Consider the following 144,179-nt stretch of genomic DNA (forward strand, 5'->3'; position numbering starts at 1 on the left):
TGGATAAAACAAGTCAATTAACACTCACTTTCTGCCCCTCTCAAGACTCCCTCCACAATCTTAAAATGATCCAGCAGAAGAGCATCATTTTCCTGGAAGTGCTTTAGAATAGGGAGTGAAGGGAGGTACAGCCAGCCCCAGGAGAGAGGAAAGTGGAGAAAGGGGCAAGGCCCTGGAAAGGAACCCACAGACGTGCCTTCTGGCAAAACAAGAGAAACATCCTGTTTAAGGCTATTATCTCCTTTATTCAAAAAATAAATATTTCACTTTGAGTCAACATATTTCAAATCACATTAAGCACAGAGAAGACATACAGTCCCTTTGGAAATTGTGAACACGTGTAGGAAGTGGCATGTTCCAAACAATGGGGATGAGGTGAGCACTGATTCCAGCTGCTTCATGACCCAAAGTCGTCCTCTCACCAGGTGGAGCTACATATAGATTTATGAGAGAAACACACACAAACACACACACACACACACACTGCTTTGAAGTCTGAAAGGCACATGAAGTGGACCATAAGGTGTATGGCACGTTTACTGATAAAACGTTCCCTATTCCCTCCCAAGAAAAGTGGAGAAACTTTAATCAAGTCAAAGACCAGAGAAGCAGGGTGTTCCTGCTTAGAGCGCAGCAGCAGGAACATCTCTGCACATGAAAGCCATTTTTCATTTGCTTCCCCCTCCCTGCCCAAGGAGTCCTTGGCAGCCAGGTGCTCACTCGGTGATAGTGGGGCGTGTGGCCACATACACAAACACCACTATCAGAAGCACCACCACAGCCAGTGTGGGCAGCACCACTGTGGTGATCTGTTGTCGGGCCTCCTGCATGGCCTGCTTCCGCTCCTTCTTGTCCTTGGATGTCTCCTTCTTGGGCTTCCCTTTGAGCTGCCGCATCTTTCCTGGAGGATGCAAGACAGTGTGTCCAGAGAGGCTGTGAAGAAAGGTCCACACTCCTGTAGTCAAGACGGGGAGACAGATTCCTGTAGGGAGAACAACTATGATCAAGAACAAATTGAATGAAAAAAAAAAAAGAAATCACAATGTTAAAGACAAATGTGGTAAGAAAAGCACTTGCCAATTGTTATCATTTGGATGTGAGGTGTCCCCTAAAAGATCATATGTGAGAAAATACAAGAAGGTTTAGAGGTGAAATGAATGGGTTATGAGACCTTAACCCCATCAGTGAATTAATCCCCTGATAGGAATTAACTGAGTGCAACTGTAAACAGGTAGGGTATAGCTGGAGGAGATGTGTCACTGGGGGCATGCCTTTGGGGTGTAAATTTTGTCCTTCGCATGAGTACTGTCTCTCTGTCTCTCCTTCTCCCTCCTCTCATCTTGAACTGCTTTCCTCTACTATATTCTTCTGCCCAGATGTTTAGCCCCACCCCCAGCCCCAAGGAATGGAGCCAGCTGCCTATGGACCCAGAACTCTGAAACCGTGAGCTCCCCATATAAACTTTTCCTCCTCTAAAATTGTTCTTGTCAGGTCTTTTGGTCACAGCAGCGAAAAAGCTGACTAAAACACAGAAACCATGGGGGTCTCTGAGAACAAAAACAACCACTTTGTCTCTTCATTTGTTCCTTTACCCCATCATCCAACCCCTCCACCCCAAGCACCTTCTATGTGCTGAGCACCATCTAGGAACTCAGGATGAAGCTTAGGGACTGGGTTTTGTCCTCTCAGAGCTCACACTGCAGGGTGCACTGCAGGCAGTGGAAGATGGGTCTCACCAACAATGAAGGGGGACTGGCTGCGCCTTACCATCTATTCATCTATGATTCTCTTATGGTAAAATTCTGTGGTTTGTGGAGGTGCTCAGGGGCCAGGGGAGTGGGTAGCTTATCATCTAAATGAGAAAGATGACATTTACACCTGAGTGGCCATGTTAGGTGGCAGAATGTCAATTCTGAGTCAAGAAAGCTCTTCTGGACACCTTCCTGACTTCCTGTTTTGTTGTATGGGATCCTAATCTCTTACCACTCCTTTGGTCACATATGGATCCTCTAGTATTTTTGTGTGTCATCCACAATCAGGCAGAATATCTTACAGTGAGATGATTATTGTGCTAGAATGATGCAATGCAGCCAAAAGCAAATATTAAAGTTTAGGGAAGCACCATTTGGGCAAATGTACAATTTCTATCAGAAAGAAATTAATATGTTAAAGTGCTCACAAGTACACACATGCTATAGTTTGGATCTGAAATGCCTGATCCCCAGCCCATGGAACTATAAGGATGTGCAGAACCTTTAAGAGGCAGGGCCTAATGGCAGTCTTCAGGTGCTCTTGAAGGTAATTGTGAGACCCCTGTCCTTTCCTCATCCTCTCTTGCTTCCCTGCCACAAAGTAACCAGTTATGCTGCCCACCTCCCACATCAGGCATAAAAGCAGGGAGTACACCCAATCATGGACAGCAACTTCCAAAATAAATCTCTTCTGTTTATAAGGTGATTATCTAAGACATCTGTTATAGTGACAAAGATAGAAAATTGGTACTGAGAAGTGTGGTGGTGGTCACTATACTTGAGATGATGTAGAGGAGCCTTTGGAACTGGTTTGCAGGAGAAATTTTGAAAATTTGAACTAGCAGGTAGGGAAAGCCTAGAATGCTGTAAGCAGAACCCAATGAGCCTTTCTAGTGAAGGTGCAGGAGATCAGAATGCTGATACGAATGTGGAGAGAAAGGCTATGTTGATGAGAGTTCTGCTGGAAATGATTATTCTATATAGACTAGAGGCAATCCCTACTACACAACAGCAAAGAATATGACTGTTTTGTCCATGACCTGAGACTCTGTGGGAGGCAGACCTCAAAGGTAGAGGAAACTTCAAGGCAACACAGCAGCTAGGCACCAGCATGGTTATTACTCTGCTTTTCACCAAACATATAGTGGTAATTGGGAACAGAGAGAAGCAGAGCTGAAAGATCTAAAATATTCATAGTTTGGCCAAAAAAGGCACCCATTTAAAGGTACAGCCAAGGAGGACCTGGTTGCTAGAGAGATTAGCACTATTAAAAAGAAGCCAAATGCTCTGCACCAGTACAACAACCCTGGAGGGCATCATCTCAGAATCAGCAAGGCAGCAGCCAAAACAAGCTCAAACCTGCAGAAACTGAGATTTGTTTCAAAGACTTTCTTGGGCCATTTTCTGAGAAGAGAGCCCTGGGGAGCCCTGCTTGTCCAGGAACACCTTGGAAATCATCCAGTATTCAGCCATCGAGGCACTCAGAAACTACCACAGCCTGGTTCAAGCAGTCCAAGGTACAGATCTTGCTAGCAGGAAACCCTAGCACAGTCAACACAATGCTGGTTTTGCAGGCATGCAGAATGCAAGTGTGATGGGATTATGGAGGCTGCTACAGAGAAAGCCTAGTAGTTCAGGCAGCATGGTGGAGATGGTGGAGATATCTCCGGCAGGCAGAGCTCAGAGGATGAAGAAAGGACAGGGGTCTCACAAGAGAGGATGAGGAAAGGACAGAGGTCTCTTTATATCTACATCCTAACATCCTCTCAGTGTTCCACCAGTAGTCCTTGAGAGGGTGTTAGGATATAGATATAAAGTGTCCCCAAAATCTCAGTGTGAGACAATGCAGACTGTTCAGAGGTAAAATGATTAGGTTATGAGAGTAATGTAATATTGATCTGTGATGTAAATACTGACTGAAAGGATTAACTGGGTAGTAACTGTAGGCAGGCAGGGTGTGGCTGAAGGAGGTAAGTCACAGAGGTATGGGGCATGCCTTTGGGGTACTTATTGTGTCATGGTGAATGAAATTCTCTCATCCTGGTTGTCATGTCCTGAGCTGCTTTCTCCTGCATTCCCTTCTGTCATGATATTCTGCCTCACCTCAGGCCCAGAGTTACGAAGTTGGCCAACCATGGACTAAACTTCTGAAACCATGAGTCAAGAAACTTTCCTTCCTTTAAGTAGTTCTTATTAGGTCTTTTGGTCACAGCAATGCTAAACTGACTAAAATGCAGGTCAATGAGTGAAATTGTGAGAGTGAAGCCAAAGCTGCGATAGACCTGTGAAATTAAAGATGGTAAGAACAAGGAACACTTACTGAGGAAGGATGCAGACAGTGTGCAAACCAGCACAAGAGAGTGGCCATGTGGACAGCAACAAGCAAAGCTGAAGGGGTAGAGTTCCCCAGACCCAGGGAGTCCATATTCCACCACAGTGTGCCTAGAGGATGGACCGAGACAGAATTTAATGTTTGCTCTTGGTGGGTTTCAGTCTTGCTTTGGACCAATCACTTCTTGACATTTTTTTGTTCCTCCCTTCTTGAATGGGCATAGTTACCTAGTATCTAACCTTCTTTTTGCTTTTTTACTGGGGCTCATAGCTAAGAGTCTGCCCTTTCAGAAGAGAATGTGGAGGTGGTCTCCTGGGCTATGCTATAATAAGTCTTAGGGGACTCTTAGAGAGGGACTGAAAGTATTTTGCATTGTGAAGTGGACTTAAGCCTCTGAGGGCAGGAACAGAATATTGTATATTGGATGTGGAATGTCTTTAAAAGGTCCATATATTAAATGCTTGGCCAGCCTGTAGTGCTCATGGGAGATGCTGAAACCTTTAAGAGGTAGAACTAAAAGGGAGGCCTTTATGTCACTGGGGGCATGTCTATGACTGGGATAGTGAGGCCCTAGCCCTGTTCTCTATCTTTTGCTTCCCCATCAGAAATTAGCCCATTTTGCTATGCCACGCACTGTTGCCGCCATGGTATGCTACACCAACCCCACCTAGGCCTAGAAAAAGTGCGTTCACCCAATCATGGTCTAAACCTGTGAGCCCAAATAAACCTCTTCTCTTCCTTAAGGCCTGCAGTATAGGTATAAAATAAGAACCCCTGGCTTAACCAATTCTCCTTTTCATGTCTTCCAAAAGACTTTCAGACCTACTTGAATTCAAGGCAGATGTACCACTTATTGGCTAAATGGCTCTGAGCAAGTCACTTGACTTTACTCAGCCTCAATGTCACCATCTAAACTTGAGAACAACTTCTATCTTAAAGGATGACTGAAAATCTGAAAAGAAAATGCATACATACATTGAGCTCTGCCTGCCAGAGACATCGCCACCAACTACCTTGCTGTGGCCCTAGCAGAGCTTTCAGAGCTTCTATAAGTCTTGGCCACCACCTGGGAGGGATCATATGGTAGTGTCCATCCTAACAGGACTGTGGAGTGTGGCACAGAGAAGGCACCACTGAACTTGCCCCAAATGTCCTGTGAGTTAGATGGACAAGCTTTAGGATCCTCATTATAGAGAGAAACAAAACAAGGGCCAAAGAGGAAAAATGTCTTCCCCATGGTCACCCAGTCTGTAAATAGAACTCATGGCTTCTAATTGAGCAAGGGACAGCATCCCACAGTCCCTTCTCTTCCTGACAAAGCCTCATAAAATTGTTTAAAAAGCAACAAGCCATTACCAGTACTCTGACTCATGGCCATTTCCCTGTGGAGCTAATGGCCTGTCAGACCCTGCAGCTATCTCCCATAGAGCCTTGCAGACTGACAGGCAGCACCATGGCCCAGTGTTAACAAGCACCTGGCCACTCCAGCTAAAAGTGCCGGCCTGACTTTCATCCTGCTCCCTTAGCTGCTGTCTGCATCCTCCCACGCATGTGCAGTTGGCATTCAAAGGCACCATCCTCCACAGTGACCAGCTCATGACATTTATAAGATGCATTCACAAGTTCCCAGAGACTTGGAAAAAGTCTTGAGTTGCTGGGATGGTCAGGGCTTAAAGGACAAACAGTCTAAATTCTGCATCCTTCATCAGGCTGTGGTGGACAGCCTCCCTGAGCTCACCTGAGGAGTGGGGAACAACAACAGAAAGCATCTCTGAAAAAATACCTGAAAAGGGAGAGCCTGTGATGAAGGGACCAGCCAGGACAGAAGCTGCAAGAGTGCCAGGAAGGGGCTGGCTTACTGCAGGAGTGAGGAATGAGGAAAAGAGGGACAGAGGTGACATGGAGCCAAGTTCCCCTAGAAATTTGCAGGCCATGATGAAGAATGTGGCTTCATTCTAAGAGCAGTACAAGGGATTTAGGGGCTTGACACAAGGAGATGCAGGTTTTAAAAAGCTCCCTCTGGCTGGTCAGTGGTGAGTATACCCTAGGTGAATAAAAGGGGAGACTCTGGAGCAGTCTAGGAGGAGGGTCAGTGCTGACAGAGGATGAAGTTATATGCTGGAGGTATAACTGTGGGCCTTAGTGATGGATGGGACAGGGTCAGTGAGGAAAGGTGTCATCAAGATAAGTCTTAATTTCTGGGGCTTGAGCCACTGGATGGGTAGTGATCTCAACTCATGGAATGAGAGAATGGGACATGGGAGGAGGAGTGTGGATTTGAGAAAGAACATTAAGTGCTCTGTTCACACCTGTCCATGTGAGGATGTGTACTGGAGACCACCAAGGAAATATCCAGTGAGTCAAGACCTGGGACTGGGCTAAAGATCCATATTTGGAAGTCATTAGCTGTTGGATTAGGTAAGATGACTACACTAAGATAGTCAGAGAAAGGGGCCCAGGCCAAAGCCTCCTGCCTGCCTGCATCCTACTAGCTACAGGTCAGGTGGTGCATTGTTTTTTGTCACTGTGACCAAAATACCTGACAAGAACAACTTAGGAGAAAATTCTTATTTTAGCTCACAGTTTCGGAGGTTTAAGTTCATGGTCAGCTGGCTCAATTTCTTTGGGGTGGACATGATGGACAAAAGCTGCACAGTTCCTGATAGCCAGGAAACAGAGAGGAAGGGTCTCAGGGAGAAGATAAACCATTTCAGGCGCACTTCCAGAGACCTACTTCCTTCAACTAGGTCCTGCTTCCCAGTAGTCCATTTGGCTCAATGGATGAATCCATCAAGTGGATTAACCCTATGGTGAGGTCAGAGTCCCCATGATCTAATCAATGCCTAAAAACCCCATCTCTGAACCTTGCTGCACTGGGGACTGACCAGACTTTCAGGACCTGAGACTCTGGGGGACATTCCAGATCCAAAAACTAACAGGTGGGAAGACACCAAAGCAAAGGAGACTTGGAGAACAGGCAAGTAAAGAAGAAAACATGGTATCAAGGGGACTAACACAATCAAGAGGTCACTGCCAAAAAGACAACCAAAATGAAGGAAAAGCAGGACCTACTGGACTCAGCAAAGTAGAGCCTACCATGAGGGCTTCAAGTGAGTTAAAGGGAGAGTTCAGATGCACCACTGAGTGCAGCCTGCATTTCACTGCTTATCTGGGAAGAGGAGCTTGAGCCAGAATGTAAATAAACATGCTGCTTCTCATTGAGAAAGTTTTGCTATGGAAAACACATCAGCTGACTGTGCTTGGCCACTGACTCCCATTGCAGCACTGGCACCTTACAACTGTTGCAATTTGTGATAGCTAGTTAGCAGGCCAGCACCTCAAGCAGCATAGGGCAGACAGCTGGCTTGAAGTTCTGCTGGAAGAACATATGTGGCCAAAAGCAGTTTCCTGACTTTAAGTAATGAGAGAAATCAGAGGATGTGTGAGGGGTCTAGTAGATCAGAAGAAAACCCTGCTGCTGAGAATGCAGGGTGGGTATCTTAGGAGAGTGGGTAAGAACACAATGGACACTTATACCTGGGAAAGAGGAAAAGCACACCTGAGTACAAGGCAGGTCGGGGAGAGAGACAGCAAGGGCTGCCACATGGAAGAGAGACAGAGGCTTCAATTTTTTTTTTTAATGAAATGGTTGAGGGCTTCAGTCAGTCTGAGGGGTTGGGAGGCAGCCTTAAGAAAAAGGGGAATACAAAATAATCATCTTGGAGAGAGGGAAAGCAAATTCAGAGGAATTGGTTCTCATGGCTGACATTCTTCTATCCTTACTGCCCACACTGCACCCCTGAGTGAACTGAAGACCATTTCTCCATAGGCTCTGGCCTTCTTGACTGGACCACACAGCCTCTCCTAGGCCAGGGCTGGCTCATGCAGATTCTGCCAAGACCCTGGAAATGGGTGGCATGCTTTAAGAAGCTGGGCCAATTGGCCTCAACTTCAAGAATCTAAATACACTAAAAAAAATTGAAGTTAAAGAGATATGCCTAAGTTCCTCCAGGTACTTTTTTCCAATTTGGAGATGGTGAAGATGCAGGCATTGGGGAAACCCATTCAGTGCCATATGTAGGAGACAACAGGTAAGCCAGGTGAGAGGAGATGAGAGGCAGAGAACTGATTTCCAAGCTTACCTTTCAACTCCACTCTTAACGGTTTAGTCCAGTCCCTATAAGGCTCTTGTCCTTAGATTATTGTGGCAAATTTCTCTTTCAATGTGAGCTGGCTCCAGTGGACCTGTGTACCTTACACTGATCACACAGCCCTACTGAAAGGACCACTCCAGCTTCACTATGAGGAATCCAAACCTCCACTGTCACAAAATAAGGGAGGAGCAGAACCAAAGGTCAAACCCTGAAGCTTATAGTCATCAATCTCCTAAATATACCCCACACATCTTCCTGCCCTTTGCCCATCATGGAGACACTCCATTGCTGACCAGCCCCTTGCACACAGGAAACAAAAAGTGAAGCTCACACAGTTCCGTCTGGCTTCTTCTCAGTAAGCAGATGGAACAGGATAGATGCTGAAGCCACCGCTGAGTTCTAGTGTTATAGCTGTGAGCACAGTCTGGTCACCCCACTACCTCTAGCCGCCCTAACCAGGGAAACGGAAACCTCATAAACACTGGAGTTCCAGCTGGTTCTAATGAAACTTCACCCACTATGCCCCACCCCCATCAATGTGAGCCCATAGCAACTGGTCAGCACTGAAACATTCCAATTGCATGTGGGCAGGAGACTAGGAGGGTACACACACATCCTTTAACATAGAAATTTTTAAGTTCATGATTTTTCTCTGATTACTGCTTTATAGTCTTTTTCTATGTGCATACTGATACACACATGCTCATTGAGTCTTTATATGAACTTCTTTCTAACTTGCAGATCAAAATGTATACAGTATTAGATCCTATTAGGGAGACAGGAGAAAAGGTAAGAACATGGATTGAAAACAGGTTTGAGCCTCAGCTCTGCCACATCTAGCTATAACACTTTTAGCAAAGTAAGCGGGGGGGGGGGGAATCCCTGCATTGTAAAGTTATTAAAAAATCAAAAATAACATATGACATCAACAGGCCATACCAGATACACAATAAATGGCACACAGAAACTTGCTATCCACAGAGAGTAGTCCAGTGGAGGGGAGACTGGTTTTTTTTTTTTGTTTTGTTTTTTTTTTTGGAGAGCCCCATAACCCATGAATATCACAATCTCCCAATCTTTTCTTTTTGGTGAGTTACCAATCAGCTGTTGGGCAGATGTGTTCAAAGGTTTGATGGAAAAAGTTTGGTTCAGACTAGTGATTGAAAGCTCAGGATTATGTAGATATTTCCCAACTCCCACCATCCCAGATCTGCTTATCCTGCATTGTTCAATATGGTGGTCATCACCATATGTAGCTGCTGAGCATTTGCAAAGTGGCTATAAGCCAAAATGAGCTGTGCTGTTGTATAAAATACAAACCAGCTTTTGAAGGATCAGCACCAAAATAAAAAATGTAAAATGTTTTATAAGGATTTTATACAGATTACATGTGGGAACAATATTTGAAATATGGAGTTTAATAAAATAATTAAAATTAATTTCACCTGTTTTCACAGTTTTACTGTGGCTGCTGGAAAATTTTCATATTCTATGAGTGGCCTGAATTACACTTTTTCTGGACAGCACTGTGCTTGTCCCATGCAATAAGGAGAACCACATTTGGCCCTCTTGTAAGCTTTGCACATTTTAGGCTCAACCAGCTCATCACACCCCAAGTGCCCCACCATTGCCAACACACCTGTGATCCCTGCACATGCACCAGTACCTCTGCTGATGCAACATCTCTGTTGAAACACCTCCTTCCTGTACGTCATTATCTAGCTGTTAGTCTCCCTTATCCAGGAACAACCCTGTGCAAGGCCTTCACAAGTCTCTTTAAGCAGAAGATATGATTCCGCCTTCAATGATATTTCAGCACTCAACTCATGCCTTTACTGCAGCACTGGCTGGAGGCCACTGCCTAACTAGCTGAGCCTCTAACCCTCACCCCCTTCTCAGGGACTGCAAATGTGTCCTGCTGGTAACAATATTCCCCTGGGGCTGGCAGGATGCCCTTCACATTACAGGTACTCAACAAACATCTGCTGCATTGCGCATCAAAGCTGGACTAGTTTAAGACAAGCAGTTCTTTTTAAGCAACAGAGCACAGAGTTAGAAAATAAAATCTGTAATAATAAACTAGGTACCACTTAAAAATACATATTTCATTCTCACCACAGTCATACAAGATTGATATGATTGTACCTATTTTAGATAAACTGAGATTCAGAGAAATACACTGATTTTCCCAAGATCAAAGACTGTTTGGGGACCAGCACCATCTCAACTCCAATGAAAACCCATAATAAGAGTGCATTAAGTATTTAACAAATGAACAACTGAATGAGGATTTGAACTCGGACCTGAATCCAAAGGTTACCCATTCTCTATGTGTGACTCCACCATGCCTCCCAATCACCCCACCACTAAGAACAGCAGCTACTGCTTCCTGAGTGCTCACTACCTGTCAGTTCTGACTATGCCCTCTATAAACACACAAGCCCCACAGCACCCTGATCCCCATTGTTGCAAGTGAAAAAACAGAGGCCTTAGAGCTGTAGAACTAGCTGATCAGTAAATGCAATTGTGATCCTGACCCCATTCTGTCTGGCTCAGAAGTTGTGCTGCTTCCATTCCACACAGTTGCTTCTAAGTGGCTTGAGATACCCCTACAAAGTTTGTGGACCAAGGGACCCATTCCTGCCCATCAACTCCAGAGGGTAAGGACACAAAAAGTGTGAGAGGGCTTGTGTCACTTGGCAGCAGGTAAAGCCAGTCCCTTAAATCAGGCCTGTCCTGATTTCTGGAAGGTATTGCTGCATGAACACCCCAGGCCAGGCAGTCATCCGGAGTTAAAGGATGTGTTTGCATTAAGTCTGAGTTTTCAGTATGGGCTTGGCTACTCTGAAGACACCCAGCAGAAGTTGCAACTCTCTCTGCCCACCCCTACACTGAGTGGGCCAACAGCATTGAGGCTGCCAAGGACGTCACAGGCTACTGGAGAAGTGCCTGCCAAGAACAGCTTGACCTGGCCTAGAGTCCATGTTAAGTCACTGTGGATCATCAATTACATCCCAGCACACAATCAATGTGAGTATAGTAACCAGGCCCATGGAACAGACTGTTGGCCTCTTCTTAATGTTATCCCCCTAAGTGCCAAAGCTCTCCTGTGATTGGAAAAGACAGTTTAAGATGCTACCTAAGAAAATCACTGCATTTTTCTTCTACTTCAAAATCAGGAACACAAATAAATCAACACACGAGAAGGTGTAATGTAGGGAGATCACTGCCATCTCTTCTTGTAGCTGTGTCATTACAGTAACATGAAACATGAGAAAGGCCAAACTGCTCCATGCTTTATGTGACCAGCCCAGGGAAGCTGCCCTGAGTTCAGGGAGACATAAATCCATTCTTGGGAGCAGCAGCTCTGCAGTCCATCAGGTTTGCTTGCTTCATTTTATGTCCTTGGTATTTAGCCATAATGGGCCTGTGATCACTTCACTCCACTCTGCTACAAAGTGGGGACAGGGGGTGGGCAAACTGCCAGGTGTGCTATGCAAGACGGGACTCCTGACACCCTCTAAGCACCTACTGATAGCACAAGTGCCCTCCCCAGGAACACATATAGGAACAAATGACCACAGGTGGACAGATGCTAGCTCCACTGCCCTCTACTACTGACAGGCCCCAGAGGTCTGGAAAGCTTTCCTAGACCTGCAGTCAGTGTGTGTGTTGGGTGTACGGGGGTCAGAGCTACAGACAGAAGCAGACACACACGCCTCACACCAAGGACAGAAGGAAGAAAATACATACTTTGGCAATGGCAGTATCAACTACTTCTAAATAAAAAATCTGAGAACACAAAAGGACTTTTGGGTGAGTTGCTGAATAATAGACATGAAAAGCCAGGGTTCTCAATAAACTAGATAAGTAACATTTCTTTGGCACGCTGGGGTTTGCAAAGTGCTTTTCTGTGCATCATTCATTTCATCCTCACAGGAACTCTGTGTGTTGCTTATTGTCCTTACTTAACAAGAAAAAGGAGCACATGGAGCAATTAAATGCATGTCAGGGTCCATCCTGGTATTCTAAGGTTCATGACCCTGGCTAACTAAATTAGCCTCTTGGACCTTCAATTATGCCATTGTATAACAGGGATAAAAATACCTACCATTCAAATATTTTTTTTTGAGCATGTCAATACATCAGGGGATAATGTTGAGGATGCAGCTATGAACTAAATGGTAAAAGTGTTGCCTTTATGTAAGGGAGCTTTCCTTATTCACAGGGAATGTAGGGAGACAGACAATAAATAAACAGACTATATGTCAGATGGTGCTATGAGATGCTATGAGAGGCTGCACATGTAGGAGTTAACTGATGAAGTAGGGCTTCATGAGAAAGGGACCCTGCACCACAGAGAGAAAGGAATGAGGAAATGAGCTGTGCAGATTCCTGGGAAGACCTTCCAGGCAAGTGCAAGGCCCTTGGGTGGTGCATCCCTGGCACAGCTACAAAGCCATGCTGAAGAGGGTGGAAGGGAGTGAGAAGTCAGAGTGGAAGCAGGTAGAGGACAAAACAGGGGCCACAGACACTTACATTTTATAAGAACTGTGTGTAGACAACTGACTGTGATTGGGGGGGGGTGTCAAAGACTGAGGCAAGAACTCAGTGGAGATGCCAATGACCCCCTCAGGTGAGATGAGAAAGCTTGGTGCAGCAGATACCATGAAAAGTGGGCTGGTACTGAGTGCACTTTGAAGGAGGCAGCTACCCAGAATGGAATAGAGTGTAAAACGAGAAAACAAACTAAAGACTTTGTCCTGGGGAAATGGAATAATAGAGCTGGGGTTGGCAGGAGGAAGTGGCTGGAGTGTGGGGAAAGCAGAAGTTTAGATCTGCCAGGTGTGAGGGTCTATTAACAGCCCGTGGAGACAATGAGCAGGCAACGAGATGCTTGTGCCTGCAATTCTGGGAGTACTGGCTGGATTTAGGACTTCAGGAGATGTGGGCACATAAAGCTGAGAGGCTGGTGACTGAGTGCAGACAGGTCTCTGAGGACTGAGCCCTGGTGCCATCCAGTATTCAGCTTTGGGGGAGTCAGGAGTAACCAGTAAGAGGTATGTGAGGAAGAAATTAGGAAAAGCATGGTGTCTTAGATGCTAAGTGAAGGAGATGCTTTAACAGAAGGAACTGACCATTCAGTTTGGTCACAGTAGGACTTAGCAACTTTGAGAAACAATGCTGGTGGATGGGGCAGTGGAGCAGAGAGACTGGAGACCCAGAGCATTTGACCCTTCTCAAGACTCAGCAAATGAGAGCACACTGAGGAATCAGTGGCAGAGTACCTGGGCCCAAATCCACATTCTTCCATTTATCAGCTCTGTGACCACAAGCAGGTCACTTAATCTTTATGTGACTCAAGATTTCTCACCCGAAAAACAGGGTTAGTAATTGTACTTGTTCTCTGATATATGAGAACAGAATCTGGTATGTGTTATGTACAATGTAAGCATTAGCTATCATCACCATTACCAGGAGTAATGGCAAAATAATTGCATGTGAAAAAAATAAGTACAGGAAGAAGATCATCAGCTTAGGAGGCCAGGAGATGTTGGAAGACTGAAGAGAGATGAGTCATGAAATAGCTGTCCAGGTGGGGACATGAATGCCCTAGAGAGCTGTGTGTCTGGCTCACAGCATAGGCCCACCTGAGGGTAGGGTCACACATCTTAAAGAAAGGTGGCTAACTGCACAGGTGCAGGTAGGGAGGAGGTGAGGCTTAGACTGACTCAGGCCAGCAGGGAAGAGAGAGAAAGATGATGGCGATGGCAAAGGACCTGACATAGAATCTTGGAAGCTAAGTGAAGGCAGAGCTTTGAAGGAAGAAAAAGATACCCTGTTGCTAGTCAAAAAACTCACGTGACCCCTCTAGGGCAATCTCCCCTCTCCACAGCTTTCTGTTCCCCAACACACAGAATTCAGGATCAAAAAACGACTGAATTCTCAATCCTGTGGCTTCCTCTAAGTCCCACTCCTCCCTTTTCTGTTCAAATTTTACTATCACATTTCTCAGGCCAACTTATAATCAGATGCTTTATTACTTGGTAAGAATATGTCTAGGTTCTGAGCTACCTGGAGAATAACACAACTTTGTTTTTAACTAGGTGACTTGAAGCAATTAAACCATGGAAAGCACAAAGATGATGACTAAATAAGAAGAAAATGGCTTGAAATTCTGTAAGAGGCTCTTCTTCTTCTTCTTCTTCTTCTTCTTCATAGTGCTGGGGATTGAACACAGGGCCTCACGTGGGTTAGGTAAACACTCTACCAGTGAGTTACATTCCCAGCCCCAAAATGGCTTTTGAACAGTTATATAACAACAAACACAACATTAATTGAAATAAAAATTTACAAATATGTTCCACTATATACTCTGTTATTTTGTTTTATTCTGTTAAAAAAAAAAATAACCCAGTCCAGGTGCAGGTTAACAGATAAATGGATAAAGAATGTGAGGAATATACACAATTGAGTTTTAATCAGCTAGAAAAAGGAATGAAATTATGGTATTTGCTGTGAAATGGATGGAACTGGAGAATATCATGCTAAATAACATAAGCTGGACTTAGAAAATCAAGAGTTCAATGTTTTCTTTCATATGTTTTCTCTCATAAGCTAGACCAAAGTAAGGGGGGAAAAGAAAGGAAGCCATGAAAATAGAAGGGAGATCAGCAGAGAAAGGGATAGGGAGTGGTGGGGGGGGGCAGCAGGAAAAGGGAGGAAAGTGGAATGAAATTGATCAAATTATGCTATGTACATATATGAATATACCACAGTGAATTTCACCTTTATGTATATCTATTTCTATAAAACACTAATTTAAAAAAAAACTATGAATGAATAGAAGCATGCCCAGTAGAGGAAGGAGAATAGAGAAATGGAGAAGAGTAGGAAAAGAGGAAAGACTAGAAACCAAAGTGGAGCAAATTATATTCCATGCATGCATATCAAAATGAATCTCAATATTATGTTATTACTATAATACACTAATAAAAACATTAAAATTTTTAAAAACCAATAGAGATGGCAGATTAACACACACACACACACACACACACACACACACACACACACACACACACACACACTGATGGTCAGAGTAATTTCACCATTAGCCAATGAGGTGTGACCCAGAGTTTAACCAAAGGGCTAAGACGACCTGCTATAGTGAGGACTATATCTCACTGATTTAACACACTTGATAGTTAAAGCATGGGGCCTGGGTGAAGGTGTGGAAACATTAAGTCCAGAGGTCTGTATCAAAAGGGGTATGAGCTACATGTTAAAGAAGTGCTCGATTTAGTTGCGGCTTTAAAAGACAGATCTCGAACCAAGAGCTAGAAGTTATAGGGAGCCAGACTGGACTGCCTTTGAGGCGGGGAGCTCTCAATTTCTGAAGAAACCAGGCAGAGTTGTGAAGGTGAAGGGGATGCTATAGATGAAATTCAAAAATTAGATAAAAGAGAGATGGACCTCAGAGCTGATGTCTCTTACTACTCTGACAGTCTTTTCTACCTTAATGAATAAACTGTTATGAGAATGTAATGGTAATAATGTGTGAACATGCTCAGAAAAGTAACAAGCTCTTCTAAACCCTGTCATTCCTTAGATGGCAATTCTTTATCCAAACCCACAGATACCCTCACCTTCATCTGCTATTCAATCAGGTACTTTAGGACAGCAGGCACTCTAAGTAAGCATCACTAATTTATCCTTTCACTAATGACAGCTTAACTCTGGCAGATCAAGACTAAGGCAAGGTTGAGGGAAGAATTCATGAAGCACACAAGCTGTGTTTGCTGTGTTTACTGAAGGCAAAGCTTCTCTAACTTCCACCTGAAATATGTAGTGGTGAGTGACTACCCATCTCCAGAGGCCAGCTCTGAGGGACAGCCAACATAAGAATAAAAATTCATCAGTCTTCTCTGTTATCTTAAAATGTCAAGTAATCATATAGAACATAAGCTTTGTTTATTTATAATGTGCATACACTGTGATGAAGCCATCCATGGCTCTCAACTGATTCCTGGCATCCTTGTGTTGCTAGTTCCACTGTCAAAAGACTCCCTTCCCATAGGTGCCATCATGTAACTGGCCTAGATCCACAAAGCCAGTAGGGGGTGGGGCAGAGTCAAACCCAGGCGGCCTAGTTCTACAGCCTGCTCATGACTACTAAGCTATGCTGAATTCTCTTCCAATATATATCCACATTTGTTTTAATACTCTTTAAATGTCATTTCTTCCAAATCTTTAGATAAAATGTGACCTTTGAGGAAGACGTACCACACTCACCTTGTGGCTCTGCCCCCACGCCAGTGCCTTATAGTGCACCCTGGAGCTAGACAAATGCAACTTTGCCAGAACTCATCAGCCTGGCCAGGCATGGGCTAGCAGCCCCTTCCTCCCAAACATTGAAACAGCCCTTATATTCTTTTAGGCACGAACTTCATTTACAATCAAGATATCACAAGCACCAGTTGTTTGTAGCATCTTTAAAATGAAAAATCCATCCCTAAGCTAAATTATAGTGTGTTAATTACAGAGCCTGGCTGATGACACACACACTAAGAGGAAGAACGAGGGGCTGACTGAATTTACCAATAGGAAAAACAATCAGATGCACGAAAGACTACATATGTCTGGGTCTTCCTCCAATAAAGACACCAGGGTTGACCCTGACTAGGGATCAGTCTTGGGAAACTGGCAAGGAAGGATGCCCATCCACTCATTTCTTCAACTAATGCTTGCTGAGCACCAAGTGCTAGGGACTAATCACTCACCACATGCCAGACACTGATTAGCTGTTGTGAATATACAGATTGATTAATCGACTGGTCTACTGGATCATTCACTATACACCAAATACAAAGGAATCTCATCAATATGCTAGAGATATGTCCTGGTGGCAGAGATGGAAAAATGACCATACAACGTTCCTGATCTCATGAATCTCACTTTAGTTGAGGGACACAGACAACAAATAAATGTGCAAAATGTCAAGGAGCAAATGCTATGAAGGAAGACACAGCAGAGTAAGGTGGTACAGTAGGGATGTGCTGTGATACAGAGAGCAGAGGCCCAAAAGGAACAAGGGCACAAGCTGGGAGATTGAGGGGAAGAGAGTGCCAAGGAGGAAAAGGCCCAGAGAGGCTTCAAGGAATAGCAAGGAGGGCCAGAGCAACTAGAGCAGATCTGTGCTTAGCAAAAGGGAGAAGTGAGCGGCTGAGATGATTAATCCATTTTGCAAATCCACTGCTGACATCTCACAGTTTATCATTCACACATCACTATAGGCCTTTGATTCCCAACAAAATTGAAAAATTCTGCAAAACACAGCTAAGCTTCTATCAGATATTTACCCCACAGTATCTCAGTGTTCTCTGAAGTCTCCTAAGAGTGGGCTTTGGGGTAGGGAAAGGAGAATAACCCTGTTGGACAAAGAAGAGTTGTTGAAGTTAGTCTGTCAGTAACAAAGTGATATGATCTTTAATTTAAACTCCTTCTTATTTGTTGGACTTAAAGCTAACTTATAAACTCCCTAGTCAGTGAGGACGATTTAGGCAGAGCACCAGATAGCCTTTGAGCACTGAAGACAGGTTTACTGATCTCACCATTTGTTCATCTAGGTACCCAAAGATATCCAGGTCAGTAATGACCTCAGTCCATACACACCACCATGGTGCCACCATTAACCCAGGTGAGCCCTGTTGCCACACTGACTCGGACTCCATCTTCCCCTCGCCACTCCACCACTCCTGTCATAGCTACCAGGGGCCAATCATTCCCCCCTGTACAGCTCTAGAAATCTGTATCCCATCACACCCAAATAAACAAAGCATGCACAGACACTATAATCACTTGCCTGTGTGTCCTCTGCCACCACTGAGTCCCCATCAGCCCTCATCCTAATGCCTTCAGCCTCCCGAACTCTTAATCGCCAGAAAGAATTTCAATGAAACCAAAATCTGATGTTGGTGTTCTAACTAAAAAGCCTCCAAGTCTCCATGGCTCCCCCTTGCCAACACAACACCGTGAGGATGTGGCCTGGCCTTTAAGGCCCTGCACATGATGAGCCTAACAGTGATTCCCAAACACATCCCACATGGTCACACTTCTGTTGGTGTACAATAGGAGAACAAGCCAGATGTTCACTTACTTCCAAGTCTTCCCATCTTGGCACTTGCTCACTGATTTGAGCCTGTTCCTCTAACACTGCCTAAGAAAGAAGTCTGGGGTTTTCAGAACCTAACCTTCCCTTCCCTATATTCTCCTCATCCCACCACTCCCTCAAACATGTCCCCCATCCTCTCATCCCCACAGCCCCATGTTTAGCTCTCATCTTTGCTCATGAGGATTTCTGCAAGAGCCTGCTAACCTGTGTTTCCCTCCTAAGCTTACCAACTTTCTCAAGCCCCAAGTGACGCAAACATTTCTAAATCCTAAAACCACTGTCCATGGAGGCAGAGTAAAGGATGCCACAACTTGCCTATCCCACACATTTTCCCTTATTACCAGCAAAAAGCAGTGTGGTAAGAAATGGAAAATCACTGTAGAAGCAGAGATGAGAGCTGTATACCTCTTCTTTAGCAAATGGGTATGGATGACTAACCTAAACTTCATACATTAAAAGTCTAGTTACTGGAAACATTTTAGCCAAAAAAATATCCCTGGCATACATACACATTACTCTATACTGCAGGGTTAACAACCAACCAAATCATGTTAAGCTAATAATGAGAAAGCCAAGTTGACAGCAATTGATAATTAAGCATCTAGATTCCCAGCCATTACAAACTGTCACAAATTCATGGCCTCACTGACACTGCCCTGATAGCATGCTGTTTCCAAGATCTGAAGAAACTCCAAGCAGAGTGCTCATGCTAAGAGGGACCAGAGACACAACAGTGCTAAGCACAGCAAGGTCCTGGCCTCCCAGAGGAACACAGAATAGAGTCATCCAGAAACTCCAGCAAGGCACTAACAAGACCAATCACATTTCGGTAACTTCACATCTTTATGATTACTGGTAGCTAGCTGCAGTCATGTCTTGTACTTGGGAGCCCAGAATTTTGAGTCTTATATCCACAAGAACTGATAAAAAGACGGACAGAAAAATCAGAATAGGATCACCACCCTTCAGGAGGTCTTAAGGAGTACTGTTCATGTCTACAGAATCCTGATTCTAAAAGACAAATCTGATCTAGCAACTCACTAACATAAAATTCTACAGTGGTGTTCCTCTGGCTTGTGGAATAAAAACCAAAACCCCTGTTCAACCTGGTCCCCAAAGAAGGTCCTGCACAATCTGGCTCTAGCCCATAGTTTAGAGCTTACTACCCTCCCCCCATGGCTCTCGCCACATGCCCTACCACCCTCCTCCTCACAGTTTTCTGGGCATGCCATGCTCTGGTTAACCTCCCTGGCCACCTAACTACACAGCTGTCTGAAATGCCCACATGCACTTCTTTCCCAACCCCTCCCTGACAAACACTTTGCTAAGACCCATTTCAAGGGTCACATGACTTTCTACTCCCCAAGATGAATGAGGAGTCCACATCTGTGCTTCCATGCATCTGGCAGAATCTGGACCACCCTGTTTACCACACAATTAAGAGTATAAGATCACCTTGACTGATATTTTCATTACGATCTTTACTGTAACTCATTAGGAAGCACAAATTAGAACCTAAAACATTTCAAATTCAAGATCGTAGAAAAGTTATCTTAATTTGAGGTCATGGTACAACAAAAATCCAGCTGGAATTCAGTTTTCCCATTAATTACCTTGAATAGAAGGCCTGGAGAGGGAGGGAGTGTCATTAACCAAGTTCATGCATGAGATGTGTGCTTATGTATGCACACCTCCTCAAACACACACAAGAGGAAAGCTCAAAGCAAAGATGACACGCAGGCTTTAGAATACAAGGAATGTGTTTAAAACAAAAGCCTTACAGTAATGTTTAAGCTTTGTTTCTTTTTTCCTTTCCTCTGAAGAATAACAGTCTTTTCTATTAGCAGCCTAAAATCAAATTTCTTTCATGATTTCCTGAGCTAAGATGTTGGACATTTTTATATGAAAATATTTAGGTGAGGGACTACTTGGGGAGTAGCAGAAGGCATTATAATTTTATTTGATTACACATTTGTTATTAATTTATTAAAGTTCCAAATGAAATTGCATCCCACCTAAGTTCTAGGAGTTGATATTCTGGGATTTAAAGGAATAATTCACTCCCTATTCTACTTGCCAAAACACAATATCCATTCTAAGTACATCTTTGAGAACCTCATGGCTATTTATTGCATTTGGAAAATCAAAGTCATTGCAATCTTCCAAGGAAGTCAAGAGTGAAGGGAAATAGTCTCAGAAGCTATAACAATATGAAGCCAACAGACCTGTGGAGTACACAGCTAGGCTGGGGCCAGACCATGCAGTCCTCTTCACAGGCCATGCAGGGCATATGGACTTCACCCAAGTGCAGTAGGAGGTCACTGACAGGTTTTGAGTAGACCATGTGAAGTGAAATCATATGACAAGTATTTTTTAATGATTAACTAGGCTACCACCAATTCAAAGGCCTTGGTGATAACCTAGGTAAATGATGATGCTGGCTTGGAGGTGGGAGGGCAGTGGATGGATTCAAGATCCACTTTGGAAGAAGCATTGTTAGAACTTGATCATTTGAAGGAAGAGAAAGGTAAATATTAACATTTAACTCCCAGATTAGAGCCTGAAAAGTGAATTAACAACTGTATACCTTAATGAGATGGAGGGGAGGAAGTAGGTCCAGAAAGGGGCTAATGGTAGAAGATGAGCAAGAGTCAAAACTTAGACACAGTAAGCTTGAGGTGCCCAAGTGAAAGCCATGTTTGCTTACTGCTATAAAAGGAATAAAAAGTACTGTACAACACAGAGGAGTCAGGTGGAATGATGGGCACCTGGTCCTCACTGGGTGCTTGAATGTCCTACCAATGTGCCAACTCAAGTTGGGGTATGGCCACAGAAGGAGCTTATGGCACCAAACTCAGTCAGGACATACACAGTCGCTTTTACTATGATCCTTAGTAACAAAATACCAGCCTTGGGATTAAGAACACAGTTAAATGGTATTTTCATCTGGAAGTGTGTGGCCAGACACACTTTCTTTAAGACTTAAGTTTTAGGTTTGCTAATTTTTTCTTTTTTTTCTTTCAATACTGGGAATTGAGCCCAGAGTCATTCTGGCTGGACTCAAATTTAGATCCTCCCACCTCAGCCTCCTGAGTCACTGGGACTATAGGCCTGCATAACCTTTCCTGGCTAAGATTTTCCAGTTTCCTGATGCTGATGTTTAAGGATTCCCAGTAAAAGGGAATATTAGTATTTGGTCTTGGTCCCTGACACTTATACACTTGGGAGTACCATACTATCTAGGGGATTCCAGGATAGAGTCTCCCATAGGAAATGTTAATCCAAGGTGGTAGTACAAGAAAACCTCTCAACAAAAATGGTCACAGAGGATGGCCTATTTTACATGCAATTGTTTACCCAAATCATGTCCCACTCTTCAGGCATTACACCTGTTTCTAAACTAGAATCTGGGTTTTTATTATGATGGGTCTATTTTCTAATTTCCCCATCAAAAGACAAATCAAAATGTCAGTTCACAATCTGCTTTCTAATTAAAAGTTGAGCTTTTTTTTAAAAAAAATCACATTTAACTAAACAATTCCACATGGCAATCCCACTGTGCTCTGCCACCTTGACTGATAGATAGAACAACTTGCCTTATTTAAATATCATTATCATTAGATACAGCTAGAGTAACCTGATTGAATTCTTGTTTAGTATCATCCAGTTTACTCATAGAGTAAGATAATGCAGCATTTAAATAAAATACATTTCCTGCATTCAAGAAAACCCTCCCAGAAAAAAGCAAAAAACCACTTTCAATACTGACTGGAAGGTCCCCAGGAGAAATATGCCTTCTTATGCAAGAAAGCTAACTGGCTGGAGTGTGGGAAACACCAGGGTTATACTGCATTTCTCAACAGAAAGTCAAGACTCTACTTCTGAAAGGAACACTAAGGTGGGTAAAGGACAGAACTTCCAGGTTTTGTGGCAACAGCAGTTTGCCACAGTTTCCAGAGGGAAAAATCAAGATATCACATGGGAGGTAAAAAGTGAATTCAGTTCACATTGGCTTGTGACTTTATACAAGACACTGAGCTTCTGAGTTTGTTTCCTGACTCTGAAAATGAGAAGTGACCAAATACTTGGTAGAAGAAGAAAATCTGATATGTGTAGAAACACAAAAGGGAAACCATTTTACAAATGTAAAAGACAAATGCAATTACCTTGGGGCAGGAAGGGTTGGGACAAGTCTTCCAAGAAAATGGGAAACCAAGAAAACCAATGAAGTGCAAAAGGATCTTCTTTGGGATATTTAAAAGGTGCATGAACAGTTTGAGAAATGCAATCTGCTAACTAGTTCATTTAACTCAAAAAAGGTTTTGATGCAGAAAGATGGGTAAAAATGCAACTGTTCATTGACTAAAGTATCACAGGGGTTCATATGGATGTAAAAGGCAAGCCAGGCAGCAGAGAAGAGCAGCTATAACCACAGCAAGACCAGAACCCCACCACAAGACCCCTCCTCATGCAACTCCCATTTGACACCAGCCAAAGGACACAGAGGTAAGCTGGGGAGGCACCTGAAAAGGTCTTTGAGGATAAATAGGAAAATGGCCAGAGAGAAAAAGTAAAATATTACATACACAAAAGGGCACGTTTCAGGAATGTCAAAAACAGTTATATCTCCCCAAAGATGAATTTCCCCTATAAGAGAATTTTTACCTTGTCTTCAAATTCAAGAATCACTGTTTCAATAATTTCAGCAAAATGATTTCCAGTAAAGGTATCTTGAATATTCCTGTTGAGAAATTAAAAGAAGAGGTATAACAGGTACATGGGTAGGGAATACCCCTCCATAGACCCCTTCTTTGGAACCCCTATCAATACACGGCTCCCCTCCTCAAGAAACTGGCAGGGGATGAACATCTACCACCACTGTCAGCCACCCTGTCCCCATCAGACAGAATGAGAATCATGCAGCCCCTAAATTAGAGGGGTCTTCCTGCTCCAGTTCCCAGCAGGAATGGTCAAGCATTCCTGAGCAAACCATCCCCTAACTTAAGCTGGCAAGAGAGCACTTCTCTTTCCTATGACCAACAAACACCAATTTTAAAATGAGAGATCCAGAGTCAGGTCTCAAAAAAGAAACGAAAGTGAAGGAGATTCAAGATGGCGAGCTAGAGGGAAGTTGCATTCCTTGGCTCCATGACCTAGGATTCAAGCAGTGGGAATACTTTTGCTCTGTGAGTTAGAGAATCCTGGACAGCTACACCCATCAGGACGCCCAGCCAGCACACCCATGCAGACCCCCATCTACCACCATGGCACTCTCCCAGTCGCCTCCATCTTGGGACACTGCAACCATTGCTACAGTCCCCTTCACATGGTAGCCTGCACCTGGGGACACTGGACAGGATGTAAAAGCCCAGCCAGGCAGCAGAGAAGAGACAGCCACCCACTGTAGCACTACACACCATAGAGCTGCATCTCCAAACATGCAGCCCACTGCCACTGCCCAGCCATCTCTAAAAGCGGACACTTCCATCTTGGGACACCTTCATCAGCATCTTGAGTTATGCTCACTACCACCATCTCCATATTTAGTTGGGGCAACTCCCATCTTGAGATACTGGCTGGGACCTAAAAGCAATATTAAGGTACCAACAGTCCTCCAACCACCCTGCGCGCCCCCCACCCCCCACCCGCACATAGCCACTACCCTGCACAGTTTTTGCAGCTATGTGGCCAGCCGGTAGCTTGCAAAGCCTGGTATTAATCTGTCCAATACAAAACAGCTCTCTGCAATAGGTACACAGGCCCCAGACCGCAGTCAAACAGGACCTCAGAGAAAGAGGTTCCTGATTGGGAAGTAGAAAGGGAGGAGGTGAGTGTGATACAGTTTGAAGACTAAATTAGAGACCAGGAATCGTGGGGTCTACAGGGGATATAAAGGGATAAGACCAGGTATCCACATCACACAAGTGGGCTCCAAAGGAGATCCTTGGATGCAGTCGTCCAATTAGGAACAGGAGAAGCTATATCCTACCTCCAGGAGCTCCACCCCCAAGACCAACCCTCCCACCCTAATAACCTTCACCATCCTGAGGGTGGAGATACCAGCAAACAACAGACAGCCCCACCTACCAGGTGAGAAGGAAAGCAAAGAAGATACTGAACTTCAACAGAAACAATCCCTTAATTTTCCTTAGAGATTTGTTTTTCTTTCTTTTTTTTTTTCATTTCTCTCTCTCTCTTTTCCTGCCCTCACATCCCAAACATTTGTGAAAGCAAGTACTTTTCATGCATTAGGCTACTAAAGACTGGGATGTGTGAATAGTATATTGCAGTTATGTTGTATAGTCTTCAATCTTTTATTTTCTTTTTCTTGATTTTTTTTGTTTTTTTGTACTCTATTTTCTTCCCACTTACTTGTCCCCATAGTCTCTTTCTCTTTTCTCCTGCTACCAGCCAACTTCCTTTGATTCCTCTTTCACACTTCCTAAGATCTAACACCTCTAATCCTCATCTCCCAAATCCTTAACATCTCATCCTATACCCCCAAATTCACTCTTTATCCACCATTAGAAACTGTAGACCCTTTTGTAAACCTACTGTTTATATTGTATATAATTACTGAAATCACCATTTCTGTCTATTGCAACAAAACTGTAACATCATAATAGGAGCTATTTGGTTTAAGGCTTTGTTTGCATTGGGATCTGTTAATATTGATCTTCCCCTTAAAGAAGAGGTATTAGAATCCTTCAGGGACACTATAAGTGTACAAGGTAAAAAGTGCAATATCTCAGATCCATACCACTAGAGGGGAAGACACATGAACAACATGAAAAAACAAGGGAAGAAAGTCTCTAAACAAACCAAGATACTACATTATTAAAATCCATGGCCAGTACAGAAGAAATGTCAGAGGAGTTCAGGAGGTATGTAATTAAAATATTCTGCAAATTAAAGGATGATATAAGAGAGCAAACACAGGCAATAAAAGATCATTTCGATAAAGAGCTACATAAGCAAATACAGGAAGCAAAAGCTTACTTCAATAAGGAGATAAAAAAATCTTAAAGAAAAAAAACCAGAAATCCATGAAATGAAGGAAACAATAAACCAAATTTAAAAATTCTCAATAGATAGAATCGCCAACAGATTAGATGACTTGGAAGACAGAACCTCAGACAATGAAGACAAACTATATAAATCTTAAAAATAAACAACAGCAGATGAGGTAGAGAGGGAAGATGGGAGGGGAGGGGAGAAGGGATAGTAGAGGATAGGAAAGGCAGCAGAATACAAGTCACTAATATGCCATTATGTAAAAACGTGAGTGTGTAACCGATGTGATACTGCAATTTGTATTTGGGGTAAAAATGGGAATTCATAACCCAATTGAGTCAAATGTATGAAAGATGATATATCATGAGCTTTGTAATGTTTTGAACAACCAATAAAAAAAAGAAAAAAAAATCATAAAAAAAAAGTTGACCACACAGTGAAGATGGTAAGAAACCATAAGTAGAATATCTAAGAATTATAGGACAATATGAAAAGACCAAATTTAAGAATTATAAAGATAGAAAAAGACACAGAAATATAAACCAAAGGAATGAACAATAAATTCAATGAAATAATATCAGAAAAATTTTCCAAACCTGAAGAATGAATTGGAAAATCAAATACAAGAGGCTTGCAGGACAACAAGTATACAAGATCACAACAGATCCACACCAAGCCATATTTTAATAAAAATGCCTAGCATACAGAATATGGAGAGAATTTTAAAAGCCACAAGAAATCAGATTACATATTGGGGGAAACCAATTAGGATCTCTGCAGATTTCTCAACACAGACCCTCAAAGCTAGGAAGTCCTAGAACAATATATACCAAGCTCTGACAGAAAACAGTTGCCAACCAAGAATCTTATATACAGCAAAATTAAGCTTCAGATTCGATGATGAAATAAAAATCTTACATGATAAACAAAAGTTAAAAGGACGCTGTACCACAGAACATCTTTGGCAAAATATTCCATGAAGAGAGAATGATAATCAGCAAAAGGAAGCACTATACTAAAGGAAAAGCCAATTAAAGGAGAAACCAAGTCAAGTTAAATAACAAAAATAAACCAAAATGACTGGGAATATAAACCATGTCTCAATAATAACCCTGAATGTTAATGGCTTAAGCTCAATCAAAAGACATAGACTGGCAGGTTGGATTAAAACAACAACAATATGCTGCTTTCAAGAGACTTGTTTCAAAGGAAAAGACATCCACAGACTAAAAGAAAAAGATTGGGAAAAAAACATACCACTCACATGGACTGTGTAAACAAGCAGGGGTTTCTATCCTCATAAAGGATAGTAGACTTCAAGCCAAAGTTAGTCAAAAGGGATAAAGAAGGACATTTCATACTGCTTAAGGAAACCATACATCAACAAGACATAACAATCCAGACACATATAAAATATTTTATCCATCAATGAGTGAACACATTTTCTACTCAGCAGCACATGGATCCTTCTCTAAAACAGACCATATATTATGCCACAAAACAACTCTTAGCAAATATATAAAAAAAATAAGAGTTACTACCCTACATTCTATCAGATCATAATGGAATAAAATTAGAAATCAACAATAAAATAAAAATTAGAAGCTACTCCAACACATGGAGACTAAATAATATGCTATTGAATGAACAATGGATAGCAGAAGACATCAGAGAGGAGATTAAAAAATTCTTAGAGGTAAATGAAAACACTGATACCACATAGCAAAATCTCTGGGACACTATGAAGGCAGTACTAAGAGGAAAGTTCACTGCATCATGGAATTCATTCCTTAAAAGAAGAAAAAGTCAACAAATAAATGACCTAACATTACATCTCAAAGTCCTAGAAAAAGAAGAATAAATCACATCAAAAGTAGAAGACTGGAAATAATAAAAATCAGAGCTGAAGTCAATGAAAATAAAACAAGTGAAAAAGTTAACAAAAAATTGGTTTTTTGAAATAAATAAATAAAATTGATAAACCTTTAGCCATGATAATGAAGAGAGAGAGAGAAAAAAAAACTTGGATTACTAAAATCTGTGATAAGAAAGGAAATATCATGATGGACACTACTGAAATACAGAAGATAATTAAAAACTATCTTGAAAATTGATACTGCAATAAAATAAAAAATATCAAAGACAAATTTCTAGAGTCATATGATCTACCCAAACTGAATCAGGATGATATATGCAAGTTAAACAGATCAATTTCAAGCAATGAAATACAAGGCGCCATCAAAAGCCTACCAACCAGGCTAGGGATATAGCTGATAGAATGTTTGCCTCGCATGCACAAGGTCCTGCACAAGCCTACCAACCAAGAAAAGCCCAGGGTCAGAGGACCAGAGGAATTCACAGCTGAGTTCTACAAGACCTTCAAAGAAGAATACAAATACTCCTCAAATTAAGCCATGAAACAGAAAAAGAGGAAACCCTTCCAAACTCATTCTATGAAGCTAGTATCACCCTGATACCAAAACCAAACACAGACACATCAAGGAATCAAAATTTCAGACCAATATCTCTAATGAACATAAATGCAAAAATTCTTAATAAAACTCTGGAGAATCACATACAAACATATATTTTTAAAATAGTGCATGACAATCAAGTGGGGTTCATCCCAGGGATGCAAGTTTGGTTCAACATACAGAAATCAATAAATCTAATCCATTACATCAATAGATTCAAAGATAAGAATTACATGATCATCTCAATAGATGCAGAAAAAGCATTCAACAAAACACAGCACCTCTTCAAGTTAAATACTAGAAAAAATTAGGGATAATAGGAAAATATCTCAACATTATAAAAGCTACCTATGCTAAGCCCCAGGCCAACATCATTCTAAATGGAGAAAAATTGAAAGCATTCCCTCTAAAAACTAGAACAAGACAGGGATAGCCTCTTTTACCACTTCTATTTAACACAGTCCTTGAAACTCTAGCCAGAGCAATTAGAAGAAAGGGATACAAATATGAAAAGAAGAACTCAAACCATCAATATTTGACAATTATAAGATTTGATACTTAGAGTTCTGAAGAATTCCATCAGAAAACTTCTAGAACTAATAAATGATTCAGCAAAGTAGCAGGCTAAAAAATCCACACCCATAGATCAAATGCATTTCTGTACATCAGTGATGAATCCTCAAGAGAAATGAGGAAAACTACCCCATTCACAATAGCCTCAAAAAAAAAAAAAAACCACACAAATTTGGGAGTCAACCTAACAAAAGAGGTGAAATGACTACAGAATACTGAAGAAAGAAATTAAAGAAGATCTCAGAAGATGGAAATATCTCCCCTGATCTTGGATAGACAGAATTAACATTGTCAAAATGACCATACTACCAAAAGCACTATACAGATTTAATGCAATTCCAATCAAAATCCCAATGACATTCCTCATAGAAACAGAAAAGGCAATCATAAAATTCATCTGGAAAAATAAGAGATCCAGAATAGCCAAAGCAATCCTTAGCAAGAAGAGTGAAGCAGGTGGCATCACAATACCAAAACCTTAAACAATATTACAGAGCAATAGTAACAAAAACAACATGGAATTGGCACCAAAATAGACTTGTAGACCAATGGTACAGAATAAAGGACACAGAGATTAACTCACATAAATACAGTTACCTCATACTAGACAAAAGTGCCAAAAACATATTTTGGAGAAAAGAGAGCCACTTCAACAAATGGTGCTGAGAAACCTGTAAATCCATATGCAACAAAATGAATTTAAGCCCCAATCTGTCACATGCACAAAACTTAAAGTGGATCAAGGACCTAGGAATTAGACCAGAGACCCTGCACCTAATAGAAGAAAAAAGTAGGCCCAAATCTTCATCCATGTAGGATTAGGTCCTGACTTCCTTAACAAGGCTCCTAAAGCACAAGAAACAAAATCAAGAATCAATAAATGGGATAGATACAAACTAAAAAGCTTCTTCTCGGCAAAAGAAACAATAAATGAGGTGAAGAGAGAGCCTACAAAATGGGAGCACTAATCTCCAGGATATACAAAGAACTCAAAAAACTTAACACCAAAAAAACAAATAACTCAATAAATGGACTAAGGAACTAAACAGACACTTCTCAGAAAAAGATATACAATCAATCAACAAACATATGAAAACATATTCAACATCTCTAGTAATTAGAAAAATGCAAATCAAAACTACGATTTCATCTGACTCCAGTCAGAATGGCAGTTATCAAGAATACACACAACCATAAGTGTTGGCGAGGATGTGGGGAAAAAGGCATACTCTGACATTGCTAGTGGGACTGCTAATTGGTACAACCAATCTGGAAAGCATTATGGAGAGTCCCTAGAAAACTCCGAATGAAACCTCTATTTGACCCACCTATCCCACTCCTCGATTTATACCCAAAGAACTTAAAAATAGCCTACTACAGTGACACAGCCACATCAATGTTTATAGCAGCACAATTCACAATAGTTAACCTGTAGAACCAAGCTAGATGCCCTTCAATAAATAAACGGATAAAAAAAATTATGATATATATACACAATGAAATACTATTCAGCATTAAAGAGAATAAAATCATGGCATTTGCAGGTAAATGAATGAAGTAGGCTGCTGAAGTAAGCCAATACCCAAAACCAAAGACCAAATGCTTTCTCTGATAAGTGGATGCTGATCCATAATGGCGATAGGGCTAGGGGTGGGGTGTGCATAGGAGGAATGGAACTTTGGATAGGGCAAAGGGGTGGGAAGGAAAGGAGGGGGTTTGGGGGTAGAAAAAATGGTGGAATGAGATGGAAATCACTACCCTAGGTACACATATGATAAGACGAATGGTGTGATTCTACTTCGTGTACAACCAGAGAAATGAAAAACTGTGCTCCATTTGTATACTATGAATCAAAGTGCATTCTGCTGTCAATGTATGACTAATTAGAATAAATAAATAAATAGAAATAAAAGTGAAGGGTAAAGGAATAATGCCTTGGAAAAAATAAGAGGTGAGAGAAAGTACTATGGGCCCCTGAATTAATGTCCTATAATATCTGGGAGAAGAGGAGAGAGATGTGTGAGACTCAAGAGTGTAGACCCAGCAAAGTAATTCATAAATTCCAGTAGCATTAAACATTAAGATGGAGGCCCAGATCCCAAGTAGGAAAGGGCTTGTGATACCAGCATTATCTGTAACAAAGCAAGTGAGAATTTCATTGAAAATACAAATGCACCAGAATCTGAAACATGTCTACAGCAAGCAAGGCTCAACTGAATCATGATATGATGCCCATCATTACTAAAATAAGAAGTGTGACAATTCAAAGGTAATTTTTGGTTTACTGCACTTCCTTTTCTTCCTCTTTAATTAATTTTTTGTCTTAAACAATAAATATTTCACTTAACCCTGGTTTGGTGGTCATTTAGTGCTAGTTCAGCTGGGAAGTTCTCCTTCTGGTCTTGCCTGGTTTGCTTAGATGGCCACAGTCCTCTGGCAGCTCAACCTTTTGAGTGTTGTTTTTTTGGTTTTGGTTTTGGTTTTTGGTTTTTGTTTTTTGTTTTAGTGGTTGATGGACCTTTATTTTGTTCATTTATTTACATGCAGCACAGTGCCTCACATGCTAGGCAAGTGTTCTACCAGTGAGCCACAAACCCAGTCCTATCTCTGAGTATGTTTAGTGAATGTAAACATGTTTCCATCAAAAATGTTAAAGATATATGGCAATCTCTATCACCTTGCCATAATTTTCCACTAGTTCTTGGATTAGTCAACCACAAATTCACCTCTGTGAGGCTTCAAGAACCTCACCTCTCCTAGTCCCATTGGGGAACAATGACTTAGGTAAAATGCAGAGATTAAGGTACACAAAAGAGAGGGCTGGAAGGAAGGGCTAGAAAGGAGAAGGGAATCATCATGAATGCCAAGTTAAGGAGTTGGGACCTTAATTGAGCAGCATAAGAAGTTAACATGCCTGGAGTCTAGTCCCTATTCTCTAAGAAATAATTACCATTCTGAAAAGAGAAAGTTAAAATTAGACTCTAAAGAGAAGATATGACCCCTACCACAAACACTAGAGCAATGGGCTGGAAAATAAATGCATGGAAAGTCCTCAATGACCTCCCTGCTTTCATGGCAGTTGCTTGCTGCTGCTACTGGCTCCCTAGCTGCAGCAAAGGCACCAAAAGCTTTCCCTGCTTTCTGGCCTCCTGAATAGTAAGCTCCAGGGGTTCACTGGAGCTTCCGTTTTCACTCAGCAGAGTAGAGAACAGGGATACCAGCTGGCCAGCAGAACAAGCCTAAGGGCAGTTCTACTGTCTACTCATCCAGACTCAGCTCTGTCTATCCATCCAAGCAGCAAAGACACCTGCTGCTCCGACCCCAGCCCTATCATGGCCTCTCTCTGGGCCTCTCAGATTCCTTAGCCATAAAACAAGGGAGAGAAAATAAACTGTAGAATTCAAAGGGTGGTCTCAAACCAGTGCCATCCACCAACTCTGTGTTGCTGATTCATGACAAGGACAGAAATTAAGCTTTAACAACAATGGTATGGCTACCCTGTTACATACATAATCCATGGAACTGTCTTGAACTTGGCACAGACTGGTATGCAAGTTTCCTGTGGCTATCAAAACAAACTCCAACTAAGTGATTTCAAACAGCAGAATTTACTCTCTCACAGTTCTGGGGACCAGAAATCTGAAAACCAGAGACAGGTAATACCATGTTCTTGGAGGCTCTGAGGAGAATCCCTTCCCTGCCCTGTCCTTGCCATCTTCTGGGGCTGCTGACAGTCAATGGCTTGTGGCTGCAAAATTCCCATCTTTGCCCCATCTTCACATTGCCTTCTCTCTGTGACCCCTGCATTGCTTCCTATGAACACATGTGATGGCACTTAGGATTGATCTTATTCAAGATCCTTACTTAATAACACCTACAAAAACATTTGTCCAGTTATAGTAACATTTATAGATTCCAGGAATCAGGACACGAATGTATCTCTTAAGCCCAGAACTGATCTAGGTATTCCTGAATTCATGTGTGAAAAGCTTTCCCTTGTATATACTGTACATTCATATCAACTAACTACTGGAGAAAATGAAATCACCATGCTGATTTCCAAACAGCTTGAACAGCAGTGGGTTTCTGATGTGGGTCCCTGTGAGCAGACATGCTGTAGAACCATACTGTGGATCCCTGGTCTTCCTCTACCACCCAGAGTCCAGGGATAGGCAGGACAGACTGCAATGGACTCCCCAGAGAAAGAAAGCAGGCTACCAGGGGGCAGGTCTGGTCTCCCAGATAACTGGCAGCCAGTGAAGGGGCTGCCCTCTCCCACTCCAGACTTCTATGCCTCATATGCCTTTAGTTATAAAGTGATTAAATCAAACTGTTTTTGGGTCAAGTGTGCCTCCCTCATCCCATCAAGCACTTAGAATTTTAAATATGTAAAGTCTGAAAACAGAAACAAAACTATGTATTGAAATCCTCATGTATCCAGCATTGCTCTGCTACTAAAACATCCTCTCCCCCAACACCCCACTGCCTAGCCTCAAAAACACTCAGGAAGTTTCCAGCTTCAGAACAGAATGGAGAAGGCATTTGGAAACTTGACAAAGGAAGGATTTCATTTCTCATTACAAGTTTTCCACTTTCAGAATCCTCCTTGCTAAAGAAGCCACTGTGTTTCATGTCCCTTTGCCCTGTTACACTTCAGCCTTACAGGACAGACTATGTCAAGTACCTGGGAATGTTTAAATGATAATATTCAATAATAGCCATGGCCACAGTGAAACCAGCCCTCTCTTCACTAACTGCTGATAGGAGTGAAATAGGCACAATCCTGCTGGAACTGACTTAGCACATTCTTATTAAGTGGCTTCAAGTTGTACACACCCTTGGACACTGTGATTCCATTTCCAGAATTCTACACTAGGGAATGAATCTGAAATGGAACAAAACGGAATGCTCAAAGATATCCATAACAGCCTCATATATGACATAAAAAGCTGAAAACAGATTTTGTCAAAAAGAGAAAATGATTAAATTAATCCTTATATCAATTCAGGGAAGTAGGTGTTTTTACTCCCACTTCACAGATCTGAAAAATTGGAAGCACCAAGAGTCGTGACACTTGTTCAAGGTCATCCTACTCCTACGAGATGGCACTGGAATTTTTTTTTTTTTTTTTGAGGTAGGGTAGGTACCAAGGAACTACTGAGCTATATTCCTAGCCCTTTATTGTTTTTATTTTGAGACAGGGTCTCACTAAGTTGCTTAGGGCCTTGCTAAGTTGCTGACACTGGCTTTGAACTTGCAATCCTCTTGCCTCAGCCTACCAAACTGCTGGGATTACAGGTGTGTGCCATCACACACAACTGGCACTAGAATTTGAGCCCACACAGTCAACTCCAGGATGTGTGCTCTTACACTTTGTGGTAGGCTGAATAATGATCCCAGAGCCATCAGGTCCTAATCCTGAAACCTATAAAAATTGCTTTATATGGAAAAATGTACTTTGAAGACATGACTAAGTCAGTTACATTGAAACAGAGAGATACCCTTCATTTTCTAGTTGGGTTCTAAGTGCAAGGGTCCTCATAAGAAAGGTAAGTTTTGTATTTTTTTAACTCCATCCTCCCTTCACTCATGTGCACAAAAGTGGCTATGAACACAGAAGAGGAGACTGGAGTGCTGGGTGACATGCTAAGGAATGCCAGCAACTATCCGAAGCTGGCAGGGAAAAGAATGGATTCTCTCCTAGAGCCTCTGAAGAGAGCAGAGTGCCTGCACCTTGATTTGGGATGTCTGACTTCTAGGATTGTGAGGGAATAAATTTCTGTTGTTTTAAGACACTCCGTTTACAAAAATTTGTTGCAGCCGCTACAAGCAATTCATACAAGCTCCTGTGCTACACTGATCTCAATGCAGGAGAAAATATTCATAAGTTAAATGGAAAAAGTAGAAATCAGAATTTATACACAATGATCTTAATTATGCTGTAAAAATATATGCAAATACAACAAAATGTTTGTAGTGATTATCTTTGAATAGTCAAATTATGGGTAATTTTCAGCATTATGCGTTTTGATATTTTTCCAAATTTCTATAATTAGTGTGAATTATTTTACAAAGAAAAAAGTTATCTTTTTTAAAATTAGCAATTCAAGACATTTCTGGAACTCTAACTCAATCACAAAGATTAGAAATCAAGAGATCCAAAACTCCCTAATAATTGTTTTAATTCAATCTCAAGCAACACCTGAAATAATCAGCAACCTAGATGCATGTTTTTCTCCAAGTGACTCCACTCACCCCTTCTCTCAAAAGCCTATTAGTTTTCAGACTCTGGCAGCACATAATGAGGCTGAAGGAGTTTCAGGCTTTAAAGCAAGAAGATAACCTGAGATGGTAAATGTCTTCCTGCCTACCTGACTGCATGTGGTAGCGGAGAGAGGAGAATCTTATGTATTCCCAGAGTTCATCCAGCCCACAGTCTGTAGCTACACACAAAGAGCCAAAAGCACCAGTGAATAAACATGTAAATGTTCGATTTCTCTGTAGGTGACTTCATAGAATGAAACATCAAATTACACATGACCCTAACCTTACAAAATTCCTGACTCCGGGGCTATTCTATTGCAAAACTCTTCTGCTATCATCTGTCCAGGCAGTCATAAGTCCAAAGGCCAATTTCACTATGTTAACAACACGTCCTCTGATTAAATCTGTTCATATAAATAGTGTTAACATTTTCCCCTAAATGTGGGTAATACTAGACCAAAATAGAAAACAGCACATGTGTGGTATTTCTTTATATGAAGGTCACTGGTTCCTTCTAAGATGGGGCCAGGTCAGAACAAAGGAGCATGAAACACACACTGTGTGGTTTCAGTCCACCCAGTACAACACAGGGGGTTAGGGGTGATAAGACTACAGTACAGGGTATGTCCTGCGGCCCCAGGTTTCCTAAACACATTTATGTATTCTTCACTTTGCTAATCAACATATACAGCACCTACTATGTGTCAAGCACTATATGGAGGTTGTCTCACATTTTAAAACATATCTCCAATGCTACTCAAGGATGGAGGAGTTGGGCAACAGGTGACCCTCTCGCTGATCTTCAGTCATGTGAACCACAAGGATACCAGCATTAGTGTTGAAAGGAAGACTCAAGTCAATCAAAAACCAAATTATGTAGCACTGTGTTCTTCCTACAAACCATTCTCAGAACACTGGTAATTTCAGTGATTAGTTAACGAATATTGGAATCTCCCACTTAAGCACCCACTTCATACAAAGAGTGTTAACACTTTCCTATTTTTTTCCACTTACCATTGTATTTCCACACTTAGCAGTGTCTACCTTAAGAGGTACTCATCAAATAGCTGAAATATAAATTTAATGCAAGAATGAATATGGATAGTTAACTTCCTCATCTGTTAAAATGGAAAAGCCAGGAGGCATGATTACTTCCCAAGAAAATGCTAAAGACTCTAATCCTCTGAGTGATGCTATGAAAAGAGGGTTCACAAATGATTCAGCTTGAGAAATGCTTTGTTTTGTTGCCTCCTACCCCTCTTAAGTTTGTACATTATACAATAAAGAATCTGGAAACTCCTTCAATTAGGAACCTATTTGAGCATTCCCCAAATCCTTTTGTGCTTTCACTTACTGATATCACAGAAAAACAGTTCTAAAGAAATGATGGGAATACTAACCCAACCTCTTCGTCTGTTTCAAAAGTATTTAAGTCTTTATTAAGCCCATATAATGATGAAAATGACAATAATAAAGATAACTAACATGGAACAAGTGATTACCCGTACCAGTCATAGTACTCAGTGCTCCTCCCCCCAAGATAAATATGAAACTTGGCTCAGTCTATTAGAAGAGACCATTGCAGACAGGATTATAACCAATATTAGTTGGTACATACACAAATACACAGATTCATACATGTATATAAACACATACTTATGTATATATGCATATGTGTACACACAAGAGGTGGTAGTGAAGATGTGCGTTCAATTGGCAATGGAGCCTCGGCAGAAGAAGCAAGAACACTGTGTATACATATGTCTGGGTCTTACCCAGTGGTTTTCAAAATATGGTCCACAACCCTTTCTGGGAATCCTGCAAGGTCAAACTATCTTCAAGTGTGTTGACATTTGAACTAAAGGTGCAAAAACAATGGTGGGTAAAATTGCTGGCATCTTAGCATAAATCAAAATAGTGGCACCTGACCATATTAGTACTTGTATTTTCCACTATTACACACTTGAAGTTCATTTTTTATTTGTTTTTAATGTCAATTTCAGTTAAGAATGTCTTCTACGGAGCAGCAAAAATTATTAGTTTTGTAAAAAAAATCTTAATTTTATTAAATAACTTCTCTCTAGTTCACGTTCTCTCGGTATCCCACATGACAAATGGCAAGCATTCATCAAGCTTTTCAGCTGCAGGTTGCCGGGAAGAAAGAGTACTGCTGTGACTCAGCCACAGGATGCAGATCCCACCATTTCTCAAGGAACACCATCCTTACATGAAAGATGACTGACAGAAAAAGGATGGTTATTCAGATTTGAGTATTTATAGGCAATCTCAACAAATGAATAAAGTGAGCCTACTACTTCTAGGAAAACTGATGACATCTGTTGTTAAAGGTAAAATGTGAATTTTCAAAGAGTAAAATGTAGAAAACTTTGTATTATGAGTTTCAGAGCATCCCAATACTTAAAAGTGTTTAGGTAAGAATGGTAGTAAAATAAGCAAATATGATATTCTGATATATTTCTATATTGATATTAAATGTGATATTTTAATATTTTCCAAATGACTAACATTCTATGACAAAATAAGGCATAAAAGATACTTCAAAGTGCAATATGGACCAGTGGACTTCAATTTACGAGAGAAAGAATCTATGCGTATGGTTTCAGATTTCACACTGTGACAAAACTTTGAGAAACTGCTACTGTCAAGTTCTGATGTAGTTTCAAAGACTGCCCTCAATTAACTGAAAAGATTATTTAAAAAAAAAAATCTTCCCTTTTTCAACTACCTATCTGGGTAAGGCTGGATTTTTTTTGCACATACTTCAACCAACACTGCACACTGCAGCAGAATGAAAACAAAGTCATTTATGAGACCCCAGCTGTCTTCCATTAAAGCAGACAGTAAAGAGATCTAAAAAAAAAAAAAACAGGAACAGTCTCACTCTTCTTACTAAATGTAGTTTGAAAATAAGTTACTTTTCATTAAAAAATGTTATTCACATTATCATGTTAATGGGTTTATTATTCTTATAGTTAAACTAATTTAATAAAAATTTAAAATCTTTTCAAATTTACTTTCTAATGTAGTATTATGTGAATATATAATTCACATAAATGAAAGTCTTAAAAATCAGACCAAAGAGCTTAAGTATAGGAGTCGTAAAACCCAGTGTCAAGAACCACTGGTGTAGTATGCTGGGAGGCAGGGAGTAATGGAGGTGAGGTAAGAAGCAGGAGGGAAAGGGACCCCAGTGGTCTTTGACACCATGATAGGGTGCTCCAATATGATCTTATAAAAGCCAAAATGGTGCAGACTACCAAAATGCTATGCATGGATTTTCTTTTCAAAAAAGTGAGGATTCTATAAAAGTGCCTTCTACTTTGTGAACATAAGTCTAAAAACAAGTAAGTACGATGATAAGTCAAATCGTAGGGCACTGAAGGTCCATTATTACAACCTTAGAAATGAAATACAAATTTCTATAAAGGAGCACAAAATATTAAAATTTAATGGTGGAAAAAGAAGAAAAGCAGGGTGTTGCACAATGACTTGCAACCAAATAAAATTCTGCAAAATAAGGGAAACCATCAGTAACAAAGTGCAGGGCTTTAAAAACATAAAGATGACAAAATCAAGATGCATTTCAGGCAAGTCTGGAAAATAAAAATATAGGAGCGAGCAAAGAGCAATAAACAACAGCAGTAAAGAGTGAAGATGAATGCAGCCAGAGAAGACAAACAGAAGCATTTAGAAATAAACAGTAGCAAGGAGAGAAAATCAGCAATGTCCTGGATTCTAGCCACATATATTCCCACCACTGGAGGTGGGAAGACCAAGCAAGAAACCCCTCTAGAGCGAAGTGGACCTCCTGAGCCAGGATCTCACCAGGAAAAGTCTGATTACACCAATCAAGAACATGGATCACATAGGGGAGACAAGAGACAATTATTAAAACTGGCTCTCAATGAGCTTACAGTCATTATTTTTTAAATCGAAAAAGCCATTAATAGGATAGTTGTTACTAAATTGAGAAAGGTGTCCTATAGGGAATTCTAAACAGAAACCCTTGGCAATTTTCTCAAACTCATAGGGCCTGAGTTTCCTCGTCTGCAAAATGGTGGGGGCTGGAGTCCACTTCACAGGTTGGTGGAAGCAGAGCCACTGCATCCTGGATACTGAGCACAGGCCTGGCATGGGGCAGATGCTCAATAAACAGAGGCTGTTACTAATATCACTATAAATTACCACTTCAGGGTCAAAGCAGAGTTCTAAGAGCAAAGAACCTAGCCCAGAAAGCTCCCCAAAGTCAAATATCAAGGTTTTAAAAGTCACCAATACTTGAACTTTAAATTGGAAAAGGAATTTGAATGGCTTTGTCCTGGAACTACACATGCTCAGCTGGTAAAAAACTGCCATGGATCCAACAAGGCCTGGGCCAGTCTTCTTGGCCTCTCTGGTACACGCAGCATGTATCACATGGGCACACTGTCAAGCACAAGGAGACCCAACGAAGGTCAAAAAAACAACCAGCTTCCTGAACTGCCAACATTGCTACGCCAGGTGCCTCTCACACATAATCTGCCCTGTCACCATTAGACAGGACAGAGGCCTACACAGTTACCAGGAAGCTTGTCTGACTGAATTGCACTCTTGATCTGAGGCCCCAGGACTAGACCACATTGCCCACCCCACAGTGATCCAGGGCGTGCTCAACAAATGTAGGTCAGCAGTTCTACATTCAGGTGGAGAATTGGGAATCCAATAGATTAAAAGAAAAAAAAAAATCCAATAGGAAAAAAAAACCAAAATCAAAAGATTGTGATCCATTCAAAGAAATAAAGGTAGCCATTGAGAGAAAGATGAGACAGGAAGAAAAAGAGTAAGGAGTATTTTGACAAGGATAATCAATTTGGCCAAAAATAAGATTTTTTTTTTCTTTTTTCATTTCCCATAGCTAATGGAACACCTAGTAAATACTGATACTCCAGATGCTGCCCTTGAGGGTAGATATGGGAGCTGAACTGTGCTCTCCTGCCCTTTCTGTCCTCAGACATTAACTGGAAACCATGTCTTGTGGCTACCAAGAATGCAGTATAGGGTACTCTGGAAGCTTATGTTTGAGAGGCCATAGGAGCATAGGCAAAAGTCCTGAGGTCTTTCAAAGTCTGGCAGATTTGAGGAGCTAAAAGGCCAGGGTGCAAAAAGACATTCAACAGAATTGTTGAGAGGCAGGCAGGGACCAGACTGCACAGGGCCTTGGAAACCCCAATTTCATACTTTCATACTTCTAAGAGCACAGAGTCTTTGAAGATCTCATTGGAAGAAGGCACCATTTGATTTGCATGTTAAAAGTTTACTGTAGCTACAGTGTAGAGTCATGGAGGGCATAAAATGCATACACAAAGGTCTATCAAATAGAAACTTTTTTTTTTTTTTTTTTTTTTTTAAGCCACAACCTGTGAGTAAGAAGCTTTACTTTGCAACGCTGGATATGTACACACAAGTACTTGCAGACACAGTCTATGGCAGGCAGGCAGGCAGGCAGGAGCCTGGCAGGGAACACTGGCATTCTCTGCATCCTGGAGCCAGCTTTTCAACCTCCCTGAGTCTCAGTTACCTCATCTGTAAAATAGTGATAATAACGGAACTTACTGTATACACTGTTGTGGGAGATAAATAAGTCAATATATCAAAAACCCTTTTTAAAAAAACTATATTATACACAAGTCACAAAACTAAACCTTATGCATACTCTCATGTTTTTCAATCTGTTTCTTTATTTTTAAAATGCTGGAAAAGAGCCTCTAAATTAATTTCAGAATCCAGTAATGAGGATCTTTCCCTACAGCTGGGTGATGGCAAAGGAGGAGGCAGCAGAAGGAGACACCGCCATCACCCATGCCCATGCTGACAGGACTCCTGAACACCTGGATACGAGGGTGAGGGAGAGAAAGCAGAAAAGGCTCTCGGGCCTCTGGGTTGATGACAATGACATTTCTGAGATGGGGATCCTGGGAGGAGGAACAAGTTTTAGTTTGTAGGAGGAAAGGAAGATTAGACTTTCTCTTTCAATCTAGACTTTCTGCCTGGAGGAGGATTTGGTGTAGGTGACAAAAGGAACCTTCAGCATTCTCCCAAGCAGGCTACTATGCAGAGATTTCACATCACAACTCTAGTTACTAACAACAAAATGCTTATGTCCAGACTGCTTTATCAGGTGAGAACCTCATGAACCAAACACAGTGGCAAGTAGCCCACAGAGAACTCAGGGACTTGGGGCTCCCACCGAAAGTCTTTCCTTATCTGACCAACATAAAGCACTAATCATACTTTAATTAGAGTCTGTCTGCCCATCTGTTCCTCTACTCACCAAGCAGCTTCAGGGCGGGGACCACTGTCTCACTGATCTTTCCATTCCCCAGACTTCCCCAGCATAATGTCCAGTACATTGCCTGTAGTAGGTGCTCAATAAACGTCTGCTGGATGAATGGCTGAGAATCAACAAGACATAACTCTCCAGAAGGCCATTACCAGTGCAGAAAAATTAAAATAAGGCAAAAATAAGTAGAATCTGTTAGGAGAATTCTGATCACTTAAAGCTGTGGGTCAACAAAAAGCCAATGGTGCATGAGGAAAATGAGTCAACAAACAAAATACACTCTGGGATCTATAATGGGAATGGATTTTCGTCATAATAATCAGAAACACTAAGAAGACTTGGTATGGAATCAAGAAAATAAAGAAAAAACCAAAGAAAAATATTAGGCCATACATACACACACATAAATAAAATGTGGTGCCTTCCACAGAACACACTCAATGTTTCCTTCTTCACATTGCTTCCCTTGCTACATTTTCCATCAGCTCCAGATCTCCAGGAAGCCTCCCAGCTCCCAATCCTTGGCTACCTCCAATGCCCAACTGCAGTATTTGCTCTACCCTCACTCCTTGCACTGAGGAGGCACACATCAGTAGCTGATTCATTTGTTTTTATATTAATTCTCTTTGGCATTAAATGCTAAACTTGGATTCATAATTTCTAGACTTACACCCTTTAGTTGCAACTATTTCTGAAACTACCATTTTGTATAGTAACAGTGCATTGGTTCAGCACCTATCCCCTACCAGACATAGCTAAGGACTTCAAGTACATCATCTCCTGTAATCCCCAGTCATTCCCACTTTATAGGCGACAGGACAAGACTCAGAGACAGCACAGTTTAGTAGTTGGCAACTTCGGCCTTAAATCCAAAGCTACTGAATTCCAAAGCCAGATAAATGCGCAACTATTGTAAAATTTTAGCACCATTATCCCTGTCGCAGAAACATGAAGAACAGCCCATCTGATGCAGAGGTAGCACTCTCTGCTCCCCAGGACATAATTAAGACTGAACGCAGAAAAAGCCTTTTTTAGGCTTGGAAAGGCCATAACTTATCAAAAGCCATTCATTCATTTCCTAAAAATACATAAGTCAATTCAAGCAACTCTGCGATTAAAAAAAAAAAGATGCTAACAGCATCATTTGTTTCTGAAGGAATGTTTAATTTGCAGTAAGAAAACCAATGGTGTTCAGGATTATCAAATCTTTGGTATCAGGTGATTGATGAAATAATCACAAAACCTGTGACAGCCTCCCTGTCTCCTATGTTATAGGCCCCCTATGCTTTCGAGTACATTACTTATTTGATCATGTACCTGTGAGACAATTACAGGTACCTCACTGTGCACATGAGAAAAGCCACAAGTAAGAAAATTCAGGGAGTCACTGAAGGTCAGGATGCTTATCACTTTGGACCTGTGGCTATAAGTTACAGGAAGAAAACACTTCTGCTTAGCTGAGGCAAAAGAGGAACTCTTGATGACAAAGGCTGTCAGGGTCTCTCAGGTGAAAGTGTCCCCTCTCTGCCTGCAGCTTCCTCCAACCCAGGCAGACCAGCTTTCCCCACAGGCAACATTCCAGGGTCTCTACTCCTGAGAGGCTCTTGGCCTCAAGGTCAACAGTCCAGAGACAAGGCTTGAAATACTGTCTTCCAGGCCTCTGAGCCTCTCCCCAGTCCCACCCTGGGCTAGTAGGATAGTGGGAACAACAGGACAGACACAAGTTCTCTGCATCAATCCTCAGGCCTCCATTTTAATACTTTTGTTCTGGTGCAGGGTCCAAATCTGGCTCTGTGCTTTGCCACTGCAATTTCTACACAAACAGAGGCTGCTTCACATTCACTTTGGTATAGAATCTCCATGTCCTGCTGTCTCTATAGAAACAGAAGTAGGGAAAGGCCCTATTTTAACAACCTATTTATTACATGGTCGCAATTACTGCCTTGGATTCTCTTGAGACACCAGGTCTTCATAATACATTCTTCCTTTCACTTAATTTTTTTTTTTTTTTCAGGAAGAACCCTAGCTAGTGCAGTGGACCTAGAACACAGGGACCAAAACCCACACTAGGTAGGCCCCAAGAGTTGAAGAAGGAGTACAGGAAGTGCCTCTAAAGAAGGGGGGGGGAATGTCTGCCAGTCCCAAAAGAAGGGGGTTGGGCAAATTAAGTAAATGAAATCCTGTAACTGCTAAGCTCTGCTCTTCAGACCTCAAGTCCAGTGATCTTTCTACAACAGTCAATGTTATTTGGGCAATAAACTGAAAAACATCCACAGTGAAGAACCACCAATATGTGACAAGGTGCTAACTTTGCAGTAAAGATGTTTAGTGCAAACAGAATTAGGAAAGAGATCAACAAGCCATTTACATCAAGTAGTATCCCAAAATTAGAGATCCCTACTCCACAACTGTGTGATAAGAAGCAATAAAAACTATTTCTTTACATTAGGGTCAGTCTAGCCTTCCCGCCACGCCACTTGCCCTCCTCCCCCTTGGCTGAAGGATGGAAGCTACATTTGAGGGCCAGGTTGCCTCAGTCCTCTACTTAGCTGCAGCATCCACCTGGGCCCAGGGGATAAGGTCGTTTCTTCCAAAGACAAGAACAGGAATCAGAAACACACAACAGGCCCACAAAGGCGAAGCCAGTATCTCAAAACCCTGCAAGTATCAGGAGGCTAAGAGAAGAAGTGGGCACGTCTCAGGGATGACAAGACCACCTGGTGCAGAGCAGGCAGCTCAGAGAGAAGTGTGCAGGGCCACCATCCCAGGAGCCTTACTGAGACTACCAGAACGTGCCAGCTTTTCCTTCTTTGGTTCATTCACTTCCAGAACCTTTGCCATCCACCAAGCACTGTCCTCAGTGCGTCTGCATACTCTGTTGTAGTTGGGAGAAGTCAGCCCTCATGAGTTGCACTGGCCACAAGTGGTTATGGTGACTTCTGAAAGGAGTCTAGAGAACAGGGTGATTTTGTCCTTTTCTCAAAGATCTAACCTAAACCTAGAGGCTGATATCAATCCCCATTTCTTCTCCAGTTCTAAAATTTTGCTTCCATCCCTGAATCCACTTCCTTCTCTTTCCACAGCCCTGAGATAAAGGTTAATATTTATTAAGCATTGCCAGTGTGCTCAGCATTTTATATCCATTATCTCATCTGATTCTCATAGCAACCCTCAGAGGGAAGACCTACTTTTAAGCCCTCTTTACAGAAGACAAAAGCAGACAGAGTGATGAGGCCACATGCAGGGCTCACTTACCTGGTGGCTGAGTGACAAGCCAAGATCCCAGCCCTGGCCAACAGACTCCACACTCCTTTCTCATACCCATATTCAAGGGCCTCACCAGAGAATAATTTCTATGTGGTGTCACTTTAAAAGCTTTTCATGGCAAAAACATATATGGCTGCACCTTCGAGTTGTTGGAACTGAGGCAAAACTCATATAACATATGTAAACCCTCTTGAAAAGTACACTTCAGGAACATTTAGATATCTACAAGGCTGTGCAACTGTGTTGAACGTGTCATTCTATCATGTTCATCACCTCAAAAGAAAAACAACAGCCACTAAGCAGTCAGTGCCCCCCCTTCCCTCAGCCCCTAGCGGCCACCCATTTGTCTCTATGGCATGATGTGCCTATTCTGGATATCTCTTATAATAAAATGGAATTACATGTATGTAGCCTCTTGTGTTTGGTTTCTCTCCCCTATATCATGTTTCCAAGGTTTACCACACTGCAGCACATGTCTGTACTTCATTCCTTTTTATGGCTATAAATATGGATACATCACATTTTGTATATCTATGCATTCAACAATGGAAACTTGTGTTGCTTCTACCTTTGGCTATTATAAAGAACATTCATTTATGAAGATTTGGGTCCCTCTTTTCAATTCTTTTGAGTACATAGCTAGGATGGAATTGTTGGGTCCTATGGTAATTCTATGTTTAACTTTTTGAGGAACCATGCCCCTTTAAAATATCTTGAAAATTTCTAATTCCACCAGGAAAAGTCAAAAGGAAACTGAAAGCAAAATATAAAACCACAGTGAAGTCAAAGAAGTTAAAAAAATTTTTTTTCTACTCTCATTCCATTTTTTAATATTCAAACCTGGGCAGAAGGAACACAAACAGTACACCACTTTTTTAAAAGGCCAGGAATACCACAAAGAGAAATTTAAAGCAAGCAATTCCTTGGAATAATTAACAAAGGGTTGCTATGTCCCCAGGATATTTTTAACAACAAAATCACACCTAGACAGGACTCTACTAGGAGCTACATGGTTGGTGGTAAGACTTTTCAACCAAAGAAAACAGAGGACAAACAGAGGCCATGAACAAGGACCACCTTCTGTGATCAGGGAAGACTGGATTCCCTTGCCCTCCTTCTCATTTTTCTCTTTAGAGACTGTAAGTCTCTAAAGTGAAAAATGTCAGCAGTTTTTAAAAAACACACCATTTTGTGTCCTATACCTTAAAAGATCATTTCTAATTGGGTCTAAACCATCATCAGCATTTTAAGATCGACTGGCTAGAAACAGTATGAGATCAAGGAAAGAAAAGTGAGAGAACACCAACCCAGGAAACATGTGCCCTCATTATGCACCTGGTCTTTCAGCAGTTTTTATGAAGCTTAGAGTCACCAATAATTCTGACTGGCAGCGGCAAGATGGCAGTGCAGAGGGACTATACCTAAAGAGGATGCATTGGCACCTTTAAATTCAGCCAAGGAGAAAAAGCTCTCTGAAGAACACAGTAACCAACTATAAATGACAAGACTGAGTCTGCTGATAGGAGCAAGACACTGACGGGGCAGGGGTGGCTGGCAAATCAGGTAATGGGAGGTGAGCTGCAGCACTCACTGGGCAGGTGTTCAATTAGAAGGAAGTGGACTGAAAAATAGCTCAATTAATTCATTGTGCATTCTGTCTGGGAGAACCTGAAGATAAGCCTGAAACATCAACAGCTGGCCAGAGACTAATATCACAGCTCCACTTTTGGCAAAAGTCAGAGCTAACAAAAAAGTCTGCACAAAATATAAAATGACACCAAGATTAGCTCTGGTAAGCTCTTTAAAGTTCAAGCTAAACCAAAGGCCAGGAAGTAAACCTAGCAAGAAGGCAGTTTATTACGGATCACAAAAGCCACTCCTTCCTCCTGACAGGGTGTTCCTGTTCAGCCTCAGAGGCAGGTGGAGCTGGGGCTGAGGCTAGGGAGCATAGAACAGAAACCATCTAAAAGCCAAGAACAAAGTGATGGGACCACCTTTATTTGCAACATCCCAGGTGGTGGCCCAGCCATGCTGAGCCTTGATTCTAATCCAACAGGAGGACAGACCCTCAATCTGAAATACACTAGAAAAAAAGATAAAACATGAGAGTCATGTGGCAGAGCCAGGAAGAGGGAAAGATATTAAGAATATAAAATCAAGGGGGGGGAAGGGTTATTAGGGCCAATAGCTAGCAGAGTAGCTATTAAAAAAAGAGTTCCTCAATCCTAGCGGGGAACATCCCCTCTAGAGGGCTGACAAGGAACAAGGCAACCAACATGGAGGGCAGAAAGTTGAAATAGACCACATCTGTAGTGTCTGGGCAACTCCCTCGTTTCAAATAATACTGAGATCCAGAAAGATTCTGCAACACACCCAGGACAACTGTTAACAATGGCAAAGCCAGGTCCAGACTCATGATCTCCTGGAAGGCCTTCCATTGATACTGACAATAATGACAGTAATAGCTTCTATTTACTGAAGAATTAATGAAGATGCTATATGGAGAGTTTTACATATGTTACCCAGTTTACTCCTCTTAACAACCTATAAGGTAATAATATTTTTAGTTCATTTTACAGATAGAATATAGAGAGGTTAAGGAGCTTGCCCAAAGTCACACAGCTTGTTGGAAGCACAGACAGGATAGGAACCTAAGTTTGGCTAAAAATATATGCTCTTAACCATTACACTTGACTGTCCCTAAACTATGCTGCTTCCAAACAAGGGAGAAGTATAAGCCAGAAACTTTCTACCATTAAGTAATTTTCAGTATCTAAAATCATATTCTCCCCAAACAATAAAAACAATCAGCCTTAAGGATATAAAGAACAAATCATTAACTTTGGGGGAATAGAAAGAGTATTCTCCAGCCTGAACAACAGAAATAAGAAGACCCAGACTTGAAAATCAGGGGCCAATTCTAAAATCCAGTCCCTTTGGGTTTTTGTCCAGAGTCATACACCTTTAACAAGTCACATATTTTTAAGTGATTAATTCTGAGTGCACAGTGGTGCTGGTAGGCCCAGTAGATGACTGCAGAAGTCAGCATTTTCCATATCTTGGAGCGTCCACTAAAATATCACTGGGTTATATGTAAAACCACCAGTTTAAGCTAACCACATACATTGCTACCTTCAGGTTTCAGAAACTGTTGATTTTGATGAAATAAAGAGCATCTGGCTTTCCCAAGAAAAGCCTCACATTCTCTATTCCACTGTGCTTAGCTCTACTTCCCTATTGATGAAAGTCTTTGTTCTCTCTAAATTACAAACTCAGGACATCTCCTTGCATGCACAGCTGCATCATCCACTTCATTTTACTGCCACAACCAAGCCACAGTTTCCAGCTACAAGTTCAGTTCAAGATCCACAAGCATCACAGAGCTAGAGCTCTAGAACTCCTGCAGGGGTTCTGGCTCCAGCTGGGACCCAACGTGAGTCACGTAATCCTAAATATTAATCATAACACCAAGAGCAGCACATAACACTTACTTGCTGCTTATCAGATGTCCATCACCACACTGAAGAATTTTTCTCACCTGATGCTCACAATACCTGTAAGGTAGGTGCCATTTGTATATCTAGCTGAAAGATGAAGGAAGTTACCCAAAGTTACACCACTGGGACACTGCACACACGGAATTCAGACCCAGGACTCTTGGACTTCATAATTCCAGTTCTTCACTATCAAATGCTTCGTATTGTAGGGAAATAAAAACTCTCCCTCTAATCTTTAAGGTTCTGAGTCTATGAAATAACCTGTCCATAGCTAGATTAATAGAAGAAAAGTTATACATTTATTTACTGCATAGGACATCATATTAAAGAATAATGCAGGAGCTGAGGTTGTAGCTCGGCGGTAGAGCATTTGCCTAGGTTCGATCCTCAGCACCACATAAAAATAATAAAATAGAAGTTTTGTGTCCAACTACAACTAAAAAATAGATTTTTTTAAAAAAGAAAGAATTGTACATACTTGAAAACCCAGGAAGATATAGAAGCTTATATTCCCTCTTCATAGGAAGATGCAGGCAACTTAGAGCCAATAATTTCTAGAAAAACTGAATGCCTAGGCATGGTGTCACTCTCCAGCTCCCTTTCTGTGGGTCTCCTCTCCTGTGATACAAGTTTAATCTTCCCTGGTTGCTGAGACCCAAGGGGAGGGGATTCATAACATTTGAGTTCCTTTTGGTTGATCTGTCTTCAGGTAGATAAGGCAGGTTCAGAGAAAGCCCCTCCCTGCCTTTGCTATTTCCCCAGTATCCTCAGTTTAAAGTCCAAATTGACACAATTTGGGGGTGGTATTTTGTAAATTTGCTTTCCTCATCCATAACGCAAGGGCAAGACTACACTCGCATTTCCTTGTGAGAAGCGTATTCTGCAAATGGTCCTTAACATGGTTCTGTCTGTTCTTCTAAGTCTGTATAGAAAACAATAATGAGTTCTCAACAGGCCAACCAAGCAGCTGAGTACTTAGTACTGGGTTAAGGACAAAGGGAATGGTAAAGAAAGACAGATGGGTTCCATGTTTCTCAATGGAAAGGGTGTGGACTTGGTGCAGGGAAGGGAGACAAGTCTGGCTATGTGGCAGCACTAGGCAAGACGAGCACAGTCAGCATCCCTGGCCCCAAGGGACTTCCAGTACATCCACCACCACCACCTCCACCCGCTCAGAGGCTGAAAGGCAATTCTGCAAAATAAATAGCTGCAGCTGCCAAGACAATCTAATCTGCCTTCTTTCTGCCATCTGAAGTGATCCCAAATTGTTCAAGTAGATGTCAGTTGTATTCAGAAGTCTGATACAAGATGCCTAAGATACAACAGGGACAGGCCAAGTCCCTGCCACTGCAGAGCTTGCTATCATACTAGGCAGGAGAATGATATGCACATAACTGAAATAATCTACCCCAGGTGGTGTAAATCTGGGAGACCAAGGAGAAACATCTCACATTGGGGAGCCCAGTCCTTAATCCTATTTGCAATCCCATTAGCAGTAGAAAACTTGGTTTGCAAATTTCTAGTTCATAATGCATTATGACTTAAAAGCCACCATTACCATCACCACCATGCCAAGACTCAACCTCTGAAGAAAAGAATAATCGTCTGTACCCACAGCAATATTTGCACAAGCACATCTGCAAGCCAACATCCCCCACAGACTGCAAGTTCCTCAATGCCTGAAGTAAAAAGAATTGCTCAAGATCACACAGCAAATATACACAAAATTGGAATCCCTAATGATCAAACTCACAGGTCCCTCTCCTGGCTCTTCTGGAATTTCCCCCATACTTCTCTAACTCAAATTTTAACTAAGGAGGGAAATCAGGGGGAGAAAGAATTCGCATTGGGTGATTGAAAGTCTGAATCTATTAGATGCTTGAGTGGGGGGTCTTTGAGAGGTGAGGCCAGGGGGCCTTTAAAAGTCACCTCAAGCAGAAAAAGTTACCTCAAGACAGCTATATAATCAGTGAAACTGCATGCACTGAAGGCGAGATGTATCCAATATGCACAATTAGAATATTTCCAAAATCCTTTTCTGGAAATTCATTTTTAAACCACTGGCCCAGGCATTTCTGAGAAGCCAGGTAGTTAACATGGATTTGTTTAGAGCAGCAACTCCCAAGACCAAAATGAATGGGAAGGCTCAGAAAGATTCTACCTGAACTAAGGGTTGTTTATGCTTTATCCTTCTTGTTTTGGGCGAAGGTTTGCAGGGAAGGTCAGTTGCCTTTGATCCTAGGAATGGGGAGTTTCTCAGGCCTCAACTTTAGTATTGAGATCTGTGCTTTTTCCAAGTCATGATGACTAAAAAACTAAATGACAAATAGTAACCCATTAATTAAGCCCTGGGTGATCTTACACACGCTCTCTCATTTATATCTTACCACAGCTTCTTTTAGATATTATTACTATCTGCACTTTATGGAATACAGACTCAGCGAGGTTAAGAAGCCATGCCTGGCTCACAGTTAGGAAATGCTCAGAGAGGACCCAGCTTGGGTCCAGACACTCCTGACAGAGAACCCCTCAGACAACGGCAGACAACTCTGAAGAGGCGTTCTTTCACCCTCTCCAGAAGCCGACTTAAACAAACACCTTCTCAGATGTTTTTCAGGAAACTTCCAGAGGAAACTATAACATGAACAAAATTATGCTACTGAAGAGTGTCACATCCGTGGCTTCCATTAAAAATCCCTGTCTGTAAAATGGGGAAGGTGGTGGCTCTCGGGGAGTACTAGATAAGAGGATACTTGCAAACTACCCAAGACTCAGGCACATCAACAAATATAATGACCTTAAGCAGCAGCATTCCTGTCAGCGTGGGGGAAAGCTGTGGAGGACTAAGCACATGCCAATTCCATAGACTCGTATTTACTCCTCAAAAGTGTAGGGAAAGTGGAAGAGGGGGAATCCTCAGGTCAACAGCTATGCACACAGGAGGTGGCTATTTGATGCTGTCACCACCTATGTGGTCTCATGGGGCCTCACCACCTCCCTGCACCCACCCAGGGTCTTGGGCATAACAGAGAGAAAAACAGTGAAACAGGAGAAAATCCAACAAAGAGTGAAAACTGAGAATTTTGTAATCCAGTCACTCCAGAGTGACAGACTGAAACATGATTTTAGTTCCACACAGAGGTTCATCTGCCCCCACCCCTGGGGGTCTTGTGTCCCCAACACCCACAGCAGGCCTCTCCAGAGAGGAAGGCCAAGGAACTCAGCTGAGCTCCCCTTTTCCAGACAAGATGTCTTCTATTCCCCAGGCTATGGTGCAAAGGCCAAACTGTCCAGAAGCACAGGTTCCAATCTCAGGTCCTGCTACTGACACTCACCACTTTGATCCTCGGTTTCTTCCTCTGTAAGGTAGAAAAAATGGCACAAAAGGCTCAGCACACAGTAAATCAACAACTCTGACTTATAGCAGAGACAAACTCATGTTAGATAAACACTGAACTTGATTCCTTAAAAGGAAATGGTTTCATGCAATTAATGAGGATCAACAACTTTAAGAAAACTCAAGAAAGCAGAGTGGAAAAACTACACTCCCACTTCCTGCAGGGTTAATGCCTCTCAGCTACTGCTGCCCTGGATGCCTACAGAACTGGAGTGTCTGTTCACCTGACTCTTCACACTTTATAAATACACTCACTGCCAACCAGAGGGTGCTTGCGGCCAAACCCCTGGGCAAACCAGGCCATCAGAATTTGATCCGGAAATTAAATGTCCATGCAGCCTAGCCTCAATCAGTTCAAAATAGATATCTGTGACCTAATTAGTCTTCGAGTACCATTCTCAAAGCCAAAAACTAGGGGAGAGTGAGAGACAGATGTTTACTTCAGCAGAGCCCTGCACAAACCCCAGCCTTCCTGTTAGTTGAACCATGCCCTGCAACAGCAATGACTTGAAAACTGTCTCATGTTAGCTAGACAGAAACTCCACTTGAGGATAGCTGATTCAAACCTTTGTTAAAAAGCAAAAAGTCACAGAGGTCTTGCTAAGAGCTCAACTCTGACTATTCCCAACATGTACCTCTATCCATGTGGACCAAGGACTATAGTTACCTATCCCTAATCCTCAAAACTGCACATCTTCCCTATGAAACGGGGAGCGTAGTTGTCTTTGACAGTTCATTATCTTAATGTTCTACAGTGTCTTGCACAAAATGGATCCAATAAAAAGCTGAGCTTCTTCTGACCCACTCACATGCTTAGATACTTGAGATTTCAGAAAAGAGCAGACAGGTATTCGCTGTAAAGACAAAGCAGACAGACAAGGTCAGGGAAAGTCACTGTATGCGTTCAACCAATGTGGAGCTACAAAATGATCTAAATCAAAGTTTGTTTCGATAAGGGAAATGTGAGTCATGGGCAGAGTGAATCCAAGGAATTTGGCTCGGACAAATTTCAGTAAAGTAGAGAGCATTCGATACTAAGTAGAACACCACTAGGTAGACAGTGGATACTACATCACCAGCCACACAACAGCGGAAGAAGCAAGCTGACAGCAAAACAAACTGCCACTCTTCACATCCAAATCCACCCTTCTTAGATCTCTGGGGTCAGCCCCAGACAATCCCATCTCCATTACACACTAAAAACTCCCATCACAAAAACTTCCTTGAATGCCCTATCATTTACTTAGCAGTCTTCCCAAACATAAGGGCATTTAATCATCACCACCATCACAGGAGGCAAGCAGAAGAGGCACTTTCATCACCCCCTTAGACATGAGGAAATCAAGTCCAAAGCATATCTATCACCCGGTAAAATCAAGACTGAAGCACAGATCTCCTAACTCCAAGTTAAAGGCTCATTCTCCAGAATTACCCAGCACGGCCCACCCAGACCCAACCAAGTCATGTATCTGAGCTCTAAGCCACTGCTCTCTACCCACTCAGAACACCTTCTAGCACATAACCCTTCCCAGCACAGCAGCCCACGCACTTCAACCTTCTTCACAAAGACAGAAGCACACAAAGCATTAACCTTGGTATCCATCAACAGGTTGCACCTGTCAGCCACACATCACTGACAGATACACAAAACTCAACCCCTAGAAGTTTCAAGGGAGACACACAAATCAATGAGTGTCTTTCTATGCTCAGTGGCAAGCAAGGGAAGGAAAAAAATCATGGATTCCAACAGCCACAAACCAGACAGCCTAGAGGTCCTTCTTCTGAGTATCTGTCTTGCATCCAAATCCAGTCTCTGGAACTTACTAGCTCTGTGAACTCAGGCTCACTCATGTTATAACTTGAATCCTGAATGTGTCCCAAAGGCTTGTGTGTTGCAGGTTTGGGTCCCAGTCCTTGGCACTGTTGGGAGGTGGCCAAGTGAAGGAAATTAGGGCATTGGGGCATGCCCTTGAAGGAGGTACTGAGACCAAAGACCCTGCTTATCTTTTTACTTTCCAGTTGCTCCACCACATCCTCCCACCATGATGGACTGCCTCACCACAGGCCCAAAGGACCATGAACTGAAACCTCCAAAACCATGAGCTAAAAAAATCTTTCCTCCTCTTAAGGTGATTTAACACAGGTATTTTGTCACAATAACTGGATGCCAATGCAGCAAGGAACTTGTTTTTCTAAATCTCAGTTTATAAAATAAGGAATTTTTAAACAGTATCTTACAGCCTATATACTTAATGCCACAGAGCTGTACACTTGAAAATGGTTAGAAGGTTAAGTTTTATGCTGTGTATATTTTCCATGATAACAAAAATTAGTTAACATTTGTATTTTTAAAAATTATCTCACCCATTAATAACAAGATTAAATAAGACTGTAATGATACATTCTTATGGTGTCAGGCACATACTAAATTCCAATAAGTAGCTATTTGTTATTAACAGTAATTTTAATCATTTTTACTATAAAGAAAATACATATTCAATCTAGAAAATGCCAAAAAATATAGATACAATTTCCTAAAATACCAAATTCAGGGATAACCAAATATGATTTTTGTAGTGTTTTTCCTATGTAGATATTTTTTAAATTTAGACCCTATTGTACATACAATCTTATAATCAGGATCCATTCTTTTCTGACTTACTTGTAATTGCAAAAACAATGCTCAAAAACATTTAGAAATAAAGGGCCTTTGTTCAAGGCAAGGATAGAAAGTTATGTGAAACCTAAGAACAAGGAGAGCACGTTGAGCAACTGGAGACACCAGCCTCCAGGGTTGGAGTGGAGATTTTGCCTAATCCTCTGCACCTGCTCCTCTTTTCCCCATCATCTTTTACCCATAAAGAACTCTGGATGTCTGGCCAAACAGGAAGAAGCCCATCAAGAAGCACTGTAGCTAAAGACCATGAGCTTGTGTCAAGCTGCCCAAAACAAAAGAGTTTATGCTTCCCTCTACCTTGAACAGCCCTGTCTTCAAGGAGTTCCCACTAACCAGAGAGCCAGAGCAAAGGGGCTGCCCAGAGTGGGTGGGAAAGACAAAGAAAGGAGTTACTCATTCCATCCATTCTTCCACCTCCAGGTTAATGATAAGATAACTTGAGGCCCAGGGAGCCAAGTGACTTCTCCCCAAGGCAGCAATGATGAGGCCATAATTTAACATTCCATCCCCAATCTGAAGACTAGAAGCTAAATCACACCTTGCAGCAAGCTCAGAGCCCAACAAAGATGTCAGGGCCCACATCCAATATGATCTTGCCTGTCAATAAGTATTCATATACTAAGTGCTTGGGACACACCTACAGAGACAAAGGCCACCCCTGGGCAGAGGATGAAGAAGCTGTTTTGTGGGAATACCTGCAGCTTCATCTGGCCCCTACTCTTGAAAAAGGCCTCTCTGTTCTAATTGTAACAAAAAAACAAAGCAAGACCCCATAGATCTTGATGGTTGTCACCCGTGTCAGAACTTCCCGAGCAGCTCTGGCAGCGAAAGGCTGTGCAATTTAAATGCAGTTCCTCCACGGAAGCTCTTTTGATGTGTTAGGGGAAGCACCCCAAAAATAACTCTGCAGACGAAATCACTCTCTCACAGAATGAATCTGTAATGTTCCCCTCTAGCTAGGAATAGCCTTCACAACTTTGGCTTTGTATGGGTGTTTTGCTTGGGAGAGAGAAGGAAAAAGACTGCGTGTCGACCCAAAGGCAACTCCCAAAATACTACAGAAGAGCAGCTGCTCCTGGCACAGGGCAATTCTATTTCCATCTCTGCTTATACATGATTATCTTCTAAAGCGATGCTCTCCAGAGGGGCCACAGTGACAATGCCACCCAATAACCTCCCAACATGGGCTGCTCCTGGCACTCAGTACTCAGGAGGTGGAAAAGCAGGCCCACCTTTGGCCCAATTCGTTGGAGCCTTCATCACACAGCTCCAGGCCCTTTCCTTTGGAGGCTCAAAGAGGAAATTCCATGTCAAACAGATAAGGCAATTTCCTTTCAGCTCTAGGCCAAGGAATCTGAAGTTATGATTTCCTCAGCAATCAAACTGACCCAGCAACTTCAGTCCCCAAACTAGGTACACTGAGGGCAAGCCTCCATCTGGAGTTCCTTCTTGATAATGTCTGTTAGCAGGCTGAAGTGTTTCCAGAACAACCAAGAACAAAGTGCGAAGACTCTGGAGGCCAGTTACAAAATGGGTGATGGAGAGGGTCCCAGGCCCATGTACCACACTTCACTACCTTTCCCCTCATGTCCTGTGCCCTCTACTCCCTGCCCTGTATTTTCAAGGCCAAATGTGGCCCACTGACCAAGGAAGCTGACTCAACTCTTTTCACAGCTCAGTGACTTTACACACAGAAGTATACTGGAAGCAGAACACACTGAGCTTACACACTGACCTCAGCATTTTCTAAATCTGCCCAGAGTGATGAGCACATGAACCATAAGCACTGTGTTCAACAGGCAAGCCTGGGGCTGGAGGAGAAAGAGTGCCTCCGCCGCCACCGCCACCACCACCACCACCACCACCACCAACACCACCGGTAGTGAGGCTCTGCAGCTCATGGCAGGGTGTCCACAAGACACCCCAGGCAGCCCTCCACCTTGCAGCCTGTCTAACCTCTGTTCACACTTTTCATGCATCTGGTTTATGTGTGAGGAGAGGAGTAAAAAGGCATCCAGAAAGAACAAGGGCAGTAAGTGTGGATCAAGGGTCAACAGAGTACCAACCATTTTTACAAACCTAGAAACAGTTATTATGAGCTGATCCACACTCTACCCTGCCTTTATTTGTGCTCACAGCCACAAGAGTGGCTCCCACCCCTCTAGAGCAAACAAACACAGGCAAGGACCTCCTTGATCTTCAGTCCCCTCCTATAACCCCAACCTCTTGGACCTTATATCCTCATGGCCTCCCCATAGCATACCCACACTGCACTTCCACTGCACTGTCCCTAAGCCATCTGGAGGTCTCAGGCCTCTGCATTTGCTGTTCCTCTTCCTCCATACACCAGTTCCCACCTCCAGACTGAAACCCAAACACAGCTTTCTCCCAGGGGCTTCCCTGGCCACCCTCAGCAACCCACCTCCCCTCTGCTCAGGCACTCGCACTGCTCTCCAGCAATCACACCCTCTCATACACAAACTGGGAATGAGTGTCCAAAACACTCACACCTACCTGGAACTTTAGAATGGGGCCCTATTTGGAAATAGGGTCTGTGCAAACAGTTTGTTGAGTGTGATGAATTTTATGTCAACTTGACTAGCCTATGAGTGCCCAGACATTTGGCCAAACATTATTCTGTGTTTGTGAGGATGTTTCTGGATGACGTGGCTATCTGAATTTGTAGACTTGAGTAAAGTAGATTGCCTTCCCAACTGCCTCATCAATCAAATAAAGATCTGAACAGAACCAACAGGCTAGGTAAGAAGGAACCCTATTAACTGACTACTTGAGCTGGTACATCGGTTATTTCCTGCCTTTGGATTTGAACTGAAAAAATGGCTTTTCTAGGATCTTAAGCCTGCCAGATTTCAGACTAGAACTTACACCATTTCCTCTCCCAATTTCAGGCCTTTGGACATGGATTGGAACTTATACCATTAGCACTGCTATGTCGGCAACTTGCTAACTGCAGCTCTTGTTACTTCTTACTTCATCTCTCTATATATTTGCATACCTCAATTGGTTCTGCTTCTCTGGAGAACCCCACTACAATAAGGTCATCTTGTTGCAGTAATCTCCTATTAGTTCTGTATCTCTGGAAAACCATAATACACAGATGTGGAGGAACCCCATGTAATGTTATGTGAGGGCAGAGGCAGAAACAAGAGCTGTTGTCACTGACTGGTACAGCATGGGTGCCAGTAACCCCAGAAGCCAAGACAGAAGCATGGAAGAGATTTCCCTCAACCTCTAGAACTGTGGTAGAATAAATTTCTGTTGTTGAAGCCATTGTTTCTGGTACTTTTTATAGCAGCTGGAGGAAACTTATATACATATCATATATTGTGATTACTCAGTGTCCATCACCCTCACCAGAATTCAGGCTCCACAAAAATAGGATTTCGGCTTCTTTCACTCAGTACAAAATTCCCAGCACATGAATGGTAACTGTCACCTGGTAGATGCTCAGGAAATAATGGCTGAATGAATTCTGGGCAAATAAAGATAAGCTTAGAAGGAAGGCAGGGAAGCAACACTCAACCTACATAGGGCAAAATGGAGAGGCTAATATTCTAACTGCACTCACAGAAGAGCCAGGCCAAGAACTGAATTGAGACCTGGTTCTTTCACTTGATACTTAATACTGAACTCCAACCAGGTGTTGAGTGCCATACCAGAACTAAACACATAGGAATTGTGTGGTGGGACAGGGGCAGAATCCAGGCTTGGCTCTCGACGAGCAAGTAACTAGAGAACAGTACCTCACCTCTGGGGTCTTGGTATCCTTATCTGCTAAAGTGTAGCATGGATTAAAGGCTAAATCAAATCTACCTCCTAAGGTTCATTTTTATTTACACTTCTTCTGAGAACCCTTTCAGACCTCCAGAGCCAAGGTGAAGTCTCCATTCTGCTGATTGCCATTCAAGGCAGCACCTTCAGCACCTAGCACATACTATATTGAAATACCTTTCACACCACAGGCCACTATTATCCCATTTGCATAGTCAATCTTCACATATATTATCCAGATTCATGTCACAGACCTATCCACAGGTCACACATTCTGTTCAGGTTCTGCTGCGGCCTTACTGGGTGCTCTACTTCCCCTAGGCCCGCAGACCACAAGTTCAGCTACAAAACTCAGCTCCTGAGAGCAAGGTCTTTTCTCTATCTGGTCCCCAAAACACTGGATTCCTCTGCCACCCTTAGGTACAGCCTTCTCCACATTCAACTTGCAAACCTCAAAAAGCTGGTTTGGGTAAACCATAAGCAAACAAATTAGAACTTCAAATAAATTTGCCATCATATACATGCATGCACATTCAGAACAGCGTGAGTACAGGTGACCAGGAGAACGAAACCAATTGTGGACACTGACTTGAGGCCTGCCCTGTTGAAGCAAAAGAACATGAGTGTGGTTGGAGACAGGCAGGCCCCAGTCGGAATCTCAAAGCTGTCTCACGATGGACAATCACCTACTTCCCTCCCTGCACTTAAGTGACCTCATTTCAAAAAGCCTCAGGAGGAGTAAATAGCACACCTAATACCTTATGGCTCTCCTTTGTCACATCTGAAGATGGGTGCAGCATTGGGAAGAAAAAGGAGTCTCAACTCCCTAGAGTTCCAGACCTGGATTCACTTCCACTCTGTCCCACAGCTTATGGTTTGAGGCAGCCACTTGCCCATTTAGGGTCTCATTCCATTGCTTCAAACAAAGGGAAGACACCCTACTAGCATCTCCCAGCACAGAATCCACCTAAAAACAGTGACAAGTCCTTTGCATTGGGGCCTTGGTATGCACTGAGAAGGAGGTTCACACAAGGAGTGGTATGTGAGGGGATATCCAAACTTACTCTCCTGTCCCACCAAAGGCTCCCTAACCTCCCACCTTCACCCCTTTAATAACTCCAACCCTCATCTGTCTCCAGGTGGCTACTAATCTCCTGACCTCCCCTCCTCAATGTTACCCTGACTATGCCTATTTTTATACTTAGCAAATATAACCTGTAGTCATCCATTTAAAACATTTATTAGCTGGGTGGCACATGCCTATAATTCCAGCTACCTGAGAGGCTGACACAGGGAGATTGTAAGTTTGAAGTCAGCTTAGGCAACTTAGTGAGGCCCTGACTCAAATAGAATTTTTTTTTTTTTTTTAAGTCTGGGGATGTAAGTCACTGCTAAAACACCCCCGACCCCGAGTTCAATTCCCAGTATCATCAAAAACAACAACAACAAAATACACACACACACACACACACACACACACATTTTTTTAAAAGGAAAAAGGAACATAAACATAATTAATTTTAAGTAGTTACTTAACATTACTGAGTACTAATTAGATAATATGCCAAGAGCTTTATAAGCATTACTCTAATCTCACAATCACTCTGTGAGGTAGGCACTAGTAGTATTCCTAGATTCCAGGTGAGGAAACTGAGGCCCACAGAAATAAAATAACTTTGCTCAAGTCTCAGCGATATGGGGTGGGTAGGAGCTGGGTTCCAACACAGCTAAACTCTGGAGCCTCCTCTCCAACCCAGGTGGCCTCCACCACACTCCTCTCTTATCCCCATTTGGTGACAGGTGAATGATATTGTTGTCCTGTAAGCCAAAGCTTCACCAAACACACTGGGCAACTTGGCCTGCATCGAGGGCTCTAGAATAGGCCTATCTGTGCAGGCTTCCTCCACAGACACTGTTAGGTCCCCAAATGCCTTCTGAGAAACCACTACTTCTTCCCAAAGCATCCAGATAAGGGCAAACTGTCAGGATGTTCCCACAGCAAGCCAGGAGTACAGGGAAATGAGGACTGCACAGCTGGAAGGAAAGACCTGCTCCACAGGGAATCTTGCCTCACCACATTCCCAGAGTCTTTCTCAGAAGCCAAAGCATCTGGTTTTCTAGCACAACCTCTCCCAGTTCAGATCCCCATCTAAATTCCTACTTCAGCAGTTTAGGACAAATTGGTCTTAGTTGATACTTAAACCTGAAGTCCCCACAGGACAGGTTCAGAGCACTGTGGCATATTATACCAAAATTTAACAGTCCTATTACTGTACCTAACCTCCAGGGAAAGTGGAGAGACCATGCAACCAGCAGCACTTGTTTCTAGGTGCCACACTGCTCCTAGCAGCATGATGCTTACACCATGCTGAGCATAGCCAAGGTCCTGGTGAGCTCAGTTCCACAGTTACTATGGACCTGCCCACTCAGGTCTGAAATCTCATCACCAAGCTCCAGAGGCTTAACAATGAGTGCTACAACTTCACCAGTGATCACTAACATGGCTACTGATTATTTCTTTCACTGAGTATAATGGCAACCAATGGGTAACCTCATACACTCTTGGTAGTTTAAACCAGTACAGCCCTGCAGAGCACAGCATGGATACTGCTGCAACATTTTAAATGAATTCTACTCCTAGAGAAACACATGCACTCAGATATGTGTGTATAAAGCTATAATAGCAACATCAATTAGTTTAATGTCCATTCCTAGGAAGTCAATTCATTAACCATGATATACATATGAATTATAGACAAATAAAAGACAAAATAGAGGACAGAGGAGAGTTACATGCATAAAAAATCTCCAACATATACATTATACATTAATATATAATATATACATTATGTGGAAAAAAAATCAAATAGTGGGAAAATATATGTGATTGGATTTAGGCTTATAAAAAAAACACCGTGTGTGTGTGTGTGTGTGTGTGTGTGTGTGTGTGTGTCTACCCAGGTTGACAAACAGTTGTAGGATATGCATGAAACCACTGAAGCTGTTTATTCCCAAGGACCTGGCAGGGAAGCATGCAGGGTGAAGGGGGCTTGACATGTCTCTATGTAATTCTACACTACATGGCTGAGAGGATGGGGTATGGAGCAGAATATATCAGGTACTGTCTATATCATTTAAGAAAACAGCAACTGAGCTAATTATTAACACCACCACCAAAACAGTTTTACTGACATGAAATTGCAGCACCATCAACATGAACAGGCTGCCATGCCACACTATAGCACTGACTCAAGGCTATCAAAATCCAGTTTCTATGCCACTCATAGCAGACTAGATGGGGATCAACAGGGAAGGAGGGAAACAGGGGATGCAAAGAAAACTTTGGCAAAAGTTCTAGAGGAGCTGCAGGCCTGTGCTACCCTGAACCTGTCATCCCCTAAACTCACCAGTCTGGGGCCTTCCTCTCTCTCACCCCCACAGGATTATATAAGAGCCAAAACCAGCATTAAAGAGAATTCTCTTTCCCCACAACAGAGAAAGGCCTCCCATTGCCACCAACAGAGCTGCTCCAAGGCAGAGCCAAAGAGAAGGCCTGGTCAAACTCTACCTGCCCAACAAAGGCACTGTGTGCCAGGCTCCTGGGATGGCAGGGAAAGCCCAGACTGGCAGCCCCCAAGCCCACTCATCCGAGTCATTCCACTTCGGCAAGCAGCCCGGGAATCTTTTCACACTGACTACTGAAATCCAAACTGCACCAGTATACAAATCAGATGGTTCTGCCAACAAAACAGCAACAACATGGAAAAAAGAAAGATAAATCAATGGTATCCTGTCTAAATATATATTTATTCTTTCTGCTTGCCAGAGCAGTAGCACTGCTGTAGATTAGAACATTTGATAAGTATCTTTTTTGCTTTCCAGTAATAATTACAACAAACAAATACCCCCAACACACACATACACACTATTAGGCACAAAAGAAAAACAGCAAAGAGGCTTTGCCTAAAACATAAAATTCAAGAGACAAGCCTGACAGCTAATATCCAGAGGCAAGAACATTCTTATTCCATTAAAACATGTGTCCTGTCTGGCAAGTGCTCCTACCAGACAAACTGGATGGATGCCCCAATAGTCCACAGTGAGAAGTCTAGGTGACCTTAAAAGAAGGAAGAGAAGTCGCCTTTCCAGGGAAAAGAATAAGTAAGCATCAAGCAGAAAGTGGAGCTGGGGATGTGGCTCAAGAGGTAGCGCGCTCGCCTGGCATGTGTGTGGCCCGGGTTCGATCCTCAGCACCACATACAAACAAAGATATTGTGTCTGCCAAAAACTAAAAAATAAATATTAAAATTCTCTCTCTCTCTCTTAAAAAAAAAAAAAAGCAGAAAGTGGGTGTACAGTCTGTGTAGGAACTCACCTGCAGAGACAGGCTGTGACTGATGACAGTGAAAAGCAGTCAGGTCCAACACAGGTAACTCAGCCGTCTCCTTCCAAAGAATGCAGCCCTGATAAAGTCAGAACCTGATCAACTGATCTCCAACCAGACCAGAGCCAGAACAGACTATATGAAGGGCAGGGGTATTATGCAATCTGGAAAAGGAATCCCAAAAGCAAGTTTACTATTGGATCTGGCACTGACAGGAGGAAAGGGCACAAAAACAATATATCCATGACATGGTGACAGTGCACCTATAATGAGAACACCAGTCAACCATCTCCCTGTGCTCTGGTGCTGGTCCACCTGAGTCCCCGGCTACACTGCAGTCTTTGGAAGAGGGTGATCTCAACTCCTCTTCTGGGACTACCACTCACCCCTATGAACTCACCTACTATCACTTCTTTCCCAGTCAACCCCACCTAGGCCAGATCAGCTCTTAGGAATAGCCAGAACTTAGGACTAAACACTGTGGTGGGTCCCTGGGTCAAAAGGCAATAATGGGGTGCAGACCATATTCCAGGGAGCCTTCATTCTTTGGTAGCTTCTTACCTTTGACATTTTTTACATGAAATTTGAATGAGCAAACCAGCATATCCCTAAATGGGGTACCAGGAGCCTGAATTTCAACCTCTGTGATGCTTTTGGAATGGCAAGAATAATAAGGCCATGGGGTAGGCAGAAAGAGGGCAAGGCCCTTTCAGGATTGACTCAGACATCTGTTTCCAGCTGTTAGCAGAGACCAAAGGAGGAGATTCTAGTTGCTGCAGACATTGTTTTGCAATGAGAAAGGTCACACAAGGAAAAGCTCGGATATGATTCCTCCCTCTCTCAGACCCAATATCCAAAGAGACTGAGCCATTCTCATTCCAACATGTCTCCTGTGTTCCATCACCACTGGCAGGGTCTTCATGTCTTATATTCAGGACCTCATGGTGTCTCAAGCTGAATAATACACTCCTCCCTCTTCTACTTTCCACCTGCTTTACTTCATAGTCCCCAAGCCCACTGAGCAATTTTTCCAGAATATAGATCTGACCTTCTCTCTTAATGAAACTCCCAACCTACAGGACAGAAGGCCTATCGTGGGCAGAGGAAAGCCTTGCCAGCCTTTCCAGCCTCAATGGAAGCATAGGCTATGGCATCCCACAGATCACAGCCAACTCTAACATTAACCACTTCCTGGACATGTGTTTCTGTCCCATTTCTACATCTGTACATAGGGAATAACACAAGCACCTTCTCATAACTGCTATAAGGTTAAGTCCAAGTTGTGAAGAGCCTAGCTCTCCAAGAGTGATCAATCCTACCAGTCAGTCCCCAGCTGCTCAGCGTGTCCGCTCCTTCCCTACCACCATGCTGAACCACCTCTTTATAATGAATGAACAAGAATTAACACAGAAGAAGGCACATGCTCAATCTAAAAGAGGCTATCAAAATGTGAATGAGACCAAAATTAATTCATTATCAAAACCATGCAAGAGGAGGAAAATAAGAAAACATTACTTTTGGGAGAAAATGATTTTAAAATATATATCTTTATGATGTTTTGGACTTCATTTGTTCCAAAGATTTAGGAAGATGACATCTCAAAGGCTCACAAAGGAGACTTCTATTTTTTAAAAACTATTTCTTAATTAATATCTTCAGAGAACTAAGAGTACTTTTATAGGCTGACTGAATCTTATTAATTCTCAGAGAAATTCTGGCATCAGTCACAACAAACACCCTCTTGGAATTTAATTTCCTCTTCAGCATACAACTTACTATGGAAATTCATTTATGATGCCACCACAACCAGTCAAAATCTGCCTAGAGCACAAAATCTTCAAAGTCCCAGAAGAGAACCTTACTTAGGACTAGGTGGAAACTAGCCTTATATTTGGTCAAATAGTACATACAACAGACATTTTCTCCATGTCAAACTTTTCAGCTTCTACCATCAGCCACATTAAACTCTTACATCTCCTTCCTGCCTCTCTCCGGCCCACTATAGCCGTTCCAATGCCCTCCTTCAGCCCAAGCCCCCCAAATTCAGTGCATTTTCCCTGTCCAATGAAAAAAAAAGGAGAGAAGGCCACAAAGAAAAAGAGAAGTCCATGAACAAAAAGAAACTAGCTAAATTCATCAACTTCCTGCCAAAGACTTATTCATTCTGGCTTCTGGTTTCATTCAATTTCTTTTTGGACTAGATGATCACTAAATATTTACTTAATACACTGGGGTGAGGGCAAACGCTAGAAGAATTATTTATAAGAACAAAAATGTACTTTAAAAGCCTTTTTTCCCTGAGGACAATTCCTACTGGAAGACTTGATCAATCCCATTATCCGGAGTGTGTGAAAGCCACTGAGACAAAGGAGTAGCCAACCTTTACTGAACACCCACTGTAATTCACACATACATCTCACATAAGGCAGATGGCATTGCCCTGATTTTTCATATGAAGAAACCAGACTCAAAGAGGTCAAGGCAATGGGATCAGGATTTTCATTCTGGTCCACCAGACTCCCTAGACCACTTCTCACTCTACTTCCTGTGCTTATGTTACAATGTCCTACATTAGAGTACTTTACAGTTTACATGTTTCTTTTCACATATATGATTTCATTTAATTATCACATCCCTGTAGGAAAGCTAAGAATTCCTTTTCCACCATTACAAAATTTTGCTTGGACTCAAAGATCATCAGTAACTTGTACAAACCTGCTACAATACAGAGTTTGCCCTCACTTAGCTTTTTTCACCTATAAACTGATGTTCCTTCTTACTTCACAGTGCCTAATATATGGCAGGGGCTCAAATGGTGACTATTATTAGCAACATGATTTTTATCAGTTAAAGTAAATTATACACATTCACACTATAGATATTTTAAAGACCCAACATAATTAGTCTTTACTTGGAGAAGACATCATTTCATTTTATCACTGGCTCAAATTCAGGGATAGCCACTAACACAGCTTCCAAGGGAAGAAAAAAAAATGAAAATGATGTGGTTGCCTGGTACAGTGGTAGGTGCCTATAATCCCAGCAACTCAGGAGGCTGAGGCAGGAGGATCATAATCATAAGTTCCAGGCCATCCTCAGCAACTTAGAAAGGCCTTAAGCAACTGAGCAAGGCCCTTTCTCAAAATATAAAATAAAAAAGGCTGGGGATGTAGCTCGGCAGTAAAACATCCCTGGCTTCAAAGCCCAGTACCCACCACCACCATTTAAAAAAAAAAAAAGTGTGGTCAAACCCAATATGGATTTTGAAAGTTACTAACAGGAGAAGAGCATTCAGTTGATAGAATACAAAAAATCCTCCCTATCTTCCAGCATCATGACTTGACCATTAACGTGCTATTTAACTGCAGTTATTTTAATTCTGTGATGGTCCTTAACATCCAAAGCATTTCTTAGGAGAAGTTGCTCAGGGACTATGGGGAATAGGGGTGGAGTGGAAAAGATACATATTGTTGGTTCAAGTTATTTTTAACGTGCTGCGTCTAGCACTGAGGCTTGCCTATTTACTATACTCACTTGAAAAGAAACCAGGTTAATTCAGAAATGCCACATGCAGTGGGAATCAGCTCATTTCCCCAAATCAGAAAGAAAAGATGCAGAATTGTGGTGACATAAGGATCCCAGCATCAAACAAACAGAAAATTTATATTATGGGAATGAGAGGTCCTACAGGTGTTCTTGGCCTACAGAGACCAATCCAACTGAGCATCCACTCCAATCTTGAAGGTTTAAAAAAAAGAAAAAAAAATTCAGGTAATATTTTCTAAACAAAGCAACTTTATAATAAAGACAAACAGCCAACTGCACCAACTACCTGCATAAGAACAGTATCACAATGTAAAACTAGTATGCAATTATTATCAGCTTTTTGTTTTGCTTTTTGAATATTGCTTCTCGTCTGTTTTCGTTTAAATGTTTCCTAATTTCCTTGTAAGAACAGGCTTAGGTTTATTGTGTGTGACTACTCTGGTCTCACAAGCAAAAAGACTCCATCAGAGTATTTCACTGATAAAATTGAGGTTCAGACATGGCAAGTGGCTCATCCAAGGTCATACTGCTTAGAAACACATCTAGGCTAGAACAAGAGCTCAAGAGGCCCACAGTCTGAGTCTCCAGCTGCATCACTGCTGCAAACGACCTGGTATACTGGTGTCTTGAATACAAAGTTTATTTGAGAGGAAAAAACAACCAACATGAGTCATCTCCCTTGTCAAGGGGCACCACACAGGTTGTTCTAATAAGGCATTCAGCCTCTTCAGAACCACCTGTTTCTGAAATAACCAGCCTCAGCTAGAGAATAAACGCCATGTCTTCTACCCACAAGCCCATAAGCAGATGTGTCCTGCAGTTTGGCAGCTTCTACCCCAACCCTGGCGCCTGGGTGTGGGCAGAAACTGGACAGGGAATGGAGTGGGAGGGTATGCGAAAAGATAGCTTTTTTCAGATAGTTATGATTTCATGCTGCTTAATCCTAATCCTACTCACCTTGGAACACCCCTAAGTATATCATCCACCAGGCTGTTCCTCCTCAACTTCCCCAGGACAAAAACACTGTGCAGTCTCAGAGGTGAATCTGGCAGATGGGAAGGGCGGCACTTGATCCCGGCCGCAGAGGGAGCCAAGCTCAGCTCCCTCCCTGCCCACCCTTACTGGAACTCTCGGGTCTTCACACTCCACAGTCGTCCCTAACTCTGGGCCTGACACCTCCCTCGAGTCAGCCCCGGGCCAAGGCAGGGAAGGGATAAAGCTCCCTCCGCGCTACCAGTTCGTCGCAGGTCCCTCAGCTCCGGGGCTCGCCACGCTCTGGGGCCTCGCACAGTCCCCGAGACCGGCTGGGCCCCCAGCCGGACACCTGCCGCAATCCCTGCGGGCGCGGGCCCCATGTCTCCCGCCTCCCCAAACGGGGCCCTCCCGACCGCTCCGCACCCGCACTTCCCGCCCGGCCAACACGGGCTCCCGGTCCGCCCCAACTTTTCCGGCCTCGGCCCCGAAGCAGCTGGGATGCCGCGTCCGGAGGTGCGCAGGGCGCCCCAGCACGCTTCCCCCGCCGCCGCCCGCCCCGCAGGCACGAGTTGCGCTCGGGACCCGCTCGGCTCCCGGGCCTCGGTCGGCAGCCCGCCGCGGAGGCGGAGCCGGCGTGGCGGGAACCGCGCTGTCCCGGCGCCGCACCCCGCCGGGTGCAGGGTGCCCCGCGCCGCCCGGCCGCCTCACGCCGTGCCCGCGCCCTCGCGGGCCACCCCTTGCCCACCTGCCGCGGGCGCCGCCACCTCCGCCGCCACTGCCGGGAATACGTGGCAGTGGCCGCCGCTCGCGCTCCCCGCCTCGCCTCTCCTCTCGGCGCCCGCGCGGGCGGCTCCGGCGCGCCGGACCGCAGCGCCAGGCGCCCTCTGCCGCCGGGAAGCCGAATCCTCCCGCCCTAACCCTAACGCTCGCCCAAGCCGCCCGGGCCTCGGCCCCGCTAGCCCTCCGGCCCAACCGGCTCCGCCAGCCCCACCGCGCCCCCAACGCTGAATGCTGAGCGGGGTCCTCAGGGCCCGGAAAACTGACCCGCGAACCGTCCGGCCCGCCGCTGCCTCCGGGGAGTCTGCCCTGACAACCCCAGCCGGCTCCGCGCCCTTCCTCCCGCGCCGCGCAGCTGGTGCAGAAGTCAACCCACCCCACCCCCCACCCTGCAGAGGTATTTTCTGCTTCTTTGGATGCCTCCCCCCGCGAGATAACAAAATCGCCGAGCGGGGTGGGTAAGGGAGCAACACCACGTGTAGCGTGCTCACCGCTCTCTCTCCTAAGGCTAGGTCAGAGTCCTGCCTGGAATTCCGAAGTGCGCAATAAATACTTGTGGAGTGAGCAAAGGAGTAGAGATTTTTACTGCTCTCTACCCAACTCGGTTTTATGCCACCAGCGGTTAGAAATGCTGGCCTAGAGTTGTTTTTTTTGTAAATTACACGTGCACATGTGTGCTCAATTTAGCATAAATAAATGAGACTCTCACAGTTCCTCGCCTCAGACCAGCACCAAAGCTGCCCAAGGCCCAGTGCTAAATGTTATTCAGAACTTTAGTGAAACACACTTAGGTTTTAAATCAACCACTTAGAAGCTGGGCAGTTTCAGGAAAGCTAGTATCTCTGGACCACAATTATCTCACCTATAAATTAAGAATAAAAAAACCTACTTCGTAAGGTTATTGTGAGAATTAATTGAGATCGTTCATTGTAAAGGGATGTACACACTCCTCTTGATGTGTATGATAGTATGCAAATGGAGGTTACTTGTATTATTAATGATCTAACAATGATTTTTAAAAAAATGCAACATGTATTATAATAATAGCTGCCTTTTCAACTGTGGACAATCACCTTCCCAGCAGGTCAGCCCTGGAAGCAAGCCTTTGCCCCTTCTCCCCTACACACTTAGGAACAGGTCTTGGTGTTTATAAGAGCTGTAGAACCCTCTCTTCTACAGATTTTCCACTTGGGCTTCTGTGGTCAATCTCTTCATCAACAAGTGCTTAATTTATGGATGTCAGAGCCTGTAAACAGATTGAGGGCCCTTGCTGTGTACTGCCCCTTCCTGATTTCTTCCTGTCCTTCTTTCAAACATTCTCTCAAACACAGTTTTACAAGAAGTTGTCTTCCTGGTCCACACAGAAGTGCAGTGACTTTCCTCAGAGGGACCCTGGCTGCAATCCCAGGGCATTCATTCAGGCTTTCTACACCTCAATCCCATCAGCTGTAACACTGAAAGAAGAAATGATCCCAGGAAAAAAATGAGACCTCTGAGGGAAATCCCCAGAACAGATAGAGGTTTAATCCAGTTATGGATTAGTTTATTCAGCAAGTATTTAAGAAGTATCTATTTAGTGTTGTAGGTGGAAGAAAGTTGAGGGAAACAGTCATGAGTGAGGTTAAGCCTTTGCCCTCAAAGAAGTTTGAGCTCTAGTAGATGAGACAGGCATGCATATAAATTTATTCCATACTAGAATAGAAGGAGTGCAAGAACATGGGATGTGGCTAATGTGAAATTAGTAAGCATCACAGTGTGGATTGCCTTAATCCATTGTCATTTTAACGCTATTTTTCTCTAAGTGTTATGTACAAAACTTCCCAAGGCCACTGGTAAAAATTAATGATTTTTATGAGGCAAGCAGAGCCATTAATGGAGGATTCGATACCTTAGTAAAGTGACTCCAAATGTTCCTTCATACTCCTAATAATATACACATTATCTTTGTGAAAGTGCCATAATTTACAACTTAAATTTGCATATCTTGCAATGCAAGTCTTAGAGAGAAAGTTCACACTTTATTACAATAATGGCTTCTAATGAAGCCCACCTGTCAAGGTGCCCTTGTGTGGTCTCTGCCTATGTTGACCTTGTGATTTGCTTTGGCCACTGAGACATGGGCAGATATGATATTTGATAAATGAAGCATTTGTGTCTTGCTCCTTGCTCTCCTGGAATGCTGCCCTAAGGATGCAGTGAAGAAACCTGGTCCAACCACCTTAAAAATGGAAGATCCCAAGGAAAGAAAGACTCACTATCACAGCTGTGCAACCTGCCAGCTAAATTCAGCCACATGACTGAGCCCAGGCAAGGCCAGCCAAAAATAACCCAGCCAACTCCAGAATTTCAAGAAAAAAAAAAATTGTTGTTTTAAGTCAATAAGTTTTGGGGTGGTTTGTTATACAACAACAGATAACCAATACATAACATCACTCATAGACAATTCTATACTTACAGTCTTGGCGAAATTCATCTAAGAATCGGTACTCTTGATAGTGTTTTTCTGTCATGAAGCATTCAGTTAGAAGTCACTACATCTAAGCTTAGAAGAGCATCACATTTATGTAAATGCACTCTCTCAGAGTTCTTTATTGAATGGGTTATTGAGCCTAGAACTGTTCAAAATCCTTTTGCAGCCAACATGACAGTGGGTTGGCAAAATCAGCTTATAAACTACCAGAAGCTTTAAACATACCTGCTTAGAACGCAAATAATAAGTAACATGGAGGTTGGATGTGTTTATCCCACTTTATTGTCAACTCCATGATGACAATTAAGATTATTAACAAGGTTTCATCATAGATTACAAAACATCAGAAAAGGAAGGGAAGTATGAAATCATCCAACCTACCACCTCATTTTATAGATGAGAAAACTGGGGTAAAGAGAGATAAGAGCCTTATGAATTCCCAGGGTTCTGGATCTAGCTCAGAACAGAACAGGGTCTTAATACTGTTGAACTATTCTGTTTACCTTTTTGACATTTTTGCTATTAAAATAAAGTTGCTTACAACTTTTCTTTGCATTTAGGATAAAATCCAAACTCAATATGTTCTCATAACCTGGTGAGTTCTGGTGAAGTTTGCTCCCACAGAGGCGTTCGTTCCACTCTATTGCTCTGCCTTGCTGCCTTTTCTTTCTGTTTCTCAAACTAACAAGCTCTTCTCCACTTCAAGCCTTTTGCACATATTGATATGCCTTCCCAAACGCTTCACTTTGCTAACCCACTGTAGTTCTGTGGTTACAAGCAATAGAAAGTAATTCAGGGAATAGTATAAACAGGAAAAAAAAATATTGGAAAACAGGTAATTCACAATGTCTTCAGCCAAGTTTTAGGAAGGTCAAGAATCAGGATGGCTCCCAGAATCTAAGATGAACAAACAAACACCTTGTCAAGCCTCTGTCACGGAAACAACCTGTTCCAGTTTTTTGATCTTGCATCACTCTGCTGCAGATTTCAAGCCCTGGAAGGAAATCAGCTTTACCTAGCTCAGTCACAAGCCCTCCCTCAGCCAAAGGAGAATGGGATAACTTGAATGAAAGCCTCCAAGATGATTGTTAGGGTGTTGCTACCAGGCCAAAGGAAAGTTGACTGAGGATGACAAAAGCAGGAAATGTCTACATCATAACCTCTTGGGCCTTATCTTAAATGTCACCTTCTCAGGGAATCTTTTCTGAACCACTCCATCTGTCACACTCATTGTTTCACCGTTTCTCAACACATTTTCTAGTTACATACTTGTGTGTTAGTTGGTTTGTCTCATATTCTCCTTCCCTTAGAGAAGGGACTGTTAGTCTGCTGTACACTACATCCTCACTACCTAGCACAGAGCCTGGTGCATAACAGACTCTCAATGAATATTTATAGAATAAATAAACAGACCAACAAGTGAGCAAATGAATAAATAATACAGAACTTATGATACTTCTGACCAGGTCCATGTGACATTAACTTTGTAAGAATGAATGAGAAAAAGACAAAGAGAATATGATAAGTATAGGTTGTCATTTGCTCTGCCCTGTATGGTGTTGTGGAAAGGACAAGGACCCACACCCAGGAAAATAAGGAAAGATCACCTGTGCATCAGAAATGAGCCACGTCATGCTGTGCTGTGCTATTCTTGAGGTCTAAGTTGTATAAGCAGTTAAGTAAGAGCAGAGGAGACCTACAGTGGTGAAGTCTTAGTGCCTAGAATGTCTGCAGAAGGAGGAAACTCTCAAAACTGAAATGGGGTTCATGGCCTGGTTGCAACTGCCACGAGCTGAGATCAGCAGTATAAGTTCATAAACCTACTCCCTCAGCCTCCATTTAGGCCTGGTGGTCCATTCTCGATAGCAGAGTCCCCAGGTTCATCTGCTGATGGCTGTGGGTCCTTGAAGATGTCTTCACCATTTGGGCCAGAGGAGAGTAATAAGCAGTAAAGCTAAATATGTTCACTTTGGAAATCAATAAATATTGTAATCATGATAGCTTGTGTATTGGGTTTTTTGTTTTAGTCATTTTTTCACAAAATAAAAATTTGACAATCCCAGTGTACCCTGGGTGGAAAAATGTTTTTTTTTTTTTTTTGTGGTTGTTTGTTTTTAATGTTTCTGGTCCACAAAACCTTAAAGCTTCAAAAATTACAATCTCAGAGACCCAGGCACCCCCTGCAAGGGCGTCAAGCCCATCAGAAAATCAACTTTTGAAGCAGTAAACATCAGTATATCAGCCATTGTTGTTGCTTTTGTCATTGTGATGGCAATTACACAGCCCCAGCCTGTTTCCTTTCCTGCCTCACACCTACTTGGCCCTCACATTAGGCTAAGAGGCCTCGGTCTGTTACGGGGTAAAGTTGGGAGTTCATAACCCACTTGAATCAAACTGTGAAAGATGATGTATTAAGAACTGTGTAATGTTTTGAATGACCAACAATAAAAAAAAAGAAAAAGAAAAAAAAAAAAAGAAATAATGAAGTGCCTCAAGAAATCAAACACAGTGCTCCAAAGTGTGTGGGCAAAGCAAACCTTTACTTCTGGCAGAAGGGCGAGCTAGGAACCCAGTTAGCAAGCCAACTAGGTGGGCAGTCCACCTGCTTATATTTGGAACCTAAAGCAGAGTAGCCCTTCACTCTGATTGGAGAAGTTGGGGCAGGGGGCAGGTTTGCAAACTACATGATTGGCTAATTTTCGAATTAGGAGAAGCAAAAGGGAAGGGCTACAATTGGATCCAGCTAAGGCTAAAATAGATTTTGAAAATGTACCACCAGAATTTCTTTCTCACAACCCACATCCTGGTCTGTGGGTCAGGAACAGTCAAGCCCTTGGCTCTTTCCGTAAGACCTGGACATGAGGTCTGGTCAGTGACCAAAGTGTGTGCGTGTACACATACGTGCCTGTGAGTACACTTAGAGCAGTGAGAGTCCTTAGGTCACCAACTATAGGGGAGTTACCTAACTCTAAGAGGATGTTTTGTTTTAACCCTGTTTTACAAAGAGGGAAACTGTGGCCTAGAACACTTCAGTAATTCAAATCAAAGCCTGGCTGAATGCAAAGTTTAAATACTAAATTGACCTCTTTAGTAATGTTACAGGTGATCCTTGATGGCAGCGAATTCCCAGACGCCAACATTATGAAAGACTGGTCTAGAAGTGAGTCTGCTCCAGGCTGAGAGAGGAAACACTCCAGCTTCTTATATTTGAATAGTAGTGTGGTTTTAAGCCCTACACACTTAGCCATTCCCCCAGAAGCTGGCCTATGCACTCCATATGCTTAGCTAGAATCTGAGTTTCATGAAGAAAACCACTGCCTAAAAATCAACTAGTATAATAAAAATGTCTTTTTCTCACCCGTAGTAATATTATACACATTTTTAAGAAAGACTTTGAATAAAATTAGACCTTTTTCATTTTACAGTAAAGGTGAGCTCACCGATTTTCACAAAGCTGTGAAATTCCATATAAGGAAGTTTTAAGATCTCTGGTTTTGTTTGTACAAAGGCATTAATGAAAAGTTCAACCAAGATCTTCATGCTCACTGACTCTGGCTTCCTGAAATTTAAGTCTTCAGCTAAAAGAGGAAGCAATTCCTACCCAATTCATGCTGCCAACAGCCACGCCTGTTCTCAAGCTAAGAACACCAGTGGACTCTTTAAACTTAATTTCTTCACAATGTTCTCCCTGCTAGTAAATGTTAAGTTTCTATTTCAGGAGGAGGAAGAGTGCGACTAACTTGCCTGTCTTCATGCCCATCTAACTCCTTTCAGGATTTCAGAGGTTTTTACTCGGGAAAGTAGAACCATGCCTACGTGACAACTCCCCAGAGCCCTATTAGAAGTAGAACGGTGAGCATGCTTAGAATAGAACAAGGGAGTTCCATCTTTCTTCCAGAGGTTGTCAATAGTCTGTTACTGTTTTTAAATTTCCAACTAAAATATTTCCAAACTAAAAAAAATTAATACTTCTTAATTATCTTAACTTTCAAATGCACCACACACAAAATCTTCATTAGTGACTCAGCTACGTGCTGTCCCTGTTAGTCTGTCACACTTTGCACATCAAAAGATGTTTCCTAACAATCATGGCCTTATCCCCAACTGAGCTTCATCATCATCAGAAAACAAAGATAAGATTTCCAGTCTGTGCTTAGCTTGTCAATCACTGCACACATATTCACTGAGCACTTAATACAGGCAGGAAATTGAGGTTTATGGATACAGAAGGGAGCATAAAAGACAATCCTTGCCCTCCCTAGAGATGCTCACAGACCAGTGAAGGGAAAAATAAACCTATAATTCCAAATTATGTTAATTGTGCTGAAGAAAAAGAGCAAGGTTTTACAGGAAAGTTTAATAAAGGAAACCAGTTTTAAATCAAGAGGTCATGAAAGACCTTTCTAGAAGTGATCACAAAGCAAAGACAAAGAAACAAACAGGTATTGACCCAGAGAAGAGGCTGCTGGGCACATGGTCCTCCTCCCCAGCCTTCTGTATCTCTTGGAGAATCTTGTTCAGGACAAGAAATGCAGCTTCTAGGTGCATCAGAGTGGAGGTCTAGGGCTTGCCTTCCTACAGGTACAGATACAGGAGCTCCCCAGGGCTTCCTTCTCTACCAACCCACACTGTGCTTCCTGTGACCCTTTACTCCCTTCAGCTGCAGCACTTCAATTAGCACTCCAAGTGAGTATCATTTGTGTTAGTACTCCAGGTGTTTTACTGGTTCCTGTGATGTGCAGTATCCACACCTAGCCTGTAAGCTCCTGGAAAGCAGGTGACTCTCATTCTCCTTTTATAATGCTCACGAGGCCTTGAAGACAGCGTAACTCATAGCCACTGTTCAATAAGCACATGTTTAATGAAATTTTATCTCAACATGAAATAGTGCATCCAACACTGGATATGAAGTAAAAGCCAAATTAGACAAGGAAGTTTGCTCTAGTGTTGTAGGGACAAACGAGGCAAGGAAACAGTTTTATTTAGCTGCAGCCAGGCTCAGATTGATTCATTATTGCTATAATCAATCAATCCCCTGAACCCTGAGTTCAGGTAGTTTCAGAGTTTTATACCCAGCATGTAAGGGGAGGGGCTCAGAAGTTCACAGTCTGCAGAAGTTCATATAAAAGCAGCTTTTTCTTTCACTGTTTGGGAAAGTTAACCCTTCAAGGACAACACCTGAGAAGGGGAGAGCTTCTTCTCCCCTTTCTTTCCTCCCCCTGCCAGTTGTTACCATGGAGCCCAATTGATAACTTATCTTAAAAATGTGGACATCTCTGTGAAGCCCCAGCTCAAGGCCAGAGGCCTTGTTTGCACATTTCTACAAACTACTATACTGGAAATGTTTGTGAAAAACTAATAAGGAGGTGTCCAGCACCTGGAGTCCTGATATCTTCTCAGCCAGTGGCCAAGTAAAACAGGACAACATGAAAATATCTACATTGGGGCTGGGGATGTGGCTCAAGTGGTAGCACGCACGCCTGGCATGCGTGCGGCCCAGGTTCAATCCTCAGCACCACATACAAACAAAGATGTTGTGTCCGCCGATAACTAAAAAATAAATATTAAAAAATTCTCTCTCTCTGTCTCTCTATCTTTTTAAAAAAAAAAAGAAAATATCTACATTGAACTCTTTTGCATAGACTCTTTTGCTGATAGTCCTAAAATCAGCCATCGTAAAGATTTCTGGAGAAGCCCAGTTAAGACTTTTCTGTGAATAAAGGGGTGCCACTTCACTAGAGTCACATTAATGTAAAGAAAATGGCATGAAGGGCACTGATGTAGGTATACTCCCTGCAGCTTCAAGGAATTCAACTTGTATGACTTTGACTAGTGAAGGCCCTAGTTCTCAGTTCTGAGTATCCTCAACTCTAAGGTGCAACACTGACCAACATGTACTTTTGGAGATGGTGAGGAAGGGCTCTTTAACTATAAACATAAACAAATTCTCCTTGACATATGATGGAGTTATATTCTGATATAGCCATTGTACATTAAAAATATTGTAAATCAAAATGCATTTAATGTTGGCAAGGACGTGAGAGGAAAGTTTCACTCAGACAATGATGGTGGGACTGCAATTGGTCAGTCAGTATGGAAAGCAATATGGAGATTCCTCAGAAAACTTGGAATGGAACCACCATTCGACCCAGTTTTATCCCACTCCTCAGCATATACCCAAAGGACTTAAAATCAGCATACTTTAGTGATGCAGTCACATCAATGTTTATAGCATCTCCATTCATAATAGCTAAGTTATGGAACCAAAATAAATGTCCTTCAGTAGATGAATTGATAAAGAAAATGTGAGATATATATATATATATAGATAGATAGAGATATAGATATAGATAGTAATATTAGTCAGCCATAAAGAAGAATGAAATTATGGCATTTTCTGGTAAACATATGGAACAAGAAACTGTCATGTTAGGTGAAATAAGCTAATTCCAAAAAACCAAAGGCCAAATATTCTCTCTGATATGTGGATGCTGATTCACAACAGAAGAGGGTAGGGGAGATTTCACCAGATTAGACAAGAGGCAATGGGGAGTGGGGGAAGGGAAGGGGAATGGGAATGGGAAAGACAGTAGAATGAATCTGGCATAACTTTTTTGTGTTCATATATAAATACATGACCATTATAATTTCATATCGTGTACAACCACAAGAATGGAAAGTTATACTCCACGTATTTATGTCAATATACATTCTACTGTCACATATAACTAAAAAGAATAAAATAATTTATGTAATAAGTAAAAAAAATACATTTAATACAACTTACCTATTGCACATCACAGTTTAGAAACATAGTACATTGCAGAGTACCAGCGATCTGATCACATGGCTGACTGGGAACTGTAGCTCACTGCAGTTGCCCAGCATCAAAACTGAGTATTATAGCTGGGCACGGTGGCCCATGCCTATAATTCCAGTGCTTGGGAGGCTGAGACAGGAGTATCATGAGTTCAAAGCCAGCCTCAGCAATGGTGAGGCAATTATCAACTCAGTGAGACCCTGTCTCTAAATAAAAATACAAAATAGGGCTGGGATGTGGTTCAGTGGCTGAGTTTCCCTGAGTTAAATCTCTGGTACAAAAAAAAAAAAAAAAGTGAGTATTGTATGCAATGGCTATCCTGGGAAAGGATTCCAATTCAATATCCAAATTACAATTTCTACTGAATGCGTATCAATTTCACACAATTGTAAAGTCAAAAAAATTTTGTAAGTTGAATATTGTAAATCAAGAACATCTGTATTGCGAGCCATATCCTAATTTCAGAAACATTAAAATGTGTCAAATATTAAGAAAAAGTTATTACTCATCGCCATTTTCCATGAGACTTAAAAGAAATTGTTTTTTCTTCTACTCCATGCGCCTACACAAATTTTTCAATAATAGCTCCTCAAATTCTTTTTGGGAAATCAATCTTTCTTATTAAATGAAATCTACTGGGTGTGTCATCAGGGTGCCCAGCTTTCCTTTCATGAAATAACAGACACCTGACCCAAGCTAGGTCACTCGGACATTTGAACATCGAATCCTAAGAAAGATGGTGCCATTGGCTGTTGGTACACCTAGAACTGGAACTCTTAGCCTGAGTCCATGGACTAGAAAATGGTCCCAGAGGGTTGCCAGACATGATACAGTTTTATAGGTGTAGATAAGTGAATTTTTCTGATGAGATGATCTCAGATTCTCAAAGAGGTCCATGGCTGAAATATGACTTCAGAGTCAAAGTTCTTAACCATGGTCTGTGGATGAGCCTGGATGGGGAAAAACATTATTGCTGTTTTCACAAGCTTCCATTCATGTTCCGTTAATTATGAATGTAGGCCATGAATCACGGTATTATTAGCAATTCCTGTGAATCTGCCACTAAGAGAAATTAGATATTTTCATATCACATTATGGTGCTGCAGATATCTCAAAGTATAATTTTCACCTCTTACTACTTTAAAATTACATTATTATTAGAACCACAGCTAGATCTTATTATTCGACATGTTAATAAAGAAGCATATCTATTAATGATCACCAGATACTTTACTATTTTAAAACCACATCTCAAGATAATTGGTTTCCTTTGTAATATGTATGCTTCATTCTGTTCAAAACATTACACAGAGAGGAGGTCTGAGAGCTCCGTCAGACTGCCAGAGGACCCACAACATGAAAAGGTTAAAGGCCCCTTCAAGAAAATCTTGATAGGACTACATTCCTTAACCCTTCCTATATTGATTTTACAAAGTTAGGGTCTATCTGGTGGTTTCTCTCCTTCAACTACCTATCATTTTTACTCCTAACATTGGAACCTCTGGATTCTTTCCAAGCAGCAGGCATTACCTAATAAACATATACACCATAGGACAGGGAAAATAAGCCATACTACCAAAAGCACTATACAGATTTAAATGCAATTCCTATTAAAATTCCAATGATACTCTTCATAGAAATAGAAACATCAGTTATGAAATTCATTTGGAAAAATAAGAGAATAGCTAAAGCAATCCTTAGCAAGAAAGGCAAAGCAGAAGGCATCACAATACCAGACCTTAAATTATACTACAGAGCTATAGTAACAAAAATGGTATGCTATTGACACAAAAACAGACATGAAAACCAAAGGAACAGAAGACACGGAGACATAACCACATAAATACAGTTATCTCATACTAGACACCCATACATTGAAGAAATGATAGCCTCTTCAATAAATGGTGCTGGGAAAACTGGAAATCCATATAAAGTAGAATGAATTTGAACTCCTATCTCTCACCCTGCACAAGACTCAACTCAAAATGGATCAAGGACCTAAGCATTAGACCAGAGACCCTATGCTTACTAGAAGAAAAAGTAGGCCCAACCCTCCATCATGTTGGCTTAGGAACCAACTAGATTCTTCCTCAACAAGAATCCTAAAGTGCAAGAAGTAACATCAAGAATCATAAGTGGGATGGGATCAAACTAAAAAGCTTCTTCACAGCAAAGGAAACAATCAAGAACATGAAGAGAGAGCCTACAGAAAGGGGGAAAATCCTTACCACCTACTCCTCAGATAGAGCACTAATCTCCAGGATATACAAAGAACTCAAAAACTTTAACACCAGAAAACCAAATAACCCGGTCAATAAATGGGCAAAGGAACTGATAGACACTTCACAGAAGAAGAAACATGAATGGTCAGCAAATATATGAAAAAATGTTCACCATCTCTAGCAATTAGAGAAATGCAAATTAAAACTACACTGAGATTCCATCTTACTCCAGTCAGAACGGCAATTATCAAGAATACAAGTAACAAGAAATGTTGGTAAGAATGTGGAGGAAAAGTTTCACTCATACATTGATGGGGGGACTGCAAGTTGGTGCAACCACCATGGAAAACAGTAGGTAGATTTCTCAGAAAACTTGGAATGGAACCACCATTCAACCCAGTTATCCCACTCCATGGTTTATACAAAAAAAAAAAAAAAAAAACTTAAAATCAGCATACTTTATTGATACAGCCACATCAATGGTTATAGCAGCTCAATTCACAATAGCCAAGCTATGGAGCCAACCTAAATATCCTTCAACAGATGAATGGAGAAAGAAAATGTGGTACATATACATAATGAAATATTACTCAGCCTTAAAGAAGAATGAAATTAAGGCATTTGCCAGTAAATGGATGAAACTGGAGAATATCATGCTAAGTGAAATAAGCCAGTCTCAAAAACCAAAGGCTGAATGTTCTCTCTGATATGTGGATGCTAACCCACAACAAGGGAGGGTAGGAAGAGGAAGAATAGTAAATCCATTGGATCAGACAAAGGGGAATGAAGGGAAGGGATCGGGGAGGGGAATAGGGAAGACAGTAGAATGAATTGGACATCTCCTATCCTTGTTATGAATATATGGCCAGGGTAACTCCACATCATGGACAATCATGAGAGAGAGGGAGATACAGAATAGGTAAATCCACAGAGATAGAAGGTAGATTAGTGATCAAAATATTTTGAGGGAAAGGAAAATGGGGAGTAAATACTTAACGGGGGATTAACCTCTTAATGGGTGCAGGTTTCCTTTTGGAATGGTGAAAATGCTTTGGAATTAGAGTTGATAATGGCAGAGCCCTGAGTGTACTAAATGCCACTGGATTGTACACTGTAAAATGGTTAATTGTAATGTTGTGAGAGTTCTATCTCAATAAAACATAAACTAAAATAATAAATAAATAATTTTAAAAATCCATAACAAATTTTCCTGAGAATTATTTAAGGACCCATTTAGGGGAGTAAAGAAAAAAAATTCCAAAGTTTAATGGTATTTTGTTTCCCCTCTTTCCCCCTCAACCCACCCTCCCCTCAAGTTGCTCTTGTACACTGCAATTTTAGATCACTTATGAAATTGCTAATGTGTACTTTAGCCTACACATTAAATTCTGGTTTGCACTTATGCATATTAAAACACACCACTAAATACTCATCTGACAAGCTATATTTTAAACCTCAAACTAGATTTTATTGTGCCTGGATGCATTTTTAATGTACCTACTAAATTTCACCTGGACCGAAAGAATGGCTGGCAGTGATGATTGGTGAGGAGGAAGGAAGAGTCATCCCTATCCCACACATTCTGCCTCTGCTTGGGGGACCAAGGGGATGGCAACCCAACTGCCTGCTGGCTTTGGAGAGCTTTTCAGGAAAAGATTCTAGACATGACCTCACTGCCTTGAGCTGGGTCCGAGAGATTACTAAAAGGCTTCCCATCCTGGGAACTTGCCCTGTACCAGGGACCTCAGCTTACCCCATTAGCACACCCAGTCCTTGCCAGACGGGTCACAGCAGACTTGGGTTACCTTCCTCAAGCTCCTCTCACATCTTTCTCTGTCCTTTCTTCTTTGCCGGGGGTTTGAAGTTCCGTTTTCTGCTCACAAACTCTGGTGAATCCATATAGCCTTCTAGATCCGTCTCCAACCAACTGAGCCCAGGAAGGAAGAACCAGCATTTTGGGGTGGGGGTGGGGAGACTAGGCAATGCCAAGTTTGTGTATCATGGATCCCATTTAACTTTGTGATGAACAGCATTAAAAGGTTTTTATGGCCCATGGAGATAAAGAAACCAGGTGCTCCGTCATATAAGGTCACACCCACTACTCTTTCCCAACCTTTTCTTTACCACTTCTGCACTACTCAGCTAGGCAGGCCCCTGCTCGCTTCCCTTGATTGTGTCACACCTTGTCCACAAGGAGCCTCAGACTAAAATGCCTCTCCCCTGCTCATTCCAAATCCTCCCCATTCCTTAAGCTTTGGCTCAAATTACCCCTTCTCCTAAAAGCCTTCTCAGTTCCCTCTCCCTTCCCTCAGTGACCATTTGCCACTCCAGTACTACACCAGGTATCCCCTGGCTTGAACCATGTGTCTGGCCTCCTCCATCGAACAATAAACTCCCTGGGAGCAGGAGCTGCGCTTTATCATTCTTTGTATTTACTGAGGTGATCAGTAGGATTGAGAGCTGGAAACTGCTTGATTTTCTCATGAGCAAGAGACTGATTTTTTTTTTTCAGGCCAAAGCATCAATCTTTTCCCCAGCTTCCTCCCATCTCTTTTTCCCCAGTGGTGTCTCATGGGACTCCTAGACATTCTGTCCAGCTGCCCTCAGTAAGTGGGCCTATCTCACTCAGGGCTCCTTCCCCATTGCACCCTCTCCTAGATGCATCCTCCTTCTGCTTTGTAGCTAGAAGATGAAAAGGCTCTTTTTTCCTTTACATGTCTAATGACATCATCCTTTCCAGACAGGCACTTGGGGGAAAGTCATGGCAGGTTAAAGTATTGCTACTTATTCAGAAAATGAGCAGGTCGCGCCCTGTCTCCAGATGTCTAATAGCTGCTGAGGCAGGGTGGGGGGAGTATGTGGATGGTGTTGGCAGAAAGAAGGGGTTTTTTGGAATTAGGCACATCCAGGAAAGGTCAGGGTCCTTGGGATGGGGCACACAGATAAAAGGCAAAGCAGCCTGCATCATGTGAAGCAGGGTTGCTGCTATAAGACCTGAAGGGTCCCCAACCCTTTGAGCTTGTAATGGTTTCTTTTTCTTTCCTTTTGTGTTCGAAATTTCTTTATGTTTTGGTTCTTCTCTGTTCTGGATGATGTGCTTGGCTAATTTGCTACAACAATTCATGGTTTCTTTCTTCTCCCACAATTATTTCTTCAAGAAAAGTATGTGGCATGGAAGAAAACATGGATTAGTCAGTAAAATCTCTAGCCATTGTTTTCTAAAATCTAATATCCTTTTAGACCTAAAGTCCTAACATTGGAGGATCTTTAACCTAACATAGGAGATTAAGGGGGAAAAGAATTCTCTGGATAGCCTGAGTGTGTGGAGCAAGGCATTGAGGAGAGTGGAGGATCCTCCCAAGATGCGACAGACTGAATACTGCTGGAGAAACAAAAGGGGGTAGTAGAGACTGTGTCTGCCTGAGGTTGTAAGCCCTAAGTCCTATGTGCATTAATTTTGTTTTATGTTAGTCAAATAAACACATCCCTAGGCTTAATTCTACCCATTGTCAATCTCTGAATCTAACTAGCTGTGATGGACTTGTTAAAGATTTGTGCACCTCAAACAAGAAATAAAAGCTGCAAATAGCCTCTAGCTCCATAAGGGCTCTGTAGTCAGTGGGAAATTCTGAGAGTTGATTACCTAAAAAGATGGGAGGCATCTCCTATGTCAGATACCTAAAGAATGGGAAAGACTCTGAATGTGTAACCCAATCCCTGGGCTTGAGATCTGCAGAGGTAGTACAAGAATGACTTAAGTAGCCCTTTCCCAGCTACCTGCCCAATGGGTAGTGAATTTGGTCTTAATCAGAAAATAAGAAGGAGCTGTATGATTTGAGGTTTCTTGGTTACAGACAACCATTCCAAGTAGTTTAAGTAGAAAATAATTGATTAAAAAATATTGCAGGTTTGTAGTTATAAGACAAATGAGTTCTGAAGGTCTAATGTGCAACATGTTGACTACAGTTAATAATAATGTACTCAAACTTAAAATTTACTAAGAAAGTAGATCTTCAGTATCCTCACCACACACATGTACAAAAAGTAACTATATAATGTTATTAATATGCTAATAAGCTTGATTGTGGTAATCATAGTACAATGCATATATTTATCAAAACATCATGTTTTATACCTTGAATACATGCTACTTTTATTTGACTTTATTTAGTATTTTATTTTTTAATTTATTCTTTTTAGTTATACATGACAGTAAAATGTATTTTGACATACAAATGCATAGAGTATCACTTCTCACTCTTGTGGTTGTACATGATGTGGAGTTACACTGGTTGTGTATTCATGTATGAACATAGGAAAGTTATTTCTGGTTCATTCTACTGTCTTTCCCATGCCTATAGCCCCTTCTTTTCCCCCCTTACCCCCTGTCCATTGACCCACCCCCACCTCACACCCCACCCCTGTGAGTCAAAGAGTACATTCAGCCTTTGGTTTTTTGGATTTGGCTCATTTCACTTAGACAGTATTCAGTTTCACCTATTTACTAGCAAATGCCAAAATTTCATTCTTCTTTAAGGCAGAGTAATATTTAATTTTGTATATGTACCACATTCTCTTTATCCATTCATCTGTTGCAAGTGCATCTAGGTTGATTGTGTAGCTTAGCTTTTGTGAATTGAGCTATAATGAATATTGATATGGGCATGTCACTAAAAGCATGTTTATTTTAAATCCTTTGAGTATATGCCGAGGAGTGGGATAACTGGGTCAAATGGTGGTTACATTCCAAGTTTTCTAAGAAATCTCCATATAGCTTTAGAGGGTAGAGGGTGGTTGCACAAATTTGCAGTCTTACCAGCAATGTCTGAGTGAACCTTTTCCCCCACATTCTTGCCAACATTTCTTGTTACTTGTATTCTTGATAATTGCCATTCTGACTGGAGTAAGATGTAATCTCAGTGTAGTTTTAATTTGCATTTCTCTAATTGCTAGAGATGTTGAACATTTTTTCATATATTTGTTGATCGATAGTATATCTTCTTCTGAGAAGTGTCTTTTTAGTTCCTTTATATTGATTGGGTTATCTGGTTTTTGGTGTTAAGTTTTTTGAATTCTTTGTATATCCTGGAGATTAATGCTCTAACTGAGGGTGGTAAGGATTTTTCTCCCATTCTATAGGCTCTCTCTTCATGTTCTTATTTCCTTTGCTGTGAAAAAACTTTTCAGTTTGATTCCATCCCATTTATTGATTCTTGATGTTACTTCTTGCACTTTAGGATTCTTGTTGAGAAAGAATCAAGTTGGTTCCTAAGCCAACATGATGGAGGGTTGGGCTTACTTTTTCTTCTAGTATGCATAGGGTCTCTGGTCTAATGCTTAGGTCCTTGATCCATTTTGAGTTGAGTCTTGTGCAGGTTGAGAGATAGGGGTTCAAATTCATTCTACTTTATATGGATTTCCAGTTTTCCCAGCACCATTTATTGAAGAGGCTATTATTTCTCCAATGTAGATTTATGGCACCTTTATCTAGTATGAGATTAATGTATATGGATTTGTCTCTAAGTCTTCTATTCTGTACTATTGGTCTACAGGTCTGATTTAGTGCCAATAGCATGCTGTTTTTGTTACTATATATCTGTAGTATAATTTAAGGTCTGATATTGTGATGCCTCCTTCATTTTTCTTGCTAAAACTTGCTTTGGCTATTTTGAGCCTCTTATTTTTCCAAATGAATTTCATGAGTGCCCTCTCTATTTCTATAAAGAACATCATTAGAACCTTAATAAGAATTGAATTAAATCTGTATAACACTTTTGGTAGTATGACCATTTTGACAGTATTAATTCTGCCTATCCAAGAACATGGGAGATCTTTTCATCTTCTAAGGTGTTCTTCAATTTCTTTCTTTAGTATTCTGTAGTTTTTATTATAGAGGATTTTTTAACCTCTTTTGTTTGTTTGATTTCCAAATATTTTATTTTGTTTGAGGTTATTGTGAATGGAATAGTTTTCCTAATTTCTTTTTCAGTTGATTCATCACTGATTATAGGAATGCAATTGATTTAAGTGTTTTCATTTTATAGCCTGCTACTTTGCTGAACTCATTTATGAGTTCAAGAAGTTTTCCAGTAGAGTTTTTGGGACTTCCAAATGTAGAGTCTTGTCATCAGCAAATAGGGATAGTTTGAGTTCTTCTTTTCCTATTTGTATCCATTTAATCTCTTTATTCTATCTAATTGCTCTGGCTAGAGCTTCAAGGACAATGTTGAATAGAAGTGGTGAAAGAGGGCATCCTTGTCTTGTTCCAGTTTCTAGAGGGAATGCTTCCCATTTTTATCCATTTAGTGGCCTTGATGTTGGCCTTGGGTTTAGTATAGCTAGCTTTTACAATTTTAAGGTATTTTCCTACTATGCCTAGTTTTTCTTAGTATTTTATTTTTACTTTAATAAAGCTTAAAAGTATTGGATAGTTTGGGTAAAAATTTTGGGATGTTGGGTAATTTACAGGAACTCCAAAAAGGCAGAGAACAAAACTTAAAGAATGAGCAGCTAAACCATCCCATCTACCAATTTCGTGAAGGCAACAGTTGTCACTATCAGGCATTAGATGCTCCACCTCTATCTCCAGAAAAATGGGCTTCATTCACCATGGCTTGCTTCTGAATCTATGACTCCCCCAGAGGAGGCTTTTGACAGAGCATAAGTCATGTGCCTGTGCTCCAGCTGCAAAAGAGACTGGGAAAGTGGATTTATGGCATTTGCCCTGGGAAGGCAGGACTCCCAGTGTGCAAATTTCCCTAAAGGTAGAAAGGCTTTCAGGAGATGCTAAGCTTCCAGAAAGCATTGGAAATGTCATTTCAGCTGCCATTCTTTTTTTTTTTTTTCCAAAAAGGAGAATGAAGACAATCTGATCACATGTTGGGAAAGTAAATTAGGGTAAGGTGGGTAATGCCCGTGTGTTTTCTGGGGAAGATGGACTCCAGTGTGGAAGGCCATGGAAGACCATCATGAGTTGCTTTTTTTCAATTTCTGCATATGGCTAATTGTCACTTTGGAAACATCTTGACAGGTATAGGCAGTCAGAAGAGCAGTAAGGCAGGAGTAGGCTAGGAAAGTTAGGAAGTGTCTACAGGGGAAGGACTGAAGGTGAGTAGAAAGAAGACCTCTATTTCATACATGTCAATCTAACCAGCTCCCTGAGATGGGGCAAGCCTAAGCTGGGTCCAACATGAGTGAATGAACATCCAGCCCCCACAATGTCAGTCTAAAGATGAGAGTTTAGACAAATGACTGGCATCCAGTGGAACCATAGGCAAGATGAAGGAGCAGAAGACAAGAGGTGCAAGCAGGCATGAAGCAAAAATGAGTGACATCAGTCACTGGTTCCCACTGTAGCACAAAGCTCCAGTTCAGCCTTTCTGAGAAAATAAGTGAAGGAGTTGGTTTGAGAAAGCAAGTGGGGGGATTGTGGGACTGAGCAGTTTTTCCATAGGGACATCCAAGTATTTCTCTAATTGCTAGAGATGATGAACATTTTTTTTCATATATTTGTTGATTGATCGTATATCCTCCTCTGAGAAAAATCTGTTCAGATCCTTGGCCCTTTTATTGATTGGGTTATTATTATTATTATTACTATTATTATTATTATTATTTTGGTGCTTAGCTTTTTGAGTTCTTTATATACCCTAGAGATTAGTGCTTTATCTGATGTGTGAGGGGTAAAAATTTTGTCCCAAGCTGTAGGCTCTCTATTCACCTCATTGATTGTTTCTTTTGCTGAAAAGAAACTTTTTAGTTTGAATCCATCCCATTTATTGATTCTTGATTTTAATTCTTGTGCTATAGAAATCTTATTAAGGAAGTTGGGGCCTAATCTGACATGATGGAGATTAGGGCCTGCTTTTTCTTCTATTAGATGCAGTGTCTCTGGTTTAATTCTTAGGTCCCTGATCCACTTTGAATTGAGTTTTGTGCATGGTGAGAGATAGGGGTTTCATTTCATTTTGTTGTATATGGATTTCCAATTTGCCTAGCACCATTTGTTGAAGGGCTATCTTCTCTCCAATGTGTGTTTTTGGCACCTTTGTCTAGTCTGAGATAACTATAATTGTGTGGGTTAGTCTTTGGGTCCTCTATTCTGTACCATTGGTCTACCAGTCTATTTTGGTAATATGAATTATAATGCTTTCTGCTTCATATATTTTAAAAAGTTAAATAATAAACTATTTATATAGGTGAAAAAAGAAAGAGAGAGAGAGAGAGACATCCAGGTATAAGGTAGGGACTGAGAATAAAGAAAAAAGACAGAAATACATCCTGCTCTAAGGAAAAGTTAAAGTCTTCTAAGATAGATGCACCAGGTCTTTATTTGTTTGTTTATTTTTTTAATTTGTTCTAATGTTATATATGACAGTAGTATGCATTTCAATTCATGTTACACATACAGAGAACAATTTTTCATTCTATTTGTACACAAAGTACAGTCACACCATTTGTGTCTTCAAACATGTACTTAGGGTAATGATGTCCATCTCATTCCACTATTTTTTCTATCCCTGTGCCCCCTCCCTTATCCTCCCACCCCTTTGCCTTATCTAGAGTTTATCTAATCCTCACATGCTACCCATCATCCTCATTATGAATCAACATCCTTATATCAGAGAAAACATTTGGCATTTGGCATTTGGCTTACTGCACTTAGCTTGATATTCTCCAGCTGCATCCATTTACCTGAAAATGCCATGATTTTATTCTCTTTTATTGATGAGTAATATTCCATTGTGTATATATACCACATTTTCCCTATCCATTCATCTACTAAGGGCATCTAGGTTAGTTCCACAATTTAGCTATTGTGAACTGTGCTGCTATAAACATTGATGTGGCTGTGTCCCTGTAGTATGCTGTTTTTAAGTCCTTTGGCTTATAAACCGAGGAGTGGGATAGCTAGGTCAAATGGTGGTTCCATTCCCAGATTTCCAAGGAATCTCCATACTGCTTTCCATATTGGCTGCACCTATTTGCAGTCCCACCCAACAATGTATGAGTGTGCCTTTTTCCCCACACTCTTGCCAACACTTACTGTTGTTTGTATTCTTAATAGCTGCCATTTGGACAGGAGTGAGCTAAAATCTTGGAGTAGTTTTGATTTGCATTTCTCTAATTGCTAGAGATGTTGAACATTTTTTTCATATATATATTTGCTGATTGATTGTGTATCATCTTCTCAGAAGTGTCTGTTCAGTTCCTTGGCCCATTTATTAATTGGGTTGAGGTTTTTTTTGGATGTTAATATTTTTGAGTTCTTTTTATATCCTAGAGATTAGTGCTCTATCTGATGTGCATGTGGTAAAGATTTGCTCCCATAATGTAGGTTCTCTATTCACCTCACTAATTGTTTCTTTTGCTGAGAAGAAGCTTTTTAGTTTGAATCTGTCCCATTTATTGATTCTTGGTTTTAATTCTTGTGCTATAGGAGTCTTATTAAGGAAGTTGGAGCCTAATCTGACATGATGGAGATTTGGCCTACTTTTTCTTCTATTGAGCACAGGGTCGGGGATGGGGATGTGGCTCAAGTGGTAGCGCGCTCACCTGGCATGCGTGCGGCCCAGGTTCGATCCTCAGCACCACATACAAACAAAGATGTTGTGTCTGCCGAAAACTAAAAAATAAATATTAAAAAAATTCTCTCTCTCTCTCTCTCTCTCTCTCTCTCAAAAAAAAAAAAAATTAAAAAAAAAAAAGCACAGGGTCTCTGGTTTACTTCCTAGGTCTTTGATCCACTTTGAATTGAGTTTTGTGCATGGTGAGAGATAGGAGCTTAATTTCATTTTGGTGCATATGGATTTCCAGTTTTCCTAGCACCTCCTAGAACTAATAAATGAACTCAGCAAAGTAGCAGGATATAAAAAACCAGCATCCATATATAAAACCAGCAGGATATATAAAACCAGCATCCATAAATCAGAGGCATTTCTGTACATCAGTGACAAAACCTCTGAAAGAGAAATGAGGAATACTACCCCTTTTACCTTTTTTAGACCCTCAAAAAATAAAAATAAAATAGTTGGGAATCAACCTAACAAAAGAGGTGAAAGACCTCTATAGTGCAAACTACAGAACGCTAAAGAAAGAACTTAAAGAAGACCTTAGAAGATGGAAAGATCTACCTTGCTCTTGGATAAGCAGAATTAATATTGTCAAAATGACCATACTAATAAAAGTGTTATACAGATTTAATGCAATTCCAATCAAAATCCCAATGATATTCCTCATAGAAATAGAAAAAGCAGTCATGAAATTCATCTGGAAAAATAAGAGATCCAGAATAGCTAAAGCAATCCTTAGCAAGAAGAGTGAAGCAGGTAACATCACTATACCAGACCTTAAATTATATTACAGAGCAACAGTAACCAAAATGACATGGTATTGGCACCAAAATAGACTTGTGGACCAATGGTACAGAATAGAGGACACAGAGACAAACCCACATAAATACAGTTATCTCATACTAGACAAGTATGCCAAAAACATATATTGGAGAAAGGATAGCCTCTTCAGTAAATGGTGCTGGGAAAATTGTTTGTTTATTTTTTATGGTGGTAAATATATGTATCATAAAACATCATATTATCTGATTTAAAGTATACAATTTAGTGGTAGTAAGTACATTCACAGTGCTGTGCAACCATCACCACTATGTAGTTCCAGAACATTCTCATTACCCCAAATGCAAACTCCATAGCTATTAAACAGTCACTCTTAATTCCTCCCTCCCCAGCAGCCCCTGGAAACCACTAACCTCCTTACTATTTTTGTGCATGTGCCTACTCTGGATTTTTCGTATTTATAGGAACTCATATAATACGTGGTCTTCTGATATAACACGTGAGTGTCTTTGTGTCTGGCATAATGTTTCTGAGTGTTGTCCATATTGCAGCATAGGATGGTTAATTTTATGTGTCAACTTCACAGGATCACAGAGTACTAACATTAATTGAAATATGAAGATGTGTCACAGGATCACAGAGTACTAACATTAATTGAAATATGAAGATGTGTCTGTGAGGGTGTTTCTGGATGAGATTAGCAGATGGTCTTCCCAGTATGGTAAGCCTCATCACTGAAGGTCTGAATTGAACAAAAAGGCCAACAAAGGGAACTAGTCTGAATGTCTTCTAGCTGAGACACTAGTCTTCTCCTGCCTTTGCACATAGATTCAGACTAGAAATTATACCATCAGCTCTCAGCTCTCCTGGTTCTCTGACTTTTGGTTTAGAACTGAAACTATGCCATTGGCTTTCGTGGGTCTCCAGCTCGATAGCTGAAGAACTTGAGATTTCTCACCCTCAACAGCACTCTTTGAGGACCACAGTGGACCAGACACTATGCCAGGCTCTGGAGTTATAAAGATGATAAAACCTGCAACCCCTACCCTCAGAAACCTATCAAGAAGATAGCAACATGTACCAGGGAATGTTCCTAAACTTTACTGTTTTAGCTCAGTGGTTTGTAGTATCAATCATCACGTTGGTCTGGATTGTTTGTGTCTCCCCAAAGTTAATTTGATGAAATCCTAATCCACAAGGTGATGGTATAAGGAGGTAGAGCCTTTGGGAAGTGATTAGGTCATATGTGTATATGGGACTAGAATCTTTATAAAAGGCACAAGAAAAATCCTTACCCTAGCTGTTATTTGGGTTTACAGTGAGAAAAATGGCCATCTATAAAGAAGCATATCCTCTTCAGATACTGAGTCTGCCAGCTCTTTGACCTTGAACTTCCCAGTCTCTAGAACTATGAGCAAGGAATTTCTATTGTTTATTAGGTACCTTTATGGTTGAGCTTCAGTATGTATTAAATGCTGGTATGCTGTGACCTTGTCAAGTTGACACATACAATTAACCATCCTAGGCTGCAATATGGACAACACTCAGAATGCCTGTGTTATTTTGTTATAGAAGCTTGATCAGACTAATTCAATATCATCATAGATACTATTATTATCATCTTCATTTTCCAAGCGGTCACCACAGAGCTTACAAAACTGTAGGCAGGGAAATAAAGAAACATTAGGAAAAAAATAATCGTGATCATGAAAGGCTCCAATACATTCTCCTCATTTCAGTGACTTAACAAAGTCATGTAGCTAATGACAAAAAAAAAAAAAAAGTCAGCCTGGATTTATACAGTCCACACTACTAATCACCACCAGATTGAGCTTCAAAATGTATTTACATAATAGACCTCTTGAAGAACACAGGAACATAGAACAGAGCAATTAATTTCATCTGAAGAAAATTCAGGGAGGCATCAGATGTGACTATGTATCTTTGCCAAGAAAAATAAGTAGGATTTCACAGGGAACCGAAGGACCAGCAAGAGCAAACATCTGGAGCTGTGGTGGAGTCAGGGACCTCAGTGAAGCCCCCAGTGAAAAGAGCAGGGGCATGCAGGTGAAAATGAGGAGTGAGGGCACAGGCCTGCTCTAAATCTCCTTTTATATGTCTTAGTGCTGTCACTTCCCTAAAACTTGTACCTATGACCCTTCATTTTAGGACAAGAAATGCTCATCTGTATGCAAACAATCACACTGAGGTCTGAGGAAGCACGTACCGCTGCTGCCACCTAAAACAATTGTGCTTCCACTGGATCATGAAATGTGTGTTACACTTCAAAGTGCACATTTTAAATGGCTGATATTACTAAACAAACATGGTGAGCATTAAATCAGTGCACAGCAGCCTCTTCATTCCACTCAGTGGAGGAGGGGCTTTATGCCTGCAGTCCATGTCCCCTTTTCAGAATGGCATTAATCTAGTCATTCTGATTTCCTAAGTCCTGCCCCACTTCTACCATCATTGCTTCCAGAACAAATGCTGTCCTTGTTAGTGTGGCATTCACCTTTTTTTAAAAAAACCATTTTTCAGCCTAACCTTCAACCTCATGTCTCTCTACTCCTCCCCCTCCATCCTCATCCTCTCTATTCCAAGCACCAGCCAGCATCAAGCCATTCTGCATCTAAGAGAAATCACTGGTTGCCTGAATCGTCAGCCTTTCTGACAGCCTCCGCACACCTTCCTCCCACAGCTCTCAGCTGTGAGCTAGTGCTCACCTTACCATCCAGCTCTCTCTAAAACACAGAGATGTTTCCCTGAGGTTCACCTGGCCTGCTTTTTTAATAATCACTGAGCCAACATATGTACATACATCTAGTGACCATGTGAAAACTAGGCCTGTTAAGTTATAAATATTAACCCAGGTCACTATTAATAAGAAATATATGGATTTTTTTAGCATTTGTTACTATATATTCTTAATATATATATTCTTAACATATATTTCACCAAATCTCTGCCGAACACCTGTTTCTTACACACACCAGGCACTGTGATGAAACGGAGGGCAAGACAGTGGTGAGGAAGCTGTCACCACAGAGCTTATAAAACATTGTAGGGGCGACAGGGCAGGGATAAAAAAACATTAGAAAAAACTAATAACCATGACCATGAAAGGCTCCAATACATTCTCCTGAGAAAGAACCCATCAGCAAAAAGGAATATCATAATTGGAGGGAGTTGCTTCGATGAGGTGGGCAAGGACAGAATTTCCAAAGGGGTGATGTTAGAGCTGATAGCTGATGAATGCACATGAGCCAGTCAAGAGAAGAACCAGAGCAAGAGCAAAGGCCCAGAGCGGGAAAAGGGGTTTGTGAGTATTTGAAATAGAAAGGAGCATGGTGTGGCTGCTGTGGAAATTAGAGAGGAGGTAAGATAGGGCTATCATAAAGATTAAGTGAGAGACAACATATAAAAGGCTTGGTGGGAGCTCAAACAAATGCTGTCCATCAATCATCATCATCATCTTTATTATCATATCATTTCAGCAAGATAGGAAATAGATCATACATGACATAGCATCCCATAATAAGAAATTTAGAATTTAATAACAAAAATTGAAAATTCGAAATCAGTCTCAGCAACTTGTGGAGACTCTGTCTCAAAATAAAAAATAAAAAGGGCTGTTAGCACATCCCTGGGTTCAGTCCCCTGTACCACACATACAGATACACACACAAGGAAGTTTCATGTGTTTTTGAGTCTGTTACACACTTTGACAGAAAATGTTTGAATATCTTCTGATACTGTGTTTAAGTCATGGATAAATTTATGTTGCTCCCTTGAGAAACTCATGGAGTTGTTCTCCAACACCAATGACCAAGTCTCCAAATTTCCAGGCAACAACAGGCTGTTCTACAATTCCATTAAATTCTGACACCATATGGAGATTGCCGCATATCCCAGAAATTAGAGCCATAGTCCCACAACAGTGCCCTCACCTCAGACACGACTTACAAGTCCCCAGGCACCCTTCCTTCTTACCGACTGGCTATAAATCAGGAATTCCCACAACCCCTTCCTCATACTGAGAATTTTCTAAAACAACACATAGAACCAAGAAGGTATCCAACTTACTACTATCAATTTATCATAGCAATTGTAGCTCAGGAATAACCAAATGAAAGAGATGTGAATGTCTAGGAAGGCAGGCAGAGAGGTTCATGCCCTCTCTAGGTGCAACACCCTTCCAGCACCTCCATGTGTTCACCCACCTGGAAGCTCTCCAAACCCTATCATTTAGGAGTTTTTATAGAGGTGTGACCACACAGGCAAAACTGATTATTAATCTCCAGCCCCTATTCCTTCCCCAGGGAATTGGGGCTTAAAAGTTCAGGTTTCTGATCAATGTTTGGTCTTTCTTGGGATCCGCCCCTAATCTGAAGCCATAGAGAAGCCCACCAACAGTTGCCTTATTTAAACAAAAAAATACTCCTATCACCCCAATCACTCAGCAAATCCCAAGGGATTAGGAGTTCTGTCAGGAACCAGGGATGAAGACAAAATATATATGTTTTTATTATTATACAGCTTTTATTGGACTAATTTAAGTAGTTTTTAGAAGAACATGCTATAGCTAATTGCATTTAGAATCAAATCTATGAATAAACAAATAATATATTATTAGTCTATCAATAGCTGCTAAAATCTGCTAGAACACCTTACATCATGCAGGTAGATCTTGCTATTTTCTAATAAATCATTGGCTTCCCTGGCCTCACAGAATTTTGCACTCCAATACAGCGGGCATAATAATTTTTGTGTTTGTATTAGCAAATGCTTGGTATAATTCCTGGCACATAATAGATGCTCAATAAACATTTCCCAAATGCATGGATGAATACTATAGAAATACTGAAGTAAGAAATTATTCCTTATCTTCAAGGAGCTTGCAGTCCATTTGGAAGGAAAGTAGAGACACGACACTTAGTAATAATTCTTTTCACAAACCTCATTAGAGAGAGGTATAACAGTGATCAAAGCTCTTAGACTATGGATTTAGCCTGAGCTCTAAGGACTCCTTCTGTGTGTACTTTGAAGAGTTACTTTACCTCTCTATGCTCCCTTTCCTTTCCTGCCAAGAGCAGTTATGAGAAGTAGATAATGCACTTAAGTGCTAAGAGCAGTGCTTGGAACAAAGAAAATGCTACTATTTGAACCCCAAAGAGGACATCAAAGTAGCACTGGTGTCAAGGCCAAAGTGTTTGTCTGGGTTAATAAGAAACAAGATTAAGAATGAGATGATTCTGGTGTGATTTGGCAACCTGTAAACCTTGGGCACTTATCCTCAACTCAGCAGAGAGGTCTCTGGTCTTCACAAGAGCCACTCACATGGCAGCCCTGCTGCAGAGCTGGGACCTTGGCTGGGTCCTGCACAGGTCCCTGCTGGAGTGTCAGCTTGGGAATGATCCAAGGCATGACTGTGTCTGAGCCATCTCCAAGGAGCCAGTCACTCTGTTTTCAGCTGGAAGAGGGTTTGGGTGGCCTCTACTGCCAATTTCAGCTGGGCGCTAGCCACATGCTGGCAAGCAGGCTCTGGGAAAATGTGACCTCTTATTGTGTATCCATCTCCAGAGCTGGTTCTTGGTCTCTGCCATGGAACTGGTACAGAACAATGAAGCAATGGCTGCATTGTGGGAAGACTGGTTCATTAACCTGTGTTCTACCTGGGTGACTTGGTGGTAAGCAGGTTACTCCTGCTCTCCTGACTCTCACCCCTATTTCAGCAGGAATTGGTGCCCTCCTAGCTCTTTCTCTAGATCTTGGTGGTTAGTTCCATGGATTTAAAATGCTAAAAAGATGCAGAGATAAACCATCTTTCTTCTGTCTCATTCCTATCCCTCACTCTTCCCAAACAATCAAGGTATGACTCAGTTCAGAAAACCAAACAACAGAAGCCCAGCAGAAAACAAGCCAAGGCTGCTCAGCTCCTGATACTTCAGTCTTCAACTCAAACATTATCTGACACATTTCTAGAACACAACATTTTTACAGAACACTGGATATGATTATGGGTCTAACTGCTCATTTCTAATGCTACCCCGAATCTAGTTCAGTGATATGATCCATTGCTCTTCCCCTCAATTTCCTATTACTTGTTTCCATATTCATATATTAATTTAAATTATAATTTATCTTACAGTTGATCTTTTTTTAAAAAAAATAATTTATTTGTTCTAATATGTTATACATGACAGCAGAATGCATTTCAATTCACAGTACACAAGAAGAGCACAATTTTTCATGTCTCTGGTTGTGCGGCAAAATAGAGTCACACCATTCGTGTCTATATACATCTACCTAAGGTTATGATGCCCATCTCATTCCACCATCTTTCCTACTCCCATGCTCCCTCCTTTTCCCTCCCTCCCTTTGCCCTATCCAAAATTCCTCCATTCCTCCCATGTTCCACACGCCCCCCTCCCCTGCCAACATTTAATCTTTATAACAGGGAAGCAGACTATCATGGTGCTTAAAGTTCAGAGGAAGGAGTCTGATGGCCTGGGTTGGAATGGAATGCCAGCCTCAACACTTACTATCGAGCCACCAGGAGCAAACCATCACTGCTCTGTGTATCAGTTACCTCATCTGTAAAAATGGGATAAATGTGCCAAAAAAATTCACACATGTGAAAAATTTAAAGGTAATCTTCTTTACTAAATCACCTTAAGTGCAGGAAGCCCTCAGTAAATATTTGCCAGTAATGTTCTTATTCCCAAAGCTTCTGATAAGTTAGTCGTATCATTACCATTTTTTTTTTTGTCTTCTGGTCTACTAATTACAAATCTAACAGGTCATTTATATTTAGTTCATTAATTTATCAAGTTAAGTGTTTAATTTATGATAATGTGTTAGTAGGAGTTCCCCAAAGAAACAGAACTAATAGGAGATATATCTAGGTACAGATACAGATGAGAGAAGATTTATCATCGGAATTGGAAATAGGGAAGCTGAGAAGTCCCATGACCTGTTATCTGCCAGCTTGAGAACCAGGAAATCCAGTGCTATAGTTCAGTCCAAGTCCAAGGGCCTGAGAGTCAAGAGCTGGTGTATCAATTCCAGTCTAAAGGCCCACAAACCAGAAGTGCCAATGTCCTAGGCAGGAGTCGACAGATGTCTTAGTTTAAGCAGAGACAGCAAAATTCCTCTTCCTCCACCTTTTCATTCTATTCAGGCTGTTATGGTTTAGATCTTACCTGTCCCCCAAAGATCCATGTGTTAAAGTCTTGGTCAACAGCCTGTGGTGCTGCTGCATGGTGATGGAATCTTTAGGGACTGGGGTCTAGTGGAAGGTTGACAGGTCATGGAGACATGCGCTTGAAGAAGATCTCAGGAACCCCATCCCTTTTTCTCTCTCTTTGCTTCCCAGCTTCCACAAAGTAGGCAGCTTTCTAATACCATGCATTCCTGCCATGATGTACAGTCTCACCACAGGTCCATAGCAACAAGTTCAAATGATCATGAACAGAAACCTCTGAAACCAAAAGCTAAAAATAAATCTTTCCTCCTTTTAAGTTGTCTATCTCAGGTATTTGTCACAGCAATGGAAAGCTGGCTAATGCACAGGCCAGTCATAGATTAAATGATGCCCACTTGCAAGGATGAAGGTAATCTTCTTTTATACTAAATCTACTAATTTAAATAATAATATCTTTCAGAAATAGGCTTACTCAGAAATCCTGTATTGCAAGCTAAATGGGCACCCTGTAGCCCAGTAAAGTTGACTCATAACATAAACTATCAAAGTAATGACACAAATAATATTAAAGCAGGTATGGGGGCACACACCTATAGTCTCAGCTATGAGGGAGACTGATATAGGAGGAACACTTGAGCCTAGGAGTTTGAGACCAACCAGATAACACAGTGGGATCCTATCTCAAAAAATATTAAGTAGTAAGACAGTAATATTTATTTAGTACTCTGTATGTCATGCTGTATACACTTGACTATTTATACATGTTGCCTCATTTACTCTTCATAATTAATGGATTCCAAAGACTGGCCATTGACTAGTGCTGATTCAAGGTTAAAATTTTCATCAGTCTATAATAAACACAGTGGAAAGCTTTTTCCTTTTAAAGACATTTCTATTTAAAAGAATTTATCTTTCCTACTTTTTGGTTTAAATACTTTCTTTTACAGTGATGGTCAATGTTAATCTCTTATATTTGGATTGTTCTTACATGGAAAAATAAAAAATTGGCCACCCTGTATTAGTCATTAGAACTTTATTGGTTTGGTGTCTATTAGGTTCAAAAGTCTAAGATCTGTTTCTCACTACAACTCTGAAGTGTAGATGTTATTATTCCCAAGGCTAAGAGTGGTTACATGACTTGCCCAAGGTCACACAGCTAGCAGAAGGCAGAGCCTGGATGTGACCCTAGGGACCTAGTAGCACTTGGATTCTTGATAATAACATGGACTGCATATAGGACAAATATTTCATTTCATTTCCTTAGTTATCATGTTGTAAGGTGTGATTCCCCATTTCACAGAATAACAAGACTCATTTGCATGGTCCTATCTTCTGGATCTATGAGAGCAGGATTGGCACCGAGCGCCTTGATTCCAACTACTGTGTTCTCTTTGTATCTCCTATGTGCCTACCAAAGCCAGGCTATCATAGATAACTGAAAAATGTGCTCTAGTCTCCAGGGGCTCATAATCTCTGCAGAGAGAGTCAAACAATTTATCATGAAGCCCTGATAAGCAGGATACTAAAGTGTGTGTATGGCACTTTGAGAGCACTAAGAAGGAAGGAAGAAATTAATTCTGAGGCCTTTTCAAACATTTCTAATGACATTTTAATATCTTGCATTCATTCTTAAAGAATCCTATATGAAACTGAGGGTTGCCTATGACTATATTTATGAGCTCTTGGTGGAAAATCTTTTCCATTAGTAGCATATTTCTTACAATATGATGCTTTGATTAATTCACTTAATGAGGATTTTCTGGGATTTTTAGACTAACACATTTTATTTTTAAGGTGAAAAATATTTTTAATAACAAAAAGAAAACACTTTAAATCGTTCAGCTTCCATTGTATCCTAAAGTGATAAAATATTTCTTCTTATGTCTTTAACTGTTCCAGTTGGAACTTTGGCAAAAGACTAAAAAGACCTTGATTCTATTTCCCTTCCTTAGTGTCAGCTCTGCATTTAGAGTTTTATCTAGCAGTTTATAAATACTAGAATAGGAGAAAATACAAATGTGATAGCATCTGAAATAAATTACATAAAGGTCAAAAAAGCAGAAATGTTGAATTTCATTTTAAGTCCCCAAACAGGTAGCAGGTGAAATCTTCCATCCAAATCCTTCTCTCCAAATTACACTGTGAAGGCTGAGTCAGATACGCTGAGCACAGGGAACTCTCACTGACGTCAGCACACATTTGGAGAACAGGCTATTAAAGCTGCAGTCAGTCAGGCTGGCAACTCTTGCAGCAAAGATGTGCCCTTGGACTTTGTCTTTGAGGGTTAATGTATCACTACATTTTTCGAAAATGTGGACAGCCAGCTGGCTTCTAACACAGGGTAATATGAATTGCTAAGTCCTAACCTTTGGGGAAGGATATGTTTCCTGGCCTCAAAGAGTACATTTCTCTGCAATTTATAGTATCTTTGAGTCTTGTTCATTCAAAGTGAATGAGTCTCTGACCCAAGACTTAGAAATCAGATTTTCATCATCCTAAAGATCTATTTTTTGCTTAATCCAATTGAAGGCTTGCTCTGAGTAAGCTCCAGGTACAATGAAAAGTAACCACAAACATACAGATCCAAATATACATGAAACTCAGGGTCGAGGAGAGAAAGGCACTGATTGATCACACAAGTGAATGTATAATACTGAATAGGGATAAATAGACTCAGGAGGAAAATAAGGTTCTTTCAGAGTGAATAATAAAGGAACCTGTCCTCTATTGAAGACTCAGGAATGAGTAGGGTGAGGAAGATTTCCAGTCAAAAACTGGACTGTGGAAGGGTCCTAGAGAAAATGGCATGGAAAGAGAGATCTGAGAATGGGCAGAGATATGCCAGGCAGAGCATGAGGGCCTAGCTAAAGATTTGACCCATATCCTAGAATGATAGGTACCTTTGGAGCATCCTAAGCAGGAGAGGATATGATCAGATATGCCTTTGGAAAGAAGTTCTAACAGCAACCTAGAGAACAGAAGGGGAGAGGGAGGCTATCTGATAATCGGTAGGAAGACCAATTAAGAGACTATTGTGATGGACCACACCATATGATGGTGAGGATGTGGAACAGGAAGTCTCATTCATTGCAGATGAGTATGCAAAATGGCACAGTCACTTTGGAAGACAGTCTGGCAGTTTCTTACAAAATGAAACATATTCTTACCATGCAATTCAACATTCATACTTTAGATATTTATCCAAAGAAGTTGAAAACCTATGTCCATACCAAAAAAAAAAAACCCACTGTTTCTAGAAATTCTATTCACAGTTGTCAAGACTTGGAAGAAACCATGTCATTCAGTAGAGAAGTGGATAAATAAGTTGTGGTACAGTCACATAATGGGATAATAATTAGCACTCAAGAAATGAGCTATCAAGCCCTGAAAGATATGGAAGCAACTTAAATGTATATTAATAGGTGAAAAAAACCAATATGGAAATTTTATATACTGGGTGATTTTAACTATGAAATTCTAGGAAAACTATAGAGATAGTAAAAAGATCAGTGATTACCAGGGGTTGGGGCAGGACAAAGGAATAAATAGGCAAAGCATGGGATATTTTTAGGGCAGTGAAAGTATTCCATATACTATAATAGTAGGTAATCATTGTCTAACACATAGAACACACAATACTAAGAGTGTACCCTAGTTAGGTATGAACTTTGAGTTATTATGATGAGTCAACTGTAGGTCCATTAGTTATAACAACTCTAACACTCTGGTGGGGAATATTGATGATGAAGGAGGAAGTGCATGTTGGGGGAAGAGGATCTATTAAGAAAATCTCTATACCATTCTCTATTTTCTTCTAACTTAAAACTGCTCTTTAAAAATTAAATATTTTTAGCTAGATACAGTGGCATATGCCTGTAATCCCAGCAATTTGGGAAGCTGAGACAGGAAGATCACAAGTTTGAGTCCAGCCTCAGCAACTTAACAAGACCTTGTCTCAAAATTTAAAAAATAAGAACAACAAGAAAAAGGACTGGGGATATAACTCAGCAGTAGAGCTCCCCTGGATTTAATATCCAATATGTAAAATAAACAAACAAACAAACAAAAAAAAATTTTTAAAAAAACACCTGGGAGGGGGAAAAAAAGACTATTGTAGTGGTTCAGCCAAGAAGTGACAATACTTTGGGCTGGAGTGATGGTGTTATAGATTGGATATGGAATGTCCCCCAAAATCTCATGCATTGAAGGCTTGGTCCCCAATGCAGCAGTATTTTGTTATAGGGTTTGGGGGAAGTGAATGGATCATGAGGACTCCAACCTCACCAATGAATTAATTTGTCATAGTGAATGAACTGTTAGAAGGTGGTAGAAATTGTGGGAGGTGGAACCTAGTTGAAGGGAGCCCGTCTTTGGGGGCATGCCTTTGGGGATTATCTTGGCACTGGCCTCTTTCTTCTTGCTTGTGTGTTTCTCTCTCTCTCTCTCTCTCTCTCTCTCTCTCTCTCTCTCTCTCTCTCTCTCTCCACACACACACACCCACACATACCCCCCCCATACCTTCCTGGCTGCAATGGGTTGAAGTTTCCTTTCTTCACCATGCCTACCGTCGTTTGGGTGGAAAGTGTCCCCCAAATCTCAAAATCTCCTGTGTTAACATGGGAATAGTCAGAGTTGAAATGATTAGATTATGAGAGCTGTAACCAGATCAGTTCATCCTAACTTGAATGGACTAACTGGGTGATAACTGTAGGCAGGTGGGACACAGCTGGAGAGGAAGGGTTAGGGTGGTCATGCCCTGAAAGGGTTCCTCTTTCCTGCCACCCTTTCCCCTTCTTTCTTTGCTTTCAGGCCACCATGAAGTGCAGCTTTCCTCTGCCCTTCCACATGATGCTCTGCCTCACCTAAGGTCCAAAGTAACGGAGTCAGCCCACCATGGACTGAACCACTGAAACCATGAGCCCAAATACACTTTTCCTCCTCAAAGTTCGTCTTATCCTCAAAGTTCACAGTGGCGCAAAATTGATTAACACAACACCCTTGCCCTATGATGTTCTGCCTTGCCTCAGGCACAACGCAGTAAAGCCAGCCAATCATGGATTGAAACCTCTGAAACTGTGAGCCATAATAAATATCTCCTCTTCTGAGTTGTTTTTCTCAGTTATTTTATCCTAGTGATGAAAAGCTAACACAAGTGGCAATGAAGATAATGAAAAGAAAAGGGATTATTTAAGGTGAATGTGACAGGATTGAAGATAAATTGGACATTAAAGTAGGGGAAAAAGAGGTACAAAGGATGGTGCTAACTTTTGGAATTGGGTAGATGCTGGTGCCATTTGATGAGATGGAGCCCTTGAAGAGAACCAGATGGCAAGAGGAAAGTCAGTGATTCAGTTGATTATAGGAAGTTTGCAGTGCCTTTGATATACCCCAAATTGCATGTCTGCACATGGGATCCACAGAGATCAGAGCTGGAGATACAAACTTGGGAGTCATCAGTTAGAAATGGACAATTATGATGGACTTGAAATCCTCAAAGCCAGGGGAGTATATGGCATTCAAACAGAAAAGGGCTTTGATGTGTCTTTAGGAATTCCATCATGTGGCTTGGCAAAAGATGAGCATTTAAAAAATCCTGAGGTGAATTAGCCATAAAATAAGTCTCCTTTGCACAGGTTCTCTCCATGGCCTTTTATTCACAATTTTGTATTCTTTTAAAGACCAACCCCACCCCCAAATTGAAAATGCTTCAATCTCCATGAAATCTAGTTTCACCCTGGCATTCTTAAGGTAGGAGGGAATTTGGGGAAATATGCACATATGAAATCAACAGAAGAGAGTGACTCACCTTGGAGGGACTGCTTCTAGGTGTTAAAGGGTGCTGAATGATAAAACAAGGTAATGTGCAGAATGCAGATGTGACAGGACTTAGAAATCATCAGGTAGGAAGGAGGGGAAGTTGTGAGGGAGAGTCGAGGACTTCTCCCAGGTTTCCAACCTGCAGGAGGGTGGAAAATGGTTCTGAGGTGGAATACAGTGAAAGGTGCAGGATTGGTCCAGCTCTCTCTAAGGCCATACACAATCCCCTTCTGATGGCGGAGATCAACTGTTAAGATGCCATTGGGTCTCTCCCTCTTTTCTCAAAGTGAAACATACTTTTTCCTTCACTTATTCTTGTTACCTTCCTTTGAACAAATGCCACTTAGGCCCTGAAGGCTTTCCTCCCGGATGCAATGCGTGCAGACCACATGAGCACAACACCCTCCCTCTGGAGTCCTCGTCTCATGCTTCTCCACTGGAGCGTCCTTTCACAGCCTTGCTAACAGAACACCCTGCTTTCTGTTCACGTTCCACTCCTAAGACATATCTCCCTCATTCTAGTTGTGCTATTGAATATTTTTTAACCCAAATGCTGAGTCTTACATTTTCCCAGGACAAATCTCAGATTTGTAGATTTTCCACACCTTATTAAGGATGTTTTCTAGCAGTTATTCTTTTTGTATTGCTGTATTGTCTCTTCAGAAATATCTATGCTGGATTGTGGTGGTGACTTGTGACTTGCATTCTATAACCTGCTCTCTGCTTAGTTGACTGTATCTAGCTGAATACAGGTGCATGCATACATTCTTAAAATCAGAGTTACATGCATGGATATGTACATTCTAAAAATATGTTGAACCAAAAAAAGACAAATTGCAGAATATATGCATGATTTTATTGTATAAAGTTTTAAAGCATGTAAAAATAATATTATCAATTGTTTATAAATTATGAATTTATGCATACATGCTACAAAAACACACAAATAAATGATAAACACCAAATTTAGGAGAGCAATTGCCTCTGAAAGGAAGGAAAGTGAATGATATTGGAAAGAGGTACCCAGAAAGCTTCAACTATATCTATAAATATTATATTTACTTTTTAAAAACATCTAAAACAAATAAAGCAAAATCGCTCAAATTTTAAAAGAATGTGTACCTGAGAATTTATTTTATTTTTCTCTATACTTTTCTAGATGCTTAAACATATTTTTAAACTTTAAAATATTTTTAAGTTCACAATCCAGTGAGAAAATTATAAGTGATACCAAAAAAAGGCACTAATAAATGATTAGGAAGAGAAAAAATATTTTAACAGGAGAATTTATGTTGCCAACTTATAAATGATTAGGAAGAGAAAAATATTTTAACAGGAGAATTTATGTTGCCAACTTAATCACTAATAGAAGTATAGCAATGTAGGTAGGTGTCTTGTTCTTTTGATTCAACAAGCATTTATTAAGCCCCAATGTGTTAGTTGTTAGAGGACCAGGTGTGACTATGGCAGAGTCTGCATTACCAAAGCATACAATCTAGAAGGGGGACAGACTTTGTGAAGTGATAATCAGCCAACAACACATGCGGGTCAAGTAAAAGGTTCAGAGATACCCATGTCTTCTTGGGTAACTGGGAAAAATCTTCACAGAAAACAAGCATCTAAGAGATCTAATAAATAGAAATGTGGAGAAAGGGCAAACTAGGTGACAGGTACAAGCATACATAAAAGTGTGGAGTTGTCAAAGTTCAAAGTGACTACAGATGAGTCTTGAGAGGGACTGATCTAGGAAAAGGTTCTGCATGGTGTGTTGCATACCTGCCTCTTCTAAAAGAAAAAAAAATATTTGTGGAAGGAAGGAATCTGTATCAACCTATTGACAAAAAAGGCAGCTAAGGGAAGTATTTTATCCAGGGAGTGCCAAAATATGATTAGAAGTTTTGAGAAGGGAAATGTTGGGTGGAGTTGAGTGGAAGAGTGGAATAAGACAGGAGACTCACGTTGGCACAGTGGAGAGATACTGCGGACCCAGCAGGAGAGAGTGTAAGAGCAGAGACTCATTTGAAAGAAATGTTTGAAGTCAAATTAGGAGAATTTAATAATGGATGTGTTGTAAGAAGTGACAGAGGGGAGAAAACGAAACATATTTTTAAATCCCAGTCGGCCCATTAAATCAATTTTAAAATGATATACTTTACATAAAATTCAAATGTATCTATTTTAAGTATGCAGTCTGATAAATTCTAGCAAATATATATACTCATGCATCCACAACCAAGGTGTGGAATATTTCCACCATCCAGGAAGTTCTCTTATGCTCTCCACAGTCAGAAAAAACTCCCCCAACCCACCCAACCCAGAAAACCACTAATATACTTTCTGTCATTATAAGTTAGTTTTTTCTTTTCTAAAATCTCATGCAAACTGAATTGTATAATAGGTTCTCTTTTTGTGCCTGCCTTCTTTCACTTTGCATATTTCACTTTTTTTTTCTGGTACTGGAAATTGAATACAGGGGCACTTAACCATAGAACCATATCCCTAGCCTTTTTGGATCTTATTTAGAGACAGGGTCTCGCTAAATTGCTTAGGGCCTTGCTAAATTGCTGAGGCTGGCTTCAAATTCATGATCCTCCTGCCTCAGCCTCTCCTAAGCTGCTGGAATTATAGGCATGTGCCACCAGGCCCGGCTCATATTTCACCCATTTATGTTGCCTATATCCGTAGTCTGTGCTTTTATGTGGTCCAGTAGTGTTCTACTGTGTGGATATACCATATTTTATTTATTCAGTCACCTGGATAATTTAGTGGATTCCAATTTGGGGCTATTATGACTAAAGTTGCCATGAATATTTATGCATGAATCTTTGTGTGGGTATGTTTTTACTTCTCATGGGGAAAATAGATAGGAGTAGAATTGCTAGAGCACATGTCAACGTGGACTTAAATGTACAGGAAGCTTCTGGTCAGCTCTCCAAAGTGGTTGTACCATCTTACACTCCTACTTGCAGCATATGTAGATTCTAATTGTTCCATATTCTTGCCAACACTTGCATTGTCAACCTTCCAACTTTGGACATTTTTATAGGCACTTAGTGGTGTCTCATTGTGGCTTTGATTTTTATTTTTCTGATGACTTGTAATGTCTGTTCTTGTGCTTCTCAAAATGTCTATCTAGTCTGTTTGGTTTTAAGAATTCTTTGTGGACCTGAGAAGGTAGAGAAGTCATTAACTTAGTGAGGAAAGAGCAGTTTTATGAAGATGGAATGGAGCAGGAACGATGAGTTCAATTTTGAATCATTTATATTTTAGGCACTTCCAAGACATTTCAGTTGAGATTCAGGAAGAAAGCTGGAAAAGTTCTGGGGTCCTGAGAGAGAGTGATCTGCAAATGGGTTGTGTTTCAAGACACATAGGCTCATCTAAGAATGTCAAATGTCAAAAAATTAAAATAAAAACTAAAAGCATGGAATTCAGCATTAATTTTAAAACTGTGAGCAACAACCTGCTAGAAATCAGTTTAGTGGATCGTGACTAGTATTTTTTTTTTTAACAGAATAAGAGAGAATACAAAAGTGTGTTACCGGTATTGTAATATAGTAAAGTTAAATATGGTTTCATGAAACTTTTTTTCTCTTTACACAAACTCTTTCATACACCACATACTGGGTCACATTATAAAATATCTCTTTGAAAAGTAGTAGAAGAAAATCTTGAAAGAAGAGAAGAGGTCACAGATGTCCTCCCCAATGTTATCCTAGTAAAGGGTAGTGACTAAAGATTCGGACTACAGACTCCATCAGAACTGGCTTCAAATCCTGGCTTCTTCCTCTTTGTTAACTGTATGATTTTGAATAAGTTATGGAAACTTTCTAATTTTCTCTTTCTTTAAGTACAGATTGATAGCAGTAATAAGATTTGCATCAAACAGCATTGACCGGCAGCTTTTGTGAACACTGGATCCTAGGACCTCTCTTTCTCTCAGCACAGAAACAACCTAAGCGAAGTTCTCAGCTGAGTGCAGGTCCAGAGTGGATTTCCATCCCTGACTCTTCTACACTGGGCTGCATGTGGAGACCAAACTCCACAAGCTTCTGTCCCAGGAGGAGTAAGTGGAACTAAGCTTGCAAAGCACTCTGCACAGTGCCTAGAATAGAGTGAGCTCTCCATAACCATGGGCTGTCTTCAGTACTGATTATTACTCTTGTTAAAGCAGAAATCAAATGGCATTAGATTTTTAAAATAGAGATAATTCATATGCCTACCCTTAGAATGATTAGCACACTACTTGAAAAACAAGTGTTATATCCATATAATGGAATATCACTGAGTCAAAAAGAACAAAGAATTGATACGTGCTATAAAATGCACAAACCAATCTAAGTTGAAAGAAGCCCATCACAAAAGGATTGAATATGAAATATTCAGAGTTGGCACACCCATAGAGACAACCAGCAGATTCATGATTGCTTGCAGGTGGGGGTAGGAGGGATGGACATGGGTTTTCTTTTGGGTTGATGAATATGTTCTGGAACTAGGCAGTGGTGATGGTTGCCCAACATTGTGAATGTGCTAAATGCCACTAAATTGTGTTTTTAAATTATTTAAATGGTAGATTTTACATGTAGTTTACCACAATTTTATTTATAAAAATAAAATCCCTATTCAATTTAAGGATGCTTCACATCCCTTTCTGTCTCTTCCCAAGCTACATCAAAAAAAAAAAAATGGCTTTGGGAGCACAATGAGAAAGATTAGCTCCAGAGGTGGTAGAGCTAAGGTATGGCTCTCCTAAGAATAGGCAGGGATGAGAATGTTTGGAGGAGAAAGTGAGCTAGAAAAAGGGAAAGTGACTAGGGAAGAGGGGAGCAATTTCTTCTGCACAAAAAATTTCTGTTCCCCCGATTGGCACGTGTTTCTGTCTACCCTGAAGGCTTAAGGATTGTGCTGCCTGCTGAAAGGTTGCAGGACTGTTTCTGAGTCAGGGGAACCCTCAGCCTCGGGGAGGACACAGGTAGACCCCTCCTCCCTCATCAGATGAGGAATGCATGTTGTTACTGTTCCTAAGGAAGAGAAGAACAATTGGACAGATAATTAATAATAAGCCCTCCTCTGTCAAGTGCTTGGCTTGGCCCCAGGAGCATGGTAGCTAAATAATTCTCTAATATAAACCAATTTCTCAGTGAATGGCATTATTGGAATTAATAATTAGAGTCAATTTACTATTAAATACACTATTGAGTAGAGCAACACTGTGTGTAATCCAGAAACCATGAGATCTTTTAAAAATGCTTTTCATTGTTTTATTGGTATTTGATGCCTCAACAGTATATTTACTTTCCTGATTATGTCTGACTTGGGATAGTTCGGAAGTCATTCTCAGAGGTGAATCCTGCAAGCATTCCTCCCTTGGATCTTTTCCTCCCCCTAACATGCTTCCTTCTTTCTAGTCTAATAAATTTTGTCCTCAGACTAAAATCTGGTTTTTAAAAATTATATAACTACAACCATTTAGAATGATCATGACAGTAATTGATAAGTTTTAGGCTAATCTGTCTTAATATATTTTGAAAATATTTACTAGTCAATAATATTTAAATCTTCTTTCTAGTCATTCATTCAACAAACAATTTTGAGGACCAGGTAGCATGTGCAGAAAATACAAAAATAAGCAAAATATGATCATTGCTCTCAAGGAACCACCAGAATTGTAGAGAAAACAGTAATAGATATTTACTTTCAAATTTAATAAATATAAGTAAAAAGCAACCAACTCACCCTGGAACCACAACATTCAATGAAGATAAACATGAAAACTATTTTAAAATATTGCTTTATAGGGGTGGGGTTGTGGCTCAGTGGTACAGCACTCACCTAGCATGTGCGAGGCACTGGGTTTGATCCTCAGCACCACATAAAAATAAATAAATAAAATAAAGGTATTATGTCCAACTAGAACTTAAAAAAATAATGAATTATAAAAATATTGCTTTCTATGATCTTAAGAGTTTATTCATGTACATAGATCCAATACAATTAGAGATTATTATTCATACTTTCAGTAGACCTCAGACTTTCTGTATTTAAAGTATTATTAATGTTTCCTTTTTAATTATTATTATTATATCATCATTATTTTTAACTGATACATTTCAGCATTTTTCATCAAAATAAGGATGATTAAAATGTTTAATTGCTTCTGTTGTTCTAGCAAATGTCTCAGGCCTACAGTTTACAAATGGCAGTTTTTGACCATCTGCAAGAAGATTGATGGTCACACCAGACTTCAGCTGTGGACTGAGGCTGACCATCTGCAGGACTTTAGATACCGTGTGGTGTGGGCATTTATTTGTTCTTGGCTGATTGATGGCCTCCCTCCGTCCCTGACCTATCTCTGGGCAATGCAGTCCAAGCTCTCCAGGTCTAGGGTGTTGGTGATAAAGACACTGGCAGGATGGTGAGCATCGTTTCACCCCTCCCAGGCCTCTAGGTTGATAGCACTAAGGTCCAGTTTTCCCTCAGGCTAGGGAAAAGTCTCTTAAATGCCATCCCAGTGGAACAGTAAAGAATAAAAAGTTAATAAAATTCTAGGGTCATCTCAACTCATGTCCCTTTCCCTTTTGTTCATTCATTTATGCATGCATTGATAGTTAATGGGTGCCTACTAAATAAAAGCAGTGTTCAGGGTCCTGGGAACAGAACATACCATATAGGTTGGCTGATGTACGGAAGATAGTCTGTTAGCCGAGACAGACAAGAAACAAACAGATAAAGAAGGCAATAACAGATCTGAAATCAGCAGGGTGGGAGTCCGGGCAAGTGAAAATGAAGCAGGCAATTTAGATAGGGGAGAAATATCAATTATGGACAGAATATTAAACCAGATGTTACCAGATTAGGACTGGGAGCTTTGACTGGAAGAGTAAAATTACTATAAAATAAGAGTTTAGCTAACCTACAACAAGTTTTCAAAGACTCAAAAAGGTTTAGTGTACAGAGAGATATGCTTTGTCTTCATTGGTCATAGAATTTTAGACATTATGTGGTGTTGGGAGATAAATTGTGTCCCCTGAGATTTGTGATTTCAAGCCTTAACTCCAAGTACTCAAAATTTGGAGGTGGGACCTTTAAATACTTGCTTACCTTAAAATGAGGCCTATGGAAGGCCAAATTCTACTCTGACTGGTATCCTAATAAGAAAATACAGAGAGACACTGGGGGTGTCCATGCAGAGAGAGATACAGAGAGACACTGGGGGTGTCCACAAAGAGAGAGAGAAACATGTGAGGATGTGGCAAGAAGGTGACCATCTACAAGCCAAGGAGAGAGTCCTCAGAAGAAACTAAACCTCTTCACACCTTGATCTCAGACTTCTGGCCTCCAAAACAATAAGAAAATAAATTTGTGTTCTTTATGCAACTCAGCCTGTTACGATATTGTTACAGCATTCTTAGCAAACTAATACACTAGCCTAGGATCACTAATATAAGATTCTTATTAATGAAGAATCTTGCAACCTGTACTGCATCTAGACTAACTAAATCATAATGTATGTGGGGAAAGGAATAGAAATCTGGATTTTAAATAATCACCCCCTCAGTAAAAGAGTTTCTCATCTACACTGAAGCTTGAGAACTAATAGTATTAAAACCAACTTGTTCATTTTACAGATGAGAAAATTAGGACCCAAATGAGAAAAACAATATGCAGAAAGGACCTATAAGCCCAGCCTTCTAGCACAGAACTTGCTGCTTTTACCATGACCCCAGAAGGCCCTGAGAAGTGCTATTGAGTGACAGCTTAACTGAGAGGAGAGACTGTAGCAATGATGTGTAAGCAATCACAGTAATAATCCAACAATGTTTCCCTGGAACCAAGATTGAGGGCATGTGGGTGTGGTAGGGAACAAAGACTGAAAGAAAGTAGGCCAAGGAGGCCCTTATCTCTTAACCCTGCCTACACTGTGTCCTTTGCTGATACAGTGCAGTCACATGGACTTTTAGTAATTCTAGAATGAGGTTGTACTATGCCCTCTAAACCATTCTAGCTGTAGATAAAGCCTGTTTCTTCATTTTCTCTGGCTGGCAAAGAAAAATAATTGGCCACTATTGTTGATAATAACTTTTCATGTAACTAAAAGTATTGACTGATAAAATTTTAATATTTTCCTTGAAAAAAACCATCAACTATTTTTCTTTAGTGAAGTCCATTTCTTGACTCTTTTATGAATTTGGTTGTTTTATAATTTTCCAAATGCTTCCTACCTTAGAGGACCCCAAATAACCATAATATAAATTGAATGCGCCAGGCTTAATGGTGTATGCCTGTAATCCCAGTGGCTCAGGAGGCTGATGCAGGAGGATCTAGAGTTCAAAGCCAGCCTCAGCTCAGCAAAAGCGAGGTGCTAAGCAACTCAGTGAGACCCTGTCTAAATAAAATACAAAATGGGGCATGTGGCTCAGTGGTCAAGTGCCCCTGAGTTCAATCCCTGGTACCAAAAAAAAAAAAAAAAAAAGAATGCATGATTATTGAATAATAACATGAATAAATGAAAAAATGATGCTCCTTTTGTCCCTTCTTTATTCTTGACTCTGAAATTTTTGTGGCTTTAAAAAATATATTAAAATTTAAAAAATAATGTATGCATTTATTCCCAGAAATTTGATCCTGCAAAAAGTTAGTAAGAGATGCAGATAAATTGTGTCAGTTTTAATATATAATTACCAGCTTGTAATGACCTGGTGTCTATAGCTCAATCTACTTCTTTAGATACCATGTTCTTTTTCTATCTTCTGTTCATCTTGTCCTTTACCTCAATCTTGTTTTTATCACCTTTCATCATAAAGCAATTTTTTCCTCTTAAATAATGAGAAGTTGTTGTCATGGAAAACTTCAGTTGTGCTATTTACTTAGCTCTACCAGGGTCTCAGAGATAGGGTAGTAAGGGATCTTCAGGGACATGAATAGATCTCAGACACATTAAAGTAGGTATGTAAATAAGCAAGGGTCTATACAAGATCAAGCTGGACTTATATTTAATAACTTACCCAACATAACTGGATCTTATCACTTTTCTGCTCAAATATGTGTGTATACATGTGTACACACACACATATATATATGTAAATATATACACATATATATAGCTTAACATGGATCTTGGCATAGTACTCATACATGGATATTTATGCATTAAGTATATGGTAGCAATTGACTAGGAGAAGAAACAGAAAGAAAGAGACCATTTTTCTGGCAGCCGGAGCATGCTTTTAAGGATAATGGGAGAATTTGCTAATGGATACATCTATAAAGGGGAAATGCTTGATTAGTGGCATTTTCATGGGATGTGAACTGTTCAGGACTTACAGGGTACGTTCACCTAATGTCTGGCCCTTAGGACCGAGACAGCTGGTGGCTAATATACTCCAACAGTCCATCAAGCACCAATTTAGTTCAGTTGCCTGGCTTCATCTGTTATAAGCATTGCCAATGACAGAAGTTTGATCCTAGAATCCCAGGGAATAGAAACCACTGTAACCAAAGCTCCACCCAATATGTAATGGCAGTACTGCTTTGTAAGATTGTCCTGAGACTTGAAGGGTCAGTATTTGTCAAGCACTTGAAACAATGATATATGTTGGGGCCTTTAGGATGTCAGTTAAATAAGTAGACATCACTTGTTAAGTACCTACTGAGTGCAAGCCCTAATCAATGGACTGTACAGATGTTGCATTATTTAACCCTCTTATCCACAGGCCCTTTCTCCACTTCAACCATGAGGAAACTCTGCAAGATTAAGGGACTTGTCCAATATATACTGTTAAAAAAGTGGTGCTATTGGGATTCAAACGTAGAAGCCCACGTTGCTCTCAATGTTAACCACAACATTTCAGTACCCTTCACAAGAAATCCTCTTTGGACCTGAACAGCTACAGGGATAGAGAACTTGACCTTCAGAGAATGTCCCATTCTATTTATGGAAATGAGCACCGTTGTTTTCCAGAAGAAAGAACACTTCTTTACTGTGAGCTGAAATTTGCCTCCTTTAGTGCTGCTTCTCAATAAGCTATGTGGAATAAGTTTCTTTTGCTCTTCTGTTCCACGGGCCTCCAAAGGCTTCAGAATAGCTAACAGGAGAGACAACACACCTAGAACTTAGAAATCCTCATCAAACTACCTTAGGTGTGTTTAAGCGATTCACCTGAGAAGGGGTCAAACTGGGAGAAAAGTCTGAATGCCAGGCTACTGTGCACTTTAGTCTTTGCTTTACAGATGCTCAGAGACCATTCTGCAGATGGTAGATCTGTGAGCAGGTTGCTGTGGTCCAATGGGATAGAGATGGGGTCCCTGAGAAGTTGGCTCCTGTCAAGTTTCCTTCTGCAGTAACAAGCTTTAATTAAAGTGAGTCTTCAGCCTGCAGCAGAAGACTGCCAGTGCTGTGATGTTGGTGTCCAGTGGGGGCAACAGAACTGCTGACCGGGGGAGGCAGTGGCCTGGAAGCAAACACTGGAGAACACTCAGAGCAGAGAGAGAAAATGAACCCATGCTGGCTGCCAATAAGATCTGCAGATGGGCAGATTGAATTCCAATCCGGTTCTGACACTCAAATCACCGTAGAATTCAGGCAGTTTATTTATGCCTCTGCCTCCCCTCCCCTACATTGTCTTCCTCTATAAAAGGAAAATAATAATAATGGGTTGTACTCTACAGAGTTGTTTTTCATAATTTACGGATATGAATACATGTCAGGTATTTAGGAAAGTGTCTGGCATTCCAGAGTTCCTTGATAAACATTAATTAGTACTTGAAAATCTCATATATATATATATATATATATATATATATATATATATATATATATATATCATCGCAAAAATGTTTGGAACAGATTGTTCTAACCCCATTGTATAACTGAGTAAATTGAGGTTTAGATAATTCAGTAACTTGCCCAAGGTCACCAGGTTACAGAGGGAGAAGTGATAGTGTGATGCTTCTGAGGTCCTCTTCTTCACCAGCCCAATAACCAATAGGAAAGACAAGCCAGGGAAATCAGTTCCACCAGGTCTGGAGAGTGGAGTGTGGAGAAGGCAAGGGAGATGAAAAGGGAACAGCATGTGCTGGATGGAGGCAGGAGTTCATCGGACAGAAGCCCAGAGGAAAGCATGACAGAAAGAGAAAGGCAGCAAGTTCCCTGGCCTGGCTGAAACCGTGGCAGGAGTGCTACAATGGAGTGTGATGTGCAGAGGACCAATGACCTGTTCCAGGAATAAAGCCCTCAAAGCCTATGCCTCCCTGATTCCTTCACCCAGGCAGGGAAATGTTCCACATCAGTTGGGTCTCCATCCCCAAACCCTACGCCAAGCTTCACTTCTTTCTATCCTAGAATTCTTTCATAAGGTACAAAGCCTTTCATTCTGCAATCTGAGAAAATGTAAAACACAAATTTGTTTGAAAAACAGATGCCCTGTTTTCAACAGGAAAAGCAACATTGACTTACACACTACACTTTGACAATATCTATCTTGTTTATGGGCAAGAAACTAGACTCTAGCCTCACACTTCATAGAATGTTATATATATATATATATATGTGTATATATATATATACACACATACATAAATTTATAAATACTGATATCAAAATACTGTCTGAGAACAGATTTTCTAGTGTCTGTCAGATAGTGCTCAATGTATGTGGAAATTAAATGATGTTCTTACAGGAAGAACATCTCATAAAGGCAAAGAAAAGCAAACTAGCTAATTTCAAAAATTTCTTGAAACAGTTTTGTTATAATTGCTCTTTGCTGTTTGTGTAGGACTTAACTTTTTTCATTTGCAATTGGGCAGTACAAGAAAAGAAAGTGATCAGAAGGAAATGGCACACTTTATAAATGTCATTTAAAATTAACGAAAACGTGTGTGTGTGTGTGTGTGTGTGTGTGTGTGTGTGTGTGTATGAGAGAGAGAAAGAGAAAGGCCATCTCCATAGATTTTGAAACTAATTTTAAGAGACAGTTTTAATAGATTAAATTGATGGAATAGGCCGAGCATAGTGTGAGACTTAATAAATGTCTGATAAATTAGCTGAACAGAACTGATATATATATATGCATATACATGGAATACGTCCATACATGCAACTGAAATTGAAAAGGGAGTTTTTAAATAAAGGTAAATTTTGCCTTTGAACAGTTCAGTCTGACTTCTGCACCTTTGGGTTGGTTCATTATTTCTTTGCAGAAGAATTTATTCTAAGATGAAAGATAGACTGGTGAAGTACATGTATTGCTCTGTGCAGAGGCCTCACTCCTTGTTATTATCAGTTTCTTTCCCTCTTTGTTTTGCCCCTGTTCCTTTTTCCTTTAATTCTTTTGAATCTATAACATTGCCTCAATGACCTTTTTCTCTTTGTATGCACAACATATGTATTAATCATGGGGGACATTCATTCATTCACAGTGAAACTTTCCTCAAAGGAACTGCCTCAGGTTGTTGCTTCTCATGGATACTCCAAGCTTCTTCATTTCCCTTTCATCAGAGAAGTGCTTTCCCAGGTTGCCATCTGATCCTGAGAGTTGCTAGACCTGAATAAGTGACTTAAGATCAACTTGAAAAGCAGGCATCTGAAGTTGCAGTAGTTCCTTAATGTCTGACTATAGTGACAGCCTCTCAAAGCTAGGATTGGTGAAAACAATGAACAAATACTCAAAGTTAAAAAGTTGATTTGGTAGAAGTAGAGAGTAGAACAGTGGTTGCTAGAGCCTGAGAAGAGGGTAGGGGAGAGAATAGCTATCGTTGACAACAATTATATATTTCAAAATAGCTAGTAGAGGAGATTTTTGAATGTTTCTAACACAGAGAAATGATTAATGTTTAAGACCACTTATCCTCAGCCGGGTGTGGTGGTACATCCTGTAATCACAACTACCAGGGAGGTGGGAGGATTGCAAGTTCAAGGTCAGCTTCAACAATTTACCAAGACCCTGTCTCAAAATAAAGAATAGAAAGTGCTGGGGAAGTAGCTCAGTAGTAGAATACCCTGGGGAAAAAAAGAAAAAGATCAGTTACCCTGATGATTGCATTATATATTGCATACATGTATTGAAATGTCACACTGTACCCCTATAAATATGTATCTTATGATATATATATATATATATATATATCATATATGTGATATATATATACACTCTACTACAAACAAAATATTTTTCATTAGTAACATTTAAATGAGGTACAGACTCTAACCAATAATATTTTTAATATTTTAGATATTTCCCACCTCAATATGAGTTCATTGGACATGGATTAATCTTTGCTTGATTACTCATATTCATATTTTTCTGTGCTGGGGGTTATCAGAGCACTTCGTCTCTTACATCAATGACTCCAGATGGACAGGCATGTTTACATGTCTGCTAAACCAAGTGAATTGTCGCTTCCTTCAGTGTTACATTATTAGCAATTATAGCTGCCACTACCAGCACAAGTTGCTTCTAATCACCTGCTGGCTAAGAAACCAGCCACTCAGGCCAGTTAACATTGTGTCCAAAATAAGAGCAAGTCCATTCTGAGTAAAGAATTCATGAGTCTTATAGTAAGAAAAGTACATGAGTTTAAGTTCCCTGATATTAGAGCAATTTGTTTTATTTTTCAGTGTTTTATTTTGCTTCACAGGTTTTTGTTGCTGTTTTTGTTCTGAGAAATGAGGCAGATTTGATTTGATTTGATTTGATTTGATCTTTTGCTTCTGCTTTGTTTTAGCTAACAAGGCTGCTACCAAAGTGATCTGATTACTCTTTAATCCCAAGAGTTTGTCTCAGGCTTCTTGGTATCTTTCAAGGGAGAATATTTTGGCATTATAAGATTTAGTTGAGTGGAAGAGTAGATTGCCAGAGTTACTGGACTAGGATTCAAATTCCTGACTTCTAATATAGAAGCCCCTAATTCAGAGTTTCGAACATTGTATATGCTCAAACAATAACAATTCATATCCCTTAAGATCATGCTTTTATTCCCATCCTCAGAATTTATGTGACATTTGGCTTATAACTTGTTTTCTTTTTTCTTTTTTGGTTAAAATTAAAATGCTTAAGCCCCGTGTGGTTGGTGGCACATGCCTGCAACACCAGCAACTGGGAGACTGAGGCCAACCATCTCAATTTCAAGGACAACCTCAGCAACTTAGCAAGGCCCTTAGCAACTTAACAAGACCCTATTTCAAGATTTTAAAAAGGGCTGGGAATGTGGCTCAGTAGGTAAGCATCCCCGAGTTCAATCCCTAGTACCAAAAGAAAAAGAAAGAAGGGAAGGAAGGAAGAAACGAACTAACGAATGAATGAAAGAAAGAAAAGAGAGAGAAAGATGAATATATGGCTTAAAACACACACACAGTTGTGCATGCCTGTAATCCCAGTGGCTCAGGATGCTGAAGCACGAGGATCACTAGTTCAAAGCCAGTCTCAGCAACGTCAAGGTGCTAAGCAATTCAGTGAGACCCTGTCTCTAAATAAAATACAAAAAAGGGCTTGGGATGTGGCTCAGTTGTCTAATGCCCCCGGGTTCAGTCCCTAGTACTCAAGTGTGTGTGTGTGTGTGTGTGTGTGTGTGTGTACACACACACACACACACACACACACACACATCCCCTTTAACTGAAGCTATCCCTAAACCTGAAATAATGAAACAGGGACACGATTGAAGTTTATTTCTGAAAGGTTACTGAGATAAATAAAGTTGCAAGAAGAATACTAAAGACTGAAAAATTATTATTATTGTTAATAATAATAATAATAATGTTAAAAGATTGCACTTCAGAAGTAAGTAGAGTATATCTTAAATGCTTGGAAATAGATTGTTGCATTCAGGTTGTAGATTTTTAAAAAAATATTTGCATAGACTTTATTACTTGTTATCCCTAATCTGAAACTCTGGAATTCAAAATGTTCTCAAATTCAAAACATTTAGAATCTATCATTGGCTTACTGCAGGTACAGTCACTATGTGGATTATAAATCTTTGTCATAAAACCAACCTCCAAGAATATTACATGGCAAAATTTGTACCTGGGATGAGTTACTTATTATTTGTATTTAGGAATATTAAAGTCGTATTTCTTTGAAAACATAACATGATTCAGACATGTTTTTCCCCCCACTTAGTCTCAAAAATCAAGGTTTTGCAGTAGCAACCTGGAGAAAGAAATTGAACCAAAGAAATGCTGAGGATTCACTTTATTCTTTTCTCCCTTTCATCTTTTAAAAGGTGAGCGATACTAATCTTTTGATTTGCCTGATGTATTTTGACAGCATGTACTTCTAGTTGTTCCTATAAAGACGCCAAGTCCAGGACAGTTCCCCTTTGGACCATCATTCCCTCCCCCCACCATACCTTTTAAGCATGGCATATTCCACAGATAATTATTAGATAGATAAGGCAGCTATATTTTAAGAATTTCTGATGTGGTTCAATCAGCATAATGGGTGTACTACAGGGAAGATGCATTTTAAAGTATTACAACCAGGTAATATTTCCCAAATCCCTAAGTCATGTGGATAGAAATAGCAATTTAGGAAGAAGAGAGCAGAAAGTCTTTATATGTGCATTTCATAAAATGGATTGTACTTCATGAATTTCAATGCAGCAGGATATTCACTCTGCTGTCATGCCATTACCAAACAAGATGCTTGTTATAAAAAAGAAATATGTATGATGGTTGAGGATGCTGCCTTATTAATGACTGTGTTCTGCACTCTGTAAAATACTTCACTGGGATGTTGTCACCTGGACTAAAAGATATACACAAACTTTCTTACCTAAATTATCTTGCAGAAGACATTCAGAATATTCTAGCTCCACAAATCCCCAAATAAAAAGCCAGTTTAACAAGCCCCATGTCCTTTAATTTTATGTAGAAATAAAATATCAGAGCTCTGATATCTATGGATGGTCCTTTTCCAGTGACTCGTAAGATATTTCTCTTTATTTAATTCCAGTGCAGTTAGTTTTAATATCTGAAAGCTATGTAAAAACCAAGTGGCATATATTTTTAATCTGAGAATATATGGTTGGCTTATGAGGCATACATGCATAGCACTTGTCAGTCAGAAGATAGAAAGGGCCAAGGTTTGCACTGGTGGGAGTAGGATGTGCCTCCTTTCTGAGACTAACCATTCCTTCCCCTGAGCTCTTGGTTACACCTCTTCCAGGCTTTTCCAGAATTTTGTTCTTTTCAGTGTCATCAGGCTCTCCTTTTCTACCAGCTCCTTTCTCTTAATCTATAATTCTGCTCAAATTGACCTCATTTGAAAATTTTCCCTTATTCTATTTCTAAAATAGATCCCTATTCTATAACATCTGTATTGGTCTTGTTCCCTGACTGAGCCCTGCCTGATCCACCAGCCCTGCACACCTCTGTCATCAATACCCGAACCATCATGTTCATGGCTCATTGTGCTCTCTCCCATCCACGAATCTAGACCTTTGCTGCCAGATTCATACTCACCATGATGTTCAAAGGGTAAAAAGTGACCACTCACTGCCTGCAAAATAAAATCCCAGGTATGGTCAAGATCTTTTGCAGGGCTTTGAATATAGTCCAATGGTAGGCATGCATAAGGCCCTGGATTGGGTTTCAGTGCTGAAAAAAAAAAAAACCTTTGCAAGCTAACTTCCCCAAAGTTATCCCCCAACATTCACTCTATATGAATCATTTTCTTGATCTACTTCCTGTACCCTGATACTCCTTGTTTTTACCCACTCTACATGCTCCTTGACCCCACTTCCTGACTTCTGTCTGTTTATTCAAACCAAAACATCCTGGAGAAGCTAGTTCATACCCTATTTCCTCCACAGACTTATGTCTCAGCTACAGATTGCTGTCTACTGAGTGAGCTCCTTGTGTAATAAGAACCTTCTCTTAACACGTCCCTTCTCTCATATGTGCCAGAATACTGATTTTGAAAATGCTTTCTCCACTTGACCCAAGATAAAACCATAATAAAGAATTTCATTTTAATAGACCTTCATTACCAACAAATAAAGGTAACAAGCACTATGTACTGTTGAAGTGTATTTTCAGAACAAATAAAATATACTGTTTTATGAAGTTTTATAGTTCTCTATCTTATAAAGTGAATTAGACTTTCATTCCCATCAGTGCTGAAAATTCAACTAAGTGAATGAGGTCATCAGGGCTAGGGTCAAAGCTATCTGCATGCTTGTGTTTCTGCATTTGTGCCTGTGTTTGTGTTCATGCATTTCCTTGCTCTGGGAAGGCCAAAAGGCAATGAAATAGCAGTAAAATGAACATATTTAGTGCCCAGATCTAAATACCATTCTCATGCAAAGGAACAAAGTTTCCTTGGAAAATAGCTAATTCCAGGGCTGATACGAAGAAAATAGAAGATGTACCTGGAATATCTTATGCCAGAAAATGAGGAATTTATCCAAGAATGATGTATATTTTAAATACATAAATAAATATTTTATATACATAAATGTATATATAAGTGGTAATTTAGTTTGGGTTTGATCCTGAAGTTACAAAGAACATTACTGGGACTATCAGAGAAAGTGGAATGGGCTCTCTAAGGATTCCATGCTAGTATGTATTAGTGTTACTTTACTAATTTTGATGATTGTACTTTGGTTAAGTAGGAGTGTTTTTGTCTTTAGAATATATACATTGAAGTATCAAGGACTAATGACACTTTGTATCTGCAACTTATTCTCAAAGGTTTAAAAGGCCATATAAATACACATAGAGTATAAAAGGCAAATGTGTCCAATGTAACTATCACTTTAGGGAGCTAGGGTTAGGGAATAAAGTATGTGGGAGTTCTGTTTTACTCTTCTATAAATAAATTTACTTTTATATAAATTTGAAACTATTTTTTTTAAATTACTAAGGAATTATATTTTAATCAAATACTTTTAAGCCAGTCTTGGCTCCCTCTCTTTCCTACTGGGGAGCTCAGCCCCTTCCAAATTCTACAAAGTTAGAAAAATAGCAAAGGGGGGAAATGACAAGGTAGTATAAGTATTTATTGTGATACTGTGGAACTAAATGCAATCTCTGCTGAGTTGCTCCCCTGACACTACCTTCGGTCTCTGGGAAAGTGGAAAAGCTTATCTTTTTCATTTCTCTCTTCACAACTCAGGGATGACCAATAGTGAAAAAAAAAAGTTACTTTATTGCCATTATAAATAATAAAGGTGGCAACATGACACTAAAGGCAGAGGTTTTTATAAATGATCAAATATATGTATTAAGATATTGGTAGAGACGGATGTGGTGGCACACGCCTATAATCTCAGCATCTGGAGATGCTGAGGAAGGAGGATCACAAGTTCAAAGCCAGCCTCAGCAATTTAGTGAGGCCCTAAGTAATTTAGTGAAACCATGTCTCTCTCTCTCTCTCTCTCTCTCTCTCTCTCTCTCTCTCTATATATATATATATATATATATATATATATATATATATATATATATATATATTTAAAAGGGACTAAGAGGTTAAATGCCTGGGTTCAATTCTGGTACCAATTTTAAAAAAAGATATTAATAGTGTAATATTCTAGGTTATCTTCATTTCTAGATATTAAATGTAATTTCTTTAAATGATAATAATTCGTTAGTTTAAAAAATTAAGTGTTGAACCCCTGATAAATTTTTAAACAATTCAATTTTTAAAATAATGAGCAGAGGTCACAAAGAGGACAAGAGTTTGTTTCAAATTATCCCTCCTTCCCTCTCGTTCCCTTGCTCCCTTCTTTCCTCCTTGTCTGCCTTCCTCCCTTCCTTCCCAGGAGTAAGCACTGTGTATAAGTTTTGTCTGTGTTTAAACTCCCCAAGCAGATTTAATGCTCCTTGAGGTTTACACTTTCTTTGTCCCCTAAGGCACCTACTTGCAGGATAGCTTTTCACATGGGTGATTGGGTTGCTGAATGAGACAATGGAGTTTTACTGCTAATGCTGGAAAAAGACAGTGAGTCCCTTAGGAACAATAATCTGAATTGTCACCATAGTTGATATGAGAGTCAGAATGGAATCAAGTCCCAACAAAAAACCCATGTTGATCCAATGAAATGAAGTTTTCTAACTCTCCCGTTGTCACAAAACAATTTATAATAGGCAGCAGGGATGTGAGGAGTTGGCTCTGAACTCATGGAATGTTTTTCACTTGGGCTGTTCAGATTTGTTGAATGCTCTCAACCTGATGTTTTTAAAGGGCCCTGCTGGGTTTCTCTTTAGGGAAGATTAATAATGTCAATCAGGAACTTCTATTCCTGTTTACTTTTTGTCAAGTATTCTCCATCTCTTCCTTAAATTCTTAAAGAAGTAAAGAAGAAAGTTCAGGACTGAGTATGTGAATAATTAACAGGCCCTGCTGCACTGTAACTGCAAGTATGGGAGAACCACCAGGCACCTAAGGAGAGCTGGGAGGAGCTGCCGGGCTTGGAGGCATGCCCTCCTATTCCATAGGCTTTTCCCAGCTTATGGGCCTGACTATGGACAACCAGGTAGCTTTGGGCTTGACCACTGAGGGTGGTGTCCTCAGAAAAAACAAATAAAACTCACACCAACAAATTGAGAACTATTTTAATATTTTTAGGATACAGGGTCTTGCTATATTGCCCAGGCTGGCTCCAAACTCCTGGGTTCAAAGGTCCTCCCGCTTCAGCCTCCTAAGTAGCTGGAACTACAGATGAGTCACCACATCCCTGTGTATGTATATTAAAACAACTTTATTATTTTTTTAATCTTTAAAGCAAGTTTTTCTCTGCACGTTGGCAAATCACTAGAAAATTGCAAAAGAGGTGCTTTTGCAAATGGGCCTTCACACATGTTTTTTTCAGAGCAGGAGGAAACATTCTATGGTATCCTGTTTTCCTCTCTTTTTTTTTTTTTTTAAAGAGAGAGTGAGAGAGGAGAGAGAGAGAATTTTTTTAATATTTATTTTTTTAGTTCTCGGCGGACACAACATCTTTGTTGGTATGTGGTGCTGAGGATCGAGCCCGGGCCGCAGGCATGCCAGGCGAGCGCGCTACCGCTGAGCCACATCCCCAGCCCCTGTTTTCCTCTCTTAAACTCCTCCAAAGTGGTGCATTCAAACTGGCCAAAATTAAAATTTACAATTGAGGCATAATTCACACACAGTTAAATTAACAATTAACAATTCTAAACATATGAAATGACTACAATAGCAAAAGAGGCATATTAGAATTTATCCTCTAAAATACCATGGTTTTGAGGTATTAATACTTCCCCTTTACCCATATAATTTATACCTATTAACTGGTAACTTTTTGCAAATATAATGTATAATTAATTACTGATTGATGTAAACAACAACAAAAAAAAAAATCCATGGAGTAAAACATTTTAAGTGGACCCTAGGGGTTTCATTTTAAATGTTTCATCAGGTGTTTTACACACAATTCATAATATGTATAATTTTTAAAATTTTCTATATGAAAATTTGTTCTTCTCTGTCACCCTTTTGTAGCTGGTAATGTTTTGTAACCACTTAAAGTGCCTTTTAATTACATACCGCCAATCAAAATCTTGGCAAGGTGGGCTACACTTTAGTCCCAGGGAGACAGTAGTCTTTAATTACTGTTGCATTGTTTTTAATTCCACTTCCAAAATATATTCTCATTTGTAGTGACAAGATGTAAAAGAATAAATAAATTCATACATTAACACTTTGCACTTACCATCAAAATTGCACAGGACACAATGGTAATCAGACTACATTGTTTCAATCCCAAACCTAACAGTTTGGGAGATGGGACTCCTAATGGAAAGAATTAATCAGAGGCTTTTTTGATATTCATGGAACTGGAGATAATCTTTCTGCAGAGTGACATCTTTTTGAGAGGGCCCAGCTTCTAGCTGTGAAACCCGTTCCCATGTGATTTCCTTCTAACAAGCTAGAAAGCTGCTTTAATCTTTAAACATGAAGCCTCGTGCTTACAGTATCAAAGGTAGGCAAGTTCTCCTACTGAGGTTCAAAAGCAGATAATAATAAGAACCCAGTTGCTAATGTCAGGCTGATGTCAGGCCTGAAATCACTTTTCACTTGATTGAGCCATTTTGTCCTCAGAATCACTTTGTTCTGTTCGGCCAAATTTCCTCTAGCCCCTAATCGAGCAGCTCACCGCATGCTTCCCCTGAGACTTCTTGTCAGAAGTTAGAGCCCCAGCACAATAGACATGTTACTTAATATCCAAACTCTGAGCAGCCAAGAGATATAGGGAGTTCTTTTAGATGGTGCTCCACAGGTCCAACTGCCCCATGGGTGCTGTTGCTTCCCAGATCAGCTTGAGGGGGTGACCACTCCAACCAGGCAGAGCCTCCCAGATGCCAGCTTTTCCTTTTGCCTGAAAGGACTTAGCAAGATGCTAGGTTTCATGACGATTTTCATTGTTTAATTATGCTATTTAGGGAATCATTCTATAAAATGTCTATTTTAAACAATAAGTGGCACTAGAGAAGATTATGCTAAGTCAAGTTAACCAATCCCAAAAAAACAAATGCCAAATGTTTTCTCTGATATAAGGGGGGTGACTCAAAGTGGGGTAGGAGGGAGAGCATGGGAGGAAGATTAATTCTAGATAGGGAAGAGGGGTGGGAGGGAAAAGCAGGGAGAAGGGGAATAGCAAGGATGGTGGAAGGTGATGGTCATCATTATACAAAATACATGCATGAAGATTTGAATTTGGTGTCAACATACCTTATATACAAACAGAGATATAATAAATTGTGGTATATATGTGTATTAAGAATTGTAATGGAAGGAGACCCTCATTGTTATACAAAATTACATGTAAAAGGAAGTGAAGGGAAAGGGAAAAAAAACAAGGAGGAGAAATGAATTACAGTAGATGGAGTCGAGAGAGAAGATGGGAGGGGAGGGGAGGGGGTATAGTAGAGGATAGGAAAGGCAACAGAACACATCAGACACTAGTATGGCAATATGTAAAACAGTGGATGTGTAACCAATGTGATTCTGCAATCTGTATATGGGGTAAAAATGGGAGTTCAAAACCCACTTGAATCAAATGTGTGAAATATGATATGTCAAGAACTATGTAATGTTTTGAACAACCAATAATAAAAATTAAAAAAAGAAAAAAAGAAGAAGAATTGTAATGCACAAAAAGAGTTACATGTATAATGGAATATTTTGGCATGAACATACTTTATATTCAGAGTTAAGAAAAATTGTGCTGTAAATGGGTAATAATGAGTGTAATGCATTCCACTATTGTCATGTATGTAAAAAATTTTTAAAAAACCAATAAGTGAAATAGAGAAAATGGCTTTCAAGTGAAATTCCCTTAGATAAAGGCAAATCTGAGAGGAAAAAAAAAGTTAAATAAATGCATGCCTCCTCAGATTATTAGCATCTAACATTTTGTACACATGCAACAGGATTTGAGAGAATATACAGCCTGTTCTTTACGGTGTAATCCAAGTTTTATTAAGTCCCCGAACTCCAACCATCAGTCTCTGGTGATAAAAGCCACCTTATATCACTTTACTTCACTGTTTTATAGTAGCTTCCTGTGGCTGCTGTACCAAATTACCATACTCTAGAGGCTAGAAGTTCAACATCAAGGCATTGGCAGGGCCATGTTCACTCCAGAGGCTCTGGGGCAGAGGCTTTCCAGCTCTGCTGGCTGCTGGCATTCCTTGACTTGTGGCTACATCATTTGAACTTCTGCTTCCAAGGCCTCTTTATCTTTTCCTCCTCTATCTGTGTAATACCTCCTTCTGATTATACAGGTAATTGCATTCAGAATTCTCTTCCCATCTCAAGACCCTTAACATAATCTCTCTGCAAAGTAATTTCGTGCCACATCAGGTAACATTCATAAACTCGAAGGATTAAGACAGGAACATGGGGGTAGGGGGCATTATTTAATCTACCATATAGTTACTGATCACTAAAACCTGACTTCTATCACCTGAAGGTGAGGATTTGCTGAGAAAAGAGAGCTGAGAAGTGCATCTGAGCTTGACTCCAGTCTCCTGTGGCCTTTCCTGATTAAATCTACCAAATAAGACAGAAAACTTCAGTTTCCAATCAAGTTGAGAGCCCCCCAGATAATGGAGTAAGTTATAAAAGGTTTTTCGTCCTACCTTAAAACTCCCTTTTGGAGGATCCACAAAAAGCTATTTAAATGTGGTTTGTGTTTGATTCAAATGAGCATACCTTCTAAACTACAATAGGCAGAGGTAGTGTATAAATCTAAAGATGATGGGGAAATGGTATGACATCACTGTACCATCTTTTTGAGCACTCACAGCTATGAGCGAATAGTCAACTGTTAAGGCTTCAACCACCTTTCAAGGGACTAGAGCAAAATTTAGTGACATCCGAATGTTTAGGTATGGTCCATAAATCCTGAATAGTTTCTAGCATGACCTTAACCTAAAATTCATTGTGACCTAAATTGCCTGGCTTGCTGATCTGTGCTAACCAAATATACTGAATAATTATGCAGTATTGAACTTTGCTTCGGTTGGGTACACACATTTAATGTATCAAAAACAGCAATACAACAATGCAACTTAGAAATGTAGAAGCAGCAGGCCTCAGTTCCTGCACTGGATTTAATGGAAAATGCACACGTAATGAGTAAAGCAAAAGTGAAAAATAAATCAAGGAATCAGGAAACCTTGCCAGAAAGCTGGTGAGTCTTTGAAAGCTTTTCTTCTCAACTCCGAAGCCTGCTTGCTTGGCTTGACCGATCCTGAGCTACTTGCCAGTAGAGTTTACTCCATATTAACTCTGAGAACATTCATATTGCATAATGTCCACTAATAATGACATCCCTTAGCTGGTAATTGATTGTGAAATGCTTTAAGAGCTTTATGATGGAAGGAAGGTACAAATAGTTATTATTAGATCATGCAATTCATTAACTTTAAAGGGCAAACAAAACCTCAATGGCAAGTGTTTCTGCATATCTCCTGTGAGAAAATAGACTTGTCGGGCCACTGTTCTCTGCTATTAGCAATGTCACCTCCTCACCAGAAGAGAATCTGCATATGTAGTTACAATACGAAATTTTCTCCTGAATATAGTTGGGAACAGAGATATTAGTGTGTTAATTTAGAGGGTCTGCTCCATCTAAAATATAATTTAGCCATCATATCTAATAACCAGTACTCAAATGCAAAAGCTTTTTCAGTGTTTTAAATATCACAGAGTTAAATGCAAAAAAAAATGGAAATCACGAGTTTAATACTTAGACTTCCATCAAAGGGACTCTACATCTGTATTAAAAAAATTCAAACAAGTTTAATTTAAAGAGAAATATTTAAGTGGTACTTCCAAAATAATCTCTTCTATATAAATTATACTGTTCCACTTTCTGTTCCTTGAAACATCTCTGCAATGAGAAATCTCATATTGTCCTTTGAGACTTACCTTTGAGAGTAGTTTTGGCTAGCTACCATTAAAAACATTCTCTCTAAAAATGGGGGCCTGAAGAGTGAAGAGTATTCACAAGAAACAAACCTAGAAATTGAAGTTTTGTGCATGTTTTTAGTTATCCCATTGATTAGACAGAATATTTGTTCAAAGTGTTTATATATATTATCTTTGTTGGGAAATTGTTTAAATTCTTTAATTGTCAGGGATAGAAACCCAACTGTACCATCATAAGCTAGGGGATGTATTGGCTTATCAGGTCATGGAAAGAATAGAATGGAACTGATCTTAGAAATACCTATCTGCAGAAATCCAAATGCTCTGGGGATGCTGTCCAGCCTGTCTGTGCTTCTTTCTGCATTTTGACTTAATTTGCTTTATTGAAAGTGGAATTTCTCCACATGGCAAAGGTCATGGCACAGACTTCTGTGGGCTTACAGCCCCCTAGCTTTAAAATCCTTCAGGAAGGGGAACTTCTCTCTCCCAGATGTAATTGAAAAAGTCCAGGGAAAGGCTATATTTGGCAGAGCTTGAACCACAAGACTATACAAGGACGAATCCCTGAGTATAAAATGTCTTTAGATCTACCCATAACCATATAAGTACTGGGTTTTTTGGTATACACATCTTCACAGAAGTTTTAAGAATTAATGTCATTTGAGATCATCAATTCTTCAATATGGTTTGAGTTTTGGTGTCTTATTTAAGAAACCCTGCCCACCTGTGTGGGATACAGATGCCCACCTGTGCAGAACCCAGGCCCAGGGTAGGTCCAGGTCTGTCACCCCTTCACACACCCAGGAACCCATGCTTAACCCACTTCCATCTTGGGACATCTCAGACATCACCATAGTGTTCCCCATACAGTAGCCTCTACCGTTTGACAACAGACAGGGCCTAGAAGAAACTGCATCTTGGAGCATGCATCCTAAAGCCAGTGGAAGGCCCACCATTTCAGCCCCATCTCTGAAAGATCTTGCATTCATCTTGGGGCACCTCCACTGCTACCTTGAGTTATCTCTGCTATTGCTGTCACCACCTTTAGTTGCAGTAGCATCCATCCTGGGACACCTGCATGGTCCAGAAGCCCAACATCAAGGTAAGGTACGGATAATCTGCATGGATACTACAAGATCACATGGTAGAAACTGTATTATCTCAGGCCCACACTGCAGAAAAGGAAGACACACAGACAACATGAGAAAACAAGGGAGAAAAGTGCGCCCCAAACAAATCAGGATACTACAATAACAGAACCCATGGACAGTGAAGTTGATGAAATATCAGAGAAGAAGTTCAGAATGTTTATAATTAAAATGATCTGTGAATTAAAGAATGACCTAAATGAGCAAATACAGGCAAAAAATGATTACTTAAACAAAGAGATAAGAGAGCAAATACAGGTATCAAAAGATTACTTCAAGAAAGAGATAAAGACTCTGAAAAAAATCAGAAATCCTTGAAATGAAGGAAACAATAAACCAATAAAAAACTCAATAGAAAGCATAACCAACAGACTAGACCACTTGGAAGAGAGAACGTCAGATAATGAAGAAAAAGTATACAATCTGGAAAATAAAGTTGATCACACAGTGAAGAAAGTTAGAAACCATGAACAGAATATTCAAGAATTATGGGATAGTGTAAAAAGACCAAATCTAAGAGTTAGTGGTATAGAGGAAGGCACAGAGATTCAAACCAAAGGAATGCACAATCTCTTCAGTGAGATAATATCACAAAATTTCCCAAACATGAAGAATGAATTGCAAAATCAAATACAAGATGCTTACAGGACACCAAATGTATAAAATTACAACGTTATAATAAAAATGCCTAGCATAGAGAATAAGGATAGAATCTTAAAGAGAGGAGGAATCAGATCACATATAGGGGGAGACCAATTTGTATCTGAGCAGATTTTTCAACCTAGACCCTCAAAGCCAGAAGATCATGGAACAACACAAACCAAGCTTTGAAAAAAAAAATGGATGCCAACCAAGAAGCTTATATACAGCAAAACTAAGCTTTAGATTTGATGATGAAATAAAAACTTTTCATGATAAACAAAAGTTAAAAGAATTTACAACTAGAAAGCCTTCACTATAGAACATCCTTGGCAAAATATTCCATGAGGAGGAAATGAAAAACAATGATGAAAATCAGCAGAGGGAGGTATTACAATAAAGGAAAAACTAATCAAAGGAGAAACCAAGTCAGGTTAGATAACAAAAGTGTCTTGTTATACAAATTATGTCTCAATAATAACCTTGAATGTTAATGGTCAAAAATCACCAATCAAAAGACATAGACTGATAGATTGGATCAAAAAAGAAAAAAAAAAGACCCAACAATATGCTGTCTCCAAAAGACCTATCTCATAGGAAAAGACATCCACAGACTGAAGGTGAAAGTTTGGGGAAAATCATATCACTCACATCGACTGTAATAGCCAGCAGGGGTTTCCATCCTCATCAAATAAAGTAGACTTCAAGCTAAAGTTAATCAAAAGGGATAAAGAAGAACACTACATACTGCTCAAGGAAAACATACATCAACAAGACATAACAATTATAAATATATATTCCCCAAATAATGGAGCATCTACATTCATCAATCAAACTCTTCTCAAGTTAAAGAGTCAGACCACGGAGCAGCTGATATATCCACCCATTCTCCGACAGATCTCAACAACAAAACAGGTGTGTGGCACTCAGCCCATCCCCCATACATCGGGAACTCGCATAAACTCTCTCCTAGGCTTGCCGGGGGAGGGAGAATCAGAGTGAGCCTGCATAAAGACTAGGGGGGAACTAGAGGCACCTGACCTGCAACCCCCCCTACCCATCTGCAGCCAAAAGGAAACCTGTCTGGCTAGAGCTGGGGGTGGGGCAAGCAGGAAAATCCAAAGGACAGAGTGCCTGGGATCCCAATTGCCAACTGTGGGACCCCGGAGATCCAGGCCCACTGATTCCTGCGGCCTGCCCTGCGGCTACAGAAGGCGTGGCGCCCCAGGGAAGCCATTAATTAGCAAGCAGGGAGAGGCTCGGCTGCGACCAGGTGGAATCCCACCAGCCAAGCCCGCACTGACCCCCCGGGCTGAGTACGGGAGTTTAGACGGGGAAGGAAGCGGTACAGTCCCATCCCCCGCAGCGGTCACTCCACCAAGGGAATCAGCAGTCAGCATCTTGAGCAGCTGATATATCCACCCATTCTCCGACAGATCTCAACAACAAAACAGGTGTGTGGCACTCAGCCCATCCCCCATACATCGGGAACTCGCATAAACTCTCTCCTAGGCTTGCCGGGGGAGGGAGAATCAGAGTGAGCCTGCATAAAGACTAGGGGGGAACTAGAGGCACCTGACCTGCAACCCCCCCACCCATCTGCAGCCAAAAGGAAACCTGTCTGGCTAGAGCTGGGGGTGGGGCAAGCAGGAAAATCCAAAGGACAGAGTGCCTGGGATCCCAATTGCCAACTGTGGGACCCCGGAGATCCAGGCCCACTGATTCCTGCGGTCTGCCCTGCGGCTACAGAAGGCGTGGCGCCCCAGGGAAGCCATTAATTAGCAAGCAGGGAGAGGCTCGGCTGCGACCAGGTGGAATCCCACCAGCCAAGCCCGCACTGACCCCCCGGGCTGAGTACGGGAGTTTAGACGGGGAAGGAAGCGGTACAGTCCCATCCCCCGCAGCGGACACTCCACCAAGGGAATCAGCAGTCAGCATCTTGAGCAGCTGATATATCCACCCATTCTCCGACAGATCTCAACAACAAAACAGGTGTGTGGCACTCAGCCCATCCCCCATACATCGGGAACTCGCATAAACTCTCTCCTAGGCTTGCCGGGGGAGGGAGAATCAGAGTGAGCCTGCATAAAGACTAGGGGGGAACTAGAGGCACCTGACCTGCAACCCCCCCTACCCATCTGCAGCCAAAAGGAAACCTGTCTGGCTAGAGCTGGGGGTGGGGCAAGCAGGAAAATCCAAAGAACAGAGTGCCTGGGATCCCAATTGCCAACTGTGGGACCCCGGAGATCCAGGCCCACTGATTCCTGCGGCCTGCCCTGCGGCTACAGAAGGCGTGGCGCCCCAGGGAAGCCATTAATTAGCAAGCAGGGAGAGGCTCGGCTGCGACCAGGTGGAATCCCACCAGCCAAGCCCGCACTGACCCCCCGGGCTGAGTACGGGAGTTTAGACGGGGAAGGAAGCGGTACAGTCCCATCCCCCGCAGCGGACACTCCACCAAGGGAATCAGCAGTCAGCATCTTGAGCAGCTGATATATCCACCCATTCTCCGACAGATCTCAACAACAAAACAGGTGTGTGGCACTCAGCCCATCCCCCATACATCGGGAACTCGCATAAACTCTCTCCTAGGCTTGCCGGGGGAGGGAGAATCAGAGTGAGCCTGCATAAAGACTAGGGGGGAACTAGAGGCACCTGACCTGCAACCCCCCCACCCATCTGCAGCCAAAAGGAAACCTGTCTGGCTAGAGCTGGGGGTGGGGCAAGCAGGAAAATCTAAAGGACAGAGTGCCTGGGATCCCAATTGCCAACTGTGGGACCCCGGAGATCCAGGCCCACTGATTCATGCGGCCTGCCCTGCGGCTACAGAAGGCTAGCAGGAGAAACCAGGAAGCTAGAGGCAAGGCCCTCAAGACTGGGCAGCTGGAAATTGCAGGCCCGCCGGCGACAGTTCACCCACTGCCCGCATAGCTGGGTGGTAGGAGAACACCCGGCCACAGGTGACCGATCACCCGCCCGCGGCCTGTGATACTGGGCGGCTAGAGACCGCCTGCCTGCCGCGACTGGGAGCTGAAATCAAACAGAGACAGTGCAGTCACACCACCTCATCAGGACACCCAGGCAAGGAACTGGGGCCAGTCATAGCAAAGTAGTGTCGTCACTGGAGCTGGGACGTCGGATCTTCCTTCACAGTGGAATCCACGTCAGCAGGCATAGTTTAACAACACTAAGGAGAGGCATCAGAGTAAAACAGAACCAAAACAAATCTATAGAAGAGAACAGAAACACGACAATCAAATAGAGCTGGAAAGCAACGGGGACAGCATGAGAAAACAAGGGAAAAAAGGAGTACAAACAATGCAAGACAACTTAATTCTACAAGAGGACATAGAAACATCAGAAGCAGGGATAGGGAAAGAACTCAAGGCATTCCTAACTCAAATGGAAAGGAATATTAGAGAAGACATGAGACAGCAAGTCCAAGCAATAAAAATATATTTTGAAAATGAATTAAACAAACAAATTCAAATGGCAAAGAACGAGCTCTACCAGGAGATAGAGATCTTAAAAAAGAATCAAACTATAATCCTAGAATTGCAGGAAACTATAAACCAAATTAAAAACTCAAACGAGAATATTACAAATAGACTTGATCAAGTAGAAGTCAGAACATCAGATAATGAAGACAAGGTTTATCAACTTGAAAAGAGTATAGTCAACACAGAAAAGATGCTTAAATCCCATGAGCAATCTATTCAAGAGATATGGGATGTCATTAAAAAACCAAATTTGAGAGTCATCGGGATAGAAGAAGGCACAGAGATTCAAACCAAAGGAATGGACAGCATATTAAATGAAATAATTGTAGAAAACTTCCCAGAGATGAAAGATGGAATGGATTGCCAAATCCTGGAAGCCTACAGGACCCCAAACATTCAAAACTATAATAGACCAACTCCAAGACACATAATTATGAAGATAGCCAACATACAGGACAAGGAGAGAATATTAAAAGCTACCAGAGAAAAGAGACAGATTACATTCAGGGGTAAACCAATTAGGTTAACGACTGATTTCTCAGCACAGACTTTGAAAGCGAGAAGATCCTGGAACAATGTATTTCAAACGCTGAAAAATAATGGATTTCAACCAAGAATACTGTATCCAGCAAAATTGAGCTTCAGATTTGACAACGAAATTAAAATCTTTCACGATAAACAAAAGCTAAAAGAATTTGCAGCAAGAAAACCAGCACTGCAAAGCATTCTGAGCAATATACTACAAGAAGAGGAATTGAAAAATAGTGCCCAAAACTAACAACAAGAGGTATCTCAGTAAAGGAGGAGGAAAATAACCAAAAAAAGTAAAACTAGCCAAACTAAAATAAATAAATAAAGAAGCATGACTGGAAGTACAAATCATATCTCAATTGTGACTTTAAATGTTAATGGCCTAAACTCACCAATCAAGAGACATAGGCTAGCAACCTGGATCAAAAAAACAAATCCAACAATATGCTGCCTTCAGGAGACTCATATGATAGGAAAAGACATACACAGGCTGAAGGTAAAAGGTTGGGAAAAATCATACCACTCACATGGCCCTCGGAAGCAAGCAGGAGTGGCCATACTCATATCAAATAAAATCAACTTCAAACCTAAGTTAATTAAGAAGGATAAAGAAGGACACTATATACTGTTAAAAGGGACCATCCACCAACAAGACATAACAATTATCAATTTGTATGCACCAAACAATGGAGCTGCAATCTACATAAAACAAACGCTCCTCAAGTTCAAGAGTCAAATAGACCATAACACAATAATTACGGGTGACTTCAACACACCGCTCTCGCCATTAGACAGATCCTCTAGACAAAAACTGAATAAAGAAACTATAGAACTCAACAGCACAATCAATAACCTAGACCTAACTGACATATATAGAATATACCAACCATCATCAAGTGGATACACGTTCTTCTCAGCAGCACATGGATCCTACTCAAAAATAGACCATATATTATGCCATAAGGCAAATCTTAGTAAATATAAAAGTGTGGAGATAATACCATGCACCATATCTGACCATAATGGAATGAAATTGGAAATCAATGATAAAAAAAGGAAGGAGAAATCCTACACCACATGGAAAATGAACAATATGTTATTGAATGATCAATGGGTTACAGAAGACATAAAGGAAGAGATAAAAAAATTCTTAGAGTCAAATGATAATACAGACACAACATACCGGAATCTATGGGACACAATGAAAGCAGTTTTAAGAGGGAAATTCATATCCTGGAGTTCTTTCATCAAAAAAAGAAAAAACCAACAAATAAATGAACTCACACTACACCTCAAAAACCTAGAAAAGGAAGAACAAAACAACAGCAATTGTAGTAGAAGACAAGAAATAATTAAAATTAGAGCAGAAATAAACGAAATTGAAACAAAAAAAACCATTGAAAAAATTGATAAAACTAAAAGTTGGTTCTTTGAAAAAATAAATAAGATAGACAAGCCCTTAGCTATGCTAACAAAAAGAAGAAGAGAGAGAACTCAAATTACTAATATACGGGATGAAAAAGGCAATATCACAACAGACACTACAGAAATACAGAAGATAATTAGAAAGTATTTTGAAACCCTATATTCTAATAAAATAGAAGATAGCGAGGATATCGATAAATTTCTTAAGGCATATGATTTGCCCAGATTGAGACAGGAAGACACACACAGTTTAAACAGACCAATAACAAAGGAAGAAATAGAAGAAGCCATCAAAAGACTACCAACCAAGAAAAGCCCTGGACCTGATGGGTATACAGCGGAGTTCTACAAAACCTTCAAAGAAGAACTAATACCAATACTTTTCAAACTATTTCAAGAAATAGAAAAAGAAGGAGCTCTTCCAAATTCATTCTATGAGGCCAACATCACCCTGATCCCAAAACCAGACAAAGACACTTCAAAGAAAGAAAACTACAGACCAATATCTCTAATGAACTTGGATGCAAAAATTCTCAATAAAATTCTGGCGAATCGAATACAAAAACATATCAGAAAACTTGTGCACCATGATCAAGTAGGATTCATCCCTGGGATGCAAGGCTGGTTCAATATACGGAAATCAATACATGCTATTCACCACATCAATAGGCTTAAAGACAAGAACCATATGATCATCTCGATAGATGCAGAAAAAGCATTTGACAAAATACAACATCCCTTTATGTTCAAAACATTAGAAAAACTAGGGATATCAGGAACTTACCTCAACATTGTAAAAGCTATATATGCTAAACCTCAGGCTAGCATCATCCTAAACGGAGAAAAACTGAAGGCATTCCCTCTAAAATCTGGAACAAGACAGGGATGTCCTCTATCACCACTTCTATTCAATTTAGTTCTCGAAGTACTAGCCAGAGCAATTAGACAGACAAAAGAAATTAAAGGCATAAAAATAGGAAAAGAAGAAATTAAATTATCGCTATTTGCAGATGACATGATAATCTACTTAACAGACCCAAAAGGATCTACAAAGAAGCTACTAGAGTTAATAAATGAATTCAGCAAAGTGGCAGGATATAAAATCAACACGCACAAATCAAAGGCATTCCTGTATATCAGCAACAAAACCTCTGAAATGGAAATAAGGAAAACCACTCCATTCACAATATCCTCAAAGAAAATAAGATACTTGGGAATCAACCTAACAAAAGAGGTGAAAGATTTATACAATGAAAACTACAGAACCTTAAAGAGAGAGATAGAAGAAGATCTCAGAAGATGGAAAAATGTACCCTGTTCATGGATAGGCAGAACTAACATCATCAAAATGGCGATATTACCCAAAGTTCTCTACAGGTTTAATGCGATGCCAATCAGAATCCCAAAGACATTTCTTGTAGAAATAGATAAAGCAATCATGAAATTCATATGGAAAAACAAAAGACCCAGAATAGCAAAAGCAATTCTAAGCAGGAAGTGTGAATCTGGAGGTATAGCGATACCAGAGCTCAAACTGTACTACAAAGTAATAGTAACAAAAACAGCATGGTACTGGTACCAAAACAGGCAGGTGGACCAATGGTACAGAATAGAGGACACAGAGACTAATCCACAAAGTTACAACTATCTTATATTTGATAAAGGGGCTAAAAACATGCAATGGAGGAAGGATAGCATCTTCAACAAATGGTGCTGGGAAAATTGGAAATCCATATGCAACAAAATGAAATTGAATCCCTTTCTCTCGCCAGCCACAAAAGTTAACTCAAAATGGATCAAGGAGCTAGATATAAAAACAGAGACACTGCGTCTGATAGAAGGAAAAGTTGGCTACGATCTACATATTGTGGGGGCGGGCTCCAAATTCCTTAATAGAACGCCCGTAGCCCAAGAGTTAATGACAAGAATAAATAAATGGGACCTACTTAAACTAAAAAGTTTTTTCTCAGCAAGAGAAACAGTAAAAGAGGTAAATAGAGAGCCTACATCCTGGGAACAAATTTTTACCCCTCATACCTCAGATAGAGCCCTAATATCCAGAATGTACAAAGAACTCAAAAAATTAAACAATAAGATAACAAATAATCCAATCAACAAATGGGCCAAGGACCTGAACAGACACTTCTCAGAGGAGGACATACAATCAATCCACAAGCACATGAGAAAATGCTCACCATCTCTAGCAATCAGAGAAATGCAAATCAAAACCACCCTAAGATACCATTTCACTCCTGTAAGATTGGCAGCCATTATGAAGTCAAACAACAATAAGTGTTGGCGAGGATGTGGGGAAAAGGGCACACTTGTTCACTGCTGGTGGGACTGCAAAATGGTGAGGCCAATCTGGAAAGCAGTATGGAGATTCCTGGGAAAGCTGGGAATGGATCCACCATTTGACCCAGCTATTGCCCTTCTTGGACTATTCCCTGAGGACCTTAAAAGAGCACACTATACGGATACGGCCACATCAATGATTATAGCAGCACAATTCACAATAGCTAGACTGTGGAACCAACCTAGATGCCCTTCAATAGATGAGTGGATAAAAAAATTGTGGCAGCTATACACAATGGAGTATTATGCAGCACTAAGAAACGACAAAATCATAGAATTTGCAGGGAAATGGATGGCATTAGAGCAGATTATGCTAAGTGAAGCTAGCCAAGCCCTAAAAAACAAATGTCAAATGTCTTCTTTGATATAAAGAGAGCCACTAAGAATAGAACAGGAAGGAAGAGCATGAGGAAAAGACTAACAGTAAACTAAGACGAATGGGGGGAGAGAAAGCAAGAGAGAAGGGAAAACATATGGAAATGGTAGGAGACCTTCAGTGATACACAAAATTATAAGAGGTTATGAGGGGCAAGGGGGTGGGGGGAAAAAAAAAAAAAGGGGGAAAGAATTGAACAACAGCAGAGGAGGTAGAGAGGGAAGATGGGAGGGGAGGGGAGGGGAGGGGGGATAGTAGGGGATAGGAAAGGTAGCAGAATACAACAGTCACTAATAAGCCATTATGTAAAAATGTGAGTATGTAACAGAAGTGAGTCTGTATTATGTATTTGGGGAGTACAAAACCCAATTGAGTCAAATGTATGAAAGATGATATGTCTTGAGCTCTGTAATGTTTTGAACAATCAATAAAAAAAAAAAAAAAAAAAAAAAAAAAAAAAAAAAAAAAAAAAAAAAAAAAAAAAAAAAAAAAAAAAAAAAAAAGAGTCAGACCACAACACAATAATTCTGGGTGACTTTAACACATCTCTTTCACCACTGGATAGATCTTCCAAACTAAAGCTGAACAAAGAAAATATAGAACTCAATAATACAATCAATAACTTAGACTTAACTAACATATATAGAATATTTCATCCTTCAACAAACTAATACACATTCTTCCCAGCAGCACATGGATCCTTCCTTAATATAAACTATATATTATGCCACAAAGCAACTCTTAGCAAATACAAAAAAGTAGAGATACTACCCTGCATTCTATCAGATCATAATGGAATGAAATTAGAAATCAATGATAAAATAAAAAATAAAAGCTACTCCAACACCTGGAGACTAAATAATATGCTTTTGAATAAACAATTGGTTGCAAAAGACATCAAGGACGAGATTAAAGCATTCTTATAGGTAAATGAGAACACTGATAACAACATCTCAAAATATCTGGGAAACTATAAAGGAGTTCTAAGAGTAAAGTTCATTGCATGGAGTCCATTCCTTCAAAGAAGAAAAAAATCAACAAATAAATGACCTAATATATTACATCTCAAAGCCCTAGAAAAAGAGGAAAAAAACAACACCAAAATTAGTAGAAGACAGAAAATAATTAAAATCAGAGATGAAATTGAAACAAAAGAAACAATTGAAAAAACTGACAAAACAAAAAGTTGGTTCTTTGAAAAAAATAAATAAAATTGAAAAACCCTTAACCATGCTAATGAAGAGAAGGAAAGAGAAAACTCAAATAACTAACAAGTGTGATGAAAAAGTAAATATCACACCAACACTGCAGTACAGAAGATAATTAGAAATTATCTTGAAAACTTGTACTCCAATAAAATAGAAAATATTGAAAGCATTGACAAATTTCTAGAGTCATATTATTTTCCCAAATTGAAGCAGGAAGATATACACAACTTAAACAGATCAGTTTCAAGTGATAAAATAGAAGATACCCCATCAGTAGCCTATCAACCAAGAAAAGCCCAGGACCAGATGGATACACAGCTGAGTTCTACAAAGACATTTGCAAAGAACTAATACCAATATTTCTCAAATTATTTTGTGAAATAGAAAAAGAGGGAGCACTTCCAAACTTATTCTATGAGGCCAGTATCACTCTGATTCCAAAACCAGGCAAAGACACATCAAAGAAAGAAAACTTCAGACCAATATCTCTAATGAACCTAGATGCAAAAATTCTCAATAAAATTCTGGCTAATTGAATACAAAAACATATCAAAAAGATAGTGCCCCATGATCAAGTGGGGTTTTGCAATGATGATTTCTGATCACCATACGGAAATCAATAAATGTAATTCATCACATCAATAGACTTAAAGATAAGAATTATATGTTCATCTCAATAGATGCAGAAAAAGTATTTAATAAAACACAGCACCTCTTCATGTTCAAAACACTAGAAAAACTAGGAATAACAGGAACATATCTGAACATCATAAAAGCTATCTTGGCTAAACCCCAGGCCAACATCATTCTAAATGGAGGAAAATTGAAAGCATTCCCTCTAAAAACTGGAGCAAGACAGGAATGCCCTCTTTCACCACTTCTATTTAACATAGTTCTTTAAACTCTAGCCAGAGCAATTACACAGGTGAAAGAAATTAAAGGGATACAGATAGGAAAAGAAGAACTTAAATTAGTACTATTTGCCCGACAATCTATACCTATAAGAGCCAAAAAAAAAAAAAAAATTCCACCAGAAATCTTCTAGAACTAATAAATGAATTCAGCAAAGCGGTAGGATATAAAATCAACACCATAAATCAAAGGCGTTTCTGTACATCAGTGACAAATCCTCAGAAAGAGAAACTAGGAAAACCACCCAATTTACAATAGCCTCAAAAAAAAAAAAAGAAAAGAAAATACTTGCAAATCAATGAAAGAAGCGAAAGACCTCTAAAATAAAAATACAGAATGCTAAAAAAAGAAATTAAGAAGACCTTAGAAGATGGAAAGATCTCCCTTGTCCTTGAATAGGCAGAATTAATATTGTCAAAATGACCAGACTACCAAAAGCAATATACAGATTTAATGCAATTCCAATCAAAATCCCAATGACATTCCTCATAGAAATAGAAAAACCAGTCATGAAATTCATCTTGAAAAATAAGAGACGAAAAATAGCTAAAGCCATCCTTAGCAAAAAGAATGAAGTAGGTGACATCACTATACTAGACCTTAAACTATACTACAGTACAATAGTAACAAAAAAGCATGCTGTTGGCACCAAAATAGACTGGAAGACCAATGGTACAAAATAGGGGTCACAGAGACAAGCCCACATAACTACAGGTATCTTATATTAGACAAAGGTGCCAAAAACATGTATTGGAGAAAAGATAGCCTCTTCAACAAACGGTGCTGGGAAAACTGGAAATCCATATGCAACAAACTAAAATTAAAATCCTATCTCTTTCAATGCACAAAACTCAACTCAAAGTAGATCAAAGACATAGGAATTAAACAAGAGACACTTTGCCTAATGAAAGAAAAAGTTGGCCAAAATCTCTATCATGTCGGATTAGACCCCAACTTCCTTAATAAGACTCCTATAGCACAGGAATTAAAATCAAGAATCAATAAATGGGATGAATTCAAACTAAAAAGCCTCTTCTCAGCAAAAGAAACAATCAGTGAGGTGAATAGAGAACCTACATTGTGGGAGCAAATTTTTACCACACACACATCAGCTAAAACACTAATCTCTAGGGTATACAAAGCACTCAAAAACCTTAACACCAAAAAAACCAAATAACCCAATCGATAAATGGGCCAAGGACCTAAACAGACACTTCTCAGAAGATGATAAATAATCAATCAACAAATATATGAAAAAATGTTCAATATCTCTAGCAATTAGAGAAATGCAAATCAAAACCACTCTAAGATTTCATCTTACTCCAGTCAGAATGGCAGCTATTAAGAATACAAACAACAATAAGTGTTGGCAAGGATGTAGGGGGAAAAGGTACACTCACATACTGCTGGTGGGACTATAAATTGGTGCAGCCAATTCGGAAAGCAGTATGGAAATTTCTAGGAAAATTGGCGATGGAATCACCATTTGACCCAGCTATCCCTCTACTTGGTCTATACTCAAAGGACTTAAAAACAGCATACTACAGGGACACAGCCACATCAATGTTTATAGCAGCACAATTCACAATAGCTAAACTGTGGAACCAACCTAGATGCCCTTTAATAGATGAATGGATTTTTTAAAATGTGGCATACATACACAATGGAATATTACTCATCAATAAAAGAGAATAAAATCATGTCATTTGCAGGAAAATGAATGGAGTTAGAGAAGATAATGCTAAGTGAAGTTAGCCAATTCCCCAAAAAACAAATGCTGAATGTTTTCTCCGATATAAGGAGGCTGATTCATAGTCAGGTAGGGAGAGGGAGCATGGGAAGAATAGACAAACTCTAGATGGGGGGGGGTAAAGGGAGGGAGTTAGAAATGATTGTGGAATGTGATGGACATTATTATTCAAAGTACACATATGAAGACATGAATTGGTGTGAATACACTCTGTATACAACCAGAGATATGAAAAATGTGTTCTATATGTGTAATAAGAATTGTAATGCAAAAAAAAAAAAAAGGAATACAAACAGGGCTGGGGTTGTGGCTAAGCGGTAGAGCGCTAACCCTGCACCTGGGTTCAATCCTCAGCACCACATAAAAAATAAATAAATAAAATAAATAAAAGTATAAAAAAAAATACAAACAAAAATAAGAGTTGGCAAGGATGTGGGGGAAAAGTCACACTCCTACATTGCTGATGGGACTGCAAATTGGTGCAGCCAATATGGAAAGCAGCATGGAGATTCCTTAGATAACTGGGAATTGAACCATCATTTGACCCAGCTATCCCTCTCCTTGGTCTTTACCCAAAGGACACTATACTCCAGGGACATAGCCACATCAATGTTTAAGGCAGCACAATTCACAATAGCTATTCTGTGGAACCAACCTAGATGCCCTTCAATAGATGAATGGATAGGGAAACGTTGGAATATATATACAATGGAATACTATTCAGCATTAAAAGAGGATAAAATCAGGCAATTGCAGGTAAATGGATAGAGATGGAGAATATAATGCTAAGTGAAGTGAGCAAATCCCCAAAACCCAAATGCCAAATGTTTTCTCCAAGGATGCTGATTCATAATGGGGTTAGGGGTGGGGAGCATGGGAGGATTAGATGAAATCTAGATAGAGCAGAGGGGAGGGAGGGTAAGGGAGAGTGTATGGGGGTAGGAAGGATGGTGGAATGAGTTAGACATCATTATCCTAAGTACATGTATGAAGACACGAATGGTGTGACACTACTTTGTATACAAACAGAAATATGAAAAATTGTGCTCTATATGGGTAATATGAATTGTAATGCATTCTGCTATCATACATAACAAATTAGAATTAAAAAAATAAATCCTTCTATAGACTTATGGTCCTAGAAACAGTCTCATATTTTCTTCTTTATATTGATCCACTGGGAATTTATTTTTGTGTATGGTGTGAAGTTGGGATCTAATTTTCTATATGAATGGCCAGTTGTCCAGAACTATTCTTTGGAATGTCCATTCCTTCTCTATTGAATCTGCCGAAGTCTGGCTTGGCACAAATCAGGAGCCACTTGTCAAAAAGAAACTAACTTTATTTTTAGAACTACAAACGCCAAACAAAACAGCTCCAGGGAAAAACCCTCAGAGCCCAACTGCCACCACCGGCTTCCACAAGCCTCTCTCCCCCACACCAGCCTCTCCCTCCCACAATCCTCCTCCTCTTGAGGCCGATTGGCTGGGTTGCGTGGGCAGAGCCAAAGAAGTCACCCAATGAGCAGCTCCGTGGAGGAGCCAATCAGCTAGATGTTGCTGGGGCAGCTGTGAGCCAATCATCAGCTGGCAGTCTGAAGGGCAGGGAAACAGCCCAATGAACATCACCGCAGAGGAGCCAATCAGCTAGATGTTGCTGGGGCAGTCTGAAGCTTGCTGGCAGCTGGAAGTTTGCTGGGGCCCCTTTGGCTGTGGCTCTCAACATCTCCCCCTCTCTGTTTAAACAACAAGCATGTGGCTTATGGACCGTGTCTGCCTTAGGTTGTCCAATACATATGGTCCTTACCCGTCTTCGGATGAGCTGACCTCAGGGCGTCAGCCTCCTGTCTTAGGTTGGTACCATTGTAATTGGATCTTACCCGTCATTGACTACCGGTCCAGTACAGCCACACCTGTGGAGAGGTCTCAGCGGGGGGGGGGGGGTGAGGTTCTTTGCCTCACCTCTGTTGACCCCCAAATTTTAGCTGAATGATCATGACAAGCAGAAGGGAGGAAGATATACCAAGTCAATTGACGGCTCCTTTTGGGAAAATTGTACCACCGATGATATCATCAGCAAAAATACCCCAACACTACCACAAGTCGCTGCACCAACAGATAGTTCACAATGCATACAAATGACACATAGTTCTGTAAGCAGTTCAGTGCAAGTTCTGTAAGCAGTTCAGTGATGGCTATTGCAGAAACTGTAGATTAGTTTTTTCTTTGTCTTCACCGGCACAGGGATGAAGATAGGAATTCTGGCAATAATGACTAAAGAAAAAATTAGGTAACATTCCAGAAGACACTAAAAGAAAACAATTTTCTTAACAATTTATATTAGCATATGGAGGTGGTGCTGTTGATTGGACACTTATGCCCTCTGGTGATAGAGTGCTGTTAGTAGCAGTCTCCTGTAGAGGTGGCGCTGTTGGTTGAACACTTATGCCCTCTGGTGATAGAATGCTATTAGTAGCAGTCTCCTGTAGAGGCGGTGCTGTTGGTTGGACACTTACGCTCTCTAATAAAAGGGTCTTATTAGCAGTCTCCTGTTTTAAATTTTCCCCTGATAGATTTTTCTGCTCTAAACTTTCTTCCTCTGTCTCACTATCTCGAAAGACCTTCTCTTTCACTTGAATCTTTTCCTCTTTCTGACTAACTTGAGAGACTTCCTCTTCTACTTGAATCAATATGTCTTCTTCTTCCTCTACCTCTGTCTGAACTGAAGGCTTTGGACTAAGCAAACTAGATACCAACGTCCACAATGACAATGTGCCAACTGGCAGAGTCCCTGGGTTGTTCTTTTCTATTCTTTTTAAATCTTCACCATGATGGTTCCATTGTGATATATCTAACAGCTCCTCCTTAAAAAGCCATGGGCTATATTCTTGTATTACATCAACGTATGCCTTGACTGCTCTTGATTTTACTGGGAAGCTTCCTTCCTCTAACAATTTACTTAACACTCTTTCGGTTTGTTTTTTACTAATTGCTGATCCCGTATTTCTACTATAATACAACCCAACAAGATGACGCCAAACAAAACCGAGACAGAATCCAATAAAAAGGGAACCACACAAAATCATTATAACAGCCTTTCTATCCTCCTGACATATGCATCCGTCCTTTCTCCCTATCTGTTCCTCAAACGCAAATAGTTTTTCCTCAGATGTGAGTGGTTTTTCTTCCCTCTTACTCATCTCCAGGGACAGGAAAGTTAAAACAAAAACGAAGCAAAACAAAAGAGGAGACTTAGAATGGCTCCCCATCCTCTCGCCCTGCCCTCAGGGGCGAGCAGTTTACTTACCCTCAGTTGCTCCCCGTACGGGCCACCAAATGCCGAAGTCTGGCTTGGCACAAATCAGGAGCCACTTGTCAAAAAGAAACTAACTTTATTTTTAGAACTACAAACGCCAAACAAAACAGCTCCAGGGAAAAACCCTCAGAGCCCAACTGCCACCACCGGCTTCCACAAGCCTCTCTCCCCCACACCAGCCTCTCCCTCCCACAATCCTCCTCCTCTTGAGGCCGATTGGCTGGGTTGCGTGGGCAGAGCCAAAGAAGTCACCCAATGAGCAGCTCCGTGGAGGAGCCAATCAGCTAGATGTTGCTGGGGCAGCTGTGAGCCAATCATCAGCTGGCAGTCTGAAGGGCAGGGA

General features: G+C 40.7%; 1 protein-coding gene across 1 annotated transcript; it reads right to left on the reverse strand.

Annotated features, from left to right (window-relative positions):
* Positions 1–224: 224 nt before the first annotated feature.
* Positions 225–69,898, reverse strand: Smco4 (single-pass membrane protein with coiled-coil domains 4). The gene is made up of 7 exons (XM_078044951.1): positions 69,844–69,898; positions 67,656–67,743; positions 67,035–67,495; positions 66,594–66,681; positions 23,077–23,152; positions 4,072–4,193; positions 225–982 (listed from the first exon to the last, which is right to left on the reverse strand). The coding sequence occupies exons 1-7, from the start codon at positions 69,896–69,898 to the stop codon at positions 589–591; spliced, it is 1,284 nt and encodes a 427-aa protein (XP_077901077.1). The 3' UTR covers positions 225–588.
* Positions 69,899–144,179: the final 74,281 nt, after the last annotated feature.

Source organism: Ictidomys tridecemlineatus, chromosome 4 (assembly GCF_052094955.1).
Source record: "Ictidomys tridecemlineatus isolate mIctTri1 chromosome 4, mIctTri1.hap1, whole genome shotgun sequence".
NCBI lineage: Eukaryota > Metazoa > Chordata > Mammalia > Rodentia > Sciuridae > Ictidomys > Ictidomys tridecemlineatus.

Coding starts and splice junctions, on each gene's coding strand:
- Smco4 (XM_078044951.1), bottom strand. CDS start 69,898: ATGACAGAAAAACACTATCAAGAGTACCGATTCTTAGATGAATTTCGC. Junction 23,153..66,593: donor ATACTTAGGGGTGTTCCAAG/GTGAGTAGGATT, acceptor ATTTCTCAACAG/GAATATTCAAGATACCTTTA. Junction 4,194..23,076: donor TTCTTGAATTTGAAGACAAG/GTAAAAATTCTC, acceptor TCCATCCTCTAG/GCACACTGTGGTGGAATATG.